Genomic DNA, 121896 nt, shown 5'->3' with positions numbered 1-121896 from the left:
TCACTGTGGCTGAGCTCCAGAGATGCAGTCGGGAGATGGGAGAAAGTTGTAGAAAGTCAACCATCACTGCAGCCCTCCACCAGTCGGGGCTTTATGACAGAGTGGCCCGATGGAAGTCTCTCTTCAGTGCAAGACACATGAAAGCCCTCATGGAGTTTGCTAAAAAACACCTGAAGGACTCCAAGATGGTGAGAAATAAGAGTCTCTGGTCTGATGAAGCAAAGATAGAACTTTTTGGCCTTAATTCTAAGCGGTATGTGTGGAGAAAACCAGGCACTGCTCATCACCTGTCCAATACAGTCCCAACAGTGAAGCATGGTGGTGGCAGCATCATGCTGTGGGGGTGTTTTTCAGCTGCAGGGGCAGGACGATGCAATCGAGGGAAAGATGAATGCGGCCAAGTACAGGGATATCCTGGACGAAAACCTTCTCCAGAGTGATCAGGACCTGACCCAAGACAATGACCCTAAGCACACAGCTAAAATAACGAAGGAGTGGCTTCACAACTGTTCTTGAATGGCCCAGCCAGAGCCCTGACTTAAACCCAATTGAGCATCTCTGGAGAGACCTAAAAATGGCTGTCCACCAGTGTTTACCATCCAACCTGACAGAACTGGAGAGGATCTGCAAGGAGGAATGACAGAGGATCCCCAAATCCAGGTGTGAAAAACTTGTTGCATCTTTCCCAAAAAGACTCATGGCTGTATTAGATCAAAAGGGTGCTTCTACTAAATACTGAGCAAAGAGGCTGAATACTTAGGACCATGTGATATTTCAGTTTTTCTTTAATAAATCTGCAAAAATTGTCAACCAATCTGTGTTTTTCTGTCAATATGGGGTGCTGTGTGTACATTGAGGAAAAAAAAAAAAAGAACTTTTTAGCAAATGGCTGCAATATAACAAAGAATGAAAAATTTAAGGGGGTCTGAATACTTTCCGTACCCACTGTAATCAGCAATTCATTTCATTTTACACGTGAAGCAGATAAAGCTTCTTAAGGGGGTCAATAACTTTTCTAATGGCACAGCAGACAGCATTTTTATGCATTAATTTTTAAGTTATCTGCATTTCTATCAAGCCACCCGTACAATAGCTGTCACCATTCAAATTAATGTACAGTTCATTCTAACTGTATGTAACGTGTGCTTACAGTTCAAACAAATGACACAGATGCGCATAAGAGAAGATACATGTTTATTAGATTCGTCTTCCACCTCAGATTCAATGTACAATCTACACATTCACATCCATTTCCACTGAAACATTTCAGGTCTGTCATAATGGTTTAATGTAAGTGAGCGTGCTTTTGTTTGAGCAACAGTCCAGGTCATGGTTTACAGTCAACTGAAAGCACAAGTGTTAATTGGACATGTATTAGGAAGCCAGAGAAATACTGGTGCCCATTTGGGGCGACACGACTGCACACATAGGCGTAACATTCCTGGACACGTTTAGACAGTGTGTTAATAATAAATTAAAGCCACTAGAGTAGCCAGACAAAAAAAGTGGCACGCTACTGTGATTGTAAAGCTCTCCATGCCACTAGAAAACTTAAGACACAACACCAAGCTTTTTGGCATTGCTTAAAAACAAGCTACACATCCAGAATTCTAGCTGTAAGTTATCTCTGAACGTCCATGCAACTAGAGGAAGCATTCATCCTTCCGTCGGACGGCTCATAGCAGTAGGTGTGCAAGCGCTGCCCTTTCTGTACGGGGGGCCACATTAAGGTTTTTATCTGGTGTCCGATTTCATCTCAAGCTAACAGAGCGAAGCAGAGCAGCACCTACAAGCCCAGCTCAGAATGAGAGTCCTGTGAGCCTTGATGGTGCATACAAACACAGGCCTTTACTTTCCACTAAATGCGTCGGACAAAGTGTCATGTTGGATGAAAGAGTGCACTGTAAGTAAAGAAGAAAAGGTGGGATGTGAGGGAAAAGAGAAGATAAGCATTTCTCAAGGGAAAGAAGGATGTCAGTTTGTGTAAAAGCTTTTAGGGTAATGCACTTCATAAATCTGAATTAAGTCTCACTGTCCATAGTTTTGAGATGAACTACATCAGACAGATGTGTGGTCTTTGCCATTGCACTGGAAAGAGTGAGTGAGAGAGAGACAAATAGAGAGCAGAATATCCAGACTGGCGTTTCCTTCTGCAGCGCGTCAGGCTGCTGTTTTCACACAGACGCTTCATGTTTGCTGAGGTCTCTGTGTTCAGCTGAGGGAGCATGTCCGCCATCTCCGGCCTTTCACTACTCTGCTGGACACATGCTGCGATCTTTACAGCAGAAGTAGTGAACCACCACACCGTTTGGATACCTGGCAAAGGCACTGGACATGTGAAGGACACAAAAAAGGTAAGTATTCATACAGTACATCCCCTCAAACAGTCATAATCATATTGAGCCCTAATAGAGCACAACTGTAGTTTTCACAGCAACTTTTTTTTTCTCTATAGGTCTCATTAAAAATATCTTAATTTGTGTTTTGAAGGTTAACAAAATACTTATTTTTATTTTTGGGTGAAAACTACCCCTTTAACATACTTGCACAACATTTGTTCTAAAAAGTACATGAGACTGAAATGAATGCATCCACACGAATGAATACAACAGCCCACTGCAGCAGATGTCAGATTCTCCAGCAGGAAACTGCTGTATTAATCTGACAGTTTGATGTGATGCTCCTAAAGCAGAAAACATTAAATAGAGACCAAGTATGGTGACATGCAAATGTCTTTTAGTCTGTATAACATTTAATAGTTCAGAATTTAACTTAATATGAATCATCAGAGCAATTTTGGCTTGATTTATTTATTGTTATCTGTGTTTTATGTAGGGCTGTGGATTAACGTGTTAATTCGATTAAAGGTGCCCTAGAACCAGTTTTAACAAGATGTAATATAAGTCTAAGGTGTCCCCTGAATGTGTCTGTGAAGTTTCAGCTCAAAATACCCCACAGATTTTTTTTTTTTTAACTGACTATTTTGAGCCATAATTATATATGCACCGATTCAGCATGCGGCCCCTTTAAATCTTGCGCTCCCCCGCCCCTGAGCTCTCGACTGCTTTACCCAGCATAAACAAAGTTCACACAGCTAATATAACCCTCAAAATGGATCTTTACAAAGTGTTCGTCATTCATGCTGCATGCATGCATCGATTCCTGTGAGTACAGTATTTATTTGGATGTTAACATTTGATTCTGAATGAGTTTGATAGTGCTCCGTGGCTAAAGCTAACATTACACACTGTTGGAGAGATTTATAAAGAATGTAGTTGTGTTTATGAATTATATCTGCAGGTGTAACGTAACAGTCAGTGTTATGCTGAGATTCGCCTGTTCTTCTGAGGTCTTTTAAACAAATGAGATTTATATAAGAAGGAGGAAACAATGGAGTTTGAGACTCACTGTATGTCATTTCCATGTACTGAACTCTTGTTATTCAACTATGCCAAGGTAAATTCAATTTTACATTCGATGGCACCTTTAAATAAATGTATTAATCATTTTAACGCATCAACACACTTGCCCCGCCCCAGACCTAATGTTATCTGATATTTCATCAGTGTTGCCAAGTCCACAGTTTTCCTGCAGAATTGGGCTACTTTAAAGGTGCTCTAAGCGATCCTGGGTGGAGTAACTTCCTGTTGACGTTCAAAGTGTTGTCAAACAAAACAGAGGCTAGCTAGACCCTCCCTCCTCCTCCTCCTCCTCCCCTCCCCTCCCCTCCGTGCTTCCTGAAACAGTCATGAACGTGCATTTAAATGCATTCTTGTTGGTTATTGGTTGGAGCGTGTTTATTATGATTCGTGGTCCAGGCTGCACCAGGTAGTTTTTGTTGCCGTTTTTGGAGCTTTTGGCGATTACAGAGACCGCGTTTTTTTACAATGTGTTCAGGGGACAGGCAGCTAGCGGATAGTGAGGAGATGTTTGCTGTATGTGACAAAAAATGTTTTGGCCTAAAAACGCGTGACATCACTTAGAGCACCTTTAAATGTATAGTTCACCCAAAAATGAAAATTCAGTCATCATTTACTCAACCTCAAGGTCCAAAAGTTTGTGTAATACATTGTATGTTGAATCAAATAAAATATTTCTTTCTGAAGCTACTTTTTGTTATGTCTATTTAATGCTTTACACAACAATGACTTTAAATTATCTTTTGGGGGTAATTTCTCATCCAAATCTAATGTGCGATTAATTAGATTCAAAAAATGTATTCGCTTGACAGCCCTAGTTTTATGTAATCACAACTACGCAAATGCAGAGCACCACAAATCAGAGAACTAGATTAACTGTGCCAGATTAACTGAGAGGCTGGTTTTGCATGTTACGTCTGTGGTATCACAAAGAAATTTAATGATATGTTAGTATGTCCCAGTCCCATTACTTCTAAATTATTTTGCTACACTATCAAATAAACTTTTGCATTAAAAAAAAAAAAAAAAAGCTAAGCGCATGGTGTAACTAGGCAAATGTATTATGTAAATGAAATGCAATAATGCTAGGCACACCTATTCCCGATCTTCTTCTTGCACACTCTGCAGGTCTTTTCATCTGTGATGACGCACTTCACCTGTTGGTGAAAGATACGTTCCTCCTGCACCTGCATACAGACAAAAAAAAAAAAGAATTAAAATATTATTAAAGGGGACCTATTATGCCGTTTACAAAGTCTTGATTTGGTTTTGGGCTGTACTAGAATAGTTTTCCCTGCTTGAATGTTCAAAAACACTGTATTTTCCACGTATTTATCACTGTTGCAGCTCCTCTCTTCCCAGTCTGTCAGTAACGCTCTGTTTAATTCCTGTCTCTATGAAGCCCCTCCTTCTGAAAAGCATAATGTGCTCTGATTGGTCAGCTGGACCAGTGTGTTGTGACTGGTCAAGCGCTTCGAGTGTGTTTGGGGAAATGTTCCGCCTCTTAACATAACCACAAGTTTCTCACACAACTAACTAACTCAAGCAGGCCTTGCCCCTTTATTTTGAGTATGCCTTGGGAGGGAATTATTTAAATGAGGAATATTGTGATATTTTTTTCCGTTCCCGGAAAAAAAAACTCCAGACTAAAATGGAGGCATTTCAGGGAGTTCTGACCCTGTTATAGAAAATAACTCCCTCTGGAGGGACTTTGTGCTTTGGAACTTTTTTATACTCAGACAGCAAGATTACACACTAAAGAAAGACGAACATGTCAAGCATAATAGGTCCTCTTACATTATATTATATTATATTATATTATATTATATTATATTATATTATATTATATTATATTATATTATATTATATTATATTATATTATATTATATTATATATATATATATATATATATATATACACTGTGTTCCAAATTATTATGCAATTGACATATCAGTAAGATTTCTGCACAATAAACATTCAGATTTTAGTTTTTCTAAGAAAATGTTTGTTCGTTTATTTATCCATGTCTTTTTAGATAACTGGTATCAATCTCAGACAAAATAATTTGCCAGATCTATGGAAACCGTACTTAGAGGTTGTTCCACATTATTAAGCAAGTCACAGTTCTCATGCAATATGAGGAGAAAGAAAGATCTTTCTGAAGATGAAAAGCATGAAATGGTGCAATGTTGTGCAAAAGGCATGAAAACAACTAATATTGTGTGAAAACTGAATGGAGATTATCGAATTATCATAAGATTTGTGAGTGATTTAGAGCACAGCAGAACTCGGTCAGATAAAGGCTTATTAATGAAAGTTCCTGTCAAAAAAATGTATTGTATTAAAAGGGCAGTTATAAAAAAGCCAGTGTTGAGCAGCAAACAGGTATTTGAAGCTGCTGGTGTCTCTGGAGTCTTGAGAACCTCACCATGCAGGCTGGCAGTTAAAATGCATTTTAGACATCACTAACCAAACCTCACAAAGAGAAACATTTACACTGGGTGTAGAAATACAAACAGTTTTATTGCTGTGGTGTTTTTTGCAGCATGGGATAGTGCATAGTGCATTGTACTATGCACTATCCTCCTTTTTATACCATAGCTGAAAATGGCCAGTTATGAGCTCCACATATCTTGCAAAAGTCATTTAAATACCCTCAGAGACCCTAAAGGGACCTTCCATCTCACTTCCCAGTATTCCAGCCCAAATCATCATCCACCAGCTCCTTGCTGACGTCGCAGTCTTGTTGGAACATGGTGGCCATTCACCAACCATCCAGAAATCCATCCATTTAGACCATCCATTGTAGTACGGCATTATTCAGTGAATAAAACTATTTAAAAATGAGTCTTCATGTATTTCTACACCCACTTTCTCTTTGTGAGGTTTGGTTAGTGATGTCTAAAATGCATCTTTACGCACAACTGCCAGCCTGCATGGAGAGCATCTTGAGACTCCAGAGACACCAGGAGCTTCAAATACCTGTTTGCTGCTCAACACTGGCTTTTTTATAGCTGCCCTTTTAATACAATACATTTTTTGACAGAAACTTTCATTAATAAGCCTTTATCTGATCGAGTTCTGCTGTGCTCTAAATCACTCACAAATCTTATGATAATTTGATAATCTCCATTCAGTTTCACACAATATTAGTTGTTTTCATGCCTTTTTCACAACATTGCACCATTTCATGCTTTTCATCTTCAAAAAGATCTTTCTTCCTCCCCATATTGCATGAGAACTGTGACTTGCTTAATAATGTGGAACAACCTCTAAGTACGGTTTCCATAGATCTGGCAAATTACTTTGTCTGAGATTGATACCAGTTATCTAAAAAGACATGGATGAATAAACGAACAAACATTTTCTTAGAAAAACTAAAATCTAAATGTTTATTGTACAGAAATCTTACTGATTTGTCTCTTGCATAATAATTTGGAACGCAGTGTATATATATAGAGTAATTATTTAGAATAAGCGATACCACTAATTTAACTTTTTTCAGTAGCATCAGCTATTTAAGTACTGTATCTTTTCCAGTAACAAGCTAGATGTTTCGGCAAGTAACTGTGTAATTTGAAAAAAGAAAAGAAAATAGAGATGCACCAATACTGCATTTGAGGGCACAGAATTTAGTTACACAGCTTCAAAAGAAACTCAATCAATTATTTAAGTAGCAGACCAAACCATTGTTCACGAGTAAACATACCCGCAGGAACTCAGCCTGTAGGAGGCTCTTCAGGATCTGGTCAAAGCGCTTCCTTCCAGCCTTCTCCTCCAACACATTCTCCAAGAAGACCTGGATCTCGCGGATCTGTGTGTTGGCTGGCAGCAGGTTTATGGCCTTATGAAAGACGGAGAGAAACACCATGAGCGTCGCCATGTGGTTTGGAGAGTTCTGATCAGGAATTGAACTACAGCAACACGAACAGCAGGTTTCCACACAGTAATGTGAAAGTTCAGAGCTCAGCAACAGCAGAAATGGTGGCATCTGACAAGATGTTAACACGGTGTCTCATTTCCTCTGCCGGCATCAGCAGGATTGAATTGTGTAGCACTTCAACACACACTCACCAATCTCCCTCTCCATGTCTACAGCACACGTTTCACTCTCTCAGTCTTATTTAACTGGGGCAGTCAACACATACTTAAGGTCTGTTCACTCCAAGAACTATCATTTATCGCTACAATATTGAGAATAGACAGACTTTTTTTGCCTGCAACATTTAGCCAAAATTTTGCCAATTTTGACCGCAAATTTAGTGTCAGCAAAGAGCACTGCTACCCAAATGATTTTGTTTTCTTTCATTAAAAAGGAAGATTATGAGATTTATCAGTAATATTTAAAACACCTGACAGCCCTACTTTTAATTGATGCCTCACAGGCAGTGGCAAGAGAAAATGCAAGCAAAGCATAAAAATGAGGAGTTTTTTTGTTTGTTTGTTAAATGCAAAAACAACCATTATTAAACTTTATCTTAGGTTTATGGGCCACAGTCAGTCTCACTTCTTCAAAACAGCTATTTTAATCTCTAAAACATCAAATATGACTGCCGGTGTTTGTGTCACAACATGCAGTGTTTCAGTATTTCACTCTCATACAGATAAGAAAAAGAAAACAGTCATGGTTCCAGACTCAAATGTATTTGTTGTGTTTTAACCCATGCAAATCTTGTTATGATGCTGAAATGTTTGGCATTCTTGAAAAAAGGTTCAGTGGGGTTCAATATAGAACCCTAGGGTTCTTATGGAAGCTTGTTTCTGCCACTAAATAATAAAATAAAAAAGGCAATTTTGACTATTTATCTCACAATTCTGACTTTTTTTTATCATTTTTAAGTTATCATTATGCAATTATGACTTTATAACTCGCAATTCTGATTTTTTTTCTTAGAATTGAGATATAAACTCACAATTGTGAGTTGTAAAGTAAGACTTGCATGATATAAACTCGCAATTCTGAGAAGAAATGTCAGCCTTTTTCCTCTCACAATTGGACATTATAACACGCTAATTTTTCTTGCAAAATTTTGAGTTGATATCACACAATTCTGACTTTTGACAATTCTGACAATTGTGAGTTTAAATCTCAATTCTAAGGAAAAAAAAAGTCAGAATTGTGAGATAAAAAGCCGCAATTACCTTATATTTTTATTTCATGGCAGAAACAATCTTTCATAGGTTCTTGACACAATCTTAAAAAATGTTTTATGCCAAAAGGTTCTATATAAGGAGAAATGTCTTAAATGACTGCATAATACGTTTACCAGGTTATTTCATTTTTTTTCTACTGATATGTTTACAAGTGGTTTAATTCATAAAATTGAAACAAAATTAATTTATAAAAACTAAATCCATAAAATGATCCCAAAAGGTTCTATACAGAAGCACCTGACAGAACCCTTTATGGTTCCATATAGAACCTTTTCTTTAAAAGGCCCACAGGAATACAGGGTGATATATCGAACAGCCCCACCCCTTTTTTTTAAATAGCCAATAGCGTTTCGTTTATGTTACAGCTCGGCCAGAGCCGTTAGACTCTGTAAAACTTCAGTTTCCTTCTAATCTCTAAACGTTTCTCTTCATAATGTCCTTTATATCGCTTATATACAGCATTCTGTGCAGAATTCAAATGGGTCCGACCTTTTTGTGGTCTGTGCCGGCATATGGTCCGCTCTGTGCTCTCTTGTCTCTGGACCATAGCAGACTGCTCGTGTTGCGGTGGTTCATTTACGCCAATGGAAAGCACTGTCTGAACCGTTACCTATTCTCTATATAGTGCACTATGTGCCATTCACCATGTGTGAACAAATGACTGATGTCAGCTGCAGCTTTAAGATTCTGTAAGAGTGTAGGAGGAGGGGGGACTTCAGATTCTAGAGAGCATTTGATTGGTCAGAAGATCTGACAAGAAACCCAAGTGCAATGTGATGTCATGAAAATCTGTGATTCATTTTATCGGAAGTGAGAGAACAAGTTTTAAATGCTTATATCTTCTAAATGTGAATTTTGTCATTGTTTTGGAACACACCAGCTTATTCATAACCTTAAGGCTAAAAAACTTAAAGGTGCCCAAGAACGTTCTTTCACAAGTCTAAGGTGTCTCCTGAATGTGTCTATGAAGTTTCAGCTCAAAATACCCCATAGATTTTTTTTAATTAATTATTTTAACTGACTATTTTGGGGCACCATTAACAATGCACTGATTTACACTCTGCGCCGCCCCTTTAAGACGCGTGCTTCCTGCCACACGAGCTGTCGACTATATTACAGCGCATTTACAAAGTTCACACAGCTAATATAACCCTCAAATGGATCTTTACAAGATGTTCGTCATGCATGCTGTATGCATGCTTCGAATTATGTGAGTAAAGTATTTATTTGGATGTTAAAAGTTTTATTCTGAGTGAATTTGAGGCTGTGCTCCGTGGCTAACGGCTATTGCTACACTGTTGGAGAGATTTATAAATAATGAAGTTGTGTTTATGAATTATACAGACTGCAAGTGTTTAATAATGGAAATAGCGACGGCTCTTGTCTCCGTGAATAGAGTAATAAACGATGGTAACTTTAACCACATTTAACAGTACATTAGCAACATGCTAACAAAATTTTTTATTATTGCTCCATCTGCCATTTTTCGCTGTTGTTCTTGCTTGCTTATCTAGTCTGATGATTCAGCTGTGCACAGATCCAGACGTTAACTGGCTGCCCTTGTCTAATGCCTTTTATAATGTTGGGAACATGGACTGGCATTATGCAAATATTGGGGCGTACATATTAAAGGTGCCCTAAAATCAGAATTTGAATTTACCTTGACATAGTTGAATAACAAGAGTTCAGTACATGGAAAAGACATACAGTGAGTTTCAAACTCCATTGTTTCCTCCTTATGTAAATTTAATTTGTTTAAAAGACTTCCAGAAAACACTCGGATCTCAACATAACACAGACTGTTACATAACATTCGGGATCATTAATATGTATGATCCCAATATTTGCATAATGCCAGTCCATTCGACACATTAGACAAGGAAAGGCAGTATTAACGGCTGGATCTGTGCACAGACAAGGTAAGCAAGCGAGAACAACAGCGAAAAATGGCAGATGGAGCAATAATAACTGACATGATCCATGATAGCATGATATTTTTAGTGATATTTGTAAATTGTCTTTCTAAAAGTTTTGTTAGCATGTTGCTAATGTACTGTTAAATGTGGTTAAAGTTACCATCGTTTCTTACTGTATTCACGGAGACAAGAGCCGTCATTATTTTCATTTTTAAACACTTGCAGTCTGTATAATTCATAAACACAACTTCATTCTTTATAAATCTCTCCAACAGTGTAGCATTAGCCGTTAGCCACAGAGCATAGCCTCAAACTCACACAAAATCAAACGTAACCATCTAAATAAATACTTTACTCACATAATTCGAAGCATGCATACAGCATGCATGACAAACATCTTGTAAAGATCCATTTGAGGGTAATATTAGCTGTGTGAACTTTGTAAATGCACTGTAACATAGTCGAGAGCTCGTGTGGCAGAGGTAACACATCTCTTAAAAGGGGCCGTGCTGAAAAAAATCAGTGCATAGTTAATGATGCCCCAAAATAGGCAGCTAAAAAAATTAATTAAAAAAAAATCTATGGGGTATTTTGAGCTGAAACTTCACAGACACATTCAGGGGACACCTTAGACTTATATTACATCTTGTGAAAAAACAATCTAGGGCACCTTTAATGATCCCGACTGTTACGTAACAGTCTGTGTTATGTTGAGATTTGCCTGTTCTTCTGAGGTCTTTTAAACAAATTAGATTTATATAAGAAGGAGGAAACAATGGAGTTTGAGACTCAGTGTATGTCATTTCCATGTACTGAACTCTTGTTATTTAAATATGCCAAGGTAAATTCAATTTTTGAATCTAGGGCACCTTTAAATTTTGATTTCTGGGGGACTTTAAGAGTGTGGGTGCTTTTCCAGGGTTCTGCTATGATACTGTTAGTGTTTAGTGGAATGCTCACTTTGGTGGTGTTCAGTTTGCTGTGGTGAAGCTGAAGAACTTTCAGGGCTGCCTGGAGGTTCGCTTGTGGCTCACATAACTCCATCTTAATGGGCCCGAGGAAGTGCACATCTGGAGGAGACAGATACATGCGCAGGAGGGACAGATACACCTACAGAGAGAAGGCACCCCTGTTAATATTTAGACAAGGTGTGTTGTAACAAGAGAGGTGGTTTCACATTTCCATTTGGCTACATCCACACAGATCTCAAAACAACAGCTTACAGAAGCCGCTCAAATACTGAATAAATAATCAAGCATCTGCGAGAGCAAGTACTGCAGTAAATATTAAATATGGCAAATTCAACTGAAAAGTCTTGTCACAACTGACAAAATGTTACTTAATAAATGAGTTCAACTGAGGTGTGAGTTTTTGCATGATTTTAAAATTGCTTGCTTTTCTTTTTAACTTTTTTCCACAATTTTTTTATATTTTCAAATCATTCATTCACAACCTACACTTTTGTCATTTCATCAACCTGTTCGCTTCCAAAACTGCATACCACTTTTACATGTTAAGCATGTGTCACAAAATGAATGATTCTAGTGGTTTAATGATAGTATTAAACTACTATGTATATATAATACTGATGAATATAATGTAAACTATGGTGAATATTTTGTAAGTGCTCATAATATCTGACTTATCTAGTAGATTACAATTAAATAAGTATATTATTTTATTAGATATGCACTTTTTTAATATTTTGAGAAAATGCAATAGTAAATTGTAAAACAAACGCAACAAAAATATTAGACCAAAGAGGTACAAACGATAAATGATAACTATTAAACTGTAAAATATGAATAATTAAAAACATTTACAGCCTATAATCAGTATATAAATGCATAATGTACTGATTTAGTGACAGTGGACAAACTATTGTGTTCTGTACTTAGCAAAGCAGATTTACGAGTATTTCTATGCTGATGTCACCATTGGGACCAGGACTCCAATTTCAGTAATGCACAAAATATTTAGAGGTAATTGTACTCTTACTGTCACTAACACTACATCATGATTACTGTTGAGTTTTCACTGCAAAACAACACAAAAACATGCTACAAATATTGTTGCAATATTTGATATAAGCTACAGCAAATTCATTCATTTTGGGCTGCAGAAAACAGAAAAAGTCTTCTAGTTGTTGGGGTCTGTTGCACTGAAGACAGACTTCATTGACTATACAACATGTAGAGTTACAATGTGAAAATGAAAGCGGTTGAAATAACAGTTGCCGAGTAGCACTCACATCTTTATTGCCGTTTGCTGTTGGATCATAATGACTGTGGCAGTACCTGAGAAAATCATAACACACAGAAAACACAGTATAAATGCAGGAACATTAGAGAAGGTTATGAGTGATGGCAGCTTGTGTTTTACAGTCAGATTCCTTATCATGGAACAGGCAACATGAAATGCAATGCATTTTACTTTGTAATGTGAGTGTGATATACTATATACAGTAACAGGATATTCAACACGAACTGGTATCAACTGATAGGTTGGAATTAATTGAAAGTGGGCATTTAGTATCAGAATGGAGTCAGGAACGTTAAAGCTGAAGCATCTGCACGTGTCCCAATGACCCCAATGTTGATAGCCTACATTTACACTATTGGTCAAAAGTTTGAATATATTAAAATTTTTGATGTTGAAAATATCAAGGATGCATTAAACTGATCATATTATAACAGTAAAGACATTTATAATGCTACAAAAGATTTCTATGCAGAATAAATGTTCTTTTGAGCTTTCTATTCATTTAAGAATCCTGAAATAAAGTATAATGGTTATAATATATGATGCAGCACAACTGTATTCAACAGTGATAATAATAAGAGATGTTTCTTGAGCAGCAAATCATCATATTAGAATGATTTCTGAAGGATCATGTGACACTGAAGACTGGAGTAATGATGCTGAAAATTCAGCTTTGATCACAGGAATAAATGACATTTTAAAATCGAAAACAGTTCTTTTAAATTGCAATATTATTTCAAATATTACTGTTTTTACTGTGTTTTTGATCAAATAAATGCAGCACTGATGAGCATAAGAGACTTTGTTAAAAAACATGAAAAAAAAAAATCTGAATTGTTGAAACTTTTCACGGCAATGTAAATTATACAGCATTATATTACTGCTTTACCTACAAAAGCAGCCTAAAACAATGTCTAAATTTCTTTTTGGCAACATCATAACCAATAGTGCAGCCTAGGGAGCATCAGACAAAAACATAACTTAATACAGAGGTGGAGGATTTTGAATCTACTTTGACAGTAGATGACAAATCGATCTTTTATAATAATAGTGTGCACTGATGAATAGGGGCAGGAACGTCTATTAAAAAAGTAAATAGTGTGCATGTATGATTTCATGCTGACTGAACAGGGCTGGGGGTCATTAAAGAATGATACTCACTCTTCAGCCATACGTGTGTCTTTCAGAATGTGAACATAGATGAAGAGAGCCTGCTCATGTTTCCCCATACGACCCAAGAGCAGAGCCCTCTCCTCCAACAGACCTAGGGAGGAAAGAAGAACAGTAAGTGTGATCCAGCTTTATTTCTAGATTTTATATTAGAATGTCTGTGACCTCTGGACTCACCGTCAAAAGGGAAATCACTGATGAGTCTCTCTGGCTCATAGCTGCTGGAAACTTCCAGAAATGTCAGAAGCTTGTTCCGGAATTCTCCAAGCTCTCCCACCTCCTTTCCTGCAGCTACAGCTGAAACACCTGGACACAGTCAACAGTACAGGAAATGCTAACAGTAAGAGTATTTGAAGGTTGAGCAGCAAACTCATTGGCTACTGATACAGCAGGAACTAATCAGCTGTACCCCATATGATGATTTACATTGGATAATTTTCATTTTTGGGTAAACTATCTCTTTAAGTAGGTATTATATCAACATTAGCAGTAGCGGCCCTGTGGTTGTACTGATAAAGCAGTGTATGACAGCTGCATGTCTGACCTTCAGGCAGTGAGTTGAGGTACACTTTCATGAGGCCTTGCACCTTCTCCAGGTACAGCTGGATCAGAACATTGTGGAACTCGGGCCGTGTCTCTTCCCACATGTAAATGATGTGTTCCAGGTATGGGATGGCCAGCTCCTTGAACCCCTCCTTCAGGAAGTTCAACACCTTATCCCTGGGTAGAGTCTCCACCTCCGTCAGGTCCTCAGTGAAGATCTGACAGCAGAAAAATCAAACTCAAGCTCTTCAAAATGACCACAGAAGACATAGAGATACACCCAGACCATGTATATGTCTTACCTTCAGTCCATCCTCAGGACAAATCTTCAGAACCCATGGTGAAAACTCAAATATGATGCCCAGGTTCTCCACACCTGGGCAGAAAGATACCAATGGTGAGCTGGTGCATTTGTCTTAAAATTAACATGTTGATCTAGTCAGAATAAAAGAATGTTACTTATCAATCATCTCACTGTTACTAATAAGCAGAATCTATAGGCTGTTTTTGCATTTTCTACACAGTATTTTTGGGATTTTATGGATTTTAACATTACAAAATGTATTAAATGAAGCTTAGAGTACTATACTCTTATTGGTAGCTGAAATAATTGAATTTGTGAAAATATTTAATAAAAATGAAAGGGGGTGGGAGTAGGGCTGCACGATTTGAGTAAATAAAATAATTACTATTATTACTAAATAAAAAATATAAAAATGACTACTATTGCAATATTTCACTGTAAAATAAAACTCAGTATTTAATATAATAATAATCATTTTATTTAACATTTCAACTGTATACTTATAATACTAATATTTACTTAATTTCTTCATTTTCAAATGCTAAACCATCAAACTTGTATTTCTGACTTGTAAGTCTAATCAAGTGTAACGCATTCAATTGATGTCACGATTTCTGTTTGATTTCAATTAATCTAGGTTGGAGACTCCAAAAAAAAAATCTAATGAATTTCTGCAGTTGCAAAATTCATGTGAGATTGATAGTATGTTTAAGATTCTGGCTCACTAAATGTAGACTTCTTGACCTTCAGAAATAAGTGGGCATCCAAACACTCCAAGTACAGCTGAGTAAATAAATACTAAGCTTTGAGGCCCCGATATACTTCAAACGAAACTGAAGAACAAACTTATGTGATGTAATTTTGAAATCAGGCAAAAACAAAGTTTGTTTCGGGAGTTCAAAACAGCTTGCCAAAGCAAACTTTCCAGACTGTCCTGTTTTTTTTTTCATATTTAATACTGTAAAGCTGTTTGATTTAAAGAAATCTATTGTATAAATGCTATATAAATGAACGTGACATGAGTTTACTTGACTGGAGTGTCAAAATGCAGAGCTCATGCAAACATCCACAGCACTATGATCAGATGCTTTTTTAACTGCTGGTTTCTCACTGCTTTCATTTGTGTGCGTTTATTGAGACAAAAGCACGCAGCACATTTATACATTATCATCTATTATAAACCTCGCTCTCAGCAGTGTGGATGGCATCGGGATGTTTGCTAACAGTATATCGCTACAAAGGTATTTTGAACTTCTTTTTACCCCTAAATGAAGAACTTTGGTCTAAGTATATAGGGGCCTTTAATGTGTTTAATCATAATGTACACTAACTACAGCACTTAACTTGTTCAGCCGGGTAATGTGCAGTAAATGAGTGTGGTAAACTCACCCAGCCTCTGAAGATACTGTACAGTTCTCTCATGACCCTTCAGGGGAGAGTTGGCTTTAGTGGACTGATCCAGCAGAACCTGCAGAGCTGGACAATCACACTGCTGTAAGTCAATTAAACTGAATGAGGAAGATGGCAAGATGGCGGCACACAATCTGCAGCATGGATATGGATTTTTTTTAAGTGACTTCTGAATTGCATGTCACAAGAGAGAGAGAGACTGGTGTCACAAAATCATATATTGACAGTAAATAGTCAACAGACACACTATTGCAGAACATACAGTGCAATACATCGTCAAATTCAGTTTGAATGGACTTCCTCAGACTCTTTTTGAATGCTTTTTTGAACGCAATGCTAAAAAAACAATCACGTAAATAGACATAGAATGCTGATAAAAACAAAAGAAAACAACTGCATGAGAATGACAGAGCCAAACAGAAAGAGTGTATATTCATGAAACAGTTTGTGACAGTGATGTTTATATAAGGAAGTTTTCTTGGCTGCACTGAGGGTTTATTAGGCAGTATGGATCTACCCGGCCTGGTCCTCATCAGTATTCTCTTCTGTAGGGCATGACATCAACAAAACATGATTAGAGGCATCTCTTTAAACAAGAGCTGATCTGAGCCCTCCAAATGATGTTCAGATGCTTGGGTTTTTCTGAGGGATGATGAACATGTCAGACAACCACAGATATTATTCTCCTAATGGAGATTCCTCAGGCTCACATAAACATTCATATGACAATCTGAGCAGTTGATAAGACTGTGCGCACCTTTCTGATGAAGGCCTTTCTTCTCGTAGAGGATGATGAGTTCGCTGTATTTATGAGCTTTCTTTAACACATACTCGCTCTCCTCTATGTGACAGTGGTTGTTCTCCAGGCGCAGGAGAGGCGACACCAAGGCTACATTGGTCTGCAGATTAAAAAACAAAACAAAAACTATGCTCTAAATTCACACAGAATCCTTTACAGTGTGTCGAGATAAACTAGCTTTAACTGCTGTGAGCCATCTACTAAGGCAAGAACTTAAAGCTTTATAGAGACAAGTATTTATTATTCATCATACTTGTCATACTGACTTATTAAACTAATGACAGTATTACAGTTATGAGAATCAACTGAGAATAATTAAGAACAATGAGCACTGCAAATCAAATTTGAAAGATTTTGAAAAAATTCTTAACAGTTTGAAGGAAAATATTTGAGGTATACTGTATTACTGAGTTTATGGCACAATTATCTCAAGAACTAATCATATAATATTTTCATGAGCTTATCATAATACTCAATGTCAACTTTGGCTTATTGTAGTACATACCGATAAATACTGATAACTAAGATTCTAAAAAAAGGTCACAAAACTCCTTTAAAAAGTATTAATAGCAGCAGCCACAAATTACCTTGCAGCATCCAATTTATCGAAGATAAGGTTTGAAATTTTTAATGGTCTTAAAAATCATTTTCTTTTTTCATTATATACAAACTACAGTTCAAAAGTTTGGGGTTGGTAAGGTTTCTAAATGTTTTTGAAAGTAGTCTCTTGTGCACTGCTCATTAAGGCTGCATTTATTTGACCGAAACAAATTAAGAACAGTAACATTGTGGAACATTATTACAACTTAAGTGTTTTTCATTAATTATCTAGATTCTGGCAGTTTTAATAGAGAACTGAAAATATTTTTAAACTTCTCATAACATTGCGTTTTTCACCACAGCTTTGGCAAAACATCTGTCAATTGAACTAAAATCAAATGCACGATATTGCTTAACGCTTTATCAAAAGGCTACAATTTAATTTAATTAAAGGGGTCCTATAATGCTTTTTTACCTTTTCAACTTTAGTTAGTCTTTAATGTTGCTGTTTGGACATAAAAAAGATCTGCAAAGCTCAAAGTCCACTCCAAAGCGAGATATTTCATTTAACAAATCCATTTTTCAAAAACTACAGTGAACGGCTCGTTTGGACTACAATGTGTTTTTCCGGGGTTTTGGGAAGTCACGATGTTACTCATTTAAATAATCCCCACCATCGGAATAAGCAAAAAAGGGGGCGAGGCCTGGTTGAGCTGTGCTAGAGAAGACAGTGTTGTCACTATGTGAAAGAAATGCTGTTTTTTCCACCCCGTTTCCAAAACTCATTTGTTTAACCTTCCTAAGGCTGACTAACTTAGAGTGGTTAAAAAGTCATAATACGTCATAATGCAAAAGGAAGCTCATGCTACAGACTGTCATGAATGCTTTAGGACTGTGTATTAGTTATTAAAGGGTTAGTTCACCCAAAAATGAAAAAAAAAAAAATGTTAGTTCAACCTCATGTCGTTCCACATCTGTAAGACTTTCGTTCATCCTTAGAACACAAATTACATCAGTTATTACAAAATTATTTTTGATGAAATCCAAGAGGTATATGACTCATCCATAGACAATTTAATTACCACTTTCAAGGCCCAGAAAGGTCAGAAGTACACTGCCCTCCAAAAGTTTGGAAACACCCCTGGCAATGTGTGGTTTTGGACGATATCAGCATAAATCCTTGTAATTTTTTGGTGCAAATACATTAAAGTAACTTGACATTATCATTGAAAACCAGCAATAATAATTTTCATTTTGATTGCATAATAATGGCAATATATACACATGTCAAAGTCAGACATGCCCCTTTGCCAGCTGTGATGCCTGGTTACTGGTTTAAACTTGGCCCAGGTTTGTAAAAGATTTTTGGGTCAGCACACCTTAATAGCTTCAACAATTGTTTGCCAATTAAGTTTAGAATACAATGAACCAATCAGAACCCAGTTTAGGTCAGATAGCTGCTAATGCTGGATATTTTGATGAATAAAAAATTTACATTTTTTCTATGTATAAACTGGTTATGTAATTTGTGATGTCCCTTATCAGTGCAAAATTATCGCAAATTAAGAAGGATTCGTGCCAATATTGTCCAAAATCCCACTTTTCTAGGGCATTTCCAAACTTTTGGAGGGTAGTGTATGTTAGATCGCTGGCTCAGTATTGGCTGACGCTGTACGCGTGAACAGCATGAACCCGGAAGCACTGCACTATGTCTACAACATAATCTGCGTAGGAGACTGACATGGAAGAAAAGAAATTGTTGCCGTTATTTTTGTTTTTGTGCACAAAAGGTATTTTTAAATGAAGATTGAACCACTGTAGTCACATGGACTATTTTAACGATGTCTTTACTACCTTTTTGGGCATTGAAAAGGTGCAATGACATTACTGCCTCTTTCAGAAACCTCCCGTATTTCATCCAAAATATCTTAATTTGTGTTCTGAAGATGAACGAAGGTCTTACAGGTGTGGAATGACATGAGGATGAGTAATTAATGACAGAAATTTCATCTTTGGGTGAACTAACCCTAATAATGTTCAGCTTCTTGCACAGACCAGTAGTTTTGCTTCATAACACCTTAATGTATCATCAGGAGCCTCAGGTATTAATTTTGTTTTGCCTGTATATGTTTTTTGCATTATATGAATCACTGAGGACCACGTTTCAGCTAAAAATCTTCTTTACCGTTCTATCGAAGAAAAAAAAGCACCTTCATCTTGGATGACTTGAGGGTGAGTAAATTAAAAGCAAATTTATATTTTTTGGGTGTACATTCCCTTTAAGCTAAGCGAGATGCAATCACCAGACTCTAATTTCAACATCTGTTGGAATCAACTGTGAGCATTAATAAAACTCCATTTCAGTTAAGATGCTGTCAATGCAGCGAGGCAGCTCACGACGGCTCAGAACAGAGCTGTTGAGAACAATGTGAAAGTCTTACATGGAGGTAACATTTGAGCAGGGTGGTATCGATGATCTGAAGGAGTTTCTTGCGGCTCTTGATGGTGGGGGTTCCCTCCATGAGAGGGGAGGTGGTAGAGGGGTCCGAGTCATTCAGCTGCTTCACTAAATGACTGCGTTTCTATCAGAAACACAAAGAGAATGCTGTAACAAGATGAAAAACATTAGCAAAACGAGTTTGCAAAATCATGAATACCTGTGTCAAGTAATCTATAAGGGCTAGGTGGGCTTTCTCCAACTCGGCTCCAGACAGCGCGGGCAGAGGGTTGGGGTAGTGCAGCTGTTTGCGGTAGTCAGAGGGAAGGAGGTCTGGATACAGTCCTATAACATGAGTGGGATCTATACAAGAGAAGAACAAATCAGCTTTTGCCCATTATATAGGGTGCTGCAGCATTTTCGAAGGCCAAAATTAGTTGCATTTTGCACTTCCTGTTCCACTGTCCTGAATACAATGGGATTGAAATAAGGTCTGTGGTGAAGACAAGCTCAAAATATTTTCATGTTTTATTCAATGATATAAAATACATCAGTTATAACCCCTTGTGATTTTTATAAAGATTTTGTTTCTAGTTAGTGTCTAAATGGACCTAGAGAGGTTGTCGGGGACATTAAACATATCACCGAAAAACATCAAATAAAACTCATCTACTCACTAGTTTCTTTCACAGCCTTTCTATAATCTTTAAACTCGAAATTTCAGAGAAAATTATTATTATTTTTTTTAAATCAAGATTAGGCATCTGCGTTAGCACATCTCATCTACTTTGAATGGGTGGCGTCATGTGTTGCCAAACTGAATAGTGGGTACCGTTGCGTCACTTCACTCGCGTTGCTCACGGCAGAAGTTGAAAATTTCTCAACTTTTCAAGCACCACCACAGGCATCAGCCAATCAAATCGCCTTATGTAAATACCCTAGCCCAGACGCTAGCCAATTGCATTCATGCAACACTGGAAAGTAATGCGATTGGCTGTTGTTACTATGGCGGTCACGTCAGCACCAAGCTTCAGACACACCCCCCGTCAAGCGTTGATACTGACGCCCCGTGTGAATGCAGCGTAATGGTGGTGATGCTGAAGTCATGTGAAGTTTGTTTATAGCCTAAAATTGTATTCTGGCTTCAAAACTTAATTTATGAAGATTACCATGATAAACAAAACATGTATGCATCATAAATTTTTGTTGGTCACAGAGCTTATTTTCTGCAATAATCCAAGAGCCAGTGGAAAAAATCCTATTGGGTTTTTGTTGAGGGAACCAGAGTGATGCTAGCTTATGGTTTGACTTACAAAAATACATCACTGTAGAACTATATTATTCATACATCTTATTTTCCTGGTGCAATGGCACTCTCTAGTGGACAATACAAAGCAACTCAGCCTTAGTCAGCCTGACACAAAAATGAAAAGAAAAAAAAAAAAACTCCAAAACTCCAATCTGATAGGTTGGTATTTAAACAGCTGTTGGTATTTTTTTTTTCAGTCTACCAGAAAGTTTCTCATGAATACTTGAAAGTGCTGGTCAAGGAAATCACTTACAACTTAAATCAATTTATTCTTTTCTCATGTGTGGTGCATCATCACCACTGTAACTCAACACACCTGTGCCTAACTTTGCAAACCCCTGCATGGAGTCGTCAAAGCGCTTCTGACAGAACAGGTTGAAGGCATACAGGTTCTGAATGTGATGGATCTGTTGTCTCTTGTCTGCATCTGAATCATCCTTCATTTTCTAAAGAAAGAGGAGACAAAAACCAGGTCAACACATACACATTGTGTACTTTGCATACAATATTTACTGGATGTTAGAATCAGAGTTTCTCACCGCTAGCTGAAGCGCCAGTTCAAACTGTTTGTCCTGTAGCAGCTGCCGTATCTGGCTGGCTATAGAGACCGGCACCAGACGCCAAACAAAATGATTGCTAGCGACATAGACAACATTTGATCTGTGAAATCAAAGAGGGAAAGAAAGCAGACTTGATTTAAAAATAGACAGATTCAAGCTTTTAAGCTTTTAACTTAATTTTTTTCCCTGCTGATGGGGTTACTTCTGGTCTATGCCACCCCTTTCAATCCTAAAAAGCTCAATCACATCGACTGAGGTGTTTATATGAAGGCTTTTCAGTCTATTTAGGTGCATGTTATTATTTGGGTGCATGTAAACATGGCTAATGTAAAATAGACCTTCAGTCACAATGAAAAATGTTCCTAAACTGACACTGTGTGCAGGACTCACCCAGCGGAGGTGATGAAACGTGGTCTCTGCAGTTCTACGCTCTGCACCAGCAGTCTGGGTTCGAGGGTGCGGATCTCCACATACCGTGGCAACACTGCAATGATGTAAGGTGGCTGGTGCTCTAATGAAAGACATGAGGAAACAGCCATAATCAGACTCAGAAATGGAAGATGAATGGATTTAAAAATGGTAAAAATGCGTTGAAAAGAGCTGACAGTACTACAGCATCATTGATAGCTTAAAATAGATTCAAAGGAGCATAAATATTTAAAAAGCAGCCATGCGAAGAGCAGGGGATTTGTTGAATTGTGGGTGTTCTTTTTTCTGCAGGCACAGATTCTGTGTGGCACTGCTTATAAGCCAATAGTAACACAACTCTCTCATTCATTTTTTCCATGAATCAGTTCTAATTCATTTTTAATAAAAAAAGATTCTGATTCCATGGAAACTTGTTACCAGAATTGCTTGAGGTAAACTCATAATTGAGAGTTATATAGTCAGAATTGCTTGATATAAAGTCAGAATTGCATGATATAAAGTCAGAATTGTGAGTTATAAAGTCAGAATTGTGAGGTATAAAGTCAGAACTGTGAGTTATAAAGTCAGAATTGAGAGTTATACAGTCAGAATTGCTTGATATAAAGTCAGAATTGCTTGATATAAAGTCAGAATTGCTTGATATAAAGTCAGAATTGCTTGATATAAAGTCAGAATTGTGTGATATAAACTCATAATTGAGAGTTATATAGTCAGAATTGCTTGATATAAAGTCAGAATTGAGAGTTATAAAGTCAGAATTGAGAGTTGTAAAGTCATAATTGCTTGATATAAAGTCATAATTGCTTGATATAAAGTCATAATTGTGAGTTATAAAGTCAGAATTGTGTGATATAAAGTCAGAATAGTGAGTTATAAAGTCAGAATTGCTTGATATAAAGTCAGAATTGTGAGTTATAAAGTCAGAATTGAGAGTTATAAAGTCAGAATTGAGAGTTATAAAGTCAGAATTGTGTGATATAAAGTCAGAATAGTGAGTTATAAAGTCAGAATTGAGAGTTATAAAGTCAGAATTGAGAGTTATAAAGTCAGAATTGAGAGTTATAAAGTCAGAATTGTGAGTTATAAAGTCAGAATTGTGAGATATAAAGTCAGAATTGCGAGTTATAAAGTCAGAATTGTGTGATATAAAGTCAGAATTGTGTGATATAAAGTCAGAATTGCGAGTTATAAAGTCAGAATTGCTTGATATAAAGTCAGAATTGTGTGATATAAAGTCAGAATTGTGAGTTATAAAGTCAGAATTGTGTGATATAAAGTCAGAATTGTGTGATATAAAGTCAGAATTGTGTGATATAAAGTCAGAATTGTGTGATATAAAGTCAGAATTGTGTGATATAAAGTCAGAATTGTGAGTTATAAAGTCAGAATTGAGAGTTATAAAGTCAGAATTGCTTGATATAAAGTCAGAATAGTGAGTTATAAAGTCAGAATTGTGTGATATAAAGTCAGAATTGTGTGATATAAAGTCATAATTGTGAGTTATAAAGTCAGAATTGTGTGATATAAAGTCAGAATAGTGAGTTATAAAGTCAGAATTGCTTGATATAAAGTCAGAATTGTGAGTTATAAAGTCAGAATTGAGAGTTATAAAGTCAGAATTGAGAGTTATAAAGTCAGAATTGTGTGATATAAAGTCAGAATAGTGAGTTATAAAGTCAGAATTGAGAGTTATAAAGTCAGAATTGAGAGTTATAAAGTCAGAATTGAGAGTTATAAAGTCAGAATTGAGAGTTATAAAGTCAGAATTGTGAGTTATAAAGTCAGAATTGTGAGATATAAAGTCAGAATTGCGAGTTATAAAGTCAGAATTGTGTGATATAAAGTCAGAATTGTGTGATATAAAGTCAGAATTGCGAGTTATAAAGTCAGAATTGCTTGATATAAAGTCAGAATTGTGTGATATAAAGTCAGAATTGTGAGTTATAAAGTCAGAATTGTGTGATATAAAGTCAGAATTGTGTGATATAAAGTCAGAATTGTGTGATATAAAGTCAGAATTGTGTGATATAAAGTCAGAATTGTGTGATATAAAGTCAGAATTGTGTGATATAAAGTCAGAATTGTGAGTTATAAAGTCAGAATTGAGAGTTATAAAGTCAGAATTGCTTGGTATAAAGTCAGAATAGTGAGTTATAAAGTCAGAATTGTGTGATATAAAGTCAGAATTGTGAGTTATAAAGTCAGAATTGTGTGATATAAAGTCAGAATTGTGTGATATAAAGTCAGAATTGTGAGTTATAAAGTCAGAATTGCTTGATATAAAGTCAGAATTGCTTGATATAAAGTCAGAATTGTGTGATATAAAGTCAGAATTGTGAGTTATAAAGTCAGAATTGCTTGATATAAAGTCAGAATTGTGAGATATAAAGTCAGAATTGTGTGATATAAAGTCAGAATTGTGAGTTATAAAGTCAGAATTGTAAGTTATAAAGTCAGAATTGTGAGTTATAAAGTCAGAATTGTGTGATATAAAGTCAGAATTGTGTGATATAAAGTCAGAATTGTGAGTTATAAAGTCAGAATTGCTTGATATAAAGTCAGAATTGCGAGATATAAAGTCAGAATTGTGAGTTATAAAGTCAGAATTGTGTGATATAAAGTCAGAATAGTGAGTTATAAAGTCAGAATTGCTTGATATAAAGTCAGAATTGTGAGTTATAAAGTCAGAATTGTGAGTTATAAAGTCAGAATTGAGAGTTATAAAGTCAGAATTGCTTGATATAAAGTCAGAATAGTGAGTTATAAAGTCAGAATTGCTTGATGTAAAGTCAGAATTGCTTGATATAAAGTCAGAATTGTGTGATCTAAAGTCAGAATTGCTTGATATAAAGTCAGAATTGTGTGATATAAAGTCAGAATTGTGAGTTATAAACTCAGAATTGCTTGATATAAAGTCAGAATTGTGAGTTATAAAGTCAGAATTGCTTAATATAAAGTCAGAATTGTGTGATATAAAGTCAGAATTGAGTTATAAATTCACAATTGAGTTATAAAGTCAGAATTTCAAAAAATAAAGTCAGAACTGTGAGATATAAAGTCATTATATTTTTTCATTATATTTTTCATTTTTTTATATCTCACAATTCTGACTTTTTTATTTGAAATTCTGACTTCAGAATTGTGTCAGAATTCTGAAGTCAGAATTGTGAGATAAAAAGTCTCAATTACCTTTTTTATTTTTTATTTCATGGCACAAACAAGCTTTCATATGATTCTCATTAGTCAGTTGCAGCATTCAAGGGTGAAATATATCTGAATAAGGACTTGTTCAGGGCACTAGTGCATAACTGAAAATGTTGTTGTTGCTGTAGTGTTTGTTGCTATGCTGTTCTTCCACATTGTAATGAACTTTTTTCTTAGCGGAAGCTTAAAGATAATGTACAAGTACAATCAAAAAAGATATATAATTATCTTTCTAGTTATAAATCAGTAGGGTACTTCAATAATTAAAAAAAAAAACACCCATGTAGTTTTTTTGTATGTATCACGACATTGTTATTTTTGCGGGAAACAAGGTTGCTAAGAAACCAAAATTTTAGTTTAGTAACTCCACAATTCTTGAATCCAATTTCGATACCACAGAAAAAAGAAAAAAAAACAAACAAACCTGATACTAGCTTAACAAATGTAAGTAAAAAGTGTAAGGTATACAAATTTTTCAGTTATTAAAAAAGCAAACAAATGTAAATACAAAAAAAAAATCAATATAATTATGTTCAGTTATGCTTTCAGTTTGTTTTATTAAGCTATGTACAGTAAGCTAGAGGAGATTCGATCGTTTATGACATTGGAAGCAATACGATTTTCAACTGCATTTTACTTTTCATTACTCATTTTCCTTGACGATCAGTTGTCAACTGAACCTGTTTGATGTCACATGTCTGATAAGTTGCTTTTGAGAACCTGAGAAGCATGTTTGTTAAGACTGACATCATCATACCCATCGCAACAGGAATGTCCGTCCAGTTAAGGGCACATTTCTGAGTGCAGACGCCTTCTTCGTTCAAAACAACTGTGAGGTCATCCTGACCCACCGCTACCTTCCCATCAGCCAAAGGGGCCACCAATGGTTCCAGCTGTTTCCCCGTGGGGAACAGTTCCTTGACTGAGCCACGTCCGTCCATCTGAAGAGAAAAGTTGCATGATTGTGTGCACATAGACCATTCACTATACATTTGATAATATTGTACACAAAACTGGAAAGCAGAAAGCTCCAATCAGGTTTTTATCAGATCAAGAGGAAACAAAGTGTGCTTAAAAGGTTCCTTGTGAGGAAAAGCTAAATATTCGTTTTATGATTTAAGTTGCCAAGGGGCCAGCATGGGGGTGTTGACAAAATTATCACTTGCCCTGTTGGGCCACTGTTGTATTGTTGCTGGCTAACGTAGATGAACTTTCATCAGTATCGCAAAGCAAACTAAATATAAGCAGAGCTGCACTTTTTTTTCCTTTTTCACTTACCCGGATCAGATAGTAGTCTCTTTTGAAACCCACGCATATAGAGTTCTCACACCAAGCCATGGACTTGGGAATGTCTGGAGCGGCGAAATCTCCCTGCAGTAGTGACCAAACAAGATTTAGACTACTGCTATGGTTCATCAAATATATTTTGCTTCTGTGTTTCCAAGCCTCAAGCAACCTGTAATTCATGGAATTCTCTGTCCTTCCAGTAATACAGCTGAATCTTCCTCTTGACTGCAACACACATGCGCAGTTTGGCCTCACCTGAGCTGGACTTCTGAAGAGAGAGAAATCAGAAATCAGATGTGATTCAAAAGGGGGACCTGGAGGACAGAGCATTAACAGGCAATGATATTCACTTAAAGTGGTCCCAAAAGTATTCAGGGTATCTGCAGGGGTTTAAAATCATTTTTTTTAAGACCTGCACAAATATAATTACTTCCGTTTGAGCAGGGTCAAGCATTTTTTTTGGGCTGATTCCGATACCAATATTTTGTCACGCAGGATAAAAAAAAAAAAAAGTTCACTTATTTGAACTTCTGTCATTAAAATAGATTACTGTTTTGATCATGTTTTAAATTAGCAAGCAAAGTTTAAAAACACATGCATTAAGGTATACTAGCTAGCTTATGCTGCATCATCAAATCACTTTCATTAAAGGCCAACATTATAAGGGAGGCACAAAGTAAGAAAAAAAAATAAGTACATTTTTGCTGTCAAATATTTCTTATTAACAGCATTAATTATTTTACCCAGACAAAAACATTGGATTATGCAACAGACAGTTCTTTATATCTGCCTTTTTCATGATATTTCTGATATTCTAAAATTTTAAATTGATCAAAAATCGATTTTTTTTTTTTTGACAAAAACAAAAATATTTTTAAAATGATAAAACTCACATTTTAACATTTAAAACATTTTTAAGACTTTTTTTCCCCCATGTTTTTACTTTAACGGGGTCATGACATGGATTTTTTTTTTTTATTCTTTTAACCTACCTGCAGGTCACAGGCAAACAGTGTGGCCCCTCTGGCTTTGGACACCACAGTTATCTGCTGGAACGTCAGCAAGTCATGAACGTGGATGTTATTTTCTGAAATGAAAGAGGGCAATGACACTGCTGACACTAAAACTACACACTTCCATAGTATACACAACACCACATCAATTTGGTCTTTAAACCAAGTTTCTCATATGCAACCAACAAAGAAAGTATATATGATTACACATCATATGACAGTGATACTCACCCAGAAGACTAACCAAAATCTTGTACTGCGAAACCACAAACAGCTGAAAGAGGAAACAGATTATAAGAGATGCCCAGAAGTAAATTTGTTTCTTTAAACATAGTTTACCACTGTCAATTTGTCATTATTTTCTCACCCTCATGCTGCAATTTTTCCATGTTAAAAAAAAAAAAAAAAGAAATTTTTGAAGAATCTTAATAAATATCACAGTTTAAAGTGACCACAGATGACACAAGTCATAAGATAGCTGAGAAACAGACCATAAATTAAGTACTATTCATCTATAACATAACAGAACAACTAGGGCTTTTGATTTAACATGTTAATTTAATGAATTAGTTATGGAAAATAAAGCGATTCAAATTATTTTACGCATTAACACACACACCCCGCCCCAGACCTACATAGGTCATCTTACTTTTATGTACATCTTACTTACAGTTGATTGGTGATGAATATGATGCAGGGCAACAACTTACTGTATGATGAAGACAATTGAATGCAGTTATAAAATTTAAGGTATGGGGCAAAAATGAGCTTATGAGCTTTTGTCTCATATTTATATAAAAGGATACAGTTAATCAATATCACACGAATGCTGTTTTTTCCCCCGAATAGCATGAGTGCAAATGTGATATTGATTTACAACAGTTCAATAAATAAGACTGTCAGACAGTTCAATAAAATAATATTGTCGGTTTTTACAAAATTTTGTCGACAAAAATATTATCTATAATGCCACAGCAGAACTGTTGTGTGTCTTAGTGCAACACAATGTTTCATTTATGAATGAATCTGCGTTTTGAGCGAAATCAATCTGTTCAATGATTCAATGGCCCATATACTTCATTCCTGAACGAATCAGCCGTTTGAATGAATCGAATGAATAAATGACTCTGTGTCTTCTTCATTTGACATTACTGCCAGTTACTGGCACTTTTAGTTTATTTAGATTATCACTTGATAAATACATTTTGGGAATAGTTTGCCCAAAAATAAAAAAAATTGTTTATTTACATTTATTCACCCTCAGGTCATTTCAAAACCTTTATGACTTCCTTTCTTTTGCGGAACATAAAAGAAGATATTCTGAAGAGTGTTTGTAACCAAACTGTTTTGGTTTGTAAATACATCTAAATACCAATTCAGATGCAGCTTCTGAAAAAAAATCATGGCCGTTGCAGCCTAAAAGTTTGTGTAATAAATTCTATTTTGAATCAAATAAAATATTTCTTTCTAAAGCTACTTTTTGTAATTTGATGCTTTTCTCATTTAACACAACAATGACTTTAAATTATCTTTTGGGGGTCATTTCTCAGTCAAATTTGATGTTATTTTGCATTTAGATTAATTCATCAGCACATCATGTTATTAATTAAAGATTTTAAATTGCTTACAACCCTAGGAACAACTTAATGGTGCGTAAATAATGACAAAATCTGGGTGAAATCATCCTTTAATGGATGGACTTCTCTATCGGTGCATACCTGCTGAATCTTCTTTGAGAAGTTCTTATTGGATTTCTCTAATGTAACTTCAAACCTATTTGTGCCTGTAATGAAACATAATATCAATTAAACTAAAAATAAATCCCACAAATAATCAATGCTAAATATAAGCACAGCAGAAAACAAAAACTCCGCACCTGCATCTTTCTTGATCCTGTACTGAAGGAGATGACCCGGTTTGGTCCCGACAAGGAGCCAATCATCTGCAATCACAGTTTGATTATCACACTAAAAGACACATGGCAAAGCTTTATAAACGAGCTCATGGAATTAAAAGATGCTCAGAGTCCATCTCAAGTGGTCTAAAAACTGTAAAGTTGTTTGGCCATTTTTTTTTTTTTTTTTTACCTACTGCAGTTGCTTATATGGCCTAAACATAAGATGAAATTCTGATGCTTGTAATGTAAATCAATCTTTATAACAGTATAGCACACTACTGACATAAAATGCATATAAATATTAGCTATCATTCTATATCTGCCAATAATATGTCTTAGTAAGATGATATTTAAATGCTTAGTTTTATGACCAAATCTCTGTAGTTTTAAAACATATAATGCAATGCAATACAATGATGACTGAAAGATGAACAAATTAACCTTCCTCAAAGCCTAATGATCATATTTGAGACTTACATATGAACATGATTTTTCTGAAAAAATGATGTATGGATAATCAAGTAAACATAAGTTGCTTCAGTCCAGTAAGTGTTCATCTTGACATATTACCAACAATATAAAAGTTGTAGATAGTGTACAACAGATTTTTTTTCTGCAGTTTTGATCATGTTGATAATTTAGAGGCCTTAAAAAGTTGCATATTTAATATGACACAGTAGGCTTATGGGGTTAACATACCCCTTTGTAGACGACATTGATTGACATGGCTCTAAAAATCAATGCACCCTTCAACATGGAGGTTGTGATAGTCTTTCAGTTCAGTGATGTTTTTTCCCTTATACATGCTTGCTGGGAACAAATCTCGAATCACGTACAATGATACTACATTTTCAAAACCTTGAGAGCTGCCCAGCTAATAAAATACCTTGTAGTTCAAATAGTGGAATAGTTGCTCTTTCTCTTGCTGTGACTCAAAACCTGGTGATCTGCCTAACTAGACAGAGGTTTGTACATCAATGGCTTATTTCTGAGTCAGCTGACCAGCTCATCAGGTTCTGAGACATAACTGGGAAAAGACAACTGTTCCACTATTTGATAAACAAATACTTTTCATGCGCAGAAATCTGTCTAGGTAGAAATACTAACTTGATGTCCATACACGTTGTCTATGTAAGTAGCTAAAATAATTTGAGAAACTGCTTTACAACTATAAGTTACATGAAACATGAAATGTTACAGTATGTCGACCACTTAAAGGTTTTGAGACACAGTCACTATCGACGAATGAAAACACGTTATCAATGATACTCCATACTAGTGTTAAAGGTGTTTAAGGAAATGGAAATGATGAAAAGGGAAGCAGAACTCACCCCATGCCGCCAGACAGTCAATCTGCAGAGGTAATTTCTCCAGAATAGGAACCGGTTCATATGCGTCATGCATACTGGAGCTCTTATTACTACCAAACACACGTAGATAAATAACCAAAAATCGTAAAATAGAAAATAAAAAGGCCGACCACTGTAGAATCTGCTGCCAGCTGACCAAACGATAGTAAACAAACAGAATATAGCAAATCCACTACTACACAGCAGTCATGTCGTTAACTTCGTTGCTAATCAGCTTGACTCTTGTCAAATGTCCCAGAATTGTCCCACTCCATCCTTCTTGAGTCCTCTGTCGGTCCAATGTCTAAAACTAAGCGAGAAAACACTGAAACGCTTTTGTTTTTGTTTTGTTGTCAATGTGTCATGATGAGCATTTGGCTAGTTAGCTTCCATATTTTACCCTTTAAACTCGCTAAAACGCAGATCCTCGAATTACAAATGTGTTTCATCCCATTGTTCTGCGAGACGCTGTGGTCTGTTTCCGTTTTAACCGTTTAACTGTCCGTTAACCTGAACTGATATCGGACAGGATTCAGTGTTTGACAGCTAGCAACGAGCTCTCTATGCTGCGGGAACTTCCTGGAACTGTGACGAGCACGTGACTGTGAGAGCTCGTGAGAGTTATATTAAAACATCACACGTGAAGCGCGTGCACCCTGCAGCCCCAGATGACTGAAATTCCACACATAAATCCCTTACAAAACCTAAATTATATTATTTATTTCCTGTAATGTAATGATGCTTATGTATGAATATATTTATGTATTTTAAAATATTTATTAAAATTATTATTTTAATATTATCTCCTTTTTTTCCACTTACAAAACAATTTGACGTTCACACAATGAGTCAGTGTGTTTGGGACGAACATGTGATTCTCAAAATATCCTGTCCAAATATGCATAATTTCATACTATACAATAGGCGAAAACACCACATGAAAAGTATTTTTTAAATAACCTAATTTCTTCCCTTCTCCGATGACGTCTTTACTGGCTCGAGGGCGGGACAACCTGTCACTCACATGAGATCCACCAATAGCAAACCACAACCATTAAAAATGAATTCCCCATGGACAAAAACAAGTCCCGATACCTTTTTTTTGCTTGCCATTTTGGATATTGATTCTTACATATTTTGTTCATCATGATAATCTTTTATGAATACAATTTGAAGCCTAAATACAATCAACAGAAGTAAAAAGCTAAACGTAGGGTATAATACAGCAAAATTTCTGCAGAAAACAGTGATGTCATCGTCCAGAGTTATCATCCAATAGTGTCAGTGCAGTCAAATCAGTAATATTGCTGAATATGAAGTGTCCCCAACTAGAGGCTACAGCAGCAAGGAACCCAAACTTCATCAGCTGACAGAAATGGAGAAAAAAAAAAAAACCTTGGGAGAAACCAGGCTCAGTCGGAGGGCTAGTTCTCCTCTGGCCAATGAATAAACACAGATTATGATTCAGGCTGCATCACAAGTCAGAAGTCAGAATGTGGATCGGAAGCATTCAAAGTATTTCATCCAGTTCCTTCTGCTTGAAGATCAGATTCATCACACCGGTAGGAGACGAAGGAATGGAATACCTTTGTCATTGAGAGCATATGTCATAATTTTACAGATGCTAGAAATGTGGCTTTCAAATGAAAGATTGGTATCAAAAAGCACTCCCAGGTTCCTAACTGACGACAAAGACTTGACAGAGCAGCCATCAAGTGTTAGACAGTATTCTAGGTTATTACGTGAAGAAGTTTTTGGTCCAAAAATTAGAATCTCTGTTTTTTTCTGAATTTAGTAGTAGGAAATTATTAGTCATTGGATTTTTTATATTTCATATACATTTTTTATATCTATGTTTTATTTCATTAATTTTGTCAATTGGTATGTTTCATCAGGGTGCGAAGAAATATAGAGCTGAGTATCATCAGCGTAACAGTGAAAACTAATGCCATGCTTCCTAATGATATCTCCCAAGGATAGCATGTAGCCTTGCGGTACTCCATACTAAACTTGTGATCAATCTGACACCTCTTCATTTACTGCTACAAATTGAAAACAGTCAGATAATGATTTGAACCATGTGAATGCAACTGAGTACCTCAGAGATGACGTGTTTTTGTAGGCCAATCCGGAAGTTAGCGGCGCACGGGTTCCCTCGATCGAAAGCCTATGCATTTTTCCTTAAACTTTTGGAAAATCGCAAAAAATAAGCTCTGTGTTTAACAAAGGGTTATGACACTTACACGTTTTGTCTATCAAGATAATCTTTACAAGTTAACACAACATTTATAGATTTTGAAGCCTAAATAAAGTCGTCAGATATAAAAGGCTAACAGTAGGCTATAAACGGACTACAGCACACCATGGTCGCAGAACAACTTTATTTAGAAAACAACTTTATTTAAAAACATGCTCGCTGATTATGATCTGCACTGTTATTAATACTTATCCACTTTTTCATGAGAAATGCGGTCCAAATGTCCCGTTTTTAATGATGACGTCTAAAGTCCCCGCCAAAGGAAGTAGTCCCTTTTAGCGATTTGTTAACAACCGCCAATTTTAAGACACAGTAAAAGTTTAAAAAATCACAAGTGGGTTATAACTGGTGTGTTTTATGTCATAGATCAAAACGTGAAAATATTTAGAGGCTTTGTTAACCACAGACCTTATTTCAGGCAATTTAGCAAAAACCCATTCAAAAAACCCATTGACTTCGGGCGATGGAACCAGAAGTCCTAAAATGCAAACTCGCTTCCGGGTTTTGCCTACAAAAACACGTTATCCCTGAGGTACTCTATTCCACTAATGCCAACATAATTTTCGAGTCTATTCAAAAGAGTATTGTGATCGATAGTGTCAAATGCAGCACTAAGATCCAGTAACACTAATAGAGAGATACAACCACGATCTGATGATAAGAGCAAATCATTAGTAACTCTAATGAGAGCAGTCTCAGTACTAGGGTACGGTCTAAATACTGACTGGAAATCCTCACAGATACCATTTCTTTCCAAGAAGGAACATAGTTGCGATGATACTGCCTTTTGTAGTATTTTTGACAGAAAAGGTAGATTCGAGATCGGCCTGCAATTGACTAATTCTCTAGGATAAAGTTGTGTTTTTTTAATAAGAGCTTTTAATAAAAGTTTTTGGTACGGATGATAATGATAAGGATGAATTAACCATCATTAATGACCTCTGGAAGCATCTCTTTCAATAGCTTAGTTGGTGTTACATGTTGGTTTTGATTACTTAACAAGTTTAGACAATTCTTCATCCACAATAGCAAAGAAAGAATGAATTGTTCCTTATGGGGTCTATAGCGTGACATCTGATGCGATCCAGTAGACGGTTGCATGGTTATAATTTTCTCTCTAATAGTATCAATCTTGTAAGTAAAGAAGTTAATTTCTGCTGTGCTGTTTGGAAAACGTCAGAAGATGAAGCTTTATTTCTTGTTAATTTAGCCACTGTATCAAATACATACCTAGGGTTGTGTTTATTCTCTTTTAAAAGCTAGTCAAGAAATAATTAAAAAGTATTCTGGCGAAGGCCTGTAAAACCTGGAGGCTTTCCAAACTTTGTTTTACTTTCTTTGTCAAGCCATCATTAAAGGTATACTTTGATACTCTCTTCTTAAACGTAAAGCTTTACTGTCAAATGGACAGAAGATATTAGATATTTGTGATACGGCAAAGCAACAGGATAGTTGCTGCTCCCAGCTGAATCCATAAGGACAAATTCTACATTTGTTCAGAAGTCATGTCTCGTCACAGCCGTTCCTGGACTGCATGTGGGTGGAGTAACAGGCCTGATCGTTCTCTGATGTGAAAATCGGAAGGCTCAGCTGTCACTTCTGAGAGACTAATGTCACTCTCACACCCTAATGGCTACAACTGAGTAAGCGAAGAGGTTAAATATAGCTCAGCAGTGCGGTGGAGCTGCACACAATCACTGATAGAGGAAGCATGTGCACCTCTTGTCCCTGGAATAGAATAACAGCTTCACTGTTTGTGACTCATTGATTTTACAGCCCTCCTAACGACTTGCATTCAGTCATGCTTTCTTTCACTTGTTGGCTCATGGTTTGAAGCACCTGCTTCACAGTATAGCACTATCTTACAGAGGAAAGACCTTTGGATAATGGGTACTGCTTTTAGAAGAATCGTCTAACCTGGAGTACATAGGAATATACTAGCTTGAGGCTTAGGGACCATTGTGGGTAAGTGTTTCATTCATGTTTCATTCAGAGAGCAGTGTGTTCTTGTTCTACGGATTGCACCAACTTCTGCCACCATTTTATTAATAATTTACAAAAGATTGCCACATGAGAGTGGCATATTGTGCAGTGGTGTAGACATTCACACACATTTCAGGCAATTGTAATATAAGCATGTTTGAATTTGGTGAGTTGTAAATCGTGACTGCATGGACGAAGCGCATTTCCAGTCAAAATAGTTTAGGTATAAATGAACATCTTGTGTACATTTTTAGAAGTATGTCCTGCAGCCGTATACTCTGAAGAAAAAATTGTACTTTTGACCAACTTACTATAACATTCTAATTTGTTACAGCCACATTTATTACTTTTTCTCAAATTATATATTCTTTTTTAAAATATATCATTATATTAACCAGAAACATGAAAATTATTTATTATAATGACCATATCATACTTAATGCTTTTAAGTATACACATAAGTCAAAATGTTACTTAATGTATGTCATTAATGTATGTTTTTGGCTTTTTACAACTTAATTTTACTATAAACAAATTGATTTGGGTGACGGCATCAAAAAGTGTTCATCAAATCTCAACAGCAGTGGACTTCTGCTTAATAATAGGTGTGATTGGAAAGTTAAGGAACTTTTTTCTCTGTTTTTAGAAAATTATGATTGGGAGATTTTAGGTGATGTAGGTTCTTGGTGTCTGGATTGCTGAGATTTTGGAGGTTTCAAGCAGGTTTGTCTCTAGACATGTTCATAGATTGGTGGCCCATTGACTCAGTATTTTATCACCATCTCATCCAGGTGTCATTTACGGCTCCTATTAATACTACGGCTTGCACTTGAACTTCAAAATCACCCCCTTGGAATGGCTTTTTAAAGAGCTATCCAATGATGTCACGTAACCAGAGGTCTTGGTTTTGATTTACCGATGATGTTACAGTAGAATGTAACCTGTTAGAAAGGTATTCATGGGTATCATGTGTAGCAATGTAAGCACATTTTATTATATCTTTTCATGTTACAACACTGAAGAAAAGTAGTGTGTACAGCTTGTATAACAGTGTAAATTTGCTGTCCCCTCAAAATAACTCAACACACAGCCAACTGCTGCCCACAAAGGTGAATACACCCCGAATTGAAAATGTCCAAATTGGGCCCAATTAGCCATTTTCTCTCCCCGGTGTCATGTGATCCGTTAGTGTTATAAGGTCTCAGGTGTGAATGGGGAGCAGGTGTGTTAAATTTGGTGTTATCGCTCTCACTCTCTCATACTGGTCACAGTTCAACATGGCACCCCATGGCAAAGAACTCTCTGAGGATCTGAAAAATAGAATTGTTGCTCTACATAAAGATGGCCAGGCTATAAGAAGATTGCCAAGACCCTGAAACTGACCTGTGGTGGCCAAGACCATACAGTGGTTTAACAGGACAGGTTCCACTCAGAACAGGCCTCGCTATGGTCGACCAAAGAAGTTGAGTGCACGTGCTCAGCGTCATATCCAGAGGTTGTGTTTGGGAAACAGATGTGTGAGTGCTGCTAGCATTGCTACAGAGGTTGAAGGGGTGGGGGGTCAGCCTGTCAGTGCTCAGACCATATGCCGCACACTGCATCAAATTGGTCTGCATGGCTGTCGTCCCATAAGGAAGCCTGTTCTAAAGATGGTGCACAAGAAAGCCCGCAAACAGTTTGCTGAAGACAAGCAGACTAAGGACATGGATTACTGGAACCATGTCCTGTGGTCTGATGAGACCAAGATAAACTTATTTGGTTCAGATGGTGTCCAGCGTGTGTGGCGGCAACCAGGTGAGGAGTACAAAGACAAGTGTGTCTTGCCTACAGTCAAGCATGGTGGTGGGAGTGTCATGGTCTGGGGCTGCATGAGTGCTGCCGACACTGGGGAGTTACAGTTCATTGAGGGAACCATGAATGAGCAGAGCATGATCCACTCCCTTCGGAGACTGGGCCGCAGGGCAGTATTCCAACATGATAATGACCCCAAACACACCTCCAAGACGACCACTGCCTTGCTAAAGAAGCTGAGGGTAAAGGTGATGGACTGGCCAAGCATGTCTCCAGACCTAAACCCTATTGAGCATCTCTGGGGCATCTTCAAACGGAAGGTGGAGGAGCGCAAGGTCTCTAACATCCACCAGCTCCGTGATGTCATCATGGAGGAGTGGAAGAGGACTCCAGTGGCAACCTGTGAAGCTCTGGTGAACTCTGTGCCCAAGAGGGTTAAGGCAGTGCTGGAAAATAATGGTGGCTACACAAAATATTGACACTTTGGGCCCAGTTTGGACATTTTCACTTAGGGGTGTATTCACTTTTGTGGCCAGCGGTTTATACATTAATGGCTGTGTGTTGAGTTATTTTGAGGGGACAGCAAATTTACACTGTTATACAAGCTGTACACTCACTACTTTACATTGTAGCAAAGTGTCATTTCTTCAGTGTTGTCACATGAAAAGATATAATAAAATCTGTACTTAAATGTGAGGGGTGAACTCACTTCTGTGAGATACTGTATATATGCTGCCATTTCTGTTCCTTTTTTGTTCCCAAGATCACATACCTTAAATGTATACAGTAAAAACTGTAAAAATGTGAAATATTATTATATTTTAAAAGAACTGTTTTCTATGTGAATATATTTTTAAATGTCATTTATTCCTGTGATCAAAGCTGAATTTTCAGTATCATTAATCCAGTCTTTAGTGTCACATGATCCTTCAGAAATCATTCTAATATGCTGATTTGCTGCTCATTAAACTTTATTATAATTATCAATGTTAAAAACAGTTGTGCTGCTCAGTATTTTTGTGGACGTTGTGATGTACTACCATTCAAAATATACTTTTATGCAGCAAAGACACATTAAATTGATCAAAAGTGACAGTAAAGACATTTATAATGTTACAAAAGATTTTATTTCATATAAATGTTGTTCTTTTGAACTTTCTATTCATCAAAGAATACTGAAAGTTGCAACAAATGTATCACAGTTTCAACAAAAATATTAATCAGCAAGCATTTATAATAACAAGAACCATCATTAATTATTGAGTACCAATACTAATTTATAATAACTGAGCAGCAAATCAACATATTACAATGATTTCTGAAGGATCATGTGACACTGAAGACTGGGGTAATGATGCTATTTTTATTTTCTTTAGTTGCAATTGAATTTATAGGGGAAAAAAATATCAGCCATTTTACATGTCCTTATTCATCACATTTACATTTATGTTTATAAAATCTATATAAATGTAGCTTTTATTAAAACAAAACATTAAATTTGATTATGTAGTGATTTTTTAACTGATCTTAACATTCAAACAAACACATATTGAATGTATTGGTTGTTGAATGACCTTTGCACAAAATGTATTTGAAAGAAAGAAATCATGTTATTTTTCCCATTTTTTTCTTGATAAGATCAGTTCAGCTTCATGACATTTCCCCCATCAAAACTGCTGTGCACTTTGCCTGGAGTCCGAGTATTTATGAGCAACATACTACAAGCTGAAATCCAAGACAACTGCTCCGACTGAACAAGTTATGGATGGCTGATATAAATAGAAGCTGATGACTGTATACAGTAAGATGAACTGGGTAAAATTTACTCATACAGTAATAGATACTGATCGCAAATTATAAAAATATATCAAAGAGAATCATAAAACGTACATGACATTGTGTGCTCGTAATGTTTGTCTCTGTTTTAATACTGCCTCTGAATACTGCTGCAGTTGATAGACTTTGACCTTCTTTCCTCCTCTCTAAACAAGTGTCCATCAACCAGGTCATGTGTATTGTGTTACCTGCAAAGCTCTGACTGCACACTCCATCAAAGGTTGCACATTTTTTACTTTTCTATTTTATATTTTAGATTGGTGTTATAGATTATTGTGACGAGCAGGGCGGGCGAGAGCCGTGAGGGAACGGCGCGAGGCCGGTGACGCGAGTGATAATGAGCGTCACCTGCGAGGCGTGCCGGCCTCGAGTCTCTCACGGAGGAGCTCCGGAGGCATAAAACGAGGAGCGACTACAATGAAAGACGAGAGAGGACCAGGCCTGGACTTTATTTTATGTTTTGTTATGTTTGTGTGGCCGGCAGACGTCCGCGAGGGTCTGCCGGCATTACTTTCGTTTTGTTCTTTGTTTATTTTACATTAAAAGTTACGTTCAATGTTCGCCGGTTCCCGCCCCCTTCTTCCCATATCTACTAACGTCGTTACATTGGTGCCGAAACCCGGGAGGAAGGAGGGACATGCTGTCGGAGAGCCCTCGCTGCTGAGGGGGATCGCGGTGCTGCGGAGTTCGGGCAGCGCGGGAGTGAAGACCGCGAGAGGCTGCCCGAAGCGGTGGTGCTGGAGCCTTGTGAAAGGTGGGACGGAGAGCTCGAGGCCGTGCCCCTGGGACGAGGTGGGGTGGCTGCCGTCCAAGAGGGAGCGGAGGAGTCGCCGCCGTTCGCCGTGGGCCGGAGCCTGCTGCCGTCCGCCATAAAGGGGAGGAGCAGGGAACGGGGGACTCGCTGCCGGCTGCCCTCAGTCGGAGGAGCCATCGCCGGCCGCCAGGAGGCGGTCGAGGATCGGGCCGTCCACCGAGCGTCCAGTGCCACCGCATGGCACCGCGAAGAAGAGCCTCTCGGCAGGCTGAGGACCAAGCGGCAGTGTGTCGGGGAACCGGACCAAGAATTTTTTTTTTTTCTTTTTCCTCTCTCCCTCTCTCGTCCTGTCGCTCCCCTTGCTTCCGTCTCCTTTCTCTCGTCTCGTCTGTCCTTACCCCCAGGTGCTGCGGCCGCCGAGACAGGCCCCGGGGGGGAGTAGAGCGCAGTCTCGGAGGTACCCCCCGGCCTGCGAGGGGCGTTGGGGGTATGTGACGAGCAGGGCGGGCGAGAGCCGTGAGGGAACGGCGCGAGGCCGGTGACGCGAGTGATAATGAGCGTCACCTGCGAGGCGTGCCGGCCTCGAGTCTCTCACGGAGGAGCTCCGGAGGCATAAAACGAGGAGCGACTACAATGAAAGACGAGAGAGGACCAGGCCTGGACTTTATTTTATGTTTTGTTATGTTTGTGTGGCCGGCAGACGTCCGCGAGGGTCTGCCGGCATTACTTTCGTTTTGTTCTTTGTTTATTTTACATTAAAAGTTACGTTCAATGTTCGCCGGTTCCCGCCTCCTTCTTCCCATATCTACTAACGTCGTTACAATTATGTTTATATAGTCCTTTCATGGACACCTTCTAAACTGACTCAGGCACGCATATGTGAAACTTCAGTGTGAGGCAGAGTTCTGACTTTAGTGTGCAGACTCCATGCCTTGCCAAAGCCACAATCGCAAATGCCATGACTCTCCTAGCCCTTATTTAGACACATTGGACCCATCATGTCCACTAAAACCTTTCATTTCTTCGTTGGCAGCACAGGAATGTGGACTTTGGACAGCTGCTGGTACCAGCTGCGTGTCTCTTGGTTATCTTCAAAAGCACACCAAATTAGGAGCCAATAACGCCACCAGCTCAGCAAAAAATCAGGGATGTTCCCATGGGCACATTTGTCCCTTTAAAATCTGCAGTCATCTGCAAACTATGTGGTTTCTCCCTAGTTTTTGAGTTTTTTTTCTCACAAAAGAAAATCACTTTTTTTTTGCACACAAAACGTAATAAGCATAATACATAATATAAGGATATATACCTTTATATTTTAGTCTTCCAATTTAACGCATCCTGCCCAGTCCTCTGTATTAGAAGAAAACGCCCAACGTAGTACAAATGTCTAAAGCAACTGTCAGACATGCTTTATAAATAGCACTTTACTATGAGTGCTGCACCTCTCAAAGACATGAAATCAAAGTATTGGTTCATCTTTTCACATGCTGGCAGGGCCTGAATCTAACTTTTTGCCACACTTGCCTATGGCCGCTGACTTAGAAAATTTACTGGCTGTAAATATTAAAGTTCAGTGCAAAGGGAGATATTTTCTTTTACAGAAATCACGTTTTAAGGACTACAACAAACAGCTGGTAGGGACTACAACAAGCTTCTTCCCAGGTTGATGACATCACAAACCCATAAATTTACATAAACCCCGCCCTACAACTACATAAATTTATGCACTAACCATTCAAAAACGTCCAGTTTCATTCTAAAAGTCTCTCCATCAGTGTCCGACTCCGGTTTGAATAATGTAAAGGCCTGTACACACCGGGACGAATATCGCACGCGATTATCGCCGACGTTTAACGCCTTGTGACTAAACAAGGGCGCCAATGTGAGTGTGCACACCGACGCGAAAAATGCCTCTGGTTATTTTTTTTTTGGTTTGACGTGCCACGTTATTTCTGTATTTTTATTATTTGTTTAAGGCTGAACACCGTTACTGACAATCCTCATTTTGGCTGCGTGAGATTCTCCAGCTTTGTTGTTGTTGAGCAACCAATGCGTGAGCTGTTGTTCTGGAAAGGGGGTCAAGAGGGACCCAAATAGGGACACATTTGACAAGCTATAATAAATTATCTGTGGGGTATTTTGAGCTGAAAATTCACAGTCACATTCTGGGGACACCAGAGACTTATTTTACATCTTGTGAAAAGGGACATAATAGGTCCTCTTTCACAAGTTCATTTTCTCATAGAATCTTTAAGCTAATAAGGTTAAGCATATTTCGTTTGCTGTCCGCTGTGGAGGGGCTCGAGGAAGCAGCTTCAACTTGAGCTTGGATATACCCCCCAGGGACTACTAGTGCCTGGAAGGGGAGTACGATAGATGAGATGCCTAAATTATGTGGTGGAGTTAGGGAGGTTGAGGGATATCGAAACAACTGATGCCAGAGCAGGGTGAGTAGCTGCTTATATGCTCTGGACGTAACTGAAAGATTAGGGTTCCCTCCTCTTGAGATTATGTTTGAATTTCTCTAATTGAAAGATTAGATGGGTTCACTCCTCCCGAAATTACGTTGTGAACTTCACTTAAAGTTACAATAGTTATTCAGTCAAGTGATTTTTTTTCTTTGTCTTTTGTTGTTTGATTAACATTATAAGGACACAGACAGCAGCATTAGGCTGCTGTCACTTTAAGAGCTGCACTGATCCAATATACTGATACATATGCATTTTCTTTCTCAAATATTCACTTAAGACATAACTCACTGTGTTTACAAGGATACTCACCAATACGGGCAATTAAACTGCAGTAGTCATGACAGTCAATCACATATCTACAGTAAGAGCGCTCCCTTTATAATCACTGGAACTGTCAATCATTTCAGTTCAGCACAATCTCACTGCAGTCTCTCTTGCCAAACCTCTGTTATAATCAGTGATGCTGTCTACACTGCACTCAGTCTCTCATTTACAGCACTGTATTTGTAATGATGAAATCACTTGTGCGTGTGCAGAAGTCAGTGAGATCATAGCATTGCCTATATTGCTCCGTGCTGCAACCTTTCATGCAATATAAGTAAATCAATACGAATAGATCTAAATATAATGCTGTAACCAACACTTTTCACGATTAGTTAATTGTTGCAGATGTAATCATAAAAACATTGCTCAAAAGAGTTCCACATGCAATGCTTATTTGCAAAAATGTTACCCAATCAGTTTTCTTCTCAACAAAACATAACTTAAATACTGATGATAGATTGGTTCTTTTCAGTTAGACTTTTAGAAACGCAAGCAGATTGAATTTCTGAACGAATTGTTCATAAATCAATTCTTACATAATTTGTTCCACTGGATTGAATTCAAAACCTACACAAGAGACATTTTATAAGAGAAATTCGTTCTGCTTGTGCTTCATGAACACACCCTGGTATGGATTAAAAACTATGGAAATGACATAAAACAGCTTGAATAGTTACTTTTAAACCATTTTTAAAATACATTTCACACTAGAAATGACATGAACATTGGTTTGAGAAGCATTTTGCTAGTCCTCTGCTGTCGTGACTTTGGAGGTTGGTCCAGATATTTAATACACCAGCATTGTATAAACACCACAGTTATTCCCAGCCTTGTCTTGCCAGTTCCCAAAAGGATCTAAGCAAATCCATGGAAAAGAGCACCAAAGCAGCATTTCGTACAACACTAGAGTGTGTTTTTTCACTTACAGTCCAGAGCATGCAGAATTAACCACAATGGAGAGATAGACCAGTTGTCACATGGGGAATTTATCACAAGGGTTATACTACTATCAGATCTACTATCAGGATTTGAGTCAAAAGTTCAATTGCACCCATAGATGTCGATTTCAAACACTTACTATAGTTTAAAACAGTTCAAAACACAGTCAACCTACGGTAGTATACATCCAGGTAAGAGTCAACTAGAGATTGAACAGAATGTTGAAAGGGTGAAACAAAATTTAAAAATCAAGATGTTGCAAAACATCCCAATGAATTAGTTTTTAGTTCAAAACTTGTTATGAACCAATGTCACTAGTTTCAGATGTCACTGCTTGATGATGTTGGGCATGTTCTGTGAGTCTTAACCCTGAAGCTACTGTATTAAATCTAACACATGAATCAACTTGATCAAAACTTTTCTGAAAAACCTCAATCTTGAGTTTGAGCTACATATTCTCACTATATCAGACTATAATCCTGATTGATCAAATATGATACTCAACAAAAAACACATGCACAAAAATAGATTTTTCTGACTATTATTTCATATCAGACTTTACAGGGTTAAAATGTTATATAGGCTGCTCGATAATTTCTTTATTTTGTACTTTCAGGAGGAAAATGAGGTCCAAAGACAAAACAGTGGACAGCACAGTTAATGAAGTGGTTGTCACGCAGACTTCACATGATGTCCAAGAAGAAGAGGAGGGAAAAATATTGGAGACAGAAGAGACTATCAAGGTTAAACATGTGGATGATGAAGAGAAAACTGAGCCTGATAATGATGATAAATCAGCTCAGAATGACGACCAAACATTTGGGCTGCGAGATCTGTCCAAAGACAACCTACTGAAACTGCTTGGGATCATGGAAGGAGAGATTCAGGTAAAATGTGAAAATTAAAGATGATCATCTATCATCACAACCTGTCTGTGTTTATCTGTGCAACTTTAACTTTGAATGAACCACAGCTGCAGATGCTTATTTTAGATTTTAATGTGTTAATAATACATGTAACACTGTTGCATATGTGTTAATGCAATGTTTTGGCTCTGGATCCTCTTATTGCTTCCTCATCATCCCACAATAACTACCACTGAGCAAGTCATGTGTAATATTATTTTCATAATTACAGTTTTTACAGTTGTTGCTAAACAAAAGAGGAAGAGGATTATTGGTCACTTGGTCTCAGGATGCGATTTAGCACACTTCCTGATTTTCATGTAGCTTTTTCAAACAAGCTATTCGTACATTTTAAATGTATACATTTTTTTTTTTTGCAAAAAGACAAGTGTTCAGTTTTGAGTTGGTCTATCCAGTCTGACGTTTATGAGTGTCTGGCGCCATCTGGTGTGAATCCAGCAGAATTATTTGGTGGTTTATATTTATTGAATGCCATTCTCGCCTCTGTTTGAGTCTAACATTAAAGGGTTAGTTCACCCAAAAATGAAAATAATGTCATTTATTACTCACCCTCACGCCGTTCCACACCTGTAAGACCTTCATTCATCTTCAGAACACAAATTAAGTGAACTCGCTCAGTGAGGCCTGCATTCAAAGCAATGACTTTTTCTCTCTCTAAGGATCCATAAAGGTACTAAAAACATATTTAAAACAGTTCGTGTGAGTTCCTGCCTAAATATTATAAAGCGACGAGAATAGTTTTTGTGCACCAAAAAAAACAACAACTAAATATCAACTTTTCAACCATAGTGATGGGCCGATTTCAAAACACTGCTTCGGAGCTTTACGAATCGAATCAGTGATTCGGATCTCCCATCAAATGGCTAAACTGCTGAAATCACGTGACTTTGGCGCTCCGAGTCACAGATTCGATTCGTAAAGCTCCGAAGCAGTGTTTTGAAATCGGCCCATCACTATATAGTTGAAAAGACGATATTTTGGGGGTTTTTTTGGCGCACAAAAAGTATTCTTGTCACTTTATAATATTAAGGTAGAACCGCTGAATTAACACGAACTGTTTTAAATACGTCTTTAGTACCTTTATGGATCGAAGTGTCATTGCTTTGAATGCAGACCTCACTGGATTTAATCAAAAATATCTTAATTTGTGTTCTGAAGATGAACGAAGGTCTTACGGGTGTAGAACGACATGAGAGTGAGTAATAAATGACATTATTCTCATTTTTTGGGTGAACTAACCCTTTAAGAAAGAAGGAGCCCAGCTAACAGGGAACATTCTCAGCCAACGATTTGACAATGTTCAATCAAATTTATGAAGAAACTTTTTCTAGTAACGTTAATAGAACATCATCTGGTCTTTAATAATGTTTTCAAAACACTAGCACAGATACATTATTTATACATCATTCATGGAACATTTTTCCTGAAACGTGTTCGTACACTGTTTTTTCAAATGCCATTTGTTAGAGAATGTTTAAAGAACATTCCAAAGTAACATTCCAATAATGTCTGCAAAATGATCAAATGGAATTTTCCCTGTTTGCATAACAGGGAAATAGAACATTTTAAAAATGGGACATAGCTTAATGGTAACATTAGCAAAACATTCGTAGAACATTTCTGTTAGCTGGGATATAGGTAAGAGGAGGATTTTGAACAGCATACATCAATGAACAGATTCATGCTGGTTCTAAACCATTTGAAGAAAAGCATTTTGAGAATGTGATACATAAATTTAGGCGGGGCAGACCCTCCCCTGTAATTCGCACACTGAATATAGGCCTATACACCAAAGCGTTTATGATTTTTACTTGCTACCCAGGCACGAGAAGATGTGATCCATCTACTGAGGTCTACGGTATTGAGTCGACCAGAGGCACTGGAGTCTCGTTATGGCTCTTCAGGGCCGGCCAGACCCCTGCAAGCCCTGCAGAGAGACCGGACACTCAGCAACAACCACACACAACACGAGAATGTGTATGATAAGCCAATGGCAGAGGTATACACACAGAGAAAAGAATAACAGTGACTAGTTCACCCAATAAAAGAAAATTCTGTCATGGTTTGGATTGAACAAGGGTGAGTAAAGGATGACAGAATATTCATTTTTGGATGAACTATTTAAATTAATCAATTAGTCTAAAAACATGCAAACCTTTCCCTCTGTTAGCCAGTCTTATAATTGAGTTTTCACTCTCTGTGTCTCAGCTGGACAGATTGCGGGAAAAGCACAAGGACTCATACCGTCGTATGCTGGAACAGCTCCTGCTGGCAGAGAAAAGCCACCGGCGCACTGTCTATGAGCTGGATACTGAGAAACGCAAACATGTGGACTATATGAACAAGAGCGATGACTTCACCAACCTCCTGGAGCAGGAACGAGAGAGGTGAGAGAGGAGAGAGGCTGAAAACAAAACTGATGGTTGAATTGCACATTTCTTGCATGTTACTCCAAAGAACAAATTACATTCCACAATCCTTACTTACTACAGATTAAACAAGAACAAACAATGTGACCAAAGCAAAGCGAATCTATTTCTGCCATATTTCATATTTCAAAGAAATATGACAGTTGGATGCGACAGATTGTTTGAGGTAGATATGATCAGTTAAAGGGTAAGTTCACCCAAAAATGAAAATTCTGTCATTAATTACTCACCTTCCTGTCGTTCTACACCCGTAAGACTTCGTTCATCTTCGGAACACAAATTAAGATATTTTTGATGAAATCCAAGAGGTATATGACTCCATAGATAGAAATGTAACCATCACTTTCAAGGTCCAGAAAGGTACTAAAGACATTGTCAAAAAATTCGACCTGTTCTCGCAATTCTGAGAAAAAACTTCAGTCTTTTTTCCTTCACAACTGGACATAACACCCAAGTTTATATCTCATAATTCTGACTTTATAACATGCAATTCATTGAAATGTATTTATTTAGGATAAACCCCTTGAGATGTAACATCTCGTTTTCGAGGGGGTCCCAACATTCAAAATTACACAGTCCTAACATACAAACATCATAAATTATAACTAACAATACAAACACAACAGCACACACACCCAAAAAAACAAACAAACAAAAACAAACAAAAAAACAGCGACAGTCTCAAAGGTTAAATGTACAATCGTTCTTAAAATAAGATGTTACACATTGTTTAAACAGCTGGATTTAAGTTTCTGTCTAGAACCAAAAACCATAATATATGACTTATTTTTATTAAGCACCAATTATTAGCCAAAAGCCACTTTTGTAACAAAATAAAATCAGACTGAAGAGATAACTGAATTTGTAAAGAATCTGAATTAGAAACATATATGACGGTATCATTAGCATAAAGTTGTACCTGACGATTTTTGGGAACTGATGATAAATTATTTACATAAATAGAAAAAAGAAGTGGTCCCAATATTGAACCTTGTGGCACACCTCTTTGTTGAATTAAAAAATCTGATTTATTCCCATCTATAACAACACATTGTTTTCTGTTGTGTAAATATGAATTAAACCACAGAACTGTTTTTTTCAGAAACACCAATTGCATGAAGTTTATCTAAAAGCAAATAATGATCAACCAAATCAAAAGCTTTAGTTAAATCAAGAAAAATTGCACCTGTGAGTTTGCCATCATCTGAAGCTGAAAACACATCATCAGTAAACTTAAGTAAAGCAGTAGTTGTAGAATGATTAGACCTAAAACCAGATTGAACTGAAGATAAGATATTATTAACAGATAAATAATTTGATAGCTGTTTATAAATAATTTTTTCATAAACTTTAGATATAGAACATATAATAGATATAGGTCTATAATTATTAGGATCAAGTACATCACCTCCCTTATAAAGTGGAGTAATGCGTGCACATTTCCAGATAACTGGCATCTCACATGTACTCAAACATAGATTAAACAAATCAGCAAGTGGATACATAAGAATATGAGAGGATAATTTAAGAAACCTATTTTCAATACCATCCACCCCAGCACCACTAGTCACCTTTAATTCATTAATGGCATTTTGAACATCAATTGGTAAAATCTTCCTAAATGAAAAAGAGCTATTACAAAATGAATTATCATTAAAGATACCAGAATTCAAATAAGAAATTGATTCTGAAGACCAGACAGAAGAAAAATGCTGATTGAATACTTGAGCAATAGATAAAGAATCATGAAAAATTGTATTATCAACTCTAATTTGATTAATAATGATTGATAATTGAATGTTTATTTGCTGTATTAACAATACTTTTAATTGTATTCCAAAACTGCTTCGGATTTTTACAATGATAGGAAAAACGTTCATTATAATAATTGGATTTTGCATTTCGAGATTTTGTTTTGCTCAATTGTGAGTTATAAAGACAGAACTGTGAGAAAAAAGTATAAATGCACAATTCTGACTTATTTTCTCGCAATTGCAAGTTTATATCATCCAATTCTGACTTTATAACTTGCAATTGTGAGTTTATATCTCACAATTCTGCGAGAAAAAGTCAGAATTATGAGAAAAGTCAAAATGACCTTTTTTCTTTTTTATTTCATGGCGGAAACAAGCTTCCACACTGTGAAAAAAAAATCCCATAAAATTTACAGTGAAAAATGGTAGCTGCGGTTGCCAGGACTTTACTGTAAAAAATATGGTATTGACGTAAAAAAAAAATATATAAATAATGCTAATTTACCAACATAATGGAGTACTAATATCTGTTTTGTTCATTTGTAATACACTGTCAACCACCAATAACACAGTGGTGATGAGTCACATGATGAATTAAAGTTCATCATAAGCAGCTTTTCCACAAGCTGAGAAGAACAATACTAATATGTAGTAGGTCCACACTGTGTCATTTACGGTTTTCACTGTAAATTATACAATGACTTGTTATTTTTCACTTCCAAAAACTGTAAATTTAATGGTATTTCACCATAATATTACATTAAATGTACCGTTAGATCTATTACATTTATTCTTTCTTTTTTTTTTTTGCACAGTAAAAATCAAACATTGTGCAAATGTGTTTAAATAATGAGTGCAGGCTATGTGTCTTTTTCAGTGAAAATATATAAGTATATTTTCATTCACTCTATCAATTACAGTAGTTTCAGAGATCTGTCCATGATCTGTATTGTAATCCATCTAGTCCTGAACAACAAACTGAACTTTTCTTTGGAAAACAGTGTTAAAAAAAAAAACTTCTTTGGAAAACAGAGTTAAAAAACAGAGCATGTTGTTTACATCATGTAGCTTGAGTCACTTTTGAAAAGGCATTATAACATGTATAGACAATCACTTACATTACATTCACAGTACATGCTTACGTTGCAAAGTAAAAATCAACAACAACAACAACAAACAAATTGATGTACATATAGAATCAAATAAGCCTATTTACAGTATACATCACTGTGACGAGCAGGGCGGGCGAGAGCCGTGAGGGAACGGCGCGAGGCCGGTGACGCGAGTGATAATGAGCGTCACCTGCGAGGCGTGCCGGCCTCGAGTCTCTCACGGAGGAGCTCCGGAGGCATAAAAGGAGGAGCGACTACAATGAAAGACGAGAGAGGACCAGGCCTGGACTTTATTTTATGTTTTGTTATGTTTGTGTGGCCGGCAGACGTCCGCGAGGGTCTGCCGGCATTACTTTCGTTTTGTTCTTTGTTTATTTTACATTAAAAGTTACGTTCAATGTTCGCCGGTTCCCGCCTCCTTCTTCCCATATCTACTAACCTCGTTACATTGGTGCCGAAACCAGGGAGGAAGGAGGGACATGCTGTCGGAGAGCCCTCGCTGCTGAGGGGGATTGCGGTGCTGCGGAGTTCGGGCAGCGCGGGAGTGAAGACCGCGAGAGGCTGCCCGAAGCGGTGGTGCTGGAGCCTTGTGAAAGGTTGGACGGAGAGCTCGAGGCCGTGCCCCTTGGACGAGGTGGGGTGGCTGCCGTCCAAGAGGGAGTGGAGGAGTCGCCGCCGTTCGCCGTGGGCCGGAGCCTGCTGCCGTCCGCCATAAAGGGGAGGAGCAGGGAACGGGGGACTCGCTGCCGGCTGCCCTCAGTCGGAGGAGCCATCGCCGGCCGCCAGGAGGCGGTCGAGGATCGGGCCGTCTACCGAGCGTCCAGTGCCACCGCATGGCACCGCGAAGAAGAGCCTCTCGGCAGGCTGAGGACCAAGCGGCAGTGTGTCGGGGAACCGGACCAAGAATTTTTTTTTTTCTTTTTCCTCTCTCCCCTCTCTCGTCCTGTCGCTCCCCTTGCTTCCGTCTCCTTTCTCTCGTCTCGTCTGTCCTTACCCCCAGGTGCTGCGGCCGCCGAGACAGGCCCCGGGGGGGAGTAGAGCGCAGTTTCGGAGGTACCCCCCGGCCTGCGAGGGGCGTTGGGGGTATGTGACGAGCAGGGCGGGCGAGAGCCGTGAGGGAACGGCGCGAGGCCGGTGACGCGAGTGATAATGAGCGTCACCTGCGAGGCGTGCCGGCCTCGAGTCTCTCACGGAGGAGCTCCGGAGGCATAAAAGGAAGAGCGACTACAATGAAAGACGAGAGAGGACCAGGCCTGGACTTTATTTTATGTTTTGTAATGTTTGTGTGGCCGGCAGACGTCCGCGAGGGTCTGCCGGCATTACTTTCGTTTTGTTCTTTGTTTATTTTACATTAAAAGTTACGTTCAATGTTCGCCGGTTCCCGCCTCCTTCTTCCCATATCTACTAACCTTGTTACAATCACATTTAATTTTTCCATTTTAGGACAGTGAAGCATTTAGCTTAATTTTAGCTTCTCAACTTTATGTTTGTTTAAACATAATGTTGTATTTTTGTTTAATGCATATACAGTTGTTGTCTCAAGCCTTGCATTTTTTATTTAGTACTGCCCTGAATAATAAATAATGACTGAATTTACACTGATGAATCAGTTCTAAAGTATACATTCGCTTATACATACATTTTATACATTATACATTTTAATACTGTGTTGTTACCTTGATGATCAATAACTGTTTGTTTTGCAATAATTGATTACATGCCATATACAACTCTGACCTTTTATATTAACGTAAATACAATATTGATAGACATTTAGTTTTTAATGTGCAACTTACTACAATGTGCGACCAATGAAGTTCAATATAATTATTTTGCAGGATAATTATTTGTTGAATTAAATTATTTAGAATCTTAAATGTTATTCTTTCTTTTGAAGGTCAAGACATGTGTAAAATAATGCAATTAAGTCAATCATACTTATTATTTAATTTTCACTAGGTTAAAGCGGTTGCTGAAACAAGAAAAAGCATACCAAATACGGAAGGAAAAAGAATTTTCTAAACGTATGCAAAAAACATCAGGAGAGCTGGTTAAGCTGAAGTCCTTTGCACTGATGATGGTTGATGAGCGAGAACTTCACTTGGAGAAAATTGACAAACAGAGCCACAAAATACAAGATCTTCTTCAAAAACTCCAGGAAAAGGAAAAGAAACTAAATGAAACAGAGAGAAAAGCAAAGGAAGACAACCAAAAGATCATGGATCTTGAGGTTGAGCTGGAGCTGAGAACTTCTAAGTTTGCAAAAGAGCAAGAGGAAATGTCTGCGAAACTGTCCAACCAAGAATCTCAACATCAGCAGCTGTCCCAGAAACAAATGGAATTGTTGCACAAACTCAAGGAGCTGGAAGAGATGAATGAAGCTCTTGAGAAATCAGCAGAGGAGCTCCAGGCATTGAGGGACAAGATCAGAAAGGGTGAGTGTGGCAACTCAAATTTGATCGCAGAACTTGAGAGTTTGCGCAAAAGAATTCTGGAAATGGAGGGTAAAGATGAAGAGATCACCAAAACTGAGAACAAGTGCAATGAGTTGAAGAAGATGCTTCTGGCTGAGGAGACTCACAATAAAGACCTGAGGCTAGAGGTGGAAAAACTGCAACTGAGAATGACACAGTTAGAAAAACTAGAGATGACCTTCAATGTGGGCAGGATGGAATGTGCCCAGTTGCAGGCAGCTTTGGAAAAAGAGAAAAGCCTGACAAAAGACCTAACAGATGAACTGGTGAGCGTTAAAATCCGTATGAAGGAGCTTGAGTCGTCTGAGCTGAAATTGGAAAAGGATGAATTGGATTTAAAAGAGGATCTTTTGAAACTCAAATCCGTTACTGTAATAATGGTTAATGAGCACAAGAACATGGCAGACAGAATTAGGTCCGAGGAAAGGCTGAAAGATGAACTGAACCAACTCTATAAGGCAGAGCAGGAGAAAGTCATGGAGGTTACGGAGAGGTTAATAGAGGAGAGCAAGAAGCGTCTGAAACTAAAATCAGAGATGGAGTTGAAGATAGCTGCTCTTGTAAAGGAGAGAGATGACATAAAGGGAAAGCTTACCAAAGCAGAAGAAAAGTTTAAAGATATGAGCTCCAAACATGGAATGATGAAGCATGGTACCATGAACGAAGAAGAAAGGGTATCTGCTCAAAAGGTGAAAGAACTGCAGAGTGTCTCAAACGCACATGGAAAAGATGAGAATAAAGTTAAGGAGTTGACTTTGGAGATTGAACGGTTGAAAAACCGTCTTCAGCAGCTTGAAGTTATTGAGGGAGACCTGATCAAACCAGAGTACGATCTGTTAGCAACTGAGAAAGAAAGGGCTCAATTTCTCCCACAGCAGGTACATGACATAAGAAGTCAAACTGCTTTGAGTAAGGCAAACGGGCGAGGAGAGGTATGCTGTCCGGAGGCTGAACTGAGACATCGGTTCATGATGGAGGAGGCCAAAACCAGAGACCTTCAAGCAGACGTGCAAGCCCTAAAGGAGAAAATTCATGAGCTCATGAACAAAGAAGATGAGCTTTCCCAGCTACAGGTGGATTACTCTGTTCTGCAACAGAGGTTTCTGGAAGAGGAGGACAAGAAAAAGAGCATAAGCACTGAAGTTTTAAACCTCACCAAAGAACTTGAGGTCACCAAGCGCTACAGCCGCACTCTGCGGCCCAGCACCAAAGGCAGCCGAATGATGGATGTTCCAATGACATCGACTGGAATACAAACCGAAAATAGGACAGCTGACACTGACACTCCTGCTGCATTCATCAAGAAGTCTGTCCAAGAAGAGAACCGGATCATGAGTAGTCTTCAACAGAGGAGCTTAAAGAAGCCGGCGCAGAGACTGACAGTGCGTGAACTCTACCCTCCAACAGTAAGTGATGTTACTGTGAAGAAGTCCTGGATTCCTTGGATGAGGAAGAAGGACAGCAGCACTTCCGAAATATCTTTGGATACCAGTGGGGAGGTTGCACCTTCTGAAGTCAACATGCTCCAAAATCATGACCATCCATTGCACGCTCAGGTGATCCCAGGTATTCAGAACAACGAGGCAGCCTTACAGACTTGCATTGCACCCTCAGAGGACTTGACCAAACAAGCTTCTGCCAAACCATCACAAGAAATTCAGAACCATCAGACAACCATCATTCCTACAAATGAACGAACCAAAGAGCCAAAGAACGCAGAAAGAGTTCGATCTCCAATGTCCTTTGCAAACATGTCAAGAGTAAAGAGTGCAGAGATCATGAGGTCTCCCTCTACGGACAAATCACCTGTATCCACTGCATCCAACAGCTGCTCCCAAGAGCATGTGGACATGATAACAGGCAGAGCTGTGTTTAAGGAGACTCCTGAGAAACGAATGGTCCCCACGCCCATCAAGAAGTCAAATGCCAATGTCATTACCACAGAAGACAGTAAGATTCACATTCATTTAGGATCACAGTTCAAGAAGACCAATGATCATGGCTCAGCTGTCATGGTCAAATCTATTTCCGTATCATCTGAGAGTAAGGAGGTTTCTACTGGAACTGTGTTACGCTCTCCACATAATGTGACAGCCAGCAAATCAACATCCAACAAAGCGATAAGTAGCATCACCATTACGCAGGTCACTAAAGCACCAGCCAGACCTACACTCTCAGTGGTAAGTGTCTAACCCAGGGGTGTCTAATCCTACCCCTGGAAGGCCACCATCCTGCAGAGTTCAGCTCCAACCCCAAGTAAACACACCTGAACCAGCTAATCTAGGTTTCCTAGGCATACTAGAAATTTTCAGTCAGGTGTGTTGAGGCAAGTTGGAGAAAAACTCTGCAGGACAGTGGCCCTCCAGGATTGAGTTTGGACACCCCTGGCCCCTATATGCAGGAATATGTCAAATCAATAAGCCAAGAAAGACTTTATTACATTAAATCATGTTCCTTCTGTCTCTGTTACTCAACAGCAGCCTGTCATGGATGTCCCATCAGCGCGGTCAGGGTTCAGTCGTATTCCAATGTCTCGGGGGATGAAAACAGGAAAAGCTGTGCTTGGAGCTTTGGGAATCACCACAGGAGTTAATGCAGAAAGCCAGGCCATGAACACTGACCTGAAAAAATCAACTGTCAGTAATGGAGCATTACAGGGTGGAGGGAAGGGCTGAAAGCACTGAACAAATAATAACAAAGTTTACATTTAAGTCTACTGCATAAGAAAGCGAATTATCTTCGATTTCCACTTTCTGCGATTGGTACGTGTTGCAGAGATGCAAAGGAGGACTCCAACTAGTGAAGGAGCCAGGTTTGGACAATAGAGCGCTGCAGTGAAGACGTATTTCCAAAGGCCAACCTACAAAAACTAAAGAGGACTCCATTGGCTTTTGGATTACTACAAAAAATAAGTTCTGTGACCAACAAAACTTTATGATACTTACACGTTTTGTGTAGTGAAAGGATGAATTTACTTGTTTGGCATGGCAACCTCTATAGTCCCATTTAGACAATGCTGGGTTAAAAACAACCCAAGTTGGGTTGAAAATGGACAAACTCAGCAATTGGGTTGTTTTAACCCAGCGGTAGGGTTAAATGTTTGCCCAACCTGCTTTAACTCAACTATTGTTTAAAAATTACTGTATTGCTTAATTAAAACTAAAGTATGTTGGAAATTAACATTTATTAATGTTCAATGAATAATTATTAAACAATAAACATTTATTAAATTGCTTATTAATATATATATATATATATATATATATATATATATATATATATATATATATATATATATATATATATAAACTATTAAACTATTAAATTTCTATTAATAAAATATTAAAGCTTATTAATAAACATTCGCCTTTTGTCTATTATTGCTGACTCTAATTGCATCTGGTTTTTAATTTCCCAACTATTTTGGGTTAATTTTAAGCCAGCCACATAGCAAATTTTTAAACAATAGTTGGTTTAAATAAAACTACCCAGCAGGTTGGGCAAACATTTAACCCAACCGCTGGGTTAAAACAACCCAGTTGCTGGGTTTGTCCATTTTCAACCCAACTCGGGTTGTTTTTAACCTGGCATTTTTTAGAGTGTAGCAACCGCCTATTAAAGTAAAAGTATAAGCGTTGAATAAAATCACAAGGTGGTATTACTGATGCTTATATTGTAGATTATATATTGAGTTATACATGAATATATATCTTGAGCTTGTGTTCACCACTGACCTTATACAGTATCAGGCATTTAACCAAAAACCCATTCAAAAAATCCATCGACATTAGGACGATGGAACCGGAAGTGATATAATGCTAATTTGTTTCTGGGTTTTGGCCCACAAAAATATGTCATCCCTGCAGCACTCTATGTACTGTAGAGGAATGGGTCAGTGTTTGGTCTTTTAATGAAAATAATCTTTTGCAAGCTAATTACTGTATAAAATGCTAAATTTCATTAGGCTATAGTAATTGTTTTACCAGTGTCTTTGTTTTGTTTGTTTTTTTGTTTTTTTTGGAGGCTCTCTTTGAAAGCTCATAAAATTAAGTATGCATTGATAGTCACTATGTTTGGGACTTTACACAGTCAGCCAATAAGTGTTCAGAACTAATTCAAGTCCTCCTGGGAAGTTAGTATTTTCAAGTTTGAAAGTCGTGTTTACAACGTCAGGTGTGTTCAAGTCACTCAATAAGAGTGGCGGTGTACTTTCTCTTAATTAACTACACAAACATACAGCAAGGTGTTTTACCTGTACTTCAGAAAATGAAGAACAAATGCATCAGGTTTTTTTTTTAATGTTTTTAATTAATTAATTAAGCCACTGTACATTTTATTGTTACATATTGCTATCGTGTGGAGGCAGTTTTAGCTTATTTTGTTGTAAATAAAAAAGCCTATACATGTTACGATTCCATCATGTAGCTATTCCACCACGCCCCAATGGAGTTGCAACTCGTAAACGCAGGTCTTAAAGATAATCCCGAGTTTCCCACTGGTACTTACGACTTTGTCGTGGTGTTCATCATGTGCCTCGTCTACGATATTACCGAGATGACAGAGCAAATGAGCAAAAATGGCAACATGGAGGTCATGTATGCTAACAGACAAGCTATCGGTTTCTTCAGGTATTAAAGACCTCTTTGTTTGGAACAGATTGAAAGAATATTTATCAAACAAATAGTCTATCAAATAAAAACGTTTATTTACAATGATATCTGCTAAACTATGTGTTTTAATAGGGTTTCTGTTTTATAATTTTAGCATTCTGTGGAATGTACATATCAGACCAAGCATTTTCTTTAATTCTGTTGTTGTGAATTGAAATGCATTGATAAGAGTCTCACTAATAACGATCTGTAATGGAAGACATTTTTATTATTGTTTCTAAGTAAAAATGTTTTGCTTTCAGATATGTGATATATTATTTCTTTCCACAGTTTGTAAGTGTTAATACTTATGCAGCTAAGGTCAATTTTTATATCTTATCAAATCTTATATATCACACTTTTTAAGACCCAAACAAAGATAGATGGATTTTTGGAATATTTTGGATTAAAGAATTTTTTTTTATTCTCCCGATTGTAATTCTCTCTTTCTGATTATTATAATGTTAGTGCTGATTAAAACATTGTATCTGGACAAGAAAATTGATATTAATGTTTTTTTAGTAATGGTAATGAGATTATTTTACGATGCAGAAATGATATACTGAGATGAGGGATGTGTTTTGATGACGTCACGACGATACTTTCCGTCTATTGGCTGCTGTACTTCCTTGTTTACCGTGTTGCTCATGTTCAATAAGCGCTACGGAAAAAACATCATTGCTGTTAATGGAGCGTTTATTATGCGACAAACACAAGATAGTAGCGATATAATACAAACAACTGTCAACCAAGCCAACATATCTAAGGTTGTCGTGTAGTTCGCTCGCTGTCCGCTCGTCTTTAGAGGATTAAAGAGCGATGATGGCGTCTAGCTATAACGCGAAAGATGAGGATGGTCACCATCCGGGATCAGTGAGTTCCGGTGGCCCGGGCTCGGTCAAGAGCAAGAAGCCCGATAACACGGCCTTTAAACAGCAGCGTCTGCCCGCCTGGCAGCCCATTCTGACCGCGGGCACCGTCCTGCCAGCCTTCTTCATGATCGGACTCATCTTCATCCCCATCGGCATCGGGCTCTTCGTCACCTCTAACAACATCAAAGAGTTTGAGGTGCGTAACGTCACCATAGCAACATTATGTCAAGTGAAGGAGTCATGTATAGTTAACGTCGTCAGGTTTCAGAGTTGTTTTGTCTTGGTTCTGTTGTAGATCGACTACACTGGTGTTGACATGTCCAGTCCGTGTTTCAACTGCGCGCAGAACTACAGCTGGAACAGCACCAGTGTGTGTACCTGCTCTGTGCCCTTCACCCTAGACCAGCCTTTCGAGGTACATCTTCATCTTTCTTACACTAGAAAGTTTTCTGCATAGCCTTAAACACTTTCTGCACAACATTGGGTACGTTAAGACCCCTGTAGAAGCTTGTTTCCACCACGGAATAAAAAAGAAAAAGTTTTTGCTCATTTTATCTCACAATTCATTGTTTTTCTTTCTTACAATTATTTTTATATCCCTTTTGACTTTTGACTCTGCAAGGTATAAATTGTGAGATGCTAAAGGGTTTGTTCACCCAAAAATGAAAATAATGTCATTTATTACTCGCCCTCATGTCGTTCCACACCCGTAAGACCTTCGTTAATCTTCAGAACACAAATTAAGATATTTTAGCTGAAATTCGATGTCTTCGTCAGGCCTTCATAGCTAGCAATGACATTTCCTCTCTCAAGATCCATTAATATACTAAAAACATATTTAAATCAGTTCATGTGAGTACAGTGGTTCAATATTAATATTATAAAGCGACGAGAATATTTTTGGTGCGCCAAAAAAACAAAATAACAATATAATAACAATAACATTAGAAATTAACATATATCAACCAATACCGATATGGTGGCCAATATTATATTTCGAAAAAAAGTGAGAATTGTGTGATCAAATGACTTTTTTTTAAATTCTGTGGCAGAAACAAGCTTCCATAGATCTCTGTGCAAGAGCTATAACTAGATGAAGAATTCAATTTTACAAATAACACAAAAATCGAGAGTGTCTTTGCCAGTATCTGGTGTGACCAACTTATACCAACAATAACTTCAAACGCTTCGTGTGACTGTGGATCAGTCCAGCTCTGCTCTGCTTTGACTCATTTCTGTGTGCCAAAATTTCTATTACGTTAGGGTCGGACTAAGCACTTTGCCTTGCCCATTCCAAAACATTACATTTCTGCTAATTTTATTGATGGTAAGCCATCCAAGCCATCCTGTTTCATAAATACCAAGGCCGCAGCATTTATACTTCCACTACTCTGCTTTACAGTTAGGATGAGGTTCCTATTTTTTGTAATGAAGTGTGTGGTGTTTGCTTTTCATGTAAATTTGTACTACCATTTAAAAATTTGGGGTGAGTAATATTTTTAAAAGTAGTCTCTTCTGCTCACCAAGGCTTCATTTGTTTTAAAATATTATTAGAAAATATTTGATATGATATATCAAACCAAACTAAATTTGCCGCATACCTAAAGTCCATACTGTTGGAACAGAGGTAAATATAGTTGGATATATTTATCTGTAGGTCCATTAAGTTGCATTATTTACTTGGTCACTGAACTGTTTAGTGGTGAAATCAATCACCTAAAGTGGCATTAGTTTTCATATATTATGCATTAGCATTTTAGAGGACATTTCATTGATTGTACCTTTGAATAGTTTAAAATAGAATAGTTTCCCGCTCATGAAACAACAGCCCCAGGACCAAAGAGTTTGTGGTTTATCACTGGATGGTTTTTAATCCTCTGACATATTTTCTTTTGTAGAGTAATGTTTTCATGTACTACGGACTCTCCAACTTCTATCAAAACCATAGACGTTATGTCAAGTCAAGAGATGACAGTCAGCTGAATGGAGATAAAAGCTCTTTACTGGTAAGTGGTTAAAGGTAGTGCCTTTCAGTGTCTTTTGATGACTGACTAAAACATGAGTAAAGTATTCCTGGCATTTAGCTTTAAATAAACTTAATTTTGTTGTGCATTAAACATACAGTTCTGCTGAAATATGCTTTTTATGAAAGGTCCAATATGTAATGTCTTTATTTGCTTTTAGTTTTAATTTTATTTTTTTCCTTGAGTCATGACAAGCGTATGGCTAATAATTTGTGAGAAACTGTCATGGAATGAAAGCACAGTATGTCAGGTTTATACTATGCTTCAGATTTCAAGACATTGTTTTTAATTGTTCATTTGTTCATTGTTCTGCAGAGCCCAAGTAAAGAGTGTGAACCATATCGAACAAGCGAGAAGAAGCCCATTGCTCCCTGTGGTGCCATTGCTAACAGTCTCTTCAACGGTAAGACAAATATGTGCGAGTTCTGTGACAAGCTTATGGCTTAAACAAACAAACTGCTGTTTGTTTTAAAACATGACTAACTAATGTACTGATAACACAAATGATTGATGAAATTTTCAAATTCATGTGTTGAAATTAAAAATAAATTTTGCTTGAGATTTGATATGTATTGCATTTTATTTTTAAATTAAAACATTTAGCATTTTATGCATATCGGCTCTTAATGCCCATGATGCTGATTTTGTTTGAAATATTTTGGTCTAAATATTTGATCTGTGCATTAAGTCTTGCAGTGTAAACGCAGTCTTGCACCATGTGAATCTGTGAATATGAGCATCAAAATAAATCTTCACTGCTTGCACAAGTGGCATGAAACAGTCTTTCTGACTGCTTTCTGTATTTCATTTCCTATTTGTAGATACTTTGGAGCTGTTTTACATCCATCCAAACGGAAGCAGAATAGCTATTCATCTAGTAAAGACGGGCATTGCTTGGTGGACTGACAAGCATGTGAAGTTCAGAAACCCAGGAGGAAGCAACAACAACCTTTCCGTTGTGTTTCAAGGTACATAAAGCATAACCCTTTAAAGCCTGCAACCTGGTCAAAACTTTGCTGAAAACCTGTTGTACACAATCTACTACAGTCCTTCTGTCGTCTGATTGATAGTTTAGACTTTTTTAGCAAGTAAACAGTCTTTTAGTATAATTGTACAAACGTCCCCCTTCAGCTTGTGGTTCACGTGTCTTTTTGCCATGAAATCATTACTGATTTTTATGAAGTAAATGTAAGAACTTTTATATTGTTAGTGATATTTTAACATGAGCACTTACTGTACTGTTTCAATATAGGGGAAAAACATTACAGTGATCAGATTAATATGACCATGATTATAACCAGGGCCTAAAACTAATTTTTTTCCCACACCTGCCAGTGGCTGGTGACTGAAATTGTACTGACCATAAATATTTTTTACTGGCCATGAAACTATATTTGCAAATACAGGCAGTTATGACACCAAAATTTTAGATACCAGTGAAAATTCATAATTCTCTATTCCAATTTCAATATCACAGCTACAACTACTACGTTAACTAATATCAATTTAAAACGTTATTGAAGTCAAGTAAACAGTCAGTAATAAAATAAGAACTAATAATCAAATTACAAGCAAAAGCACAAATAAATACAATGTAACAAAGAAACAAATGAATAAACAGTGCTTTTCATGTTTTTCAGGTAGGTCTGTCAGTGGTTTTCAGGTACAGAAATTTAAAGGTGCCGTAGAATGAAAAATTGAATTTACCTTGGCATAGTTGAATAACAAGAGTTCAGTACATGGAAATGACATACAGTGAGTCTCAAACTCCTTTGTTTCCTTCTTCTTATATAAATCTCATTTGTTTAAAAGACCTCAGAAGAACAGGCGAATCTCAACATAATATGTACGCCCCCAATATTTGCATATGCCAGCTCATGTTCTAGGCATTACACAAGGGCAGCCAATATTAACGTCTGGATCTGTGCACAGCTGTATCATTAGACTAGATAAGCAAGCAAGGACAATAGTGAAAAATGGCAAATGGAGCAATAATAACTGACATGATCCATGATAACATGATATTTTTAGTGATATTTGTAAATTGTCTTTCTAAATGTTTCGTTAGCATGTTGCTAATGTACTGTTAAATGTGGTTAAAGTTACCATCGTTTCTTACTGTATTCACGGAGACAAGAGCCGTCGCTATTTTCATTATTAAACACTTGCAGTCTGTATAATGCATAAACACAACTTCATTCTTTATAAATCTCTCCAACAGTGTAGCATTAGACGTTAGCCACGGAGCACAGCCTCAAACTCATTCAGAATCAAATGTAAACATCCAAATAAACACTGTACTTACACGATTAGACATGCTGCATGACGAACACTTTGTAAAGATCCATTTTGAGGGTTATATTAGCTGTGTGAACTTTGTTTATGCTGTTTAAGGCAGTCGTGAGCTCGGGGGGTCGGGGAGCACGAGAATTTAAAGGGGCCGCAGCCTGAATCGGCGCATATTTAATGATGTCCCAAAATAGGCAGTTAAAAAAATGAATAAAAAAAAAAATCTATGGGGTATTTTGAGCTGAAACTTCAGACACATTCAGGGGACACCTTAGACTTATATTACATCTTTTGAAAACGCGTTCTACAGCAACTTTAATAAAGTAAGCAAATGTAAAATAACTCTGCATAGACTTCACTGTGTAAATTAAACATCCTTATTAATTAATCCTTATTAAAGATACAAATGCGAAAATTAGAAAATCACACCCAAAAGCGTTAACAGAGTAAAAGACAAGTAAATAATACAGTAAATAATACAATATACAACAACAATATAAAACAAATCAAGTAGTGTGACTAACATTAAAAACATAGACAGCAGCAGGAATATTAGGCTGCTATCACTTTAAGAGTGAATGGATGGATCTAATATATTGATACTGTTACAAATCCATTTACTTTCTCAACTGTTTACATTCACTAAAGACATAACACACTATGTTTACTAGGATACTCCCTATTTTTTAACAAAATTTTGTGTAAATTTGTCTGCTCAAGTGCAAGAAGACGTGAAAGAGTTCAGTTTAGTATTCACTATTCTCTTTAATATGCGGCGTTTTTGTGAGTAATGAAATGAGCTCCCTTTTGTGTTTAAATATTTAAATTGTCAAGGCTTAAACTTTAGTGAGGATGCAGCGCTGGCCCATCAACTGTCCCGAGCATCTTTCACGTTCATGCATTGTTAGAATTCATGAAAAGGCTACTGGCCAACTGCCTCTGTTTCATATACTTGCTAATGTCGATTTCGATTTAGAGCTTGGCGAGTGTTCATTTTAGGCCCTGATTATAGCTCTACATTAGTGCACGATTTTGGAATAAGTGGTACAAAGTGACTGCATTTTAAAATAGCCTATCTCTAAGTTTTTAAAGTTTCGCTGTCACTGTGTATTATTGCTAACCAGCATTATTTTTCATCACAGATACAAGCAAACCTGTAAACTGGGGCAAAGCCGTCTATGAGCTGGACCCGACTGATTCTGAGAACAACGGTTTCATCAATGAGGATTTCATTGTGTGGATGAGAACCGCCGCTCTCCCCACCTTCAGAAAACTGTACCGCATCATTCAGAAGAAGAAGGACAACCTGACCCCAACATTACCGCCTGGAAACTACAGTCTCGAAGTCATCTACAGTATCCTTCAGAATTTTGGATAATGCTTTAGTAAATAGAAAACCCAAATAAAAATGCCCGGGTTTGCTGTATTTTATTATTTTATTATTATTTTATATTATTTATTCAAGGTATTGCACCCTAAAAACAGCTTTCTGTCAAATTAATAAATCATCACAGGGCTCCAGACTGCAACTAAATGGTCACATTGTGCGACCTTTTTTTCTGCCAGTGCAACTAAATTTTGTTAGAGGTGATACTGGTAACTACTGATAAGAGTTGCCATTTCTGTTTTATATGAGAAACATCAAATGGCAAACGAAACAAAACTGAAACGAAACAGCGTTACTCATTTGAGCTGTGCAGCACGGACCATTTATCAGCTTGCAGCAATAATAGGCAGCGCAGCGTGAGCTCAGAACAGGTACTTGCACTCCTATCTCAATTACATGACACTGCTTACTACACTGGGAGATCCAATAAGAAAGCGATTGTATTCGCTGAAAAATGAATAACATCTCTGCGAGATCTAGTGGGAAGCATTCAAGTTCAGCGCAGAATTCTCTGCTTTAAACCACAGATATCTGATCAAACAGCACTGATGTGGAAACCAGGAGAAACATTGTGCCATGAACAAGTTAAGGAAAATCACAGTGGATTTAATGTAGTAATGCTCACTGAAACTCTGTTATCGTGGCAGAGGTACTCGAATGCTTTTACGTTATTCATTTCAGGGTTCATGCAAACTTTTGAGAGTGAAATTCAAGCACTTTTCAAGGACTTTTTAAAGTGCTTCACACTTTTTCCAGCACTTAAAAGCTCTAAATATTATCCAATATAATGTTATTTTTAATGTGATGATTTGTAAAACTAAAAGCTTAAAGATGAAGGAAAACTAACACTTCTAGGCAAATTGACTCCTTTATATATTGAAAAATCGGAAAAGTCTAATGAAAAAAAAAAACTACTTCAAATTTTGACTGAATTACATAGAAAGCAAGTAAAGAGCACTCCTTTTATAATCACTGAAGCTGTCGATCAGTTCAGTATGGTTCATTTAATTAGAGTAGATTGTTTACACTTTTCCCTATACATTTTTTTTTTAATGTTACTGATAAGTAATTTTATCTGCATCTTAATTCAAACTCGGTGCTTTAGTGTCAAATTTCAAATGAATAAACATACAGTAATATTATTAGTAACTGCACTTATTAATACAAAACAATAGTAATATGATTAAATTACTTTTATGATTAAAAAAACAAAAACCCTATCAGGTGCTGGTGCCACCTTTTGTAGAACTTAATGGCACCAGTGCCACTGCTCTCAAATGTTAGGAGTCCTGCATCCGATTTCAGTACAATGTTAATAAAAAAATAAAATAAATAAAAAAATAAATAAAAACTGTAAATAAAGCAAAGATTATTGGAGTATGTTTTACAAGAAAATACTATTTCAGTCTTTCTACTTACAAATTTCACGTTTAATTTAATGTTACTTGCCATTTCTTTGGCGCTACATGACATGTAAAAAAGGCCATGATATACTTCAAGAGAAACTGAGGAGGTGGTGTGACATAATTTCGAACATAATCAGGTCAAAACGAGTTTGTTTCAGGAGTTCGAAACAGCTTGCCAAAGTGAACTTTTCTTGTGAACGGGCTGATAAACATTTTCAAACTACCATTTCTCCGTAGTGATGATATAACAGGTGGGTGTGGCTCTGGGGCTCCGCCTTCTTTGACGTGGAGATCTTTTCCAGTTAATTTCTTCTGTTCAGTCTGTCGAGGTCAGACACAAGAAAAAAAAATTAACAATCTGGAGAGCCGCCTTACAGTAGAAAATGAAGTTATAATTATAGTTCTGCAGCACACGTTTGCAAACTCACCTAAGCACCGCTCTCAGCAGTGTGGGTGGCGTTGAGACGTTCGCTAACAGTAAACCGCTGTTCAGGTATTTCAAACTTCTTTTTACCCCAAAGGAGTGAAGAATGAAAAAGATAAACTTCACCATGAGTATATCGGGGTCTTTAAAGTGTCTTTTAAATATGAGCAAATGTATGTTGACTTGAAATACGATAACATTCTTTAATAATGCGAACTCAGATTACCCAGTGCGCAGCTTTGACGGCCGCAAGCGTATGATCCTCAGCACCATCTCCTGGATGGGAGGGAAGAACCCTTTCCTGGGCATTGCCTACATCACCGTGGGATCTGTGTGTTTCTTCCTGGGAGTGGTCCTACTGATCATCCACCATAAATATGGCAACCGCAACAACAATGCTGACATTCCCAATTAAATGCGAGTCAGCACACGGTGGTCTGTACACTGAAACAAGATGGCGTGAGTTATTGGTCATATCTCATGCAGGAAGAGGCTCCTGTACACACTGGTGGCCAGAAGGACTGCTTGCAAAATTATTGTGTATGCACTGGCTGTTTTTAATGATCTGTTTTAAGCATTTCTTTCATTCACACCAAAGCTTTATATTGGAAATATGAGCCGTATCTTGATTGGTTTTGACACAGTTGATCTTTCTACATTAAGTATTTTGTGGTGAGGACAGTATGACGGCACTATGGAGTAACTGAATGATGTGTAGTCATACAGTGGGACTGTATTTGAGTGAATCCCACACAAAAATGTCCAGGTCATATTTAGCCTAAAAACCAAACGAAAAGGGAAAAAACAAAACAAAGAAGCACTTTGTATTAGTCTTTTCGGTACTGAAATTTAAAATCTGTGACGATTTTCCCTCTAGCATTTTGAGCGCTGTTGAATGGATTCTTAAATACCTCTGATTGGCTATTGTGTTCATACGCTCAACAGATATGTCTCTGATTGGTCACTGTGATCACATGCTCAACAGATATGTCTCTGATTGGCCATTGTGATCACATGCTCAACAGATATGTCTCTGATTGGCCATTGTGATCACGCACTCAACAGATATGTCTCTGATTGGCCATTGTAATCACATGCTCAACAGATATGTCTCTGATTGGCCATTGTGATCACATGCTCAACAGATATGTCTCTGATTGGCCATTGTGATCACGCACTCAACAGATATGTCTCTGATTGGCCATTGTGATCACGCACTCAACAGATATGTCTCTGATTGGCCATTGTGATCACATGCTCAACAGATATGTCTCTGATTGGCCATTGTGTTCATGCGCTCAACATATATGTCTGTGATTGGCTACAATGATCAACACACGGGGGCGTTTGAAAGCAGACGTCTATCCACGGATCCGGACACCTGCTTTCAAACACTCCCGTGTGTATCTGTGTAAGCGCTCGGTGACGAGCGTCAAAGATGTCTATTTACAACATGTTTTTGAAGTGTTGATCATTGTAGCCAATCACAGACATATCTGTTGAACACGTGAACACAGTGGCCAATCAGAGGTGTTTACGAATCCAATCAACAACGCTCAAAATGCTAGAGGGAAATCATCACATTTTTAAAATTTCAGGACTGAGTTTGTACCGAAGTCTGTACTATTGACAACACTACTATATATTGACAGTTTTCATGAGCACATTTTCCCGTAAAAATTCACCTTGACATTTTACTTCTTAGTTTGTTTGTTATTGTAATTATTTTAATTATATTCTCTTTTACGATTAATATCAGCATAAACTACAGGCAAGTACTACATAATCTACCATAGTGTATTAATTAATTATTTATTATTTTTTGCATTATTATAATACGAATTTGGGGAATTGTGCTTATTTGTCATTGTTACAGAGCAAAACAAATCTGTTGGGCTAAAAACATTTTTTTTCTTTTGATTTTGAGGTGAAATATGACTGAACTTGACTGGCTTCATGAGGTGCACCCATTTGGGTATTAATGCTAATGGGATGGTACAATCCCATCAGGCATGGATTTTAATCAGTGATTTTTTTACAAGAATGCAATATTCCTGATAAGACAGTTTGTCATGCAAATCAGCAAGGATTGTTGTACTGTATTATTTGAAATGCTAAACTGTGATCGTCTAGATATGCTTAAAGCTAATGTGTACATTTTGTTTTAGTTTCCCCTTTGAAAAGCTTGTTCTGTGCAATGTGTATTTAAAAAGGATATGTGTGTGTCTTTAGCAACTGCTACAGAATCCTTTATCCTGCTCAGTTCTGTGTGTCTGTTGTTGGGCCAAAGTCATGTCATTACCTTAAAAGAGTTGTGTGATAATAAACGACAAAAGCATGAGAGATGTGCTGTGATGCTTTAGGACTTAATCTTCATCTTCATTTATATAGTGCTTTTCACAATACATATAGTTTCAAAGCAGCTTCACAGTGACAATAGGAAAATTAATTGACAGATTGTTTTGGATTTACAGCAGCGCTAAGAAAAAAAAAAATATCGAGCTAAAGTTGGTTTTTGATTGAATCATTTCTGTTGTAAAAAATGTTAATTATTACTTTAGGGGCTGCTTAAATTACACCTTTCCTACTGAAAACTGAATGCCTTTAATGCATTCTTGCCGTTCATTTACATGTTTAGTCTATAGGTTTGCATGTTTGAGTGTGTATGTGCGCAGAAGCTTGGTCTTTTTTTAAAAAGTGATATTGCCAAATTACCTCTCTGGTCCACATAATACAGAAAAATTAGTTGTGCTAAGACTATGTGCCATATTACTAGAGAGAAGAACAGCACCATCCCAGGAGGTGTGGATACCATCTCTTTTCAACAGGTCAGGTCTGCCCCAAAAACTTTTCCTATTGTCTATGAAACCTATATTATTCTGTGCACACCACTTAGACAGCCAGCCATTGAGTGATGATAATCTGCTAACTATCTCATCACTCCAACGAACAGGAAGGGGACCAGAGCAAATTACTTTTTCTGACATCGTACTTATGAGTTCACACACCTCTTAAATGTTAATTTTATTGATCTCCGACTAAATTCGTGCTCCCGGCAAACGTGACTATGGTGGCTGGTGTCTCTATTTTCACATTCCGTGTAATAGAAGCGCCAATTAACTGATTACATGTCAGAGTGGGGAGAACCTGTTTGATGTTCTAATCAGAACTGAACGGAAATTAAGGTTTTTGATGAAAACATTCCAGGATTTTTCTCCTTATAGTGGACTTCAATGGAGCCCAAACTTAATGCCTGTCTTGGTCCTGGAAGTGAAGTGTACAAATGTGCAGTGCTGGGTAGTAACTGATTACATGTCATTTGGATTATGTAATCAGATTCCAAAAATTAAGTATTTGCAATTAGATTATATTATTTATTAATTTATTTATTAATTGCATGATTATATATTATTCACATTATTCACATTATTTTTCATGTTTTAAATGTTCCTTTCTAAAAAAAAAAACATATCACTTGTATACATTCAGAAAGTCTTCTAGTTTTGTGAAATTGTACATATAGACCAGCCACTAGTCAGGTGGCTAATAATAACATGGAAAATTGAGAGGCCACAAAGCATCTGACCACTGTATTTACAGAAATCATTTCACATTTAAAGGATTAGTTCACTTTCAAATTAAAGTTTCCTGATAATTTACTCACCCCCATGTCATCCAAGAAGTTCATGTCTTTCTTTCTTCAGTCGAAAAGAAATGAAGGTTTTTGATGAAAACATTTCAGGATTTTTCTCCATATAGTGGACTTCAATGGCCTCCAAATGGTTGAAGGTCAAAATTAGTTTCATTGCAGCTTCAAAGCGTTCTACACAATCCCAGACGAGAAATAAGGGTCACTTAGCAGTGTCTACACTGCTGGAATTCTAACAGAGAAGAAGAAGAGAGCTAGTTCAAGATGAGCATTTATTGTTAAAACGTATATAATTATTATATTTTTTAGAAAATGAGAGATGGTTTCTCTAGATAAGACCCTTATTCCTCGTCTGGGATTGTGTATAATGCTTTGAAGCTGCATTGAAACTGTAATTTTGACCTTCAAACGTTTGGGCTCCATTGAAGTCCACTATAAGGAGAAAAATCCTGGAATGTTTTCATCAAAAACCTTCATTTCTTCTCGACTGAAAAAAGAAAGACATGAACATCTTGGATGACATGGGGGTGAGTAAATTATCAGGAAAATTTTATTTAAAAGTGGACTAATCCTTTAAGATTCTCTTCTCGAGCCATTTACTTGAAACAGTAAGTCCGAACGAACCGATTCGCTAGAAAGAACCGGACCTCCCAACTATCCTGTCCAGAAGGTGGCAGTAATGCGCCTGTCTCTGCTTACTCTGCGTCAGATTCGAGCAGAAGAAGGAAGTGACATTTTCAAGTGTCCTTGTGCTGGTGCGGCTTCCTGAACGTTTCGGTCTGAAGGAGAAATCATCATCATGTTTAGGCACTTAAGGGTGAGATTTAAGATCTTTATGTCAGTTGTCATTGCATTTATCTGGCGAAAGCGATTGAATGTCTTTTCATAACACAGCCTGATTAGATTTGTCCAGAATTAGAAACACCGTTAGCATAGCAGCAGCTCTCATGACCTCCTGCTCAGAATATTATGTATATAAGTATATTTTAATTTTATAAACAAAATAAATTTGTAAGAAATATAAAAAATACTGTATTAGTACATTGATATGTAAATTTATGCTTTAGTTTCACCAATCTCTCTCAACCTCGATAGTTTCCTGGAGAGAATTATACGGTTGACGTTTACGTTATTGTTATTATCAAAATGATTATGTACGTGTGTTGTTTTTGATGTATATATTTTTTTCTGATTCTTGAGATAAGGGACAAAACATGTCCTACACATTTATGTTAAAAATAAATACAAAATTCATCAAAATAAAAGTACTTAAAGGAGAATGGATACTCAGGTCATTCATTGCTTTTATTTTTAAATAATTTTGTTAGTAGTATTTAAATACATGTTCTATACTTGGAAAATATATAATTTAGCCTGTCCTTAGCATGAGGTCACAATGTAAATTTGCCAAACAAAGTGTTTAAAAATACAACAAATGCAAAAATATACACTTAAATTGAAAGGCAGAGATTTATGATGTATCAAAGAATACAAAAAAATAAATCTTGAATTATTTTTTCCATAAGTTGTGTCCTCACTTTGTGCCAGGTTAACAGTATTTTAATTCTGAATAAATCCAATGTCAAATGTCATGGTCATCTTTAACCCTTTCCTATTTCCTGCTCATTGTGGATCTCACAGTAGGACACATATAGTCCTGGAAGTTTTATCTTTGATATATATATTTCATACAAACAATGTAAAAGTCTCTGCATCACAGCTTGAACATGTCAACTCAAGGCAGCTACAACTGAGAAAGAAAAGAAAATTGCTCCACTGTACAAAACGTGGTTAAGGTGGAAAAAATAATCTATTTTGTCAACTCTGTCAGACATCAGCTCCATCAGGTTTAATGGTTGACAAGTGCTCTCAAAAAGACTATATAATGTGATTTAATGTTTTTTGCATATGGGGAGTTCTTCTAAGGTTGCTTCATGATTCTGTTTACATAAACTGTATGTTTGGACCCAGCTGGACCTTTGTCAACTCTGTCAGTATTTAACACCGTCTTTAAAAACATCTTTAACACCTTCAGGTGAAGGTTTTTGTTAATTTTAAAAGAAATGTATTATTCTTTTTCCGTTCATTGTTAAAAATATTAAAAAATGATATCATGTCTGATTTACCTAAGAACATTGGTTATATACGTTTAATATTAAAAAGGAGGTTAGAGAATTAAGGAACTGAATTGTTCATAATAACCCTAACCCAAGAAAAAAATAAAAATAAATTATATAATCAGCTCCTTTACTGAACACCATTATTGCATAATTGAAGACTTTACTCTGTTGTTGGATGGATCAAATTAAAATATCATGCTTTTTAATGTGTCTGATGGAGTAGATACAAATTAAGTTTTGAAGTGAATAAATGTACATTTTTAGAAAAAAACATTTTCAGAAAAACCTGTTCATTAGCTGAGAACTTGTCTACAAATATATCAGTTTAAAAAGAATGTATTATTAAATAATAAAAAGTTACTTCTAAAACATGTTTTGTCCTTTATCTCAAGAATCTGATATATATATATATATATATATATATATATATATATATATATATATATATATATATATATATATATATATATATAAATTCAGCTCATAGAGGTCCAGTGTAAGCGTCCAGTGTTTCAGTTTTTCTCTCATTTTTGGAAGCTTTCCAACACGTGTTAATAAAAATAAAGAGTAATTGCGAATTTTTTAATCTAATTTATTGGATTTTTTTTTGCCTGATTTTTTTTTTTTTGCAGGAAAAGGTCCCTAAAAAAAAGTTTGTTGATATAAACATTATAGATATAAAGTTTTTTCTTCAGAATTGTGAGACTTGGAATTACAAGGAAAATAAGTCCAAATTGTAAGATATTTTTTTTTTTTATTCCGTGGTGGAAACACGCTTCTACATTCTTGATAATTTATGCACATGAATCTATTCGGATAAATAAGCATTGCTGCTGCTGTTGTTTTCCAGACCCTCCAGCAGGTCTCCAGGCGGACCATATCCAGTAGCGCACCCAGACAGCTGGAGAATAAAGTCCCGGGCAAGCAGAAGTTGTTTCAGGTTAGTTCTGATCTAATCCAACTAGACATCTAGTCAAATCCTAAAATTTTACAGGTTAAGTTATTACGTCTATTTATTCCTCTTTGGCACTCGCTAATGGTAATGTACAAGTTAAGACTGTAATTTGTTCCCAGGTTCTGGACTGATATTGTGGATGAACAGATAAGTACGAAATGATTCGCTAGTAGGGTTCACCTGTATAGTAGGCTGTATTACTAATCATTGCATGTATCATAATACTGAAATAGTATGAAGTGTCAAATTAAACAAGTAGCGTAAAGCTTCACTTATTCTATAATTGCGATTTCACTGGCTTTGATGCTGGCACATTCTGCTTATGGCAGTCTGGCGCTAAAATGAGGGTGGCTGTTGTTACATTATGCTGTTATATCCTAAATCTTGAAAATAAAAATCTTTTCATTAAATTGTTACTATGTGACTGAGCTCAATCTTGTTCAGTTTGTGCTGGTGGTCTCACCTACAGGAGTAAAATTGACCTTGATAATACTTGTACTAAAGGAGATCTGTAGCATTATTCTTACTTCCTTTAGTGCAAATGCATAATTTGGCTTTTCCTCTTTAAAGTGTTTTTATGCTTGACACTTGTGGCTTCCCTAAAATTAAGTGTTGAAGTGTCAAATTCTAATATGCCGTTTCTGCTTCTTTCAGGAAGACAATGGCATGCCGGTTCATTTGAAGGGAGGCGTTACAGATGCTCTCTTGTATAGGGCGACAATGGCCCTCACTGTCTTTGGTAAGCTATAAATATTTGGCTTACCATTTTTGCATTTATTTATTTTATTTGTGCTTTTATCTAGAGTCCATTTCACATGAGAAGAAGTCATAATGAAGGCATTCAACATTGACAGCTTAAACTTTTAGAAAATAATCAAATAAATTTACACAAAGTGCTACACATTTATTTTAACAAAGTGGTTTACTGGTAAAATTAAAATATAGAAGAAAAATTGTGTAATTATCTTTATAAAAAGAATGTTTTAATAATGTAAATATGTTTAATAATGTTTTAATGTTTTTGTGGGTCCTTTCATACAACTACAATGATCATGACAGCTGTCATGCTTCAGAAAGAAACCACATAAAAGTAGTTCTTGCATGTTGCGCTATATTCCAGATTATGTGATCTGAAGAAATATGCAAGGGATAATCCACGGCTAGCTGTGGATTATTCCACTTATATCATGGTCATTTGCCAGCATTGACAACTTGAAGCTGCTATTGATGTTTGATGTATTTAGGTTTTTTAAATATTTATTTATTTAAGATGAGCTGTTCTGCTAGTTCATGTAGTTTGATTTGTGTATTTTGTTGAGAAACATATGATCTGTGTATATTTTTGAATGTAACCACAGCAGTTACAGTTGTTAACAGTATAATGTCTTGCGTCAAGGGTTGTTCAGGACACTGCCATCTTGTTTTGTACTTTGTACTCTTTTCAGTGTACAAAATGAACTGAATAACTTTATTCTTTCCCTCTATAAACAACAACTCCTCTTCTCTCCTCAGGGTGCGGTTATGTGGTATATACATTGATCAGCGCAGCACTGCCCAAGAAGAAGGATTGAACATGCCTCTCTATTCATGTGTCTGAGTTGTAAAGATTATTAATCCTCAGAATAATGTCTTGTCATTTATTTTGAATACATTGGATTCATATTTATTGATTGTACTATAAAGCGCAATCATTATGTAATAAAACGTTCCACTGTACTGACAGTCTGTGTGTTTTTAAGTTCTCTTCTCAACCATAGTTTCACTACATTTCATTAGATTTTAAGTCCGATAAAGCGGAAGTAACAACATATCTTTTCTTCTGCATTGTGACGTATATATTAAAGTGTAACGGATTATCGAATAAGAAAAAATGTATGGCAGAGATTTGGTTCTATGAATGGGCTGATGATTGGATGTTGAGATGTGGGTGTGGCTCTTAAATGGAGGCAGAGGAAGGTGAGCTTGCAGGGGTGCAATTTAACCAGATTAAATGATTAGAGGAGTCCTGCATACATCAGAGAGGAGTCTGATTTTCACTGGAAGATCCATTGACATTTTGAGGTGAAAAATAAAAATGAAACCCATGCAGGGATTATTTTGTTTACAATAAGATCTATAACATACATTTAGAAAATAGATTTTAACCCTTTATGCATACAGGTCACTATAGTGGACAGCTATTTAAAAAGCATTTTCTTGCATATGCATAGGTTTTGATGGTATAGTTGCAGATCAACCTCTACAGTGGTCCCCCCCCCCCCCACTGTAGTCCAAACCAAGATGGCTGATGGCCAGTTAGAAATGTCAAGTTGCTCCGGAATATCCATCCATTCCTTCTATCATAGGAGACTCTTGCAGGCAAAAAAAAGTTCAAGCAATATCTAATGTTTCAGTCTGATTCACCATCTGAACATGATATCATGCAATACTGGCTATATTTCAGCTACAATTCACACTATTACTGTGACTTTTTTTTTTTTATACTTCATCTGCAGTAACTTTTTTGACTTTTGGGGGGGGGGGGGGGTTAGAATGGGGGTTAGAATTAGAATGTAATTTGCATTAACAAAGTAATGTGATTACGTATGTAATGTATGTTACAAGTTATTACAAGTAAATGCATGTTACTTGTAATGCGTTACTTGTTCCATCAAAAAGTAACCGGATTACGTAATGGATGTTGCTTGTAATGCGTTACCTGTTACATCAAAAAGTAATTGGATTACGTAATGCACGTTGCTTGTAATGCGTTACTTGTTACGTCAAAAAGTAATTGGATTACGTAATGCACGTTGCTTGTAATGCGTTACTTGTTACATCAAAAAGTAATTGGATTACGTAATGGATGTTGCTTGTAATGCGTTACTTGTTACATCAAAAAGTAACCGGATTACGTAATGGATGTTGCTTGTAATGCGTTACCTGTTACATGAAAAAGTAATTGGATTACGTAATGCACGTTGCTTGTAATGCGTTACTTGTTACGTCAAAAAGTAATTGGATTACGTAATGCACGTTGCTTGTAATGCGTTACTTGTTACATCAAAAAGTAATCGGATTACGTAATGCACGTTACTTGTAATGCGTTACTTGTTCCATCAAAAAGTAATCGGATTACGTAATGCACGTTACTTGTAATGCGTTACTTGTTACGTCAAAAAGTAATCGGATTACATAATGCACGTTACTTGTAATGCGTTACTTGTTACATCAAAAAGTAATCGGATTACGTAATGCATGTTGCTTGTAATGCGTTACTTGTTACATCAAAAAGTAACCGGATTACGTAATGCATGTTGCTTGTAATGCGTTACTTGTTACATCAAAAAGTAATTGGATTACGTAATGCATGTTGCTTGTAATGCGTTACTTGTTACATCAAAAAGTAATTGGATTACGTAATGCACGTTGCTTGTAATGCGTTACTTGTTACATCAAAAAGTAACCGGATTATGTAATGCATGTTGCTTGTAATGCGTTACTTGTTACATCAAAAAGTAATTGGATTACGTAATGCATGTTGCTTGTAATGCGTTACTTGTTACATCAAAAAGTAATTGGATTACGTAATGCACGTTGCTTGTAATGCGTTACTTGTTACATCAAAAAGTAACCGGATTATGTAATGCACGTTGCTTGTAATGCGTTACTTGTTACATCAAAAAGTAACCGGATTACGTAATGCACGTTGCTTGTAATGCGTTACTTGTTACATCAAAATGTAATCGGATTACGTAATGCACGTTACTTGTAATGCGTTACTTGTTACATCAAAATGTAATCGGATTACGTAATGCACGTTGCTTGTAATGCGTTACTTGTTACATCAAAAAGTAATTGGATTACGTAATGGATGTTGCTTGTAATGCGTTACTTGTTACATCAAAAAGTAATTGGATTACGTAATGGATGTTGCTTGTAATGCGTTACTTGTTACATCAAAAAGTAATTGGATTACGTAATGGATGTTGCTTGTAATGCGTTACCTGTTACATCAAAAAGTAATTGGATTACGTAATGCACGTTGCTTGTAATGCGTTACTTGTTACGTCAAAAAGTAATTGGATTACGTAATGCACGTTGCTTGTAATGCGTTACTTGTTACGTCAAAAAGTAATTGGATTACGTAATGCACGTTGCTTGTAATGCGTTACTTGTTACATCAAAAAGTAATTGGATTACGTAATGCACGTTGCTTGTAATGCGTTACTTGTTACATCAAAATGTAATCGGATTACGTAATGCACGTTACTTGTAATGCGTTACTTGTTACATCAAAAAGTAATCGGATTACGTAAAGCACGTTGCTTGTAATGCATTACTTGTAACACTGAAAAAGTAATCTGATTATGTAATGCATGTTACTTGTAATGTGTTACTTTACTCCTTACATCAAAAAACTAATCTGATTACATTATGCATGTTTCTTGTAATGCGTTACCCCCAACACTGCTCATTTCAGATGAGATTGAAAACACCTGAGGTTTTCTCAGAGGAGAGCTATGGTAGAAATGTGTCTATCTTGAACATAATCAGAATTATCAGCTAATAAGTGTAAATCAACATACTCCAGTAGACTGGAGGGAGCGTGAGCGTTTTCTACATAATCTGAGTTGGGTTTTCACAGTTGTACCTTGACAGGTTGTAGAGATCTCTGATGGAATCACGTCCTCAAGTTCTAATATCAAAGACATGCGTCAACTTGTATGAAATTTAATTGCATCATATATATATATATATATATAATTTTTTTATTTCTTTTTTATTTTTTGTACTTTTCGGATGAATTTATTCATTGGTGTGTTATTACTATATTATGTACAGTATATCTTCAGTTAAAACCATAAATGCAAGTCCACTCAAGTTGACATCTGAAATTCAATCTCTTTATAAAATATATGTAAAAAAAAAAATTTTAAATCTTGTTTTTCATGCCCTAAGAGCAATACAAATCCTGACTGAAGTTATCATAATTCATGCATGAAAGGGTTAAAAATAGGTGGTTTTAAAAACATATGTACATTAATTGCAATACAGCATCTCATCTTGATCCCATTATTTTATTTAACATTTTGCTGAACTGAAGCAAAAGTGTTAAAAATAAGACAGTCCGTACATACAGCTCTGAAAAAAATTAAGAGACCACTTAACATTGATTTCTGAACTTGGAGCAGTCTCTTAATTTTTTCCACAGCTGTATGTATGATTTAAAAAAATATATGTAAACTTTATTTCAAAGTGAAGTTTGATTGGGGACATGGGAATTTGACTGTCAGGTGCATCAAAAAAAAAAAAATTATTATTAGGAAATAATCATGAGTTTATGTTAATTGGGTTAAAGGTGCATGAGAAATCATGTGGCATGAAACTTGATAACATTTATGTAAAACATCATTGTTTCTTGGGGACATAAAATCCACCAAACTGTAGGAATGACCCACAAACTTAAAAATACTAAGTTCATAAGTTGGTAATTGTAGTATTCATGAGAAAAATGGATCTATGGTATAAAAACGCCATTGAATAACGTGACCTGATCTCCCTCTATCGGCAGCTTATGACACACTTATAAGTAGGCTACATACTTTACCATCGAATAATGTGTTTCTAGTACGCAGCTGTAGTATGTGATTTAGCATGCAGTCTCTCGTGAGGACATACATACTTCGTTTGAAGTGTAGGCAGCTTCGTTATTAACAAAATAGTTAATTATAACAAAACACCCCCTTCACAATATAACTGAATCGACGGTTTCCCCCCTCAAATAGCCTGTAAGTCTAAATACGAGGATTCAGTACTACTAAGGTAATGGAAATTTACGCTAAATTATTGAATTACGTATGTAAATTAGATTATATACTTTACATATTTTTGTTTTCTATTTTTTCTTTTTCGAGTGCTCTACTTTTCTGAGCAGACACTGAGACATTAATATGGAAGCTTGATAAAATGAATATATAGTAGCCTATTAAAACTTAAGCATCACCTCATCTGCATCCCACTGAAGTGGATTTCAGCACATTCTTCCCGTATCTCTGTTTTAAAAGTGGGGGGCTCCATTCTTGAGGAATTTCGTAAGGGAGAAAAGTTGGGAACAACCCCCTATTTAGTGTCAGGTTGTGCTCAGATACCTCCCATTCTCTCAGAGGTTTCCCTCACTGCTGGAGGAGCGCGAGGAGCCTCTCCTTCTGTCTGTCTGGAGCGGGACTTCACTTCAGCCTTCACTTTCCATTTGTGATACTGACGAACTTTAACAGGTCTGATTACGCTTTCTTTACTTCATTCAATCACTTCTCTAGATTTGCATGGGAAATGTAATTCACGTGATCAGTGAATGAAATAAACGTTTAATATTTAAAAAAATAAATATTAGTCGGGGATTGTTTTCATGTCTGTAATTTCGTAGTGAGTTGTGTGACATGTTTAGTGTATTCAATCACAATTTTATAAAATTATTTTATGTTTCCTTTAGCGCTTATTTATGAAATCGTGCAATTTGAGCAAATAGGCTTCTTGAAAAAAGCTTTTAGTTTAAATGTTTAGCAGAAATCATTTTGAGATAATAATTAATTCACGTTGGTCCCATCTAAAGCCTATTAATCACATTAATAATTTTTCATATTCACTGCACTTGTGTAAAGCTCCACATGGAGGCGCTCGTGAGCCGTAACGCAAATCTCTTTCTCAATTCTGCACTGTTACTAATCTAATAGTCATTTACATATTCATTGTTTAAATGAATGTTTGGGCCACATTAAGTACAGAATAAAAAGTACACCAAGAATGTTTTGGGATGATGATGATGATGCTGTGCAGTGAATACAGAAATAAGGTTGATTTGTTTTTTCTTCTCTTTGTAGATTAATTAATGAGCTGCTGACTGTGTGTGTATAAACATGGAGATCAGGCTGTCTCTGGCCGCTGCTGCACTCTTTACTCTATTACTGAATTCTGTCGAGGCTCAAGGTATAGTCACATGCGGTCTATCTCTCTTCTATTTTAAACTTTTTTTTTTCTTTTTTTTTTTACAGTGAAATAGCCTGTTTTTGGACACTAAGTGTATATGCAACCTTAACTTTTTGAATATTGTATATTAAGCTGTATTAATACTCAGACCATACTTAAGTTATATAATTGACTTCTACAGTATATAGTTATGTACTATATATAGTCATAGATTTATAGAAAGATATAGTTCAATAAGCTATGAAATGAAGATTTACTAACAAAGTATGTGCTATATTCGTTTAAAAACTGTACTCTTTATGTTAAGTGTGATTTCAGTGCTCCTAAAGGTACACTTACACACACACACACACACACACATGCAAAAAAAAAAAAAAGTCATGTAATCTGCCGTTTGTAGCGAGGCATGTCTCTGCAGCGTGAAACAAAGAAGTCTGGGATTGTCATCACCTCCTCTACGAGTCAGTTATTGTCCAATGAATTACCACAGTAATTACATGAAGAGCTCAAATGAAAACATTATTACAAAAGCATCATTATTAAACAACAGAAAAAGGTTCAACTGCAGACCTTTTAATTGATTTTTGCAGTATGAGTTAGGATTTTTAACAGCTCAAAAGTGTCCTTAGGGCAAAATTCAGTCTAATAGATGACAGTTTTTGTTTTCTTGCAGAGACTCAATTCTCTTCAGTCAAATTCAAATGTGCAGTAATCATGAGTTAAAAGATATGCAACAAAATCACTTAGTTTTGAACTGTTTGAACACTGTGTATAGCAGGATCAGGGATGCCAGATCCCAGAAAAATTCCAGCCCAAAACCTACTCAAAACCCGCCTAAAAGGATTGAAAACTAGCCTAATCCCCCCATAAAGGGCCTTAAAATAAACATTTTTATATTTATTTTATGCTTTATTTTTTCTAAATTTATAGCTACACTATAAAAATTATTTTCACGATTTATCACAACATTTTTTCTTTTGTCAATCAATGAGTTTTTGTTCACCTTCATTGTATAAACTCAAATTTTTCATTTCAATGAACTCATCATTTTAAGGCAAGGTAACCTGCTTTTTTAAGTTAAACCAACAATTCTTTTTTACAGCGATATTATGGCCATATTTAACTATTTAATCTGTGTATATATATATATATATATATATATATATATATATATATATATATTACTTTATCATTTTTAAGCACTTTGCATGATAAATTAGTTTTTAAATGTAAGATATAAATCTGAATAACAATGCCACAACATATATAAGCTAGTTTTTGCCTTAAAATTGATATTGTCCTTTCACTACACTTCCTCTTACATTAAATTAAAATCCTGATATTTTTTAAGAGTTGGCATTTTTGCACATTTGAGAAACTGCCCAATTGCCCCTGGCATCTCTGAGCTGGATACACACGTATAATCAGTAGTAAAATGGATAAGTGTTTTCTCCCACATGATTTGAAGTTGTTTTAGTCTAAGAGGGATATATAATTAAAGTCGCCACACAGCATCACTTTATCCCAGTGACAGCTGTCTCGGGCGAAAATGATGTGAGAACCTGAGGATGGAGTTTGATTCAACTGGAAAACCAAATGGAAACTTTCGTTTTTTTGTGCTGTAACAGAATGGAAAGATGTAACATGAGAGGGCTGAAGTAGTCCTCAGACAGCACAAAGACAAAGAGCCTTTTTAGGTTTCCTCACGAAAACGCTGAGTTGCAATCCATATGGAAAGTTAATATGCAGTAATGTTTAATGTCAGCACATGTTGCGGAATTACTTTGGCATCTGTTCGGCTTCTCCGGGAGACTCCAGCCTCTTTTCCGAGCTGCCTGGCAACGGCGCTAGCCAGAAAGAATGCCTGACTGGCTGGAGGTTATTGACGCGGGGCAGACTCTCTCTCCGGGGGACGAGAGGAGCGCTCTCCTGTCGGGCCTCCTCGTCCTGAAGTTTCCAGAAACTCAACACGAGCAGACGTTTGTGTCACTTTCGTTATTAAACTGTCAACAGAGTCAACAAAGCTGTCCGGTTCCATTATTTCACACGAGTTCACTGAGCTGGTATTAAAGCTCGAGTCTTAAGCACATGGTAGGTGGTGTTTCATACACGGTTTGTGCGCGCTGGTGCCGTGACACCTCCCTTAAGATGCCTCAGCTTGACATCTGTGAATCAGTGAAGACTCGTGGGTTCGGAGAAGGGCAGAGGCCTGTCCGGACACAGACTGTTTGAGTTTGATGCGTCAGGTTGGTGAGCATTCTTTCTCCAGCAGGTCGTATTATTTGTCGTTTGCCTGGTGTGTTTCCTCCACCGTTTATTTTAAAATGATATTCTGCTGCTCTGGCCTACATCCACACACACGTCTTTCCACCCTTCTTTTTCTTTGTGCATGTGACATTTCGCCACGTAATCATTATCCAGCTGCCCATTAAGTAGAATTATGAAAGGTGGTGCATGGAAAAAGATGATCAAGGTTTCTACAGGGAAGATCCGCTCTTATAAAGAGCAGACACTGTGGATCTTCATCACCTTGTTGATGAAGAGTAGGAATAAATGCACTAGTTTAATCATCATAAAAATAAAGGTTTCAATTAGAACCAATTTTAATTCTCTACACTGCAAAAAAAGATTTTCTTACTCAGATTTTGTCTTGTTTTTCATTACAAATATCTAAACATTCTTAAATCAAGATCAAAATTTACTAGAGAAGCAAAATGAGTAGGTTTAGTTCACTTCAGAAATAAAATTTCCTGATCATTTACTCACCCCCACGTCATACAAGATGTTTATGTCTTTCTTTCTTCAGTTGAAAAGAAATTAAGTTTTTTGAGGAAAACATTCCAGGATTATTCTCCATAGTGGACTTCAACAGGGTTCAAAGGGTTGAAGGTCCAAATGTCAGTCTCAGTCCAGCTTCAAAGTGCTCTACATGATCCCAGACGAGGAATAAGGCTCTTATCTAGCGAAACGATTGGTCATTTTCTAAAAAATTAAAAATGTATATACTTTTTAACCACAAATGCTCATCTTGCACTGCTCTGCATTGTGCCACGCATTATGTAATGGAAAGGTCACGCGTGACGTAGGTAAAAGTACAGATCCAATGTCTACAAAGCAAACGTGCAAAGACTAACACCATGTCCTAACCAGACGCGATATGCGATAAAAGGCATCTTTTCCATGTTAATCGGAGTTTTTGTCCTAACCAGCCGCGACGGCGACACACGAATATTCTGAGAAACGGTTTCTATTTCTCCGCGACGTCGCAGCTGGAACAGCAACACAAAGTATGCCAATATTTATGTGCTTTTTTTAATGTTAAAAGCGTCTAATGTGAGTTTGAATATCGTTGTTCCCAGCTCTTTAGCTGTAATGAAAATAACACTAACGTTAGCTAATTCACCTCAGATCTTAAAAAATAAATAAATGGGCACAAGAACGTTCAAACTGTCAAGTCAATGCGAACAAACAAGTGTATTCTATGACAAAGGTTGGTTCAGTCACTCCGTAATGTCCGTATGTACTTTAAATAATGTTAAATTATATAATATTTATGAATGTAACGTTACTACTAACCAATTTCATTGTGTCTGATATACTCTTGCCAAGAGAGCCCGCCCACACTCTCTTCTGATTGGCTGTGGTTTTTGATTGATTTAATCACTTCTCATTGCGTTGTCGCTGGAATATTATCGTATCGCGTCTGGTTAGGACAAACGCCCTTTACAAAAAAGTAAAAAAATGCTGTCGGACGATTTTGAAGTTGGAGGAGAAAATGAGTTTTTCGCTCTACCGCGGTACGTCACGCATGACCTTTCCAACGTAATTACGGAATGCACATCACAGAGCAGTACAAGACGAGCACTGTGGTTGTGGTTAAAAAAGTATGTACATTTTTACTTTTTAAGAAAATGACCATTCGTTTTGCAAGGTAAGACCCTTATTCCTCGTCTGGGATCATGTAGAGCCCTTTGAAGCTGCATTGAAACTGCAATCCACCCAGTGAACCCCACTGAATTCCACTATATGGAGAAAAATCCTGAATGTTTTCCTCAAAACCTTCATTTCTTTTCAACTGAAGAAAGAAAGACATGAACATCTTGGATGACATGGTGAGTAAATTATCAGGACAAATTAAATTCTAAAAAATTCTGAAGTGAACTAATCCTTTAAGTCTTGCTTTCTGAAAAATGTATTAAAATTAATTGAGTTTATGATTAAAACAATAAAAAAATTGGAGTGAGAAAGATAATCGTGTTTTCCATATCATTTTTTCTTGTTTTAAAGGGATAGTTCACCAAAAAATGAAAATTCATTTACTCCCCCTCAAATTGTTCCAAGCCTGTATGAATTTCTTTGTTCTGTTGTACACAAAGGAAGATATTTGGAAGAATGTTAGTAACCAAGCATATTTCACCTCCCATTGATTACAATAGTAGGAAAAATATATACTATGGCAGTCAATTGGGGGTTTTGCTGTACACAAATCTTCCTTTGTGTTCAGCAGAACAAAGAAATTCATACAGGTTTGGAACAACTTGAGGGGGAGGAAATGATGACAGAATGTTCATTTTTGGGTGAACTATCTCTTTAAGCATAAACTCACTAAACTTTGATAAAAAATTTTTTTAAGAAAACAAGACTTATCTCATGTCATTTTGCTTCTCAACAATATGTATCTTGATTTAAGAAAAAATACAAAAATATATTTTTTTGCAGTCTGAAAAAGCATGTTCTGGTGCTTTAAAAAACCCAGAAACAAAAACATAGATCTGAAGAAACTAATCAATAAGAACTTTCTCCACTTTAAAAGTTTCTATCAACCTTTATTTTTGAGTGTGCTAAACACTATTGTAATATTGCACTCTGCTGGTTAAATATACTAATTCATTTCTGTGAAATGAAGCATGTTTATTATCCTCTATTGGTTACATTTTGGATGAATCACCTGTTTTTCCTCTGCATTCAAGACATTACCCTGACAGCCGAGATTTACATCAATCATCAGCATTCATGCATGCGGATGTAACATGGATGTTGAGCGCGTACTGTAAGTGGACATCTCATCGTCGGCAGAGATGAGATCCACAACGGTTTGATGTAGATCGCATGTCAGTAATGTCTATGACAGAATATCATTTTGAAATACTTTTGTAGCCTCCTTGTATGTTGTCCTTTGTGTACATGGAAACAGTGTAATAAGTTGTTCACCCAGCAACTTTCTCATGTACACGTGCATGATACTACAACCAGACGAATGTGGGTAGTTTTCCTCCTCATATATATGAGTGATTGTACATTTTCCTTCAAACCTCTCAATTAGGAGTGTTGTCTTGTCACGTACACCTTCTGTATGAAAAGGAACTACACAAAAGTCTGTCACGACAAGTTGTGTATTCTTTTTATGAGATTTGCAATGGATGTGTGGCTTTGGTAAAACTCGTTAGCCTTGTTGGAATATATGTATATATACGAAGCGTATATATAACATATATGTGTAATTTTGTTTTTTACTTTTGACAGAGCCATCTGGACATCTTTGACATCTTGAAAACTCGATTCCATTGTATAATCAATATCTTGGGAATGGACATGATTTATTTTTGTCGCCAGAGTTTCCAGTGAACGGGCATGCCTTGTATTGACTGCATTCAGCATGCATTGGATGGTTGTCTGCACATGGATTGGCGATGACGTTTTGTTTGTAATAGGTCTTGAAATGTGTTTAGTTCTTCTCTGCTTGAGCTGCAGACCATGAGATTCCAGGTTATGCAACTCAAGAAAAGGCCATTTGATCCGAAATGGCTTCCGTCACCTTTTTATGTTGTGTTTTGTCACCTTTACTCTTGGTTGTGTTTGTCTTGCCCAACAATAAACAAGTCAACTTCACTCCTGAAGTGTTTGTCGTTGGGGTCGTTAAAAATCATCTTTTGTTTCTTCAAAATTTCTTATTAATTCAGATAAGGCATTTTCTCGTGATCTTGACTCTTTTATCCTCTTGTTTGCAGTGGAGCCTCCTTCAGACTTGAAATTTAAAATCCTAAATGAAAACACAGTGCAAATGTCATGGAGGAGGCCTTCGTCTCAGATACAGGGCTACAGAATACAAGTAACATCAGATACAGGTGCGTCTTGCACATATTACAGCATCTGCATGTCTTTTGATCATCTTTGAGTGACTGATCTTCTGACTTGATATCTCATTCTCTGTTCCAGATGATTTGAAAGATTTTACTCTTCCTTCCTCGGCCACAAACACATCGATCACGGATCTAACTCCAGATGTAGACTATTCGGTGTCAATCAGTTCATTTGATGGTGCGGAAGAAAGTATCCCTATCCTCGGACAATTAACAAGTAAGTGCACACCCAACGCCCGTTCTCTTATGAGATTTGTTTTTTAAGGTAAGCAACTACTATTTCACATATTCGTGGTAAGGAATTTGTTCATGTGTTGAAGGAAAGTTTAAATTTAATGGTGTTTCCATCAGTTAAAAATTTATAACATGCTTTCCTTACACCTTGAATACTTGTGAGAGTACACAACAACTTAAATGTATTTTTAAGTAAAACGGCAGGTTTTCCCATGTATAATCAATTAAGTATAGAGCCCTATATAATTTTATATATATATATATATATATATATTTTTTTTTTAATATATATATATATATATATATATATATATAATTTTATATATATATATATATATATATATTTTTTTTTTAATATATATATATATATATAAATGGCCACAAATTAAGAAATTGTTAGTAAATCGTGTGCATGATATAATAATTTGTTCCCTCGACTTAATACATTGTGCCCATGTTGTACTAATTCTTTCCCTTGTATTTTTAACTAAAATAAGGGAACAAATTATTACGTTACCAAGTTTTAGTAAAACGAGGGAAGCAGAATTTAGTAAAACAAGGGAATTAATTATTATATTGTGCGCACGATTTAGTAAAACGAGAGAAAAATTTATTTTATTGTGCGCACCATTTAGTAAAATGAGAGAATAAATAATTTTATCGTGTGCACAATTTAGTAAAACAAGGGAATTAATTATTATATTGTGTGCACGATTTAGTAAAATGAAGGATCGAAATATATCGTGCGTACAATTTACTTAAAATGAGGGAACAATTTAGTAAATTGTGGCCACTTTTTAGTAAAATGAGGGAACAAATTATTATATTGTGCTCATGAGGGAGCTATTTATTATATAGTGTGCACAATTTAGTAAAACAAGGGAATGAATTATTTTATTGTACACATGATTTAGTAATAAGGGAACAAAATTATATTGTGTGCACGATTTACTTAAACAAAGGAACGAATTAATAAATCGTGGCCACAATTTAGTAAAATGAGGGAACAAATTATTATATTGTGCGGACAAAATGAGGGAATACATTATTATTATATTGTGTGCATGATTTAGTAAAACGACGGTGCAAATTATTATATTGTGCGCGCGATTTACATAAAACGAAGGAACGAATTAGCAAAACGTGCTGACGTATTAGTAAGTTGTGGGAACAAATTGTTAATTCACGGCCTCGATATACATATTTTTTCACATCATATGTGCTGGACTCCATACATTTTTAATGTATTTTGAATAAATTAATACTGAAGATCCAGACAACAAGTAAGTATCAAATCATTGACTCTTGTTGAGGACATATTTGATATTGCTATAGACGAACAACATCTCAAATTGACAGAGAGAACTGAGCCATTTCTAGAGACCAAAATATAATAGAGACTCCTTTGACTTAATATCCATAATGCAATAACCCACAATACTCTAGGATAGATAGCATACTGTAGGATATATTGCATAGCAATACACTTAAAACATTCAGAATACTTTAGTAATTGCATAGCGATACCGATTTAACCACCCATAACACACTAGCATTGTGGTGGTTTTGAGGATTTGAATGGACAAGAACCAGTCGTTTTCTTCAAAAAGAAAGAGATCTTGAGATCTACTGAGCAAAATTACAAAACAAAGTACTGTTGATAATTAGTTGTGATAAATCCATTTGCCAAAAGGAATCATAAGTTTTCAAGACACAGACCTAACTTTTTCTCCTATTACAGTTCAATCCAGCAACACGAGTGGGACTAGGAAGCCACATCCAGACGCTGTCAGTGAGTATATTTAATTTAAACCATTTCTTCATAATTACAGATACAGTCTTGTTTCTTGTCATCTATGAAATCGAATTCTATATGCAATGTATTAGATCACATTTTTCCTTTAGACTTTTTTTTTTTATCTGACCACTGTAGGCTTTGCAAACTTTTTACAGCTCACAAAGAAAGATCGCTCAAGGCTGTGGTTGGCAATGTAAAAATTGCCTTTAATTGAAAGCATTAAAATAGAATCAGAACTTATAAAAATTTTCTTCGTGCTGTTAGAAGTGGCTGTTATAACACAGAGGGTTGAGGTTCCTTCTATCCTCATTCATTGACTCTCGCACAGTCAGACATCATGTTTTAAACAAGTGGAAAGGATTACAGTCCTGATCCAATTCCAATCCTTTTCTTGTCAGTCCAAATCGTGAGTACCAGATCCAAAGAAAATCCCATTGAAATTCCAAAAAAGCAGTTCTCAAGATGTACATTTCACAGTAAAGTTAGTCACGTCTAAAGGAACAGAAATAAGTTTATTGAAAGTATCCATTGCTTTGGAAAGCATTTTTTGTTTTGGTTTGGAAATGCTGAAGGACACTGCCAGAGTCTGTGTAGAAGTGAGTAAGTGTAGCTGCAATATAAACATACGTAAAACGGACAGCTTTTTTAAAACAACAACAGCATTTTTTGCTCATTAATGTGTCAAAACAAATAAGCGAAACGATGAAGATTGTAGCAAATAGTATGCTCTTATATTATTATTTGGCATTCTCTCATGTCTTTTCTCTCCATTCCCTTGTCATGCAGAGTGTTCAGTAAGTGCTATCACTGATCTGGTGTTCCTGGTGGATGGCTCTTGGAGTGTGGGAAGAGAAAACTTTAAATTTATCCGGAGTTTCATTGGGGCAATGGCGGGAGCCTTCGACATTGGAGAGGAAAAGACCAGAGTGGCTGTGGTACAGTACAGCTCAGACACCAGGACAGAGTTCAACCTGAACCAGCATTTCAGACGGCCTGATGTCCTACGAGCCATAAAAAATCTGCCCTACAAGGGTGGTAATACCATGACAGGTGTGTAAAATATTTACCGTACCATGATTTTGCCAATTAGGACTTGTTCCTGGATAAACATCCTTGTTGGTCCTGGAAGAAAACTACTCAACATTAATCAACCACTCAGATTTTGGGGATTGGGAATGGGTTTGGTTTAGAGTGTGAATAACATTTTTATCAGGTTTAACTTACTTATAAATTTTTACTTATAAAGCGCATTTAAAACAAAAGTTGGCCAAAGTGCTTATAGTATAGATTACTAAAATCATGAAACAAAAAATGTAGGTCTATATACAGTAATTGCGTTAACACATGGGTAATGTAGGAACATGTCCTACTTGGCAAAATTATGCTCAAAATGTCATTTATTATCTAAATTTCAAACATAAAAAGTATATTTTAACACCAACCCGATTAAAAGAGGTTCTGTAGCACTAGCCGTTTGTAGTCATCATCCAGCAATTGTATCTTGGTGTCTAACATGCTCAACCAGGTGATGCAATGGACTATCTGGTGAAAAACACTTTCACTGAGGCGGCTGGAGCCAGGAAAAGCTTCCCAAAAGTGGCCATGATCATCACGGATGGAAAGTCGCAAGACCCAGTAGGGGAGTATGCCACACGGCTGAGGAACATAGGAGTGGAGATCTTTGTCCTGGGTATGTGTCTATACATCTGTTGAATATGTATCTGTAATACAGAACTCTTATTCAAGTCGCAGTTCATGTCTTTAGGTATCAAAGGAGCAGATGAGGACGAGTTGAAGGAGATGGCCTCCACTCCTCACAGCAAGCATGTCTATAATGTTCCTAACTTCGACATGATCAATCAAGTGCAGAAGGAGCTCATCACTGAGGTCTGTTCTGGTGTGGAGGAGCAGCTAAATTTCCTTGTAAGCAGAAAGGAAGGTACAAACCAACATATTCATTCACAATCTAGCTAAACTCATAGAGAATTGACCAGTTAAAGGAAGATTTATAAATCATCTGCCCATGTTTTCGCAGTTGTTGAACCAGCTTCGAACCTCAGAGTGACGGATATCTCCTCCAAATCCATGAGAATTACGTGGGAATCATCTCCTGGTGTCATCACAGGCTATAAGCTGCAGGTCTTTCCCATAATTGCTGGTGCCAAGAAGCAGGAGCTCTACACAGGGCCCACATTCACCTTGGCCAATGTCAGAGACCTGTCCCCTGAGACAGAGTATGAGATCAGTCTGTTTGCCCTCAAAGGTCTGACCCCTAGTAAGCCACAAGTTGTCACAGAGAAAACTCAGCCCGTCAAAGTGTCTACAGGTAACTACTGATTGGTCATCTAGTAGATGCTTTTATCCAAAGTGTCAGTCCCCCCTGAGTATCCATCCTGAGTTTGAAAGAATAGTTCATCATTTTGTCATCATTTACATTTGTTTAGTCTCAAAATTACCAGAGCTGCATAAAAAAGTAGTCCATTTGACTCCTCCAGAGTGTAGATTGGGGAAAAGTCGTATAGTGAATTCCAGCCTTAAATCTCACAGATCCACCCTTATCTGTGTACTGGTTCTTGCTGATATCTGTAACTTCCAAATGCTCATTCCAAGATTAAAATTTACAACAGACAAACAGGTTGTAAAATTTTGTGTTTTGTGCCCTACAGAGTGTTCCCTAGAGGTCGATGTCCAAGCCGACATTGTCCTCCTGGTGGATGGCTCGTACAGTATAGGACTGGCTAACTTTGCTAAAGTCAGAGCCTTTCTCGAAGTGCTCGTCAATTCTTTCGACATCGGACCCAACAAAGTGCAAATCAGCTTGGTTCAGTACAGCAGGGATCCTCACACTGAGTTTGCTTTGAACAAGCACCATGACATTGCAACTGTGGTCAAGGCAGTCCGCACCTTCCCCTACCGCGGAGGCTCCACCAACACTGGCAAAGCCATGACCTACGTGAGAGAAAAGATCTTCGTTTCAGGCCGTGGCGCTCGTGATAACGTGCCGCGAGTCATGGTGCTCATCACGGACGGCAAGTCCTCAGATTCTTTCAAAGACCCTGCCAAAAAACTAAGGGATACAGACGTAGAGATTTTTGCCGTGGGAGTCAAGGACGCCGTGCGCACCGAGCTGGAGGCGATTGCCAATGCTCCTGCTGATAACCATGTGTTTGAGGTGGAAGACTTTGATGCTTTTGAGCGGATCTCCAAGGAACTGACCACATCCATCTGCCTAAGAATTGAGCAGGAGCTCCATAACATCAGGAAAAGAAGTATGTGGCAACTTTCATTTAAGCTATTTATTGTTTTCTTTTTGAAGTTTCTGTTAATATTTATGTGTGAGCTAGATGGATGGCTTACCATGATTTCACCAAAGGAAAGCCTCATTTCCACCGAAATTACCTAGAACAATTTGTCCCAGGAACTTTTTTCCCTCAGACCTGTTGCTGTCTGCATTTACATTGTGGTTTAAAGTACCGTGAAGATTAGTCCGGTGACGTAGGACTATGCGCAACTTTCTACTTCCTGCTGGATTCCGTCTTTCTAATATAAGCGTAATAAAGCCTGAACCTCATTGTCGCTCCATCAGTCGTAATTTTTAAACTCCATTGTTGATTAGAGTAGCAAACAACAATTTACTGCATGCACTGCAACAGACTTTTAAAAATGGTGGTTGAAATAAAATGCTGCACGGAGTAAACCAATCAAAATGCTGAGTGAACTTAACCAATCATCATCTTCAGCAACCATGTCCCACCCCTTAAAAATTCCTGAACTTTAAAAAAATTCACTTGCAGGGACTTTCTGAGGGGCAAATTTTTAGACCCTGGTCCCTGTGGTGGAAACACACTGAACCTAAAGTCCCTAGCTCCTAGGAAAAAATTCCTGTGGTGGAAATGCTGCTTAAGACTGCTTCTGGATCAACAGACTTGATGGTCCTGGAATAACATTCTTATCATCCAATAACATTTTAGAAATGAAGGAAGTGTTAAGGTTAGGGTTAGGGGTTTGAACAACATTCTTATCAGCCTAATCTATTCCTTCTGACAGGCAGTTTACTCTGGGTAGTTTTATGCTTAGTTTAGGAGAGGGTTCAGACTGTGTTTGTTTGAAGGGAATGTTCCTGGACGGACAAAAGATTATGATCCAGGAACACGCCCTACTTGACAAAATCACAGTTACAAATATTGTTTCATAACACAAGCAGTTACTAAACTCTGGAAACATCTGTTAAGGGCTGCTTAGGCATAATAAATATCATGAGCAATAAATAAATAATCAACATCATCATAAAACAATACTAAATTGTTTCAGTTTCAGTTTTATTTGTTTTTTCATGTATATTTAGAATTTATAACTGCAGTGCCTTTTAAAGTGCTTTTTACTAGAGCAAATCAGCAAGTAAGACCAAACCCAAAGCATTGAGGATACACACATTGCCTTTAACTTACGGTGATGTGTTTCACCACACAGGCTTGGTTCCACCAAAGTCAATAAGCTTCTCTGAGGTGACCTCCAGGAGCTTCAGGACCACATGGGTTTCTGATGGAGAGGATGTCATGTCTTTTATGGTGCGATTCAGGCCAGCGGCCGAGATAACTGGAGACTACATCTCTTTGGTGGTTCCTCATGACGTCTCCTCTACAGTTTTGCCCAATCTCACGCCACTGACCACCTATGAGGTTAATGTCATCGCCCAGTATGATATAGGAGACAGCTTTCCTTTGACAGGCGAGGAGACGACTTTAGAAGGTATTTGAAAGTCGTTTATCTCTGACATATACAACTTTTTTTGCATTTGACTGAAAACACGCACTGCTCTCATAATTCAGAGATAGGCCCTGTCCGTAACCTCATGGTGAGTGAGGAGGCCGTGGACAGCTTCCGAGTGTCGTGGAAAGCTGCTCCAGGAGCAGTGCTGAGGTACAGACTCTTCTATGAGCCTGTGAGTGGAGGAGATAAACTGGAAGCAGAAACGGATGGGAGTCTGGTCACCACTGTGCTGCAAGAACTGCTCCCCGTCACCACCTACCATGTAACAGTGTACCCCGAGTATGCAAGCGGAATTGGTCCCGCCATGGACACTGAGGGCACCACCAAAGAAGGTTAGCGCTGTTGGAGGATTTGTTACTTTCACTCCTGATTCTTTTCTCTTGAAATTCCAACAGAAGTCATTTAATCTTATATTTATTATTCTCTCTCAGTTCGGGGCTCTCCACGTGACCTGAGGGTCTTCAACGAGACCGTGTCCAGCATGAGGGTTTCATGGCGGGCTGCTCCAGGCAATGTGCTTCAGTATAATGTGGCCTACAAACCTGATGGTGGGGAAAGGAAAGAAATATTTGTTAAAGGAGACACAACAACTGCTTTCCTGAAAAATCTTCTCCCAGACACCGAGTATGAGCTGTTTGTTAGTGCCCGCTATACCTCTGGCCTCGGAGCTCCACTTTTGGGAACAGGCACCACTCTGGAAGGTAAGAGACTTTAGTATTACAAAATTAAGCTTGTGCTTTCTACATTGCAATTCATTTGTTTGTCTGCTGTACACGGTATAAAATGAAACTAAAAAACTGATGGGTTATGCGTTTTTCAAGATCCCGAAAGGCAGTCCGCACCAGTGATTGACCAACATTGCTTTTTCAATAACAGATGCAGACTCCCTGAAGACAAGTTGGCTAAAATGAGAATGCCAATCAGGGCTTGACATTAACACCGCCCACTATTCACTTTGGCGGGTTGAATATAATTTCAGTATATCATAATCAAAGGTAGGCAAGCTCGTCGTAGCACAAAATTACAATCCGATCACAATTCATTATCGATTAACTTGCGGGATAGGCGGAATAACGCTGAATGACACACAACAGAAGCACTCCTCAGATCAGATCTCCTTGCACTTGAATAATCAAATACACACAAACACAGATGTCTAAATGTCCATTGTGTGGAGTATCTTGTGTGAATACAGTCGGTTATGGCTTATGTGGACGTAAACAGGTGGATAAAATCTGGATATGTGTCAGTATATTACGTCCATGCATTCAGCTGCCCAATTAAATACCTGTCTGTCATTAATGTTAATCAAACAACAAAAGATGTTAAATAAATAGCCTACATGTTGAATAAACCTACTGTATCTGAAAAAAAGAGTTTTAATTTACTAATGTTATTGCATATAGCCTGACAAAAATAACTTATAAAATGTATCATATTATGGTCATATTACCTACTCCTTGCCCACACATACATACCAGCTGATATACCATGAAGGCCTAGTCTTGATTTAGGTGATCAATCTGCATTTGAAAGTTTGAAAGGTTTTTAAATCTAGCTAATCAAGTAAAATGACTCAAAATCAAGTAATTTTAGCATGCCAAAATGAACTTTAATCATATAAAATGTAATTTCCCAAAAAGCAAAATTGTGGCCAGTGAAAATGCTGAGTGGCTAGTAACTTTGGAAAAACCACTAGCCACAGTGGCTGGTGAGCAAAAAAAGTTAATGTCAAGCCCTGATGTAAATACATTTTAGTGATATCAAATGATAAATTAAAAATGAAGAAATGAAAGAGCTGAAATCAACAAAAAAATTACACAATATTTAATCAAAATTGAAATTGTGGATTATCATCATTGGCAGAGGCTGACAATCTCAAAATATTATAATTCCCAATTATCAGCGGAACATTTTGTTGGTTTGTTTTAGACAGTGCTTTCTGCTAGCATAATTGTGTCTTTGCACGCTTCTATATCACACTCTTAATACAGGACAGATGTACTTAAAGACTTTCAGTGTTGTCTGTCAGTATGAAGTGCACTCCGTAATTTTGGGAAATTCAAACGGATGACCTTTTAGATTGTGTCATCTAATGACAGGTCTCAGTATGTGGATTCCCCCGCGCTTTGGCTTTATACATTTGGTGTGTGGGCAGCAGATGAATTAGCTGAGCTAGTAAAAATTTCCTCACTCATGCTTGGCATTGCATGAATAGCGAATGGAAACAAAACCTCAAGAGATATTAGTCTGGAGAAATCTTTTCTAGTGTCTAACCTTGGTCCAGCAATCAGAATTTGGGGTTTTAAACTTAAATCATACAGTTGAATTGTAGCGTCCCACTTTTCCAAAGTTAGTTACTAATTTAAAAACCACATCATGTAAATATATACAGTATATTACATACTGTTTTGATGCTGTGCAGCCAGAAGGATGTTTAGTGGTTGCTAGTTATTTCTTAATGAACGACAGTATCTTGTTATGGTCCAGCTGACATGAGTGGTCTCAAACCACTAAGAAGCAATTGCTTCCACATAAAAAAGCTTGTTTGTTTTTTTGCCTTTGCAAAAAATCTGTCTCTCTCAATATTATCTTGGTAAAAAGCATGCCAGAGTTACTGTACTATTAACTTGTGGGCTTGTATAATTTGAGTCACTGCCAAACAATTTCATCCAAGGTTTTTAAATGTATCTGGCATAAATGCCCAGTACTTGCTGCACGTCTTTTTTTGAATGGATTACAAGCAGTGTCATATTAAAAATACCGATTACAACATTTAACCGGAACCGCTAATGACTGTCCACTGCACATTATACAAAAGCACATATTTCAGTGGCTTGTCATGTATGCTGACTCAAGCTGTCTTTCAACACAGAGGTGAAACAAGTGACTAATTTCTGGCCGATGACAAAGCATTTCCAAACTGAGCTTTGTTAAGCTCCATATCCTGGAGGATAACACAGCTTTCTTTGTTTTAGTTGCCCTCAGCCTCCAGAAAATGGCCAAGCCCAGTCAGGGCAATTAGGAAGTGACCTTAAATAAGGGCTTTAGGGACCGATCAGTTCGTTCTGAGGGTGTGAGAATCGCATTGCATCTCATATTCAGCCTACTGAACTGTCATTACAAATGTCATTATAATTGTAGATTTGCATATCTTCTGAATGCAAAAAAATGTAAACTTGTTTTTCTAAATCAGCCAGTTTGCTCAAGGGATCTCAGAGCGTTTATGTGTTTTAACATCTGGTGAATGTGGTTGCATTCAGCATGAGTTTTTTCTCATGATAGTTTTGTGGAAACTGGGCTTGGGCTGTGAGATCTTTGCCAGCACCAGATTATGTCTCTGAGCCAAGAACGCTGCCCTGTTTTACTGAAAATGAGCTGAAGAAAGAGAAGAAAGAGGACAGAACTCATTTACTCATCAAGCACTGTCCAGATGGATCCCGAGCAAATTTTGCAAAGCTTAATCAGTGTGCTATTGGAAATTAACTTCTGTAATGTCCAAGTGTAGGTCATGCTAGATTGATTTCGTCAGCTTTGTATGGCAGTTGTTCAAAAGCACGTTCAAGATGTTCGATACCAATATGTTCTTAGCTTGCGATCACCCCATCTGTTCATTACCTTTTGAAGATTGATTTCTCAGATGTGTCATAATTTATTCCACTCAGTCAGTGGCAGAGTTTGCTTTTTTTGAATGTGGACACGGGTGGAAGGATCCAGAAATGAGATCCAGGGCTTGAAATTGGATAAAGTCTAGCTATGAAGAGGAAATCAATGGAAAATGGTGCTAAATTGTTTGTGATGTAGTTGTGATGTAGTCTATTTAGTTAAAGTTGGCAACAATGACCGGGGTCTCAAGGTTTGACTGGTTAGATTTAGGCCCTGCTGGTTGTTACTGCAACTACATTCTGCGGGCAAAAAGCATGTTTCGTGTAAGCAACATTTCATGACAAATAGACTCTTGGAATAGTTACAGCATGTTAATGGATCTGACAATGTTAATGTATTTGGTCTTGGCGGACTAGATATTATGGACTTGATACTGCCAATAAATACATACACACTCTGGTGTGAGCATGTAAGGTGGTGGGTTTCAGAGGAAACAACTCACAGCGAACTCTGAACCAGACTTTTTAAATGCTGAGCAAGCATTGGCTGAAGAAACATCAGAGGCCAATCAGCTTGTGCCATGTAGTAAATGATGTGATTGCTGGCAGATTGCATGTAATGAACTGCCTCTATGGTTTGAAGGAGGATGAACATGTAATATGCATATGGCGGTCAGTCAAAGTCATAGCCTTGTAGGCAAGTGGGAAAGTTCTAGTCACGGCTTGAGGTCCTTTCCTGAACCTGTTCCCCAATGCCTGTCTAACCTTGCACTTTCCTACTGAAATAAAGGCAAAAGGCCAACAAATTACTTAATATGCATGAGGCGGTCAGACCTACTATCAAGAGAATGTGTTGTGCCGAAGGACAAAGCAGTTTGAAGAATTTGTCTTGCTTCCAGGTACTCCAAACTTTTCCAACGTGAAATAATTCAGGATGACAGTCACATTAGTGCTAGAACTCCTGTTCCCAGTTAACATCAACATTTTGCTTGGATGGAGCACTAAAACAAGGATCAAAGACGGAATAATAGCATATGTGGAGGTCCAAAAGTAGTCTGGTTTTAATCTGGCCTCAACACATCATAATATCAGGACAGCATTAATAAACTCGTGCACAGTATTGCATTGTTGCCTCTCTCTTAAGTGCATTTAATCTCAGTGCAAAAACACAAATGAATATTCATTAATAGCATGTGTTTTCTGAGTAGACCTGAACTGTGTTGCCTGACATCGGCAGTTTGTCTGCATTTTAATAATGAAAAGCAGCCTGCAGAAGACATTAACATATGATCTGCTCTCCTCTGCACTTTGTCAGTAAAATCAGACCTCTATGCTGGCTGTAGAACAACTTTAGATCCAGGCAACCTGGCATGGAGTCCTGACTTCTCTGTCTGTTTCATATTGAATTAGTTATTGGGGCACGCATCACTGTTGGCTTAGTGATTTGAACTATTAAACTTTAGTCTGTAAAGCTCCCGCAGTGTTTTTGCTACGAACATGAATGGTACCTCATGACGTAAGTCTTGTTGGAGGGAGGTGTGCTGCTACTTTACATAATAAGTAGACTTTTTCATCTGGTGGGTAATACACTGTCCAGCTAAAAAAAGAGAAAAGTTGTTGTTTGGATTTAAATGCGTAAGAGTCTATGATTGGATCATTATTGCAGTGATAATTTTTTTAGCATGTTATATGTTTGGCAACAGTTGTTCTAACCCTAATCGATGGAGTGTGTAGCTTTTCGTTTCTTAAACAACCATGTAGGAAAACACATCATGGCCATATTCAACAAAAACAAGATTCATCAGGCTCAAATTTGCTCAGGCTCACCTCAGAGTCCAATTCATTGAAAGTCTTTTGGATGTGCTGGAGTAGACTTTACAGAGTGCTCACCTCTTGGATTGTCAATACAAGATATTGACCAAAAATTGATACACATCTTGATGGAAATAGATATTGTGATGTTATTTCCATCAAGAGGTGCATCAATTTTTGGTATTGAAAATCCAAGAGGTGAGCATTCTGTAAAGTCTACTCCAGCACATCCCAAATACTTTCAATCAATTTAAGGTCTGGACTCAGAGGTGCCAATTCATGTGTGAAAATGATTCTTCATGCTCCCTTCCAACCATTCTTTCACAATTTGAGCCTGATGAATCTTGACACTATCATCAATATGGCCATGATACATCTTACTACATGGCTGTTTAAGAAATGAAAAGCTCCATCAGTTAGGGATAGAAGAACTGTTCCCAAACATATAACTCTTAAGTATTAGCTCATTTAAATCCAAACAGCGACTCAACACCTTAGCAATGTGTTAACAACTTTTGCTCACGCAAGTACCTCTCACGTATTAACTGGAAAATGTAATGTGAAATCTAGCTTCTTTTCTCATTGTCCCTTCCAACAAAATGTTTACCCATTTTTAAACCACCAACTGTCTAACATATTCCAAGGTAAAAAAAAAAAAACATATACAGATGGTTTTGAGGAATTAGACTTTGGAGCACTCTCCGGAAAGAAATTGGGACAATAATTTTCCTAAGCACTTATCCTGTCATTTGCAATCCCTATCCTCCCAGGTCTATTAGATATCTAGTCCATGTTTGAGCTATGACGCAGAATTTGGTAATTGTTCACTTTAACTTGGGCTGTTGGTTTAGACTGATAGATGGTCCGTTTGCCGTGTTTTAGACCAGAAGAGATCAACGGGTGGGAGACAGGTGACTATGCTGAAGTCTGGAGAACATGAGGATGGGTGCTATGAGGGAGAGGCATTACTGTGGAAGTTTCACACTGGGGTTTATTCTAGTTGACTACCCTGTCAGCACTCCCACATTTTCATATCATTTCTGGTCTTTCTCCTCTCTTCTGCTTCGGCCCACTCAACATACAACTGAGAGAAAGAGAGAGAGTGAGAAGATAGGTAGGTGGTATGGTGCAGATCAAAAAGAGAGCTACATCTGCAGTTTTAGCAGTCTGTGTTTAATGGATCGGGTTTCGTGTTCAATGGAAAGTAGATGTGGTGACAGATGTGTGGCAGCAGGGAAGAGATTATTTTTTCAGAGCTGTTTTCCAGGGTATGCATTACACATAGAGAAAATCAAAGCAATTGTGAGCTACCGGCATCTTAGACAGACAAGTGGAGATTTAAAGGAATAATGCACTCAATAATGAAAATTCTGTAATTTATTTTGATTTATGTCGTTCTTAACCAATATGACATTTTTACTATGCTAAAAGAGAAGTTGAGCAGAATGTCCAAGCTGATGTTTTACCTCAACGAAAGTAAACAGTGATCAAGTCTGTCAACCTCCAAAATGGAAAAAAAAAATGTTAATATCCCAATTTGAATCATCAAAATGATTCATATTAAAATTATGATGAGATTTATAGCATTAAAAAAACAGCTTAAACACACCTACAATATTTTGCTGGTCTTACTTGGTCTAATCACTCTCTAAGCCTGGTGTTAACTGGTTTATGTTATGTTTTCAGGTTGGTCTACCTTCATGACTAGGTTTCAGAAACCTCTTTAAAACCATGAAAACACACATGCCTAAACAGCTTGGCCAGTCTGGGCAACTAGTAAACCAATAGTAGTATTTTGCTGGTCTAAGCTGGTCTGCTCAGTATCTATGCTTGGCCAAACGGGTGTTAACTGGATTAGGTGATTGGCAAGTTGTTCTCTTAGCCTGTCAAGGCATCGAAGCACTTCGCCACAGCTTGGCCAGACTGGTTGACCAGTTAACCAATGTAGCCTGGTTTAAGGTGTTTCATTTTAGAAGGGAAGTGATTGTTGCTTCTCTGTAACCAGACATTGTGAGATTTTGAATGTAATATGATCTGTTTTTAAGTATTTTGTGTCTTTTTTCTCAATCATTCAGAACTTGGTTCACCTTCGAATCTGGTTACTTCAGATGTCACTGAGAGCAGTTTTGTAGCATCTTGGACCGCCGCCCCTGGCAAAGTCCGTCTTTATCGGGTCACCTGGAAATCCCTCTTTTCGGAGGAAGCTGGCGAGAAAACCGTCCCCGGGGACATAACCACCACTGTTCTGGATGGTCTTACACCGGAGACCCGCTACAAGGTCTCTGTCTATGCTGCCTACAGTCGTGAGGAGGGGCAGCCACTGCATGGAGAGGAGACCACAGATGGTAAGTCCATTCCCGCCTGCATAATGACTTCAGCATATGACTGAGCGCTCTTTACCTCGCTCTTTGTGTCTGGGGTGGGCCTCTCGTCCTGAGGTAACCTACCCCAGAGAGGAAAAAAAACTTGATATACTGTATATAATGTCAGAATATTCCACTGACATGCACATAAACCTTGATGAAGTATCTGCCCTAACAATTTGAAAGGGAATGCCAGCAGTCAACGAAGGGGTCTGTAGTCTGCACACAGATTAAAAATCTACTAGCAAATGAAAGATATGTGTGGTGCTTGATAATGTGGGTAACTTGAGCTTTGTCGTTTGCCTCAGAAACTTACTAGACTTATGATTTTCACCTGAAGGATGACAAAACCCACAGACGTACACCCAAGATATATCAAGAGACCAGAATATCATACAGACTTGAGGGTAGGCCAATAAGCAACCACTGAAAACACCCTAGCAATGACCAAGTAACCACTTAAGGTGCGGTCACATTTACCATTGCTCGGCAAAATTCCGTTGGCGAAATCCAGTCATTTTCCTTATGTGAGGGCGAAATTGTTTTCTTTTGCTTGTGTTGGCCGCATGAATTCTATGCGCTGAGAAGCCGAAATCTGCTTACTTTGAAAGTGACTTATGTGTGAGCAGTGCTTCATACATTGCTAGACTATTGACAATGCACAACAAACCTTTTTTTATTGCCCATGAAATGTTTCCTCGCCATCAGAACACCCAAGCAATCATATAGAAACATGCAACTTGAACACCTTAGCAACACCCTGGCACCCACCCTCAACACTCTAGAAAGTTTTGTATGTTGGGGTAAGCTTTTTCATCATTCATGTTTAGGCAAGTTCAATGTCTGTTTTAAAACCACTCTGCAACATAATGACATGGTCTCTGAAGTATGCTGGAGGCAAAGGCTCTAATACAGAAATGTCTCTGTGTTTATTCTGATGTGGAAAAAGTGAAAAAGTGACTAGCATTTCCTTTCATAAGCTCAACACCAAGCGTGGGCAGAGCGTCATTGCCACAGGTTTGTGTCATTGCCACTGTTTCCTCTAAAATACCACAGCTATGGGCTATTGTAACATATGGTGTAGTGTACAGAGGTGTAGGAGTGTGTGTAGTTGCTGATTAATGATTTAGCCAAGTTCTCTCTTATCAAGGGATGCAGGATTTCAGCACTTATTGTATACACTTAGCAATCAATGGAGCAACTCACTCGGGTTTAGAGCTGGTTAAGCATGCTGTAAATTTGCAAATGGATTATTTTGCTGTCTGGCTGTTTATTTATTGTCTGTCATCTAAAAGGCCCAGCAGTTGAGCCGAAAACAGGCTTCTGGCTAAGGCAGCTGCATTTTATTTCTGCCATCACTCTATTCCTTACCTCCTTCATGACCAACACACAGTGTCTTTTTGGAACAGGGATTCTTTGAAAACTTGGAAATGTTGTTTTCCATCCATAAAACTCACAATTTGAAAGTGTTCCGTCAGCCGATTAAAGCGGACAATTCATTCCTTCCCCTCCTGCGTAAAAACTCTCCAGTCATGGCATAAAAAGAGAACATTGCAGACAGTCTTAGAGTGTCCGCGTTATGCATGACGTACAACCATTTCGGCATGTCTGGTTTCACCCAGTTTGGAGATCTGCATCAAGATTATCTTGACAGATGGACTTTCATTGTTCAGATGGTTTTGATTTCCTGACCCCTTGGGATTGTAGTTGAATCAGTCCAACATTTAATGGACATTTTCTTTTATTTATCTCCCTGACAGTGTCGGCCGCTGCCAGAGTTCTTACGGTGTCAGAAGAAACAGAGAGGTCCATGCGGGTGACATGGCAACCAGCACCCGGCAATGTTGTCAATTATAGGGTGACGTATAAACCTCAGGGTGATACACGTCAGTTGGCGTCCAAAGCACCAGGAGGCACCGACACTATAGTCTTGAGGCGCCTGCAGCCCCAGACCACTTACGATATCACTGTAATTCCTGTCTACAAGTTTGGTGATGGAAGATCAAGACAAGGCGAAGGAACCACATGTAAGTTAATATTAGAAGATATCTGACAACTTGTTTAGGTTAAATGTATTTGACTGTGAATATCTAATTCAAAACTGTTTGTTATCTCTGCAGTGTCCCTATATAAAGCTCCCAGAAACCTGCAAACTTCAGAACCCACTAAAAACAGTTTCAGAGTGACCTGGGATCATGCTCCTGGGGATGTGAAGGGCTACAAGGTCACCTTCCATCCCACTGGGGAGGACGTGGACTTGGGAGAGTTGCTAGTAGGCCCCTATGACAACACAGTGGTCCTGGAGGAGCTAAGGTATGAGACGCCAGTGCAGACACATAAAACACTTAACAGACACCTGAAGATATGCCCTATAAAGCACCTTTAAAGTCAACGTGAAATCAAATGTACACTATATACCTTCTTAAAGCATGTTAATGGTCTTATTCATAGTTTTAGTCATGTGAATGGCATGGAGACCTCAGGCTGGTTGCATAAACTGCTTTGGCTAGTCTTACCAGTTAGTTAATTTTAAGTTAAAACTGTAAAAGTTAGTTATTGTAAAAGTTTGATTGGTCTAATTTGAATCAGAAAAGTAAGACTGATTAGCTTGGCTAACTGCTAGCTGGTCAGATTAGTTCTTAAAAGGCAGTCTAAAACATAGTGGCTATGTTTATGCAACTGGCCACTGGAGAGCAAAAACATAAATAAGACGTACTAATATTCAGACAATTAATATTAAAAGACAACTAATATTCATTAATATTGTTGATTTAACTTCACTGACACTGTCGGTTGAGAACAAAATTTGAATTGAATTAAGCTTGTTATGACACTATCTTAATGATCTAGCGCATGGTCTGAAGCGCTTGGTGCAGGTGCACTTAGGGTGTATCCGAATCCACTTTTGTTAGTTTAACAATGGAAAAAATGGTCGGTGCATGGTCCAACAGGATTGTACATAGTCTCTTAATGAGTCACCGGTGTGTTTTGGGCATAACTTGCAATAAACCAATCAGAGTGTCATCACCCATTTCCTTTAAAAGCCAGGTGTGCTTGCACCATGGCGAATTCGCTAATTACTTGGCGGAATTTGCAAGCGGAAACACTTCTCCAGAGAGGAATCCTTTTATTTTTAATATTTAAAAATGTTTGTGATCTGCTGCGCATCCCTGTGTGTATTACTAACACACCTTTAAATTACAATAAATAAATACATAAATAGTGTGCTATTGACTTTAGAGCAGGTTTTTGTTGGTCAATGGCACAGCCGTTTTCAGTTCCCTCAGAATAGCAACACGCCAACAATGCACCTGAACACATCTCATTTTCAGACCATGGGCGAACAGATGAGCTTGAGTGCATTTGCTATTTAAACAACGTGGCGCTGGACATGAAAATGATAACTGTGTCAGGCTGAAACTAGCAAAAAAACCTTGCGTCGCACCTGGTGTTGCATTGCTCTGGGTGTATGATAGGGCCCTAACAGTGCAACACTGGTACTGTGGTTACGCTTTATTTTGATGGTCCACTTTAGACACTTTACTAACTATAAGTAACTTTGCAACCTCATGTCAACTAACTGTAATTAATAGAATAAGTGTTAGTAGAACAAGTTTTCCATTTTCTGGAATTGGATCCGGCTCAAATTAAGCTCTGGTTACTTATAATGAGTAGAATGTTTAAAGTGGACCATCAAAATAAAGTGTTACCGGCACAGTTATTGAACTGAAATGAATCAACACTGAACTGACATGAGCTGAATATGTTTTCTATAGCGTTGCTTTAGCCTTTTAAGGTTGCTAGATGAGATTGTTGACTGATTTGTGTCGCTCTCCTCTCAGGGCCGGCACCAAGTATACAGTGAGTGTGTTTGGTATGTTTGATGGAGGAGAGAGTATGCCATTGGCTGGAGAGGAGAAGACCACCCTCTCTGATGCCCCTCCACCTCCAACCTTTCCATCTCCAGGTAAGATTAATAAAAAAACAAAAACAACTCTTTCTGACATCTAGTAATTTAACCCTCCCAAACTAACCAATCAGATCTCATGTTACCGCAGAGCATTCAAGTCGTTATTTACAAAATAACTTGAATTCCGGAACAATTAGCATACACCATTCATTTTGTAATATAGGATGTATGGAACAAATCCATTCGTCTGCTATGCATTTAGTTAATCAAAAAGACTCCATATATAACAAAGCGTGACATATGAAAGTTCTTTGTCAGTTTGGAATTGGAAAAATAGGCTGCAGTCTAGTGCTTTGAGTAATGGCACATACCTTTCAGCACAGCTAATTGTGTTGTGAAAGAGCAGACAGGGTGACTGCGGCACATGGTAGCCATGTCTCTGTCTTCGCATGGAAGGACTCTTGACTTTCAAGAGCTAGAAAGATTATCTGCTTACAATTACTAATGCTTTACAACTTGGTTAGGAAAAAAGTGACATACAGAATGAAAGCTTCGCACATGGTCTGCTGACCCTGGTCTGGAATGTCGCTCCTAATTGGAAACAGATCTGATGGTGAGGGTCGGCCGACCGACACCAGCGGGAGAGGGAAAGGGAAATATTCCCAGGCAAGAGCTGAGGTGTAACGCTCAACTTGTCATTTGTATGCGACAGACATTAAGAAAAAAAAAAATCTTACATTTTACAAGTTGAATTGGAAACACTTTCCATAAAGGTTCCATTTGTTAACATTAGTTAACTACATTATGAACTAACAATAATAAATGCTACTAAAATATAATTTTTTTTGAATTTTGTAATATTTTGTCTGAGCTTTTTGCTTTAATGACAGCAGCACTCAAGCCTCCACAACTCTACAATTTTGTTCAAAACCTGATGGTCAATATCACAAATTTACTTCTTTGATTAGTGAACTTGTGGAAAATCTTACATATTTCTTATTTGTTTTATGTCACAATGTTCATTTGTTTTAGATTGTTTCAAATCCTAACACTTTCAGGTTATTTCCAATGTTAAATTAGATTTTGAATTGTGGATTTTCAATATTGTCTCAGCCATTTTGGCCCCGCTGTATGTAAAGGAGCCACATTGAGTGGTTCATTGAATGAAATACGCATGACTCCAATAGGAAACCGCAGATCTGATAGTTATCTCGCATTTGTTTCATCCATTTTCAATAAAAGTTTATGGTTTCACTTTATTACGATAGTCCATTTTAAACATTCTACTAACTATAAGTAAATTTGCAACTTCATGTCAACTAACTCTCATTAAAGTATTAGTAGACTCAGACTGTGAGATTAGGGTTTGTAGAATAAATAGACATGTAGTTGTAGTTGGTCTTTTGAGGGCAACAAAATAAAGTGTTAGCAGATATTAAGCAGACAGTCTACTGATACTCTGAGAATTAGTTGACATGCAGTTTTTATATATATATATATATATATATATATATATATATATATATATATATATTCCCCACTTCCTTTGAATCGCACTGTCATCATATATCATGTCATGTACATTACGTGCTGTCATTTAAGATGATGAAAGCACAACATGTGTTTGCTCTCCTGACATGCTTAAGGAAGCCCATGCTATACTGCGCTTCTTTCAGCTATTAATACGCTTATATTTTATTCTTCTTCTTCCATTACAGAGAGTATTTTTTGTTTCCAGTAGACTAGTTTCCTTATAATGCAGAAAAGGTTTTTGATTGATATTATTGATTGTAATAATTAGCTTGTTAAAGGCAAAGTGTTAAAATACTTTCTTATATTTTAGTTTAGCATGCAGAGGTGACTACAAGAGGATTGTGTGCATGCAACGCATTGACTGAGCATTTGCATGTGTGTTTGCTTAGTATGTTCCTGGCTTTAATGTTTATGGTGCAAGGAGTCATAATTTAAATGTGAAATTTTCCACATCACAATTGAGACTGAACACCTGTTTGAGTAATAAATCACTTTTAAAGCCTTAGATAAATTTTATTGGTACTAAGAAATTCCCACACAGGTATGTCTAGATAACACATTTCAAAATACCCAGAGCATTTTAAGATATTAGCTGGCTATATTGATTAGGTGTCATCTATCCATGTTTTTTAAACTTCTTTTTTGTTGCTTAAGGGAATGATCTATAAATCAAACAATTATGCAACATGTTCTCTTTGAGCAGGGCCAGACGGGTGGCGTTTTCCCCTCTTTTCCCTTCATTCAGGTATCTGGACAGACAGCACGACGGGACGCAGACCAAGACATCTCTTACGAACAAAGAGTTTATAGTTTAAAGGATGTTATTTAACATGATATGTAAAATGTATCATCTTTTCAAAATGCCAAATAAACTGTTTTGTCATGCGTTGCATGACTGTGTGAATGTTTTATGTGTCCTAAGCTTTGAACTGCATCCTTTATCACAATCACAATCCATTTTGATCTTTGTGACTGCTTAATACTAGTTTTAATTATTATTATTTTTATACATTTTTATGACTATTAACTGACTGACTGAATTGTTCTCTGGTCATACAGATGTAATGTGCAAAACTACAGCCCAGGCCGATATTGTCCTGCTTGTTGATGGATCTTGGAGCATTGGTCGTCTAAACTTCAAGACCATAAGGTCTTTCATCGCTCGCATGGTGGGTGTCTTTGACATCGGGCCGGATCGTGTCCAGATTGGTAAGAGAAATTTAACCTGAATCCTGTATTAGCGAGATGGTCTACAGATAAGCGACACCCATAGGTCACAAAATAGATCTCTTCAGCAATACAGTTCTTTCTCCTAGACAGCAGTGAGATTCAATGGAGATGGTTTCTCCTTAGATGTTTCTCCTAAAATGTCACTTGCAGTCTCACATGTGTGCTTTAGAGTTTCAAAAGAAATCTCAACAATGTCTCAAGCTGATACCAAATTTTGCAATCAAAAGTCATTGTAATAATAACAATTTTACATGATTGAAAGACCTGCACATGCATTTTATAGCCCTATATACTCTTGCTATGTCTTCAAACATTTTAGGAGAAACATGTGAGGCAAAATCTGTACTATAAAAGAGAAATTTCCAAGAAAATGACGTCTTGATCTGTGTAAAAATACGAACACTGTATTGTCCATTTATAGGTCTAGCACAGTACAGTGGAGACCCAAAGACAGAGTGGCACCTAAATTCTCACAGAACCAGAAGTGAACTGCTGGAGGCCGTGGCCAATCTACCCTACAAAGGAGGAAACACCCTGACTGGTAAATCATATTGTATTCTGATCTATACGTCAGACCCAACATCATTCATTGGCGGTGAAATCGCAGTGTGTGTGGAATCGAAGTGTGTGTGGAAAGTTTGTCTTCTACTACTGTCATTTCCAACTCCAGTTATCAGTTCTCTAGATTGTCTTTGTATGGCATAGCATAAACACTGTAAAGCCTGACATATGAAATAATAGTTATAAAATTCTTAAAAATTTATATATATAAAAAAATGGAACAGTTTATTGAACTTTTAGACAAAATCTAAGAAAATTGCATATGTGTATCATATTTGATATGGGCTTTTATGGCTCATAAAGTGAGAATATGGAGGCCCAAACTGAGAAAAATATGCATTTTGGTGCAGATGTTGATATTGATATGGCCCAAAAGTAAGATTAAATTTTGAGGCTTGTTATGCAAATCAATAAGATAACTGATACATAAAATGCATATGAATACCAGTTGTCACTCTATATCTCAATAATATATAATATATCTTAGTAAGATATTTTTTCATTACAATGCAATGCAATATAATGATGATTGAGAGATGAGCAAATAAACCTTCATCAAAAGCCTGATGATCATATTTGAGACTCACATTTGATTTCTCTGAAATGATACACATGATGTATGGATAATCAAGTAAACATATTGAGTTGCTTCAGTCCAGTAAGTGTTCATCTTGAATTATTACTAACAAAATAAAAGTTATTCTTAAATTTAAAAATCAGTAAAAAAAATTCCAAACCAAAAAGACATGTGAACCATGAGCTGAAGTTGGACGTTTTTACAATTATACCCAAATGCCTTTTACTTGCTAAAAAAGTATAAACTATCAATCAGATGTCAGAAGGCTACTACGTAGATTGTGTGCGACAGGATTTTCAGCAAAGTTTTGATCATTTAGAGACCTTAAAAATATGACTTTGCTGTGTCCATGTACTTTTGGCCATGTTGTGTATTTAGACTAATATTACCAACATTCTCTTATTTCGCAGGCCTTGCTTTAAACTACATCCTTCAGAACAACTTCAAACCTAACGTTGGTATGCGTCCAAACTCTCGCAAGATCGGTGTCCTGGTTACTGACGGCAAGTCACAGGATGACATCGCGGTCAACTCTCAGAACCTCCGGGACCAGGGGATTGAACTGTATGCCATAGGTAAGAGCGAGTTCCCCCTTTCGGTGAAGAAGACTTTGCGGTCTGATATGAATGCTCAGTGAAAGTTTAATCAAAATCTGTTCGCTCTGCGGCCAGCCTCTGGACAGCTATTTCTTTTATTTAGAAGGCGGGACTTATTCCGCCGTATTGCATGTTGCACTTCTTTCTACCATTCATAAGTTAAATGAGTGCAGCGTCCTTGTTGATCTAAAGTCTTTGGTTTCATTTAGAATGGACTTTAACACATTCTTTGATCTCCAGGTGTAAAGAACGCAGATGAGAATGAGCTGAGAACCATCGCTTCTGATCCCGATGACATCCATATGTACAACGTGGCTGACTTCTCTTTCCTGCTGGACATTGTGGATGACCTGACGAACAACCTGTGTAACAGTGTCAAGGGTCCAGGTATTACTGAGGTCAAACAATAAGCCTGAGAGACTGTGTGTTGCACTTTTACAGTGCTGAGTTACAGTATTTTTGAGGGAAAAGGGATAGTAAGAGAAATGTAGAGTAGGAATTGAATGGATAATAAAAAGTGGGCGATCCATATGAGAATCGAGGTGACAGCAGTGGAACAGCAAAGATGTTTCATTCCAGCTAATTATTATTTTTATTAAAGATTAAGAAGATAAGGGCTACAATTAGACGTTTAGGGTATTTTAGTTATGAAGCAAAGTAGAGTACCTAAAACTCCCTTAACTGTCACTGTGACACACGGCCTTGAGTAACTTATTGTTTTTTTGTTTGTTTGTGTTTTAAATTGTGGCAATGGCAACATGACAAAAGACAAGAAATGAATTGTAATAATCATCATTAACATTTTCCTGATAGGTAATATTGTTCATTAGACCGTTTTATAGAATCGAGCGTAAAAGCCAAAAGTAAAAATCTCATACATCAATTTTTATAATCCTTTCGACACAGACCTACCAGGAGTTCTGACATTATTATAAATTGCTGCAAAAACTCACTCATCAAGCATTGCAAATTATGCAATTGAGTCATCCTACTACACTCAAGCATCCTATACATTGATATATATCTGAATATTTCACCAAACGTCGATTATAAAACATTTTGTCAATAATCAACAATTACAGTATAAGTCAATATTTTTGTATTGTATCATACTTTTTTTTCCATTTGCAGTGTTCAAAATTGTAGTTATTTCCCTTTTAAAAGATGTTACACTGTCCATTTTTCTGATTTTCAAATATTGTGCTTTTTGTTTTAATTCAAATTTAAAATGTTGTAATATTATGATTTCTCAGTGCTGGTTGTTTTGGTTCATGGCAAAAATTCCTACAGGGAAACCATGCCAGTTGCATAAACTGCTAAGTCTAGTCTTACAAGTTAGTCATCATTTTTTTTTTTCTTTAAGACTGTTCATAAATCAGTTACATAAAAACTTAGATTGGTCTAATTTAGCTGATTACCCCTAATTAACTGTTAGTTGGTCATACTAGTTCTTAAGACACAATCTTAACATAATGGCTATGTTTATCCAACTGGCCCCATGTCTCATTTTTTTTACTTTGCTATACTAGAAGAAGAGAAAAATTTCCTCAAGAGATTACAAGAACTATAACACTGTAATTCTCTAACAGTGCTCTAAATCTGTCCCAAAATGGCAGAAGATAATAATAATCAGTCAAAAGTTTAAGAGTTTTAACAGTATTTGGTCTTTATTTCAGTTTATTGCATTCAGGGTCATTTCTTGACTAGGCTGCTTCTAGTCTGTGTGTTTTTTTATTTTTTTTGGAGCCTGGAACGTCTGTCTGTGCTTGGATCAAGTATCAGAGAGTCAAACTTTCATCACGAAAGGTCAAAGCCTTCGGGGGCTCAATTTTGTAAAAAGAGCAAGAGAAAAGGAAAGGCGTTTTTAGACCTAGCTGTTGATAGCACTCCATCGACACATAAACATAATGCTGCTGCAATTTAGCCACAATTCACATATGCAGCTTAGTATTAGCATAAGAAGATGGAGTTTTTGAAATGTTATGAGATCAGCAATAAAAATATTTAGTGTTCATTGAAAATGAAGGGTGGCGTAATAATGATTACCACAACCAAGGCTTGTGTGTCCACAAAACACAGTGTCCATTCACATTTGGAAATAGATTAATAAAAATAGTCAATAATTTCTCTCCTATGAAATATTTAAATATTCATAACATTGTTCTAATCAAACACATCACAAGTATGAAATTGAACTCTAAAATAACTCTGCAATTCTACAGTAAATAAGTTTAAAACATACTAGGAAAGTCATGAAAACCTTTCTTTCATTCACAGAATTATAGGTCAGATTCAGATTTGTTCAGAAACAGCCCTGATGACAGTAAACATGTGCAATTGTGGAGTATGTGGGGGGTCAAAGGCTAAACCCTAATTACCATCATTACCCCTCACAGGAGGAGGCCCGGAGCCACCCACTGATCTGACGACCTCAGAAGTGACCCATTACTCCTTCCGTGCCACCTGGGTCGGCCCTGATGGACCTGTAGAGAAGTACAGAATAGAGTATGTGAGCACTGCAGGAGGAGAACCACAACAGGTATGACCACTTCATATCTGTGTCAAGATGACTATTGCTCACGATTAGGGTTAGGGTTATGAACCAGCCTCTAAACTGAAGTGCTAAACATCAGTGTGCAACTATTCTAACATCATTTGGTCTATGTGCATAAGCAGTGTTGGAGGAAGTTGCTTTTAAAAGTAATGCGTTACAAAATTCATTACAGCAACATAATTTTTTTTTTTAAAGTTGCAAGTCAGCACCAACATTTTTGATAATTTCACAAAACTTTCATGGCCCCTGATATTATATCTGAAAATATAATATATCAAAAGAAAAAACAGAACCTCTACTTTAAAACAGCAACAACAACAAAAAACATTTTATTCTAGCTTCAATACTTGAATGTAGGTAAGTTTCATTAAAAAATCAACAAAAAAAAGCTGAGAAAATTGCGGTTTTGTCAAAGACTTCATCCAGATCGGATTCATAATGCAGAAAAAATAGATGGAGTAGATCAAGTGCATCAACACCCTCAAAGCTTCACAGTCCTGTAGCTCGTCCTGGGTCGACATTTCAAATAGTAACGTTAGGTATTTTGATTTATATGCTGTTTAATGTTTGCGTTAGCATACAGTCTTCTATCACTTGTTTCTGCTTCTTCACTTATTTTTGGATCCGGAGATTCAGTACGCTTTCAGAAGATAGCATGTAATAGCACCCCCTACCTTATAACAGTGAAAACATGGATTGCTCGGAAAACCCATCAATGGTGTGTCACAAATGACAGAAAATCTTGTCAATGGGGAAATTAATGTTAAAATTTCTAAAATAATGCATTACTTTACATGTTACATCAAAAAAGTAATCTGATTACATACTGCACATTACTTGTAATGCATTAACCCCAACACTGCACATAAATGATGGAGAATGAAAGGGCAAATAAGGACAAATCTAGACTTCTTTAAAAGTCTGGAAACAATTTGGAAAGGCTAACTTGTGTTTGACCTAGAAATGATTCATTTGTTTTCATTTCAAACACTGTCATGTCCTATTCTTGTGTGTTCTCACCTTTATTCCGTTCTTCTTTTGCAGTTGTTTGTGGATGGGGAGGTGACGACTGTGGTCTTGGAGAGTCTGACTCCACTGACGGAGTACATAGTGAAGGTTTACTCGGTGGTGGGAGAGGAGAGCAGTGACCCACTCAAAGGCACAGAGACCACATGTAAGTGTGCATTTACCCATAATTCACTCTTCACCAGAACAGCCAGAACCAATTCCTCAACAATATGTGTCAGCACGCTAAAACACACAGCAAAAAATAATCAGAAACAGATTGAATCCCACAATGGACAAATGTAATTGCTTGTTTTTGAAATGCATATTAATGAGGATATGGTTCTGCTCTTCTATATACCGCAGTAATACCACTTTTTAGTTGTAATACCTTGTTTTTTTTTACATTTTATGTGGTTAAAGTACCTTGGAGTACCATGAAAATACTGTGGTATTTAAATACAGTAATCATTCACAAGTATTGTATCATACAATACTAAAAATACTTTTTTTTTTTTTAAGAAATAAATTTGTATTCAGCAAGGATGCATTAAATTGATCAAAAATGTTTACATAGTTGCAAAAATCTATTTAAAATAAATGTTTTTTTTTTTACTTTCTATTCATCAAATTATCCTGACAAAATATGCATCATTGTTTCCATGAAAATTGTTAAGCAGCACAACTGTTTTCAACATTGATAATAATAAATGCAGCAAATCAGCACATTAGAATGATTTCTGAAGGATCATGTGACACTGAAGTCTGGAGTAATGATGCTGAAAATTCAGCTTTGATCACAGGAATAAATTACATTTTAAAATATATTCAAATAGAAAACAGTTAATATTTGACAATATGACTATATTTACTTTTTTTTTTTACTGTGTGTCAAATAAATCCATCCTTGCTGAGCATAAGTGACTTACCGTATATAACTGTAAAGTAACATATTGATACATATTGACATATTTTAGTATCATCTTTACTATTTAACAATGACCAGGATTTGCTGATGTTTAGCCAGTCAATGAGAAGGTGCAATTAAAATGCTACGCAATGTACATTGCTAATACACATGCTATTGCTGTACTTTTTTTTGCCATGTTTGTTTTGCTGCAAAATTAACATTATGAATTACCCCTAATATCATCATTTCTTTCACAGCGCCCTGATTGTAACTGTGTTTTCATACGTGTTTCATGCGGCATGATGCTGCTTTGCTGCTTTGCACCGCAAAGTGTCACTGTATTATTTCATGTACATACATGTTGTCTTTACACTGAAAAAAAGGATTTTCTTACTCAGTATTTTGACTTGTTTTCCAGTACAAATATCTAAAAGTTCTTAAATCAAGATCACATTTACTTGAGAAACAAAATGACATGAGATATTAAATCTTGTTTTCTGAAAAATGTATCAAAATTATGTGATCTCTTGAGTCATTTTGATTCTCAAGTAAATGTTTCTTGCTTTAAGAATGTTTAGATGTTCAAAAATGCTATGGTAAGAAAATCATTTTTTGCAGTGTATGTGTTGACGTTTGCACATCTGTTTGTCAGTCATTTCCATCACGTGAGTATCCCATGATCATTGTCATCCAACCATTGTCTATCATGGCATTCCATTCCACCTGGTCACACATCCATAATTCCACCTGGAATGCTTCCATGTTCCCATTCCAGCTTCAGTCCGCTTAAAAGGATAGTCAGGGATCGAAATGAATAAGAGAAAGAGAGAAAAGTCATGTTCCCCTCTGTAGTGCCTCTCAGTGCTGTGAGGAACATGAACATCTACAAAGTGCGCTCCACCACCATGAATGTGAGATGGGAAGCGGCCGAAGGGGCCACAGGCTACATGCTTCTCTACAGTGCCCTTAACGCCACTCAACCCTCTGTGGAGCGGGAGGTACGGTGACGCCACACATTTTAACCACTGCCCAGCCTGCTGTCCCAGTCGTTGAATGCCCACACTGCAAAAAAATAATTTTCATACTATTTTTGTCTTGTTCTCCCGTATAAATATCTTAAGATACATTTAATGAGGAGCAAAATGATTTAAAGAGATACTTTCAGTAAAACTTGGCTGCTTATGCAGTAGAAAGGCGAAACATTTTTTGCAATCAGTGATACAGAAAACTACAGAAAACAAAGAAAAAATAGCTTTTGCCAAATGGGTAGGAAAACTCCAACTATCATATGTTGCTGTTGCATTTTGCCGTCAAAGGCCACTCCAAATACAACCTTGCTTTAGTACGAAATACTTCTTAGCAAACTTTTAGTTATAATGGTGTCAACTGTATGTAGACTAGTAAACGTTTAACGGAAATGAATTACTTTCAGTTTCCAGTGAAAGATCCAGAGTGTTGTACACTGTATCAATTGCATCAATTTTTTTGAGTTATGACAACTTTGAGGGAATTTAAATTCAACTAACAAGCTACATTGAGTTAGAGGAACGTAATAATTTGTGGTATAAACACACATTTTTATGTTGATTACTCAAAATCAAAATTAAGTCACTCCAACTACCAGATTTGTAGCCCTGGAACCAATTAATCTTATGTATTTTAGTACAAATCAACAGCTATCATAGTGCATGCTAGCATAGCTTATTAACATGTATATTTAATGAACAAGTAAGATATTACTTGTCACCGGCATTAGCGCAGTCATTGCTTATAGAGTCAATGTAGCGTTTAAAAAAACTTTTTTTAAATGTCAAACATAACAGCATTAAACACTAACAGGTCTTTCCCTTCACTAAAAACAAGTAAATTAACACTTAATTTCAACATTTCTTCTTCTTATCCAGTCCTATGCAAATCATGCTGGGAACTAGAAATCCAATGCCTAATTTCTAAAGTTCTGAAGACAATTTCATTGAGTTACTACAACCTAATTTTTTTAAAAAAGAAAAAGGAATAAATTATAATTTTTAATTTGCAACCATGCATTGATTTAAGTTGTGGTAACAGGTCCCCTGAATTACTTTATAGAGGCAGTGGCTAAAGGCTGCAAAGATTCATAAATGTGGAGAGAACGCTGCAACGGAAAATCTGAAAAACCTCAGTGTTTGTAGTCAACATTTCAAAAATTGGGTTGACAACAGACAGTGTTTCATTCCAGATGGAGGGCAAAAAACGGAAAGAAATAGCCGTTTTCAGGAAAGCTTAAAAGCTTTCCAGATAAAAAGATGAAAGCTCAAAAAACTTTTGCTGATGAATAAACAGGTAAAAAAATACTGAGATTTTTTTTTTTTTTTTCTCAGAGCAGTCTTCAATATGAAGATAAATATTTAAAAAATACATGCAAAAAGTGTAAATGAAAATAATTTTGGACTTACTGGAAGAGTCAATGTTCTAATGGAAACCCAGTGGTCTTATGCAGCCCGAATCTGTCAACAACCATGACATACTGTGCAGAAAGAGGAAATGGAAAGCATTTTTGGAGATATTGTAGATACCACAGGTGGTAGGTCTACATTTAATGGCCTCAAAAACATCCTTTATATTGCAGCTTTTGGAAAATATCAGCTCATTAGCACTTTGGGGCTTTTTAGCACAGGTTTTCTTTCAAGTATTTCTCATAGTGGGAAGATCCAGAGGTCTCGACGTCAGTTCTGGCTAGAATCTGATGTCCACAGGGCTTGTCTCAGAGCGCAGATGTTTCAAAATTGCTCCACTATTTTTTTTTTTTTTTCATTAGAAAGAAAGAATATGCTTAGTTTTTATACTTTTTTCAGAAAATTTTACATTTCTCAGACAACAAGACCTAATATCTTAAGTGATTTTGCTTCTTCAGTAAATGTCTCTTAATTTAAAAAATATTTAGCTATTTTTATTAAAACAAGACAAAGTAAGAACTAAGTAAGAACATATATTTTTTGCAGAGATAAAGAAATAAATAAAGGGCATAATAAGTACTTGCTTGTTAGGTGCAAAATACGTGTCTCTGTGGTTTTGTGTGCGAAAATTTATCAGTCAAGACTGAAATCAGTCTCTATACTGTTATAGAAAACTATATAAAGGATTCACAAGTATTTGTGCTTAAACTGCCCTGCTGAAAAGACCAGCATGTGTTGTGTTTTGGATTCTGATCAAAGTCAAGAGGAAATCAAAATGAACCCTATTTACTTTCTTGGCCATGATCTGTCTGTTTTCTAAAGAAAGAAAAATGCTGCCAATTTTTTAACTCTTTGTTACAAATGTTATTCGCTCCACCTCTGAGACTCATCTTGGCCATGTAAACTGTGTTCTGCACAGTGTTATTTTAGTCAAATTATTGAAAATAAATAAACAGTCAGTAATACAATAAAAACAAAATAGCAAATTACAAACACTTGGGCAAATACAATAGGAAAAAAAGATACAAATGAAACAAACAGTGCTTTAAGTTTTTCATGCAAGTCTATAAGTATTTAGCTAACAGCCTGCTACAGAAATTAATAATCAAATGTAATATAAAACACAGCATAGTCTTCACTATAAGAATTAAACTTGCTTTGATTCTTATTAAAGCTACAAATGTTCTTTGGTTTAATGACATTAAAGACACACAACAGCTGGAATATTAGGCTGCTGTCACTTTAAGACCAACTGCACTGATTCAATATACTGATACACATCCAGTTCGGTTTTGTGCTTTTAATAACTTTTTTAATATCAAGCACATCCCATTTTATGAAAATCATGTTACATGGTTTTATTAATTTGCACATGAAGTTCGGCTTTTAAAGAGGAGCAAAAGTGCACAGGAATGCGGCACAATAACGGTTTTTATCTTGATTATCGTTTTTTTTTTCTTTTTTAATAATCATTGGAAGCCAAAATCTAAACTTGATTTTAAATAATCGCACATCCCTAATATGTCTATATAGGTTTTAGTTTTAATTTATTTAGTTTTATTTATTTTAAAACTTAAGCTTAAACTAAACAAAAATAAGAAATTAAAATACTTTTTTTTAAATAAATATTTATATATATATATATATATATATATATATATATATATATATATATATATATATATATATATATATATATATATATATATATATATATATATATATATATATATATATTTGATTTAATTTTAGTTAATGTTTATTTTATTTCAAATAATGAAATTTTTTTTTTTAATGGTTTTAGTTAACAATAAAAATCCTGATTCATCCTTCATATCTCTCCTCAAAGCAGCACTGACCACCATAAACAAGCTTAGAAATTCATGCTGGTCTTTTCAGTGCGGTCATAAGCGATTCTTCCATCAATAAGTCCACCATCCCTTTCATTTGTGATGTGGTTGACCTTCACAGATGCGTGTGAAAGGAAAAGTTACTGATGTCCAGCTGAAGAAACTTCGTCCCAACACGGCCTACAGTGTTTCCATCTTCGCCCTGCACGGCAATTACGCCAGTGACCCTCTCACTGATCAGGGGGTGACCCGTAGGTGGCAATAGGGCTTTCTTCCCCTCAGCAGGGATGTTTTGCAGCGTATCAGATTCTCATCGTTTGTTTGTCTGTTTTTTTTTTGTTTTTGTTTTTTAAATCTCTCCCGTCTATAGTGCCTCTTCCTCCATCCGGTGAGTTGAGGATTATGGATTTTACCCACAGCACCATGCAGCTGGACTGGGATGCTTCGCCCGGCGCCGTTCGTAAATACATCATCACTTACAAGCCAGAGGATGGAGAGGTGAAGGAGGTAAGGACATAACCCATACCTGCAAACTCATCACCAGAAACTGGCCCTTCACCAGATTTGTGATTAAATGAATGTATATCTAAAGGGAGCTGACTGTCTTCAGAAAAGTTTTGATGGCATTTTCTTTCCATCTTACCTCCGTATGATGCCTAATTAAGTGGACACGGATATTGTTTACACAGATAACTGGGGTAACCGCTGTATTTATGCTTTTAAGTCTGACCTACTGTCAGAGAGTTCAGGCCAATTAGGCTGAAATGTGAGGGTTTTTTTAGAGTCATTTAGTTTTTACAGTAATTTATCATGTTACCATAAACATTGGTGTTGTTTCAAAAGAAGGTTGCTACCTAAATGAAATGTAATTCTTTTCTAAGATCAGAATTTTCCAAAACAGCTTCAACTACTGAATCCAATAATTTTTTTTTAGAAAAATCACTGGTCCGCAGTTTGAGAAAGCATAAATGGCATTCATTTCAATAAGTTTCAGTAAGAGGGTTTTGATGATCTAATAGTCAAAATAAAAAGTAATTTTTTCATGTAATATCTATGTTATCTGATGAACCACATGCGGGTTGGACGGGCCGTATGCTGCCTGCTGTCCGTGTTTTGAGTAGCGCTGCACTTGGGATTAATTGTGTGGACAGCTTATCAGCTGTTAAACAACAATCTTGTTTTCAATTGTGCAAAGCGTTCCTGGGTCACTGTGGAAGCCTTCCTGTGGAAAGATTCCTGTCTGTTTACACAACGCATCCAGGCAGAAAACCAAAAAACAGACTCGTGTTGATGTATTTGGGACCTTTTAACATATCAGCAATTACGTTACACAATTCAGTGGAGACAGCAGCTGCCGAGAGAGTACAGCTGCTCTCCAGGGCTTCGGTTACGGTGATCATCTACCAAAGATTGCGAGAACAGACAGCCGACAGAAAAAGATGGAGTTTTGAGTGGCATGCAGCAGTCCACTGCTTTGGAATGTGTGTTTTATGGTTGGGTTTTTTTCCCTATGATTTTTTTTTAACTCTCAGTGGCAGTTTTGGCATCAGCGCTGCTCCACATCCTGGGACATTAATCATGACTTAATGCTGCTCATAACTCTTCATTCTGGGATGAAAAGATGAAACAAACATGCACACAAATGTGGGCCCAGGTGGATCGAAGCCTGAGAAGCCTGGCAGATGGTGGCAGCTCCTGTTACCTGACAGATGATGAGGATGATCCGGTACTGGATCAAAGATCAAGATTCTGCAGGAACTTTAAGTGCTATTGAGACACCGTTGTTCCTCTCAATGTCAATCCATCACATGCGCTGCCACATTGACTGTCCAAACTGTGAGTGCTTGATGAGGAGATCAATAAAAACCTGAACAGAGCTGTCCATTAGCTTTCTGCCAAAAACGCACACAGTCCCAAGCCCTTCACTAGCGAGTATCCTGTCTGTGCATGAGATGTCACATCAAAGGCAGCAGACAGGGAAAAATGTAACTCCATTGTTGATTTTTAAGAGCTCTCCTGGTAAAACACCAACTATCCATCCATTCGTTCTCCAAACCGCTTGTCCTATGTATGGTTGCAGAGATGCTGGAATTATCTTCTCTATATAGAAATATTTGCTCTTTATATATTGCTTTATGTTGGTTGTCAGTAGATAAAGATGCTTTTTCCCCAGAGAATGTTGTAATTACAGCACCTACCGGCCAGTGCTACCTCTGTAGTAGGGCTGGACGATATGACGATATGAATCAAAATCTCGATTAATTGAAATGTTTGTTTTTTTTTGGCCTAATAGTTCACTGACAAGGTTTGTACTGTAAATATGCAACTGTTAAAGGTATTTTTTCCTAATGAAAGAGTGCTCAGACATAATAGCTCACTTTCAGCAGTCATTTTATCTATGGTTCGTTACATTTCTTACAGATTTCTGCTCATTGTAAATCAGATACAGATAAATTAGCACAGTACCAGTGCATTTATTTGAATGCATTAATGAGAGAGTGATTGCGTGTGAATTCGTTTCTAAGCTACTTTAGTGATAAATCACAGGACAGAGTTGACAACGAGTTTCTGTATTCCTGTCTATGCGTGCGATCTAATGTCTGTACAAGCCTTAAAAGGTAAGTTCAACCAAAAATGAAAATTATGTCATTAATTACTCACACTCATGTCGTTCCACACCCATAAGACCTTCATTCATCTTCAGAACACAAATTAAGATATTTTTTGATAAAATCAGTTGTGCTCAGTGAGGCCTCCATTGACAGCAATAACACTCCCTTTTTCAATGCCCAGAAAGCTACTAAAAACATATTTAAAACAGTTCGTGTGACTACCGTGGTTTAACCTTAATGTTATGAAGTGACGAGAATACTTTTTGTATGCCAAAAATAACAAAATGGCAACTTTATTCCACAATATCTAGTGATGGGCGATTTCAAAACACTGCTTCATGAAGCTTCGAAGCTTAACGAATATTTTGTTTCGATTCAGTGGTTCAGTGTGTATCAAACTGCCAAAGTCACGTGAACTATTGAAGTTTCAAAACACTTACAACGTAACGAAGCCCCGTTTACTGAAACCTTGTGATTTTGGCACTCTGAACCACTGATTCTGATATTGTGGAATAAAGTCCCTATTTGTTATTTTTGCCGCACAAAAAGTTTTCTCATTGCTTTATGATATTAAAGTTGAACAACTGTAGTCACATGAACTGTTTTAAATATGTTTTTAGTAGCTTTCTGGGCATTGAAAAAGGGAGTGTTTTTGCTGGCGATGCAGGCCTCACTGAGCCATCAGATTTTATCAAAAATATCTTAATTTGTGTTCTGAAGATGAATGAAGGTCTTACGAGTGTGGAACGACATGAGGGTGAGTAATTAATGACTGAATTTTCATTTTTAGGTGAACTAACCCTTTAAAACACATACAATTGACAAAGTGTAGTGAACACGCAAGTGAAAGTGATCTGACTTCAGGGCTCACGTGTTGTCAGAGACACAGCGCGGCTCGGCTCTCTGTGTCACAGAAAACAGCTCTTGAGCGCTGAAGTGAGGTGTTTTTCATATTGTTGTTCTTGAATAGTGAAAAATCACTCGAATGTTCAAACATGCCAGCCTTTAAACATACAAGTGAAAACTTTTGTGAGGACGCAAGCGATATTGATTTCACTTCGAGGCTCGCACGCTGCCTGTGTGTGTTGACTCAGCGGTTGAATTTGCCTACATGTTGCTTCCATGCCGCTGACTGGATGGGGCGGAGTCATATGACGACACACGCGGTAGTATGTTTTTAAGTATAAAGTATTCACAGGATTAAAAACCCAAAATAGCTGACATGGGAAAATTACGTCAGTCTGAATTTTGGTTTCGATTACATTTCAATGAATCATCCAGCCCTACTCTGTAGTCCCATTTACACACTTATAAGGAACCAATCTTTTCACCACAAGGTGGTATTACTGTATTTTGTGTTATAGAATAAAAGGTGAGCTTTTGGTCACCACAGACCTTATCTTAATCTAACAGTTTGTGTTACTGACTATGAAATTTGGAATCAGTATTCAGATGTATCATTTGTAAGTAATCTACTCAGCTAACTGACTATGCTAACCAGCCAAACCTTGACCTCCTGCTGCTGCCGACTCTTTTTGCTGTGGATTGTGTGGCCATAACTGCACTTCTCATATTTCAATTTAGCTTGAAGTTGACGGTGATGTTACGTCCAGAGGACTGGATAATCTCATTTCCCAAACAGAATATGATGTGGCTGTGACTCCGGTTTATGATTCTGGCACCGGAAACCCAATGCTTAACCAAGCCACCACAGGTAATAGTGTAAATCTCTGTTATCTGGCCTAGTACTTGATTTTTAAATGTTTCATGGTTTTTATTGTAACCCAAAACTCAACTTCTCTTCCTGGACGGTTTAGATGTTGTTCCTGCTCCGAAGAACTTGAGGTTCTCTCAAGTGACCCTGACCAGTTTCAGGGCTCATTGGGAGCACGGCGCTCCTGATGTCGCTCTCTACCGCATCGGCTGGACCAAGAGTGGAGAGAGCAACTTTCAATATGTAAGACATCAGAGACTGAACTTGAGTTCTGATTCATCAATAAATCTCCTTCCTGAAAATTCATAATAGTACTTCACTGCTATTCTTAAAGAGATAGTTCAACTTTGTAAGTTGAGGGTGAGTAAATGATGACAGAATGTTCTTTTTTGGGTCAACTAGTCTTTTCAGATAGAGACTCTGAACTATTATAATGTGCTTTTATAATAACCGTTGCTACATGGTTCATGATTAGTCTTGAATATTTGTCTAAAAATAACTATATTTAAATTTCATACCACTGTAAAATCGCTGCTGCTAATTTTAGCTGAAAATATTCAGGTAACAGGTTACAGGATATTGGCTTTAGTTGAACATCTGCTGTTTCATAGTCAGAACAATAAGGAGAAAAGTGATTTTTGACAGGTTTCTTTACAAAGTTTTTAAAAATATTATAAATATTATAAAATACACCAAAATACTAAAGTGAGAAAATCTACTGCTTCTTGTTTTCAAAAGCTAAGAAAATTTGTTTAATTTATTAACTTTTAAATACTTAAGTACAATTAAATGTGTATATATTTTACTTTCACTTTCAGTAGTTTTGCAGTCTTTTTGTCATTTTCATACTTTAAAAAAATATATATATTTATATATATATATATATATATATAT

The 121896-nt window shown here is 37.0% G+C and overlaps 5 protein-coding genes across 17 annotated transcripts in view; 4 read left to right on the top strand and 1 right to left on the bottom strand.

Moving 5' to 3' along the window:
• Window positions 1-1177: 1177 nt before the first annotated feature.
• vps39 (VPS39 subunit of HOPS complex) lies at window positions 1178-31582 on the bottom strand. The gene is made up of 24 exons (XM_067366964.1): window positions 30985-31582; window positions 29633-29698; window positions 29475-29539; window positions 27988-28030; window positions 27736-27830; window positions 26913-27011; window positions 26735-26827; window positions 26214-26397; window positions 22214-22334; window positions 21803-21923; window positions 21580-21709; window positions 20175-20317; window positions 19959-20099; window positions 16936-17077; window positions 16158-16244; window positions 14767-14840; window positions 14466-14682; window positions 14099-14227; window positions 13913-14015; window positions 12741-12786; window positions 11450-11599; window positions 7129-7263; window positions 4515-4606; window positions 1178-2328 (listed from the first exon to the last, which is right to left on the bottom strand). The coding sequence occupies exons 1-24, from the start codon at window positions 31055-31057 to the stop codon at window positions 2250-2252; spliced, it is 2628 nt and encodes an 875-aa protein (XP_067223065.1). The 5' UTR covers window positions 31058-31582; the 3' UTR covers window positions 1178-2249.
• Window positions 31583-34968: 3386 nt separating this feature from the next.
• LOC137006837 (filamin-A-interacting protein 1) lies at window positions 34969-55165 on the top strand. Of its 9 annotated transcripts, none has more exons than XM_067367935.1 (8): window positions 34969-35224; window positions 38677-38848; window positions 39025-39089; window positions 43974-44244; window positions 46106-46282; window positions 46492-46670; window positions 51538-54232; window positions 54530-55165. In XM_067367935.1, exons 2-8 carry the CDS (start codon window positions 38822-38824, stop codon window positions 54725-54727), a joined length of 3612 nt encoding a protein of 1203 aa, XP_067224036.1. In that variant the 5' UTR covers window positions 34969-35224; window positions 38677-38821; the 3' UTR covers window positions 54728-55165. The 9 variants fall into 9 exon arrangements, with proteins under 9 accessions (XP_067224036.1, XP_067224040.1, XP_067224038.1 ...); XM_067367939.1 differs by having other exon boundaries at window positions 38672-38834; XM_067367937.1 differs by having other exon boundaries at window positions 38672-38848; window positions 54533-55165.
• Window positions 55166-57313: 2148 nt separating this feature from the next.
• On the top strand, window positions 57314-67473 carry tmem30aa (transmembrane protein 30Aa). Its single transcript, XM_067366791.1, has 7 exons — window positions 57314-57769; window positions 57869-57988; window positions 59472-59579; window positions 59913-60000; window positions 60419-60565; window positions 63029-63241; window positions 65325-67473. Exons 1-7 carry the CDS (start codon window positions 57521-57523, stop codon window positions 65516-65518), a joined length of 1119 nt encoding a protein of 372 aa, XP_067222892.1. The 5' UTR covers window positions 57314-57520; the 3' UTR covers window positions 65519-67473.
• Window positions 67474-69432: 1959 nt separating this feature from the next.
• Window positions 69433-73543, top strand: cox7a2a (cytochrome c oxidase subunit 7A2a). The gene is made up of 4 exons (XM_067366792.1): window positions 69433-69569; window positions 71723-71812; window positions 72482-72566; window positions 73340-73543. The coding sequence occupies exons 1-4, from the start codon at window positions 69552-69554 to the stop codon at window positions 73396-73398; spliced, it is 252 nt and encodes an 83-aa protein (XP_067222893.1). The 5' UTR covers window positions 69433-69551; the 3' UTR covers window positions 73399-73543.
• A 4431-nt stretch (window positions 73544-77974) lies between these two features.
• The window catches only part of col12a1a (collagen, type XII, alpha 1a), a 95269-nt gene continuing 51347 nt past the window's right edge, over window positions 77975-121896 (top strand). For 3 of the 5 annotated variants that reach the window (XM_067366753.1, XM_067366752.1, XM_067366754.1), the window contains exons 1-28: window positions 77975-78084; window positions 78688-78793; window positions 84802-84918; window positions 85010-85150; window positions 86909-86959; window positions 87752-88015; window positions 88491-88655; window positions 88731-88904; window positions 89001-89291; window positions 89632-90234; window positions 91436-91714; window positions 91795-92067; window positions 92167-92436; window positions 99228-99497; window positions 101276-101542; window positions 101636-101828; window positions 103358-103482; window positions 106018-106167; window positions 106610-106729; window positions 107737-107901; window positions 108163-108309; window positions 110319-110461; window positions 111521-111650; window positions 113244-113389; window positions 116798-116927; window positions 117047-117183; window positions 120873-121002; window positions 121106-121245. In XM_067366753.1, coding sequence (XP_067222854.1) covers window positions 78724-78793; window positions 84802-84918; window positions 85010-85150; window positions 86909-86959; window positions 87752-88015; window positions 88491-88655; window positions 88731-88904; window positions 89001-89291; window positions 89632-90234; window positions 91436-91714; window positions 91795-92067; window positions 92167-92436; window positions 99228-99497; window positions 101276-101542; window positions 101636-101828; window positions 103358-103482; window positions 106018-106167; window positions 106610-106729; window positions 107737-107901; window positions 108163-108309; window positions 110319-110461; window positions 111521-111650; window positions 113244-113389; window positions 116798-116927; window positions 117047-117183; window positions 120873-121002; window positions 121106-121245 — 5091 coding nt within the window. In that variant the 5' untranslated portion in view covers window positions 77975-78084; window positions 78688-78723. The remainder of the gene's footprint in view (window positions 78085-78687; window positions 78794-84801; window positions 84919-85009; window positions 85151-86908; window positions 86960-87751; window positions 88016-88490; window positions 88656-88730; window positions 88905-89000; window positions 89292-89631; window positions 90235-91435; window positions 91715-91794; window positions 92068-92166; window positions 92437-99227; window positions 99498-101275; window positions 101543-101635; window positions 101829-103357; window positions 103483-106017; window positions 106168-106609; window positions 106730-107736; window positions 107902-108162; window positions 108310-110318; window positions 110462-111520; window positions 111651-113243; window positions 113390-116797; window positions 116928-117046; window positions 117184-120872; window positions 121003-121105; window positions 121246-121896) is intronic. The other 2 variants (XM_067366755.1, XM_067366756.1) reach the window with 2 other exon arrangements.

Source organism: Chanodichthys erythropterus, chromosome 18 (assembly GCF_024489055.1).
Source record: "Chanodichthys erythropterus isolate Z2021 chromosome 18, ASM2448905v1, whole genome shotgun sequence".
NCBI classification, from domain to species: domain Eukaryota; kingdom Metazoa; phylum Chordata; class Actinopteri; order Cypriniformes; family Xenocyprididae; genus Chanodichthys; species Chanodichthys erythropterus.
The sequence above is the reverse complement of the archived record's forward strand: the minus strand, read 5'-3'. Positions and strand labels throughout refer to the sequence as shown.

Excerpts from the sequence above, each read along its gene's own strand:
- vps39 (XM_067366964.1), bottom strand. The coding sequence starts at position 31,057 with ATGCATGACGCATATGAACCGGTTCCTATTCTGGAGAAATTACCTCTG. Across the intron at positions 20,318-21,579 it reads GTTTGCAAAGTTAGGCACAG|ATCCCACTCATGTTATAGGA; the intron begins GTGTGTTGAGTT and ends TCTCTTGTATAG. Across the intron at positions 11,600-12,740 it reads CAGCAAACGGCAATAAAGAT|GTGTATCTGTCCCTCCTGCG; the intron begins GTGAGTGCTACT and ends TTCTCTCTGTAG.
- LOC137006837 (XM_067367935.1), top strand. The coding sequence starts at position 38,822 with ATGACTGTATACAGTAAGATGAACTGG. Across the intron at positions 44,245-46,105 it reads TCATGGAAGGAGAGATTCAG|GCACGAGAAGATGTGATCCA; the intron begins GTAAAATGTGAA and ends CTTGCTACCCAG. Across the intron at positions 46,283-46,491 it reads ATGATAAGCCAATGGCAGAG|CTGGACAGATTGCGGGAAAA; the intron begins GTATACACACAG and ends TCTGTGTCTCAG.
- tmem30aa (XM_067366791.1), top strand. The coding sequence starts at position 57,521 with ATGATGGCGTCTAGCTATAACGCGAAAGATGAGGATGGTCACCATCCG. Across the intron at positions 59,580-59,912 it reads GAGATAAAAGCTCTTTACTG|AGCCCAAGTAAAGAGTGTGA; the intron begins GTAAGTGGTTAA and ends ATTGTTCTGCAG. Across the intron at positions 63,242-65,324 it reads CAGTCTCGAAGTCATCTACA|ATTACCCAGTGCGCAGCTTT; the intron begins GTATCCTTCAGA and ends ATGCGAACTCAG.
- cox7a2a (XM_067366792.1), top strand. Across the intron at positions 71,813-72,481 it reads GCAAGCAGAAGTTGTTTCAG|GAAGACAATGGCATGCCGGT; the intron begins GTTAGTTCTGAT and ends TGCTTCTTTCAG. Across the intron at positions 72,567-73,339 it reads AATGGCCCTCACTGTCTTTG|GGTGCGGTTATGTGGTATAT; the intron begins GTAAGCTATAAA and ends TTCTCTCCTCAG.